The sequence below is a fragment of the Oryctolagus cuniculus genome, chromosome 1 (genome assembly GCF_051225735.1).
Source record: "Oryctolagus cuniculus isolate XC-2025 breed Fujian yellow rabbit chromosome 1, ASM5122573v1, whole genome shotgun sequence".
Taxonomy (NCBI): Eukaryota; Metazoa; Chordata; class Mammalia; order Lagomorpha; family Leporidae; genus Oryctolagus; species Oryctolagus cuniculus.
Window position 1 is genome coordinate 10,207,544 of NC_142867.1, and position 124,214 is coordinate 10,331,757.

Here is a 124,214-nt window from a genome sequence, read left to right on the forward strand (position 1 = left end):
CAGACCCTGTCCCCCCCACTCCTCCATGTTCCCCTCCCCTATCCCCCAGCTGTCAGCGGTGATGGGCCCTGGACTAATGGTCAGTGAGGTCACCACCGCTGGCCTGCACCATCCTGGGAGACAGGGCTGCAGGTGCAGGCTCAGGTGGGAGTGAGGAAGGCAGGTTCTCCATGGTCTTCCAGCCTCAGAGGGGCTAACTGGGAGGGCCAGAACTGGGCTGCAGCCAGCAGCCAAGAGGGGCACCAGGGAGGGGGAGGCAGGACCGTATTTTGGGGGCGTCTGCCCATGTGCCACAGGGGAGCAGAAGAGGGGGAGAGGAAGAGGCCACACAGGGAGACCAGGCTTCCCTCCTGGTGCCCAGGCACCCACCCCCCCACCGCAGTACCACGCCCGCTAGCTTGCAAGAAGCCATCTGCCAATCTCACTGAGCTACCAGAAAGAATAAAATTACTTCTTTTATTTCCAAAAAACCATAGGGGTGGGGAGGCAACATGGTAGAAATTATGAGCAGTTTCCAGGGGAGTCGTTCTGCCCCTGGGGGAGCAGGCAGGCCCTGGCTGGGGCCGCTGTTGTCATGACAACCTGGAGACGGACACTCGCTGGTCCCTCCTGGCTGGCCGGGGGACTAGAAGGCCTGCCCCAGGCGCCCCCACGCTCCCGTGTTCTCGCTCCGCCCCTCCCCTGAATCTAAGGGTCATGGGTTAGTGGGTTAGATCGTGGAAAGCAGCAGCTCGGACCCCTCCCTCCCTCTTACGTCCCCCTCCCCTCAGCTGCCCTGGCCTCCAGCGCCCACCTCCTCTTCCTCTTCTCAGCTCCACGTGGCCCTCATTGGGCCCCTGTTCCCCTGGCACCCCAGGGTCACCTCCTCCTCAGACTCCCTCCCTCTCTGCTTCCCCAGTCCTCCTAACAGCAGCAGCCCCCAGTCCCCATGGCCCGGTGTGTGTCCCCACCTCCGCCCACGGGGGCACCTGGGGCAAAACCGATGTCCCACCCTCCTCTCCGAGTGCAGCCTGCAGCAGAAGGTTAAAACACAGTCACAGTAAGGACAGCAAGACAGACAGCGCGGGCAGCCCCGCTGTGTGGAGGGCTGTGCCAAGACCTCGCGGTGCTGGTGGCCTCTGGGGAGCGGCTAGCACTGCCCAGCGGGTAATGGAACATTTTGGAGAAGGTCTTGTTGCTCAAGAATCTCAGGACAAAGATCCTCGCTGGGTGGGAGAGGCCACTGCCTCTGCTGTGCCCCCAGGGGCGGGGCTGGCGGTAGTAAGCCCCTCTGGTCCTGAGGCCCAGTGCCCTGGAGTGGGGACGGTGGTGGGCCGGCACCTGGACAAGCCCCAGGCAGGGAGCGCCAGCGGGCGCTGTCGAGCACACTGCCCTGGACCTCGAGGTCTGGGCTGGCTGCGCCGCAGAACCCAGGGCCCTGGGCAGCAGGCAGGAGGGCCCAGGTGCCCATCCCAGCCTTGGGAGGGAGACCTGGAGCACAAGGCACAGCTTCCTACAACAGGCACGTCACCAGCGGCCGTCAGGGAGAGCAGCGCCAGGCCCAGGGGGCCAGGGAGCTTTACCCGGCTAGCACCCTGCCCCACGGACCTGGGAGTCGCGGGACAACAGCGGGGAGTGTGACCCTGGTGGCTGGGTCAAGAGGGGAGTCCCGGGCCTGACCCCTGGGCCTCTGGTACCCTCAGATCTCCAGAGGCAGAGGCTGCAGCAAGGGGTGGAGACACCTCCTGGGGCCACCTCTCTGCTCCGTGGGAGAAGGGGCTGGGAGGCAGCAGGGGGAGGGCTGGGGCCCACCGAGGGCAGGGCTGGGGGCAGCAGGGAAGGGAGAGAAGAGAAAGGAAGAAAGACCAAGCATGGGGTGCATGGGCCAGCGTGTACCCCAGCCTCACGGACACCCCTCGGAACAGAAGCCCACCCCTCCCTGCGGCCGTCACCCAGGCGCCCCTTCCCGGTGGATGCCCCGAGGGCTACGGCCTCATTTGTGGAGGTAGGCGTCCAGCCACAGCTCCCCAGACTTCTTCAGGGACCTGCAAAAAGAGGGGTGGGGAGAAGGCTCAGGGACCAGGAAGCTCTGGGAAGGGGCAGAGTGGAGAGGCCACCAGGAGATGGTCTCCGCTCTCAACCAGGGTTTGCCACTGGCACAGGCAGCAGCTACTAGAGGGGGGCTCCGCAGGGGGGCTCCAGAGGAGAGGAGAGAGGAGGGTTCCTCCACCATCCAGAGAAGCCACGTGATGCCCAGCCACGCACGGGCCAGGGATCGCCTGCCAGCCGCTGCTGCCAACATGCGTGACCTCAGCCCCTCCCTGCACCCACCTGCCGACTCCCCGCCTAACCTGATGATGTCCAGTAGCGCCTTCAGCAGCGGCTTCTCCTGGTACTCAATGCCATGCTTGGCACACAGGGACTTCACCAGCGGGGCGATCTTGTGCAGGTTGTGCCGGGGCATGGTAGGAAAGAGGCTGGGGGAGGGGCAGGTGGAGTGTGAGGACGCCGGGGGCTGGGCTGCTCCCCACCACCCTCTACAGCCCCGGAGAGGCCCAGGCCACAGCCAGGACGGTACTCTGGGTGCACAGCTCCTCCTCCTGCGAGCCTGTGGGGCTCCCCGGCTGGCCCGGGAGGGGGGAAGCTGGGGCCATTTGTAAGCAGGGTGGGCTTGTGCTCTTAGGAGCTGCAAGGACATTGGGCGGCCAGAGACAACAATGTGGTGCTTTTCACAGAAGGAAGTAGAAGATAAGGAAGAAGAGGGAGAGGAGCAGCAGCCAAGGACAAAGCCGGGCAGGGGGAGTCCCTTGGCTCCCACGCTGCATGCGAGCTGTCAAGCCCGCCTCAGCTTGCCCGTCCATCAAGTGGGCTTGAGGACCCCTGCCCTGCAAGCTCTCTGCAACTCCGGCCACCCGTGAGGGAGGGTGGCTGTCACCGACACCATATGACACAGGGTCCAGCAGCACCACACCTGACCGCAGGGAGCCCCTCTCCTGACCGCAGTGGGCTGGCTGCAGAGCCATGACAATCAGACAGGGACCTTGGCAGGGGGACGCAGGGGTGGTCTCACGAGCCGCCCTCTGCCCGCCCCTCCCTCCCACTGTCCGTCTCCCCGCCTCACCCAAGCCCCCGGGGCCGCACTCACTGGTGCTCGATCTGAAAGTTGAGGTGCCCACTGAACCAGTCGTTGAAGAAGGACTGCTCCACGTTGCAGGTGGCCGCCAGCTGTGGAGGAGATAGGAGGAGTGGCCGGGGTAGATCAAAGGCCTGGCTTCATCCCCCCAAGGCCCAGCCTTGCCTGGGGCCTCAGGACCACTGCTGTGTGTCACAGGGTCCCGCCTGCAGGCCTGGGTCTGTCCAGATCCCCCCCTTTCCCTCCCCCACCGCCCGTTCCTGCAGGGGACTCCTGTCACTTTCTCCTTAGCTAGCCCCGAGGCCGCCAGCAGGGCATGGGGAGCCCAGCACAGCCCTGTCCACTGGTCAGCCACATCTGGGACAGGACCGTGGACACTGGTCCTGGCTCTGCAGGGCCTACTTCCCCTCACCTGGCTGCTGAACCAGTCTCGGTAGGGTTCAAGGTCAATCTCCATGACGATGTGATTCATCTGTGTGACCCACACAAACCAGTGGCTCTCCAGGAACCTGAAAGAGAGCACAGCTCAGCGCAAGGACCCCCGGGAGCTCTCCGTGGGGCCGGCCACATGGCAACAGATCCACTCTCCCACCCAGCCCAGAGCAGGTGCAGGAATGGGGACATCCGGGGCTTTCCTCCCCTAGACAATGCCAGTGCTTGGGGTCGGGGGCCCAGGGATCAACCGGCAAAGCTCAGGCACCTGATGAAGTTGAGGAAAAGGAGGGCTCCCAGGATGCCGTAGAAAGGGATGTAGGTGAAGAAGAAACGGGCATAGTAGCTGATGGCCCAGGCCAGGTCCTGCGGGGAGGAAGAGGATGAGGTGCGGCTCCGCTCCACCTGCCCTGGTGCAGCACACTGCCCTCGGCCAAATGCACACCGCAGGCCATGCAGCAAAGGTGTCCAAGAGAAGCTCCCAGAGGCCTCCAGGAAGCGGGGCAAGGAGCCACAGAGAGGCAGCACCTCCCTAACGCTGTCGTCCGCATGCCCGGGGTTTACCCGATGGCCTCGGTTTCCAAGGCGATGCTGAGTATCTCTGTAGCAGCAATGGGACTGTGTGCTCTGCTCTTGGGCACACAGGCAGGGGTGGGCCACGGGTCACCGGCCCAGGGTCAGCCGCAGGGAGGGACAGAGGGCGGCAGCCCCTGCCAGGGCCCAGGGGACTCTGAAGGCGCATTCAGAACATATCCCTCGACTCGTGCCCAGGCCACCGACTGCCCTCAGTCCCCTCCCTGCTCAGCAGCACCTGGGATCTCCTTCCCTGCCTGCGAGGGACCTTGCCCTCCCCTGTCCTCACGGGGGCAGTAACAGGGTCACCTCCTGGGCCAGCACCTCTGCTGTAGCTCTGCCCTCCACCACAGGCCCACTGGCAGGTGTTTTGCAGATATCACGCACCCAGGCCCATGTGTCTCCCTGGACCACAGCAGGGGCCTCCCATTGGTCTCCTGCTGGCCCTTGGGTAGCCATGGCAACCGGAGTGACCTTTGTTCCAAGCAGATCCCATCTGTCCCCTGCTAATGCCTCTCAGAGCTCTGCGGGAGCCACTCTCTCAGTCACCCTGACCCAGCTCATCCGCACCGCAGGGCCTTTGCACAGACTGCTCCACCAAGGATGCTTAGACGGCATCATCACAGGTTCCCGCACAGTGATCCAGGTGGGGGTGGGATGAGACTAAGGAGGCGGGCCACAGCCAGGTCACCCCCATCTCGGGGACAACCATGGGGGAACATCGTCACATTGGTGTCTTTTTTTTAAAGGGAACAGATTTCATGTATTTCATAGATACATTTTTTTTTTAAGATTTATTTTTATTTATTTGAAGGAGTTACAGAGAGACGTAGAACCAGAGAGAGAGGTCTTCCATTCTGCTGGTTCACTCCCCCAAATGACCGCAACAGCCAGAGTTGAGCCAATCCGAAGCCAGGAGCCAGAAGCTTCTCCCAGGCTTCCCATGTAGGTGCACAGGCCCAAACACTTGGGCCATCTTCCACCACTTTCCCAGGCCATAGCAGAGAGCTATATCGGAAGAGGAGCAGTAAGGACTTGAACCGGTACCTATATGGGATGCTGGCACTGCAGGCTGGGGCTTTAACCCACTGTGCCACAGCACCGGCCCCTACATTGGTGTCTTAAAGTAGATCTCGGGGCCTGCGCTGTGGTGTAGTGGCTAAGCCTCCACCTGCAACGCCGGCATCCCATGTGGGCGCCTGTTCATGTCCCGGCTGCTCCTCTTCCAGGCCTGGGAAAGCAGTGGAAGATGACCCAAGTGCTTGGGCCCCTGCACTCGCGTGGGAGACCCAGAAGAAGCTCCTGGCATCAGATTGGCCCAGCTCCAGCTGTTGCGGCCATTTGGGGAGTGAACCAGCTGATGGAAGATCTCTCTGTCTACTGTAACCCTGCCTCTTAAATAAATAAATAAACCTTTTTAAAAAAACTAAAGTAGGTCTCACCAACTGGAGGCAGGGTGATGAGGCGGTGATGTCAGCCCAGACCCAGGCCCACAGCACAGATGAAGAGGTGACAGCTCCCTTAGGAGCCACCTAAGGTGGCATCACCTGCGTTTGGTGATGGCTCGGTTGTGAGGCATGGCAAGGAGGGGCTGGAGAAGGGGTCAGCAGAACCAGCAGAGCCCGGCGGCAGCCTCTTCCCAAAGAGGAACTCCCAGAGGAGCCGCAGCCAAACCCTGGGAAGGCGGGGCTGGGAGAGCCTCCCCAGGATGTGGCTGCCAGTGCCTTTGCCGGGCAGTGAAAACCTCCCCTGGCGAGCCTCCCTTGAGGCCTTTGCACCCCCCTGGTTCGGGGAGCCCCAGCCTGGCTGTTGAGTGGACTCGCCAGACACGGCCAAGGCCCAGACTTCAGGAGACAAAGCACTGTGAAGCCTTGGGTTGCTCTGAAGACAAGAGGCCCGCTAAGTGGCTGTGTCCTGGCCGGATCCCTTCTGAGGGCTGAGACTGTGTCCCTGTCGGCAAACCCTGCCCTGCCCACGGTGACTCCCCCATACAGGTTACTCCACCGTGGGCACAAAATGACAATGCACATCTATGCAAATCTGGGGGCCTCCTCGGCCCCCTATCCAGGATCCCCCAACTTTGGAAGCAAAATCGGGCGGGTCTTCCACGGCTGTTGTTTTGGGTTGAACTGTGTCCCTCTTCCAGATTCCTACACTGACGTCTGGCCTCCCACCCCATCAGTAGGTGAATGTCTGGTATTAAGGTCACTCCTGATGGAACCAGCTAAGATGAGCTCTTCAGGCTGCACTTCTAATCCAACACAACTGGTGTCCCCGCAAGAACAGGGACATTTGGAGGCAGCCACAATTGCAGGTGGGAGGCAGAGGCAGGGAGAAGACGGCCAGCTCCAGCCACGGAGAGTGGCCTGGGGCAGCCACCCTGGCTGAGGCCTTGCAGCCCCTAGGCTGAGACCAGGGCCTTACTCTGCAGGTGCAGCCAGAGCAGCCACACTTGGAGTCCCAGGCATCACTCAGCTGCTCCCGTGCCCCAACCAGCGTGGAGGTGACATGGCTCTCGGGACTTCAGGGGCCCCCAGGGGTGCAGGGGGGGACCGTGGCTGGGTTGCATCTGCCTCCTATCACGTTACCTTTGGGAACTTTCTGGAGGGAGGGGTCTGCCCAGGCAGTCACTGCCCCAGCAGACGCCCCTGCGGGTGTGTTTGGGGAGACCTTAGCAGGGGCCTCCCTGGCTCCTGGTGGCCTCCCAGAGTCCCTTCCAGAGAGTGACAAGGCACCGAGAGGGCAGTGCAGGCCTCCAGGGGCCCCTCGCCCAGCACCCTGCCTCCCCACTCCCCACAGAGCCCGTCCAGTCCCCAACTCACCACCCAGTCTTTGCGGACGATCATGGTCATGATGATTTGATACTGGAAGTACATGGGGATGAGCAGTGGGGGCCCAACTGTGCAGAGAACAGAGGTTGGCCGGCTGCTTCCTGCCCCGCCCCGCCCCATCCCCACCCCGCCCTGCCTGGGAGATCGGGAGGGGCGGAGACACTGAGCCTAGGGACAGGATCTACACACAGGGGGAAGGCGGCCCATGGCCCTGGTGCCCAAGGAGGGGCCTGGGAGCTGCCCGTGGAGCCAGCGCTCCAAACAGCCAGGAGCTGTTGAGTGCGTGGCCCTGGATGAGGCTGTGCCCCCCCCTTGTCTTCTGATGGGTCTGGGGTCTGCAAAGGGTGCAGATGGGAGGAGGGCAGCGGCCTCCTGGGCGGGGCGTCCACACTCACTCAGGAAGAAGTACTCGTGCTGGTGGTTGTAGGGCAGGTACTTCAGCTTCTTCTTGCCGTACTGAGGAGAGAGGGCAGATCCTGAGTACGCGGCACCCCCTTCCTGCCCTCCGTGCCTCCCCAGCTGGGGACAGGCCCATCTGCGCCGGGCTTCTGAGGCTCAGGGGCAAAGTCACTCCCAGGCAACACACAAAGGGGGCCGGCGTAGAGGATGAAGCCAGTCTGCAGCACTGGCAGCCCATATGGGTGCCAGTTCGAGTCCCGGCTGCTCCTCTTCCAATCTGGCTCTCTGCTAATGGCCTGGGAAAGCAGCAGTGGAAGATGGCTCAAGTCCTTGGACCTCTGCACCCACGTGGGAGACCTGGAAGGAGCTCCTGGCTCCTGATCGGCTCAGCTCCAGCCGTTGCAGCCCTTTGGGGAGTGAACCAGTGAAAGACTTCTCTCTCTCTCCCTCTCCCTCTGTAACTCTGCCTCTCAAATAAATAAATAAATGTTGGCCGGCGCCGCGGCTCACTAGGCTAATCCTCCGCCTTGCGGCGCCGGCACACCGGGTTCTAGCCCCGGTCGGGGCGCCGGATTCTGTCCTGGTTGCCCCTCTTCCAGGCCAGCTCTCTGCTGTGGCCAGGGAGTGCAGTGGAGGATGGCCCAAGTGCTTGGACCCTGCACCTGCATGGGAGACCAGGAGAAGCACCTGGCTCCTGCCATCAGATCAGCGCGGTGCGCCGGCCGCAGCGTGCCGGCCACAGCGGCCATTGGAGGGTGAACCAACAGCAAGGGAAGACCTTTCTCTCTGTCTCTCTCTCTCTCTCACTGTCCACTCTGCCTGTCCAAAAAAAAAACTGGGAGCCAAAAAACATACCCCAAGGCAGGGCACCCCAGGAGGGGGCTGGGAGACGCCGGGGAGGGCCCAGCAATCATGGGGCTGCACCTCTCCCTCTCCTTGTAATTTTCAGTCGCTCCCCTCAAGGCGGGCCCTGACAGGTGCGGGCCTCACCTGGTTACCTGAAGCCCTGAAATACCTGGGCCCAGCCCACCCTGCCCCTGGGGACTGGGAGTGACGGATGCTGTAGGCCTAGCCCAGTGGCATCTCCTCCTCTCACCTGCAGGAAGGAGGAGGCTGTGGCTGGGACAACTTCCCGCCTGTGCCCAGGACCTGCATCCCGGCACCAGCGGCCACGGTCGTAAGAGCGTCCGGCTGAAGCATCACCAGAAAGGGTCCCTTTGTCTCCCACACCCTAGCGAGGATCTACTCGTTCCCAGAAAGTGTGGCCCTCTGCTCAGAGACTATCATTAAGGTCAGGGCTGGGGCTGGCCTGGGGAGGTCTGAGCCGGGGTCCTCAGGGGGCGCCTCTGCCCGAGCAGTTCCTAGTGCAGGGAGGGGCAGGAGGGGTGGGTTCAGGGGAGGATGCGCCACGGCGGCCAGCCTGGGGAGGCACAGTGGCCGAGGGGAGCAGGGCTCCAGGCTGCCCTGGATCCTGCTTTAACCTCCTACCAGGAGCAGGGAACAGGGCTGCAAGCCCAGCCTCTGCTGTGGCTTCCTAGCCCTGGCCACTGGCCTCCCCACCACATCTCAGCCCACAGTTCACCCCATCCCTCTCAGGGCCTGAGCCCCAGGGGTGGCCTGGGCAAGTCAGCAGAGGCACTTAGTGCTGGCCAGGTGGCAGGGTGGCAGGGAGAACGGGGGGTTGTGGGGAGAGCACCCAGCTGTGTTGGCATAGCAAGCATACTGCTTTATCCATTTATTTTTAATGCATTTACTTTAATTTATTTGAAAGGCAGAGAGAGACCTTCCATCCTTTGGTTCACTCCCCTTGGCTGGGGAAGTCAGAAGCCCAGAACATAATCTGGACCTCCCATGTGGGTGACAGGGACCCAAGACCTTGAGCCATTATCTGCTGTGTGTCAGAAGCAGAGCCAGGACCCAGAGCCAGGCACTCCCGCACAGGATGTGGGCATTGTGCTGTGTCAACCACTGTGCCCAGTGCTTGCCTAAGCCTACTGTTTTCTTGGCTTCTGCTGCTTTTGGGGAAATGGCAGAGATTAGAGGGCCACAGCTGTCCCCAGGGTGACCCACAGGAGCCAAGGGGACACTGGTCCTGGGGACAGGGACTGGGGATCTGTACACAGTTCACTCTCTGAGCTGTGGCACCCAGCAGGCCCTGGGTTCTTGTTGCACAGTGGAGGTGAGCTGCGTACTTCACAGGGTTGTCGAGGGACCAGCGGACAAAGTGGCTATGAAAGCCCCAGGGGATCGTAGACAGGTGCTGGACACAGTCCCACGCGGCTGCACATCCGTTTCCGTCTCAAGGGCCTCTCCCAGGGCCTGGCTGGCCCACAGCCCTCTCCTCCAAAGGCTGGGAAGACCCCTGGGTCTGGCTGGCTGCTGTCTCTGGGCTAGGCAGGAACTGTACAAAGTTGCCCATGCACCGTGCCCAGGTGCCCAGGGCTCAAGACCCTGCTTAGCCCCATTAGCTTTGCTTTCTGCCAGAGGGCCCCATGCACCTGCCGTCCTCCGGGGGAGTCCCTGTCACACACAGCAGGAGAGCAGGGTCCTCACAGGAGAAGGCAGGCAGGCCCTCTGGACTGCAGGCCAGGGCGTGGGTGGCTCCCTGTGGCCAGACCCAAGGAGATGGTGACACAGGGCTGGCCTTGAGCAGGGACAGCGTGTTCCCAGGCTGAGGTTGATGGCTGGGGACACAGGCCAGGGGCAGGAGTGGGAGGCCACCAGCCCTGGGACCGCCCTCTTGTTCCCAGCCTCTCCAAGGACCACAAGGCCAGAGTTGGGTGAGGGCCAGAGAGGGTGCCAGGGGCATGTGTGGGGTGCGTTTCAGCTTTGGAACAGAATGTCTGAGGAGTGACAAGGGCCTTCCTTGTGCAGGACGCCTTGGGGAGGGCAACTCTTGCCGAGCCAGGCCACTGCCTCTGGGCAGGGAGCCGTGAGTGGCAGAGCCACAGCGGGTCCCCGTCCCGGGTCCCTGACAGGGGGGCCATGGCTGTGCTGTGGCCAGCGGAGAGGGCAATGGCCCACTTGGGCCCCTTCCTGAAGGTCTGCAGGGAGCATGGAGGGTGAGCAGTGGATAGGCAGAGGGGCAGGGGTGCAGCCTGGCTGGAGGGAGGGAAGGGTGCTCTGTGGGGAGGCAGAACCCCAGTTTCTGAGTGTCCATTTGCAGCAGGGCATGAACACCAGCCTGGCAGCTCCCTTCAACCACATACAAGAAACAAATGAGCTGGCGCCGCGGCTCACTAGGCTAATCCTCTGCCTTGCGGCGCCAGCACACCGGGTTCTAGCCCCGGTCAGGGCGCCGGATTCTGTCCCGGTTGCCCCTCTTCCAGGCCAGCTCTCTGCTGTGGCCTGGGAGTGCAGTGGAGGATGGCCCAAGTCATTGGGCCCTGCACCCCATGGGAGACCAGGAGAAGCACCTGGCTCCTGCCTTCAGATCAGCGCGGTGCGCCGGCTGCAGCACGCCGGCCGTGGCGGCCATTGGAGGGTGAACCAACGGCAAAGGAAGACCTTTCTCTCTGTCTCTCTCTCTCACTGTCCACTCTGCCTGTCAGAAAAAAAAAAAAAAAGAAAAGAAAAGAAACAAATGTCTGATGAACGAAGCAAGATGGCCACGGGGCTCGCCACCGTTTAAGGCTGCTCTGAAAAGTGCGCCTCGGTGCAACCAAACCCCAAGCAGAAATAAGAGTGGGGGTCAGCGGTGGGGCACCACCTCTTGCGGAACCAGCCTTCCATATTGGAGCACTGGTTCCAGTCCCTGCTGCTCTGCTTCCAACCCAGCTCCCTGCTAATGCACCTGGGAAAGCAGTGGAGGACGGCCCGAGTGCTTGAGCTCCTCCCACTGATGCAGGAGACCCTGGCTTCAGCCTGGCCTAGACCTGGCTTTTGCGGTTATTTGGGGAGTGAACTAGGAGGTAGAAAATCTATTCTCTCTGCCTTTCAAATTGATAAAATAAGTATTTTTTTTAAAAAAGAATGGAGTGGAGGGAGAGCATTTGGCCTAGTAGTTAAGATACCGCTTGGGACACCCATCCCACAGGAGTGCCCAGGTTCAAGTCCCGGCTCCAGCCTCCTGCTCATGCTCACCCTGGCAAGCAGAAAGTGACAGACAGCTTGAGTACCTGGGTGCCTGCCACCCACTTGGGAAACCCAGATCAAGTTCCTGGTTTCTGGCTTCAGCCTGGCCCAGCCCTGCCTATTGTAGGCATTTGGGGAGTGAACCAGTGGATGGAACATCTCTCTCTTTGTGTCTCTCCTTTTCAAATAAAACAACTAAATGAAACTTTAAAAAAAAAAAAAAAAAGAAGGGAGCTATAGAAAGAAAGAGATGAATTTTTCATTGTTTCCAAAAATGTGATCGTTGTACCCAGGAAACTCAACAGAATCCACTGAAAAGTGACCTAGGTTCAGGCAGAATCCGGTACACACGAGCCAGACATAAGAGCACCAAGCAAAATCAATCACTTTCCCAAACGCGAGAGAAGCCCCAGTTGTGAGAACAAAAATATAAAGCCCCTAAGGATTAATTTAAAAAAAGGACACTCATAAAACCACGTCCCAGGGTGGGACCCTCACATCCCGCATCCGAGTGCCTGGGTTTGAGTCCTGGCTCTGCTACCGATCCAGCTTCCTGCTAATGTGCCTGGGAGGCAGCAGGTAACGGCTCAAGCACCGGGCCCTGCCACCCAGCTGAGTTCCCAGCTCCTGGTTTCAGCCTGATCCAGCTCCAGCTTTGGTGGGCAGTTAAGGAGTGAACCCACAGATGGAGGATCTCTGGCTGGCTGGCTGGTGGGCTTTCAAATAAAGAAATTTTTTTAAAAAATTTTTCTTTATGTATTTGAGAGGTAGAGTGACAGAAAGAGAGAGAGTGAGATAGTGAGAAAGGTCTTCCATCTGTTGATTCACTCCCCAAATGGCCGTGATGGCCAGAGCTGGGCCGATCTGGAGCCAGGAGCTTTTTCCAGGTCTCCCAGAGGCCCAAGGACTTGGGCCATCTGCTGCTGCTTTCCCAGGTGCATTAGCAGGGAGCTGGATCAGAAGTGGAGTAGCCGGGACTCGAACTGGCATTCATATGGGATGCCAGTTCTGCAAGCAGAGGCTTAGCCTACTACGATAGAACACTGGCCCCTCAAATAAATAAACTTAAAATACGTAAATAAATAAGGCCATGTCCAAGGAGATAAAGATTCCTGGATGGGAAAGCAATGGAGTGAGGGGCATTCAGAAGGGGGAAGCTGCCCCACTACACTCTCACAGTGAGTTAAGTGCCAGGTACAGCCGAGTGCCGTGCACAGGGCACCCAGACACTCGGGTGCAGGAGAGCCCCCGCCATCACACAGGAGGGGCGTGGGGGCCCATGGGTGCCGGGGAGACTGGCTGGCTCAGGAGGCCAGTGGAGGTGGATGAACACACATCCCCTGTGGCCAGTGTCAGACACTGGGACAACAAACTGAAAATACTCCCTACAAAGAACTTCCTTAGCATAACAGCAAGGAAAGGAATCTCAAAAAGAATCTCGGCAGGGAGAGTATTTTGCTACATAAAACAAACAAAAACATCCTCCCGGAAACCATCAGTAAGCCCCAGAGGCTGAGCACTAACTGGCGAAGGGCAGGGCAGCCTTCGACAGAGCTGCCTGCTGGGCAGACTGTGCAGCCCCTGCTGGCTGCTTTGTTTATCTGTGCCTGGGAGAAAAGCCCTGGCAGGTATCCTGGCTCCCAGCCCTGGCCAACCTGGAGCTGGGAGAGGGAGTCCACGGTGATGCATGGGACTGGCCTATGACAAAGGCCATCTGACCCACTGTCCAGGGCAGCATGGCAGGTGCTCGGGCCCCTGCCGTCCACATGGGAGACTCAGCCTGGCCACCCCTCTCCACTGCAGCCATCTGGGGAGTGAACCAGCAGATGGAAGATTCTTCTCTCTCTCTCTCTCTCTCTCTCTCTCTCTCTCTCTCTCTCGTTCTCTGTAACTCTGCCTCTCAAATAAATGAAATAAATCTTTTTTAAAAAATGTTAAGGAGCTGTCATTGGGACACAGTTGGTTAAGCCACTGTCTGTGACATCTCTATGAGCACTGGTTTGAGCCTTGGCTGCTCCATTTCTGATCCAGCTTCCTGCTAATGTGCCTTGAAAGACAGCGGAGGATGGCTTGATTGTGTGGGCCCCTGCCACCCACGTGGGATACCTGGATGAAGTTCCAGGCTCCTGGCCTGAGCCTGACCCAACCCCAGCCTTTGAGGCCATTTGGGGAGTAAACTAGCAGATGGACGACCTCTCTCTGTGTCACTCTTTCAAATAAATAAAATAAATATTTTTTAAAAGTTGAGGAAAAATAGAATGAAGGGATAATCTTATTTTGGTGTAAAAAAAAATTGAAATCCATGCTTAGGGAGCCAGTGCTGTGGCATAGCACCCATGTAGGCGCCAGTTCGAGTCTCGGCTGCTCCACTTCCGATCCAGCTCTCTGCTATGGCCTGGGAAATCAGCAAAAGATGGCCCAAGTGCTTGTGCCCCTGCATCGGCACTGAAGACCTGGAAGAAGCTCCTGGATCCAGGCTTTGGATTGGCCCAGCTCCTGCTATTGCAGCCATCTGGGGAGTGAACCAGCGGATGGAAGACCTCTCTCTCTCTCTCTCTCTCCCTCTTCCTGTAACTCTGTCTCTCAAATAAATAAAAAAGGAAATCTATGCTTAGTTATTACACATTTTCCACGAGCCTCCTTAAGAACCTTTGAATTGGCAAGTGGAGGACCAGACTCCCACAGCCCCCTACCCCAACACCTGCCCCAAAGCCGGCTGGAGAAAGGTGTGGGTGAGGAGCTGGCGTTGGAGCTCTGCCAGCCGCCCTGCTGGGAGCGCAGCTGCTGAGGCTGGTGTGGCGGAGGCACTGAGCCTCCGTCCCAGTGATCCAAGGCCCAAGGCCATCAGTCTGCTATCTGGACACCCTAATCTAAGTGAGCACACTGCTTCCTAGAGGGAAAACAAAAGCTTGGATTTGGGCAGAAAACAAACGCCAGGCTGGAGCAGCTGGGGTGCTTCCAAAGGACCGGGTTGTGGCTACTTTCCTGTAAGCAGCCCTGTCCCAGGGGGCTCACGTGCCCACGCACATACTCGTTCTCTCAGCTGGCAACACAAGGCTGAGATGGGCACCAGCTTCTGTCCTGGCCTCGTGCCAGGCCCTGGCTGCCCACGCGGCTAGGGGGAGCAGTGGCAAGGTGCCACACCTCACTCAGGGCACAGGGCTCAACTGGCAGAGGCCGGGACAGCCCTCCCTCCTGCGCCCGGCACCCTCATCCAGGGGGTGCTCTCCTACCCCGTGTTCTGCGTCCTCAACGTATTTGCAAAAAGCAAAGCTCATGTGATCTTCAAGTTCAAGTTCAACCCTGACTTTGGGGCTGCTTGTGACCTTACTAAACGATGACATCCTCCATACGCATCGAGAGTGCTTTTATTACAGGGAAAGGAAGGCTACACTAGCACCAGATTTTTCCCACCTTCTCAAACCGTGGGTTATGCTGCCTGTAGGAACGTCCCTGAACATGCACAGCCCCCAGAGAGAAAACCAGTCTCCCGGGACCCCTGGAGACGGGTTCAGGTGGGGAGAAGTGGCACACTGTTGTGTCTGATGTTTGTGGGGAAGCAGATGGACACGTGCTCACACACTCACGTGGGCACAGAATTCAGGGGTGGGGAGAATGAGACTCGCTTTTTAATTTTGTATATTTCCATGCTTATACCAAGTATGTGCTGCATCTGTGGTAAAGAAATGAACTGATACAAGAACAAAACGGTGTAGCAGAGTGAAGAAAACGCCCCGGTGGTCAGAAGATGTGGCAACTTCTCAGGGACAGGCCACTAAGTGGTGCGACCCTGGACCCACCTCACCCTCTCACTGAGCCTTGCGTCCTTTTACTCCATTATAAACTTGACCGAATTTTTCTTATTTGGAAGACAGAGAGAGAGACACACACACACACAAGGATAGACAGAGAAATGTCCTATCTGTGGGTTCACTCCCCAAATGCCCACAACAGCCGGGGCTGCGCCACACCAAAGCCAAGAGCCCAGACTCCAATCCAGGTCTCCCACATGGGTGACAGGGACGCAACCACTTGAGCCATCAGCTGATGCATCCCAGGACACACATAAGCAGGAAGCTGGAATCGGGAGCCAGAGCCGGGACTGGAACCCAGGCCCTCTGATGCGGGATGCAGGTGTCTTAAGTGACGTCTCAACCATCGCACCAAACCCCAGCCCAGCATTTCTCGCTTGGCACCAGGTCCTGTTGGGGTTCCTCCCAGTGCAGAGGAGGCTGCTGCTCCAAATAAGGTTTCCTGAGCACGGTCTGGCCTGCTGGGGATCAGACTTGGGCCCTAGAGCCAGGCCTTCCTGCTAAGCTGGAATGAGATTTCCCGGCGTCCTCTCTTGCTGAGGAGCTGTGTCCCATGCTCACCCCGGAGGCCAGGCCACATACATTCCCACTGCAATGATCAACAGGGCGCCTAGGAAGGCTTTCCACGCGGCTGAGATGGGGACGCGCCTGGCTGAGCCGGTCCCTGCCTGTCCCTAGCTCCAGCCAAGTTCACCCACACGGTTGTTACCTCAATGGGCTGCGACTCGCCCAGGACAAACACATGCAGCATCTTCACATCCGGATCCTTGTGGAAGATGTTGGGCTTGGCGTGATGCTGGAAGTGGCGATGGTTCCACCAGTTGGCGGAGGCACCCTGTGGGGGCAGAGGGCTGGAGTGAGCAATGCAGTCCCCTGGGGACCTGAGCTTGCCTGCAACAGGCCCCACCCCCCACTGCCCAACACCCAGGACCAGCTCCTGGCACTTCCAACACTCAGGGTTGACTTCACTATACTCGGGGCAATGCCTTGGGACCCCGAATCACGGAGCCCAGAGGACCGGCCAGCCCCAGCCACGGTCATGTCGCTCCATCACTCCGGGCCTCCATTTCCCCCACTGTAAGATGGTGATGGTGGATGGAACACGTGCGGGCGGGACCACAGTGAGCGCTGCAGCAGGCATGGGGAGGCCTCTGCTTCTCTGCCAGCCCCAGGCGTGGTCCGGCCCACACCCACTTCTCCACCACGCTCTTCCTGGCCGCCAGCATCGCGCCAGGGGAGGGGGCTTCAGGGACAGTGAATGCTTGGGTGAATGCCCAAGAGGAGTAGAAACACGTCCACATGCAAAGCCGCACACGAGGATTAAAAAGAGAGAGAAAAGCAAATTAACTGTTGTATCCTAATGTGCAGAGTAGCCCCCTTCAAAACAACCGCAAGGTGGAACAACACAAATGCTGTCAGCAGGTACATGGGGAAAGGCAGTGGGGGATGGGCCACGCCCCTGGGCGGGCTGTAACGTGGACCGGCCCTGGAGAGGTGATGGCAGGTCAAAGGACCCCACATTCCATTGATGAGAAATGCCAAGACGGGGAGTGGTTGCCAAGAGGAGTGGTTGCCTGGGCCAGGACAGGGAGACTGGCAGAGGCTGAAAGAGGAGTGGTTGCCCAGGCTTGGGTTGGGGGACCCGGGGAGGCAGAGGGGTCAGGACCTAGGGATGGGATGGCTAAGAAGGGAGGGGTTTCTCTGGGAGGGGATGAAGATGATTGTGGTAATGATGGCAGAAAGCTGCAGCCATATTTAAAGTCATTGACTTGCACATTTTAAATGGACGAATTGTGTACTCTGTGGATTATAGTTTAATAAAGTTTTCCTTAATTATTACTTTTTTAATTGAGAGATAGAGAATCATCTGCTGGTTCCCTCTCCAACCGCTTTCAACTGCCAGGGCCGCCCCAAGGCCGAAACTAGGAGCCAGGAACTCAATCCGAGCCTCCGGTATGGGTGTCGGGGACCCAACTACTAGAGCCACCACTCGCTACCTCCTAGGGTGCATATCCGCAGGAAGCTGGGGCTAAGAGCAGAGCCAGGGCTCCAACCCAGGCACTCTGATACGGCACGAGGTCATTCCGAGTGCTGTCTTCACTGCTGGGCCACATGCCTGCCCTAATAAAACTTTCAAAAACAGAAAGGCATTGCGTAAGTGGCCACTGTGCGGAGGGGTGGGTGCCGGGGCTCCTGTCCCACCCAGAAGGCTGGCAGTGGCTTAGATGACACTGGTTCTGGCTTCAATAAACTGATGAGCCCCGAGACAAGCAGCACAACACGGGTATTCGTTTCCAGGTCACAGATCGCCGTCTGACTCAAGCTCGTAAAACACTGTGTAGAGGCAGCTCCCGCGGCCAAGTCAGCCGGGGACACGCTGCGGACTCTCCAGTGTCAGCACTGCACTTGGGAGCTGTGACCCGATCAATGCCTTGGCTAAGGGTCTGGCCATCTGCGAAGAGGCCTGTTTGCTACAAACAAACATTGACTTGGAAGAGGCTATTGGCACGCGCATGGTCTCAGGACACCCACAGCTGTGGGTGGGGACAGCTATGAACAGCTGTGGCCCTGGAGACAGGCGGGAATCAAATCCAACAGAGAAAAGAAATGGCAGCAAGTGCAAGCCCAGGGGCTTGAGGAATCACGTGACACAGTCACAGCTGTAGCCCCAACAGAAGAAAACTCCTGGGAAGAACTGAATGGCTAAGTCCCTGGCACAGAGATTGAGGCGTGAGGCCTGTGAGGTTTAGAATATCCCAACTCAGGGGCGGGTGGGCTGCCCGGAGGTTAGCACACCAGGCAAGGACCCACGTTCCGTATCAGGGTGGCTGGCTTTGATTTCAGCTCCTGACTCCAGTTTCCTGCCAGTGTAGACCCTAGGGGACAACAGTAATGGCTCAGGTGATCGGGTGCCAGCCACCCACATGGGTGACCCTGATGGATCTCCCTGCTCCCAGCTCTAGACTTTGGGCTGGCCCAGTCCCAGATGTGTTAGGTATTTATGGATTGGAGCTCTCCCTTTCTGCCTATTTCTCCCTATCAAATAAATACGTAAATATTTGTTTATTTAATTGAAGGACAGAGCCACAGAGAGAGAGAGGGAGAGACAGATCTTCCATGCACTGGTTCACTCCCCAAATGGCCACAAGGCTAGGACTGGGCCAGGCAAAAATGAAGAATCAGGAACTCCACCCATGGCTGGCAGGGGTCTAAGCACTTGTGCCATCTGCTGCTGCTTTCCGAGGTGCATTAGCAGGGAGCTGGATCAGAGATGGAGCAGCCGGGGCTGGAACTGGGGCTGTGATACGGGATGCCAGCATCGCAAGAGGCAGCTTCACCCACTGCGCCACAATGCTGACTCCAATGATGGTTTAAAAAAGAGTATTCCAACTTAGAGATGTCTGCCGAATGAACACACAGAGGAGAAGGAAGAAGGGCCGAGAACAGGGCTGTGAGGCGGGGCACAGGACACGGGAGCAGGTGGATGAACACACGTCCTGTCCCTGCTGCTCCACCTGCCGTGACTCCCCGCCCTGCTCTTGGACAGGCACAGCCCTGCTCCTCCTTCAGGACCAACAGCAGCCCCCGGCGGCCCCAGAACACGGGACTGCTCTGCGCCGCACCGGGGGCAGAGTGTGAGGCGGGAGCCAAGGCCCTGCCCCGGGCGAACTGTGAGAGGGAGGGTCGGGGAGGAACAGGGCTGCCAGAGCCGCGAGAGCCCAGGGAGGCTGCACGGAAGCTGCCTGCAGCTGCACAGGACATGGCCAGAGCCAGCGGACTTTCCTAACAGAGGCCCCTGGTGTTTGTGTGTGGAATATTCCAGAAGCCGAAGGAAGGAACGCCCCGGGGCAGGAGTGTGACAGCCGGGTCAGAGCCGGAAGCCTGAGGAAAACTGTGCACTCCTGGCTTTAACGACGCAAACCCATCCGAAGCCCTTTAAAAATCTGGTTTTTGAAGAAAAAAAAAACACTGCTTTTTGGTTGAGGCCATTTTCAATTAAAACAAATACCAACGTTGGTGATGTCTGTCAGCCGGGAGACAAGTTTAAATGATTTTTAATTGCCATCAGCTGCAGTCAGAGTGTAACTGGAGCTTGTCTTGGTATAAATACAGCAGTTAAAAATCAAAATCACATGGCTTTTTAGACATCGACTTATCAAATTTTAAATATTTTTTAACAATGGATTTTATGCTCTGGAAGAAAAAAAATCAAACACTAACACGCTGCAAGACCAGCGTGGGGCACCCCGGGCTAAGCCACCACCGGTGACACCAGCACCCCATATTGGAGTACTAATTCAGTCCCAGCTGCTCTGCTTCCGGTCCAGCTGCCTGCTAATGCGCCTGGGAAAGCAGTGGATGATGGTCCAAGCACTTGTGCCCTGCAACCACATGGGAGACTCAGATGGAGTTTCAGGCTCCTGGTTTCGGCCTGAGCCAGCCCTGGCGGTTTTAGCCATTTGGGGGAGTAAACTAGCAGGTGGAAGATTCTCGCTCGCTCTTTCTCTCTCTGTGTGTGTGTGTGTGTGTGTGTGTGTGTCACTCTGCCTTTCCAATAAATAAAGGTTATTGTTTTAAAATGACATCAACACATAAAAAAGAGTGCATGTTTTTCTACTTGCCTCTTGGTTCAGCTCTAATCTCTGGTCAAATGTTGATATTTTACTGTATTGCAGGACTGTTTTTGCATTGATCTTTTTGTCTTAAAAAAAAATCCCACACATTAGAATGCTATGTTTGTGGCCCCCTAAATTCTGCACCATAGCCAAGGGCCTCCCCTGCCGCACCCAAATCCCAGCCCTGCTGGCCAGAGACCGGCCGCACGAAGGCCAGTGGGTATCTGCCCTTTATCCTGAGTGCAAGCTCAGGATAAGAACGGGTTTTACGCAGAGAGGTGACGCCTGCAACTGTCTTTAATTCCTGGAATTTCATGTCTCTGGGAGAGACACCTGCCGGAAGCGGCTTGGCTGCAGGAGAGGGGAAGTCGTGAAATCCCACAGCAGCGCAGGTGCAGTCAGAAGCAGGTCTCGGCCCCACGAGGACCCCAGTACCTGGTCTCTGGCCTCACCAACCTGTGCTAGAGCATCGGAGCTGGCAGGGCCCTCAAGGAGCTGCCGCGCCCAACCCCTTTTCACTCAGGGAAGGGAACACAGGCACGAGGAACCTACAAGACTTGCCTACCAGGCTTCTGCGCCCAAGCTCCAGGGCTGGATCCCAGGCAAGCTGCGAGCACCTTGCTCTGGGGCACCCCTGGGCGAGCTACACCGCTATGCCATGGGCCTGGTTCTGCAACACAGCAGCAAAGACACAGCCAGAAGAGGCTGGGGGGCCACGAGAGACCACACATCCCGAAGCCCAAGAACCTTGCTTCCCATCACCCCAGAGTCCCGATGTCATCAGTGAACATTTCGCACGGAGCCCAGCCTTCTGTCCTGGCCTCACCTCCCGTGTGGTGCAAGAGCTGTGCCCCACGGGGCTCTTCAAGGACCTGGGGCTATCAGGCAGGAAGGGCCCCCCTGGCCCCCGCCCGGAGCCTGGAACTAGAATGCAGCCCGTCTTATGGGACAACATGGGTTAGAAGAGAAAAGTAACTTTCTAACACCGAGGAGGGTTTTATCCACGGGGGTGGGGGGGAGGACAGTGCAAGATGAAACAAGGCCTCTGCTCTGTGCACCCCCTCCTTGTCCCTGAAATTCTGGAGAGAGGCCAGATTCTCCAGACCTTCAGGGCTCAGGGCAAGACAAAGTGCTTGCTGTGGAATGAGTGGCCTGCTCGGTGCTGGGTCACCCCTCGATGCACCTGTGGCCAGCAAGCCAAGGGCCCAGCGTGGCCTGGGTCACAGAGGGGAGAAGCTTAACTGGGACAGGGTCGGGGGGGGCTCTTCAGGACCCAGCTTCCCCTAGAGGCTGTTAGATGCTGTTGGGAAGGGTCAGTGGGGGAGGGGGGAGAGTTACAGAGCAAGAGGGAGAGACTGAGAGAGAGGTCTTCCATGCCCTGGTTCACTCCCCAAATGGCTGAAACAGCCAGGGCTGGGTCAGGCTGAAGCCAGGAGCCTGGAATTTCATCTGGGTCTCCCATGTGGGTGGCAGGGAGCCCAAGCACTTGGGTCATCTCCTGCTGCTTTCCCAGGTGCATGAGCAGGAAGCTGGATCTGAAGTGGAGTAGCTGGGATTAGAACCAGTGCTCACATGGGATGCCAACTTCACAGGTGGCGGCTTAACCTGCTGAGCCACAGTGCTCACCCCTCCATAACTTTCTGATTGCCCTCTCAATATGCATGGATTTCAAAAAAATGTTTGCGCCAAAGCACACTGATCTTTTCAATTCCCTGCCCATATCTAAGCCTTTGAAAGTACTCCTTGAGGCCAGCGCTGTGGCGCAGCAGGTGAAGCTACTGCCTGTGACGCCAGCATCCCATGTGAGTGCCAATTCTAATCCTGGCTGCTCCACTTCCAATCCAGCTCCTCACTAATGCACCTGGGAAGGCAGAGGAGGATGGCCCAAGTGCTTGGGCTCCCTGCCACCCACGTGGGAGACCGGAAGAGGCTCCTGGCTCCTGGCTTTAGATCTGGCCACTGTGGCCATTTAGGGAATGAACCAGTGGATGAAGATCTCTCTATGGCTCTCCCTCCTCTCTCTCTGTAACTCTGCCTTTCAAATCAACAAATAAATCTTAAAAAACAAAAGTATCCTCACGTGTGCAGACAGTACCCAATTTACCACAGTCCAACGTAGGAGTCTTTGGCTTTACAATGGTGAGTAGTGCCAAAATGACACTGAAATACAAATTTTGAATTTCAATGCGTAGTCCCAGCCAGTCCTACGAGGTGCGATACACACTGGCTAACCAGTAGTCTGCAGTGTGCTGTGTTGAAGACCCCCTGTCTGCTGGGGTCTGGAAACAACCTAAGTCACAGCCTGGAGCACTTGTAACCACCCATCAGAGCCCACATATTTCCACACAGCACTGAGATCGCTTCCTACGTAAGAACTTACGTAACAGGGGGCTTCAAAATGTCCCTGGAGAGGTTAGGCCACCACCTGTGCTGGCGACACTGGCATCCCTTGTCAACACCAGTTCAAGTCCCAGCTGCTCCACTTCTGATCCAGCTCCCTGCTAATGCTCCTGGAACCTGGTCCAAGGGCCTGGGCCCCTGTCACCCACAAGGAAAACCCGGAAGGGAGTTCCAAGCTCCTGGCTTCAGCCTGGCCCAGCCCTGGCCATTGTGGCCATTTGGAGAGTGAACCAGCAGATGGAAGATGTCTCTCTCTCTCCCTCTGTAACTCTGCCTTTTAAATAAATAAATAAATGAGCAGTGCAAGGAAAACAGAATTAAAAGATATACTTGTTTTGGTGCAAAACATTTTGAAATCCATGTATGCCTTTTCCAGCAACTTCTTGAAGACCCTGCCTCCCAGAGAATCAAACGTTAAAACAAAGAAAAAAGCGTAGACGGCGTATTAGGAAAGGGCAGGAAAAGAGCCCCAGAAACACAGACGAGGGGTAATTGTTGTCCCAAATGTTGCTGTGCACTTCCTGGCGTCGGAGGCGAACAAAAAGGAGGGACACCGTGTACTACACAGCTCAGATTCCCAGGGAGAGAGAAAGCGCGCAGTCTCTTTACTGGGCTCCAGCTACAAGGAATTTATTAGGTAAGCCCATCGCAGACCAACAACAGCAGCCGCCGAGCCAAGAGACCAAGGAGATGTGCATCTGTTTTTATAATTAGCGCACTGCTGTTTTGCGGGTCTGGTGTGACCCCGAGACACGGCTCAGGAAGGCAGGGGGTTGTCTTGCAGCACAGCCACCCCAGGAGAAGGCACTGTTCAGAGGGAGGCTCACCGAGCAGACAGGGGCGAGGTGGCACTGTGCCAGCCGCCAACCCAAAGGACAGATGCCCAGGGCCACTGGCATTTACCTTTAAGTGGCCAATGACGAACTTGTGGACAATGTGGTTCCAGGTGGACTTCTTGTAGACAGAAAGGTGGCCGTAGTCGTGTTGAAGCCATCCAGCCTGGGCCTAGGACAGAGGGCCACAGGTGCCTTTTCAGCGTCAGCCCACAGGCACCAGGCCTCCGAGTGACAGGCGAGGGTGTCACGCCTCACCTGAGAGGTAGCCAGGACGAAGGCCGTGATGACGGTGGGGATCCAGCCGTTGCCAAAGTAAAAGATGGTGAACCAGGCGACGCTCTCCATGGCGATGATGTGGGCCAGGAGGAGGAGGAAGAAGAGGTGGTTGGTCTGGAACAGGTTCATGTCCTCAGCGGTCTTCTTCAGGGCCCGGAAGTCCTCGGTGATCTGAGACTGTCGAGCAGGAGCACAGGGAGGGAGGGAGTCGGGCCCTGTACATCCCAGAGAAGCTGTGGCCAAGGGAACGGTCCACAAAGAGCCTGGCCACCACACACTGCAACAGCTGCCAACACTGGACACCTGCCATGTGCCTGGCACGGCCCTGGGGACTGCATATTTGTCCACAGGTAGTTAAGTGGCAGAGCAAGGATTCGACTCAACACCTTGCCCTTTGCACACCACTGTTCATAGCATCACCACGCACAGTCAGCAAAGGGTAGAAGCCACCAGAGCGCCCCCAAGAGGTGAAGGGATGAACCAAAGGATAAAACAGTAGACTACTACTCAGCCTTTAGAAGGAGGGGAATTCTGACACACGCCACGACACAGACAGACCATGAAGACACGGTGCTAAGGAACACACACGTTTGTGATCCCATTTGACACGAGGCTGCTGGAGTGGCCAAAGTCACAGATACAGAGGTGGGGGGAGGAGGGAGCTGGGGGCAGGAGGAACAGAAAGCTGTGGTCTCACAGGCGTGGAACTTTTGGGAGATGATGAGAGAGTTCTGAGATGGACGGTGGTGATGGGGCCGAAGCATCGCAAGTGGACTTAATGACATGGAAAAGGACGCCTACGTATGGTTAAACGGTGAATTTTATGGATGTATATCTGGCCAAGTACAGCTTGCATGTCTGCTACCTACTGCTGTGCCGACTTGTTCCAGGGACCCTCTGGGCTCCTGAGGAGGCTGAGACGGAGGAGACACAAACTAGCGCATGATGGAGTCCTTGTCACAGAGCGGGCAGGAGGGGACAAGGGCTCGGCAAGCACTGGGGACGGCAAGCCAAGGAGGCAGAGGCAGAGCCAGAGCCAAGGACAGCTCTGGGGAAAACAAAAGAGAGGGAGGCGGGCACTCGGCCCAGCAGGTGACCGCTCAAGTCCTTGGGTTCCTGCCACCCAGGAGGGAAACCTGGATTGAGTTCCTTACTCTGGGCTTCGATCCCAGTCCCACCCTGGCTGGACATGCGCAGGCCTCTGGGAAGTGAACCAGCAGATGGGAGCCCTCTCTCTCTCTCAAATAAATTTAAAATTTTAAAAAATTAAAGGGCAGCTCTAAGGAAGCAATGGCACCACTGGGCAAAAGGAAGCTGGAGGCAGGGCAGGACACGAGGGAAAGAAGCTGGACACGAGGAGGCTGGAGGCGCCCCGGACACAAGCAGGCGCACTGAAGGGTGGTCCTGGTGGCGGTGGGTGGAGGAAGCCAGACGGGCCCTGGCGAGAGGTGGTGCGGAATCCGAGGCAGAAAGGGGAGAGGCCAGGCCAGGAGGAGGAGCTGCAGCGAGGGCCGGAGACAGTGGGAGGGTGGAGCTGGAGCCAAAGTGAAGGGGGCAGCGAGGGGCAAGCTGGGGTCAGCATGGGCTGGGGAGGACGATCCCCTCGTGCGTCCTGAAGGCCAAGATGGGGGTGTCTTCCCGGGAAGGCCAGGAGTCCAGGCCAGAACCCTGCACCTTGCCTGGCTCCAGCCCCAGGCAGAGCAGCTGACACAAACCACCCAAGGCAAGAGGAAGGGCTCGCTGGGGCCGGGGCCTGGAATGAGAAGCAAGGCGCTGAAGGCGGAATTCCCATGCGGTGAGCAGGGCCCTTAGCTCAGCCCTCAGAGCGAAGCAGGACTCCTCTGGCCAGCCCTGGGGTCACGGGCAGGCCCGGTGCAGCTGTGCACACTGCCAGGGATGAGGCCAGGCCCGGCGGGCTCGGGAGGGGATAGGCCAGGTGCCTGCGGTGCTGCCACGAACGGGGATGGAGCCGGGAAAGGGCGCTGGGGCAGGGCAAGGCTGGGATTTGGGGGGGGGGGGGCAGAGGTGGGGCGTGGAGCCTCAGCTGACTGCTGCCCTGGGCTCCGCCCTTCACCTGCGGCCAGGCACACACACTACCTCACGGTGTAACAGTGTAATGCAGCAGCCCCAGGGGCCCCCGGGCTGCCATTTTTACATCCTGCTGTCCAGGCAGGTAGCACCTGGCAGGGCGTCTGATTCACAGTGGGTTAAGTTCTCACTTGGGATTCCCGGACCCACACTGAAGTGCTTGGGATCAACTCCCAGCTGCTCATTTCTGGCGCAGCTCCCTGCTAATGTGCCTGGGAGGCAGCAGATGATGGCCCAAGGGCTTGGGTTCCTGCCACCTGGATGGAGATCCTGGCTCTTCCCTTTGGCCTGCCCCAGCTATGGCTGTTGTGGGCATTTGAGGAATGCACCAGTGAATGCCAAGATTGATCAGTCAGTCAGTCTAACATTGTCTCTCCCTCTGTCAGTCTGCCTTTCAAATAACTTAAAAACACAAAAAAAGCAGCAGCAACATTAGCAGTTAGAAGAGAGGGGACCCCACCAGCTATGACCAAACTCCTGCAGTGCTCCCTGGCCCCCAGGTTACTCCTCCTGGACCGGCTGCCCCAGCCCACACTTTGGTCCAGGGCCCAGGGGCCCCTCTCAGAGACCACCCCTCGGGCCCCCCTACCCAGCTTGCAAGCCCTACTCACGTTCTTGCCGCGGTCCAGGCTAGGCTCCTCTGGGGCCAGCTCGCCGATCAGCAGGGGCTTCAGGAACTTGCCCACAAGGTCCAGGTCGGGGTGGAAGGCCCGGAAGGCATCCTGGGGAGCAGAGGAGCAGGTGGTAAGGCCAAGACCCCGACCTCTGCCCATTCCTCCGGCCCCAGGGAGGGTAGCGCACAGCAGCAAGGAGCCCTGTGTCTCCACACGGACACCAGCAGGGCCTCCGGTGATCCGGCCCCAACGAGCTCTCCAGCCTCACAGCCCAGGACAGGTTCTCCAGCACCCAAATCCACTGGCAGCAGCCAGCCTGGGCCTCTGTGCTAGCCGGCCACGCCAAGCCCACCAAGGGCTTGTGGGTAGACTGAGCAAGCCTCAAGCAGGCGAGCCTTTAGGGAGATGTTCCAGGTGGGCACAGGGCTCAGGGAGGGCTTAAGCCTGGCCTACTGCTGAACCTGCGCCTTGTGCAGTGTGCAAGCTGCACCGCCCACCACCCCACGGCAGCTCCTCGCCCAGTGCCCACAGCTGTCAATGAAAATCAAGGCAGAAGACTATTACAGCACAGAAAATGTGCTGAGAGCAGCATGTTAAACGAAAAGCAAACACAGAACTATGTGAAAAGACTTCCTGAAAGAAGCCTGGGAGGGGCTACACTATTTTTATACGCATGTTAAAAACAGCAGGATGAGGGGCTGGTGTTGTGGTGCAGCAAGTTAAGTTGCTGCCATGACACTGGCATCCCATGTGAGCGCCAGGTTCAAGACCCGGCTGCTCCACGCCTGATCCAGCTCCCTGCTAATGCGCCTGGGAAGCAGCAGCAGATGACCCAAGTGCTTGGGCCCCTGCACCCACATGGGAGACCCAGATGGAGTTTCTGGCTCCTGGCTTCTGCCTGGCCCAACCCTAGTTATTGAGGCCATTTGGAGCATGAACCAGCAGATAGACAATCTCTTTCTGTCTCTCTGTGTAGCTCTGCCTTTCAAATAAATAAACAAATCTTAGAAAAATAAAGTGGGATTATGCCTTATTTTAATTATTTCCAAACTTTCGGTAATGTTTTTACCATGTTATACACTTTCATCATTTTGTCTGATAATAAAGTAAAAATGTGCTTTGTGGTGGCAAAGTTGGAAAATGTACAGCACATCACCCCAGACGGGACACCCTGGCTAATTCTTTAGCAGGTTCCCTTCCAGCTTTTTTTTATACATATTATGGACAGTATATACATGACCTCATAAAACATACAGCACCTCTATCAGACATGAGCTGGCACCAGGTGACCCAGAGGGGCTGCCCTCGGATGTCCCAGGGGTGCAGCCACCATTGTCCCTGCAACAAGCCGTTCATTAAATCTGGACAGTGCTAGGATCGAGGCACAAGTCACAAGCACCGTCAGGAACAATCAGAATAAAACAAAAAACAAGGTAGCAGCGTGTCTTCACTGGGAAGACTCCTGTTTGGGGGAAAAGAACAAGTCACACCGGACGTCCTTGGGGCTGAACGAGAAAACCTGAATGTGGACCAGAGATGAGATCCTGTCGAGGAGACAGAGCTATTGTGATGCAGCCAGAGAACACAGGAGTTGCGGCTGGAGGCCCTGGGGAAGCCGCTGCAGGACCATGCAACCTTCCAGATGAACACGGCCTCTGTAGGGGGAGGGAGCGAAACTGTGGCCCGAAAGCACCATCAGTGAAACCTGGTGAGGATACACGCTGTTCGCTGATTTTTCCAGCGTGTCTGCACGTTTGCGGAACTTAAAGATTTTTTTTTTTTTTTTTAAGGGCTTTGTGGCTTGGCCAGGTAACTGCCACCTGTGATGCTGGCATCCTGTATCAGAGCGCCGGCTCGAGTCCCAGCTGCTCTGCTTCTGATCCAGCTCCCCACTAAAGTGCCTGGGAAGGCAGCGGAAGATGGCCCAAGAACTTGGGCCCCAACCACCCATTCGGGAGACTCTGATGGAGTTCTAGGCTCCTGCTTCCGCCTGGTCCAGTCCCAGCCCTTATGGCCATTTTGGGGAGTGTGCCTTTTCAATACATAAAAATAAATCTATTTAAAAACATAAACACACGGGGAGATGGGGACTTGCTGACCACACCGAGAGGTAATCACCATCACGCCGAGGATAGCTGCTGGCCTCCTCCCACCTGCATACTGAGTCCCTGGCACCACGTCTTCACCTGGTCTTTGTTCTATCTGGGTCTAGAACAGACTCGCAAAGCAACACCTTGTGCCCTGGAAACTGGACCCAGGATTTCCCAAAGGCCTGTGCCCCCACCCCCTCACCCCCATCCCCGCAGCTGGGTGTGAGGGACAGCTCAGCAAGAAGACGTTTTCAGAGAAGAGCCACTGCAGGGGCCCAGGGCCACCTCGGTCCCCTTGCAAAGCGAGCAAGGTCGTGGGAAAGGCCCAGCGGAGGCTGCTGAAGTCAGGGCGGGGCTTGAGGCTGAGAAAGTCCCTTCCCAGGCCCTCCACACCTCAGACCAGGGCTTCTGAAGCAAGAACAGGAAGTCCTCCGCAAGGCGGCTTCCTGCAGAGCCATGCAGGGGCCTAAGAACCACGTCTCACTGGGACGCAGAATTCAGCAGCTTGCAAGCACCCTAGCTCGAGCAGCTCGCCCCACCCACAGGGTCCAGGTGCCCCCCCCCCCCCCCCGTCTCCAACTCCCAGCCAGGAACCTGGAGCAGGTGGCAGAGCCCTCACCAGACCGGCTGCTCCCTACGCCGCGTTTCCACGGGCTGTCAGCAGCCTCACCGCCCTGCAGCCAGCCACGTGCCAGGCAGAGAGCCAGGAGCCACATCTACAGCCCCTCCCTTAAGCCTCCAAGCCCCACTCTGCAGACACGGGAGCGCAAGACGTGAAGTCCTTGCTCCAGGTGGTGGCGCGGGGCTCCAGTCCAGATCCACCTGCCCTGAGACACCTCTCCCCGACACGCTTCCTGCCCTATCAGAACACCCAGTGCTCTGTGGGACGGCCCGCGTCAGTGCCGAGCTGGCAGCTTTCATAGCAGGCCTGGGGTGGCCTGCCCTTGAACGCCCCAGGGACGTGCCTTTGGGGCTCAGCCCCCGCCTCCCCTCAGAGTCCCTGAAATAGCCCTCTCACCGCCCTGGCCATTCTCTGGGACACTATCCTGCCTTATCTTCTTGTGGCAGTCAGCAAGGTCACAACCTGAATGGCAGGCTCACTTTGCAGCCTGTCGCCCCCATTGGAACAGAGGCCACGGTGCGGGGCGGGGGGCACATATGTCACTCACGCTCGCTGCAGTAGCCCAGCGTCTGCCACACAGCCCAACAGGCGGGCACACCAGTGAGCAAGGCGGCCAGCACCCCACAGCTGCACACCCTGGACTCCCATTACACTTTCCCCCGTTTCACACCACCCGGCCTAGGCAAGAATTCTCTACCATCTCCAGCAGCCGCACGTGGGTGGACGGTAGAGACGCCACCTGCTGTGACCACGTAGGCTGGCCACAGAGCCACCGGAGCAGCCTGCGTACATAAACCATGAACCTTTATCAAACCCCGTGAACAGGTGCTATTTTAGAGTCGCGAAAAGAGGTTGGTGAAGCCACTTGCCCACGTCCACACTCCAGGAATTCTGGAGTTTGTATCAACTGCATTCCTCTGGCTTTTGTCACTACAAAGACATACCCAGGACAGGAGGTTTATTTCCGCTCACAGCTCTGGAGGGTCACAACCCAGGACTGGCTGGTCCCATTGGCCAGGCACTGGGTGCAGGCGTTCTTGCTGGCAGAATCCCAAGGTGGCACAGGGCACCATACAGCAGGCAGCAGGCAGCCCAGGTGTCTGTGTCGATGGGCTCTTATGAAATCACCCAGATGTAATCCTGGGGCTCCCCCTTAACAAGCCAACCCAACCCCTCCTCCCGCCTGGGAGTTGATGGCACTTAGGGTCAGCCCCTTCCAGGTGCCGTACACGGGCACCGTACAGACAGAAAGCTCCTAACAGCTGTCTCACGGCAGGAGTGTCTGCTGGTACAAGGTAGGTCGCGGTGCAGGGCAAGCCGGGGCCAACGCAAATGTTGATTTTGGAATGCAAACTGAAACGAGGCTCGATCCTCGGCTGACAGGGACAAGTGCCAAAATCTTTCCAGGAAGAGGACCCAGAGTATGGGAGAAGAGCAAGGGGGGCAAAAAATGGCGAGAGCAGAACTGAACCAGCCCCAGGGCAGGTGCCTTCGGAGCAGGCAGAGCGGTCAGCCATAGCGGGCAGGGTCTGGACACTCAGGCTGCCCAGGGTGTGTCACGCTTTCTGGTTTTGGCCAATTCCTGCTCTGCTGGCCCCCAGCTCTGATGCCACCAGACTCCTGTCCCCGCCCAGCTCCAGGAGGAGCTGACACTGCCATCCCTGCACTGAGTGCCTGGTGCCAGGACGTGTCGCTGACTGTGTCCACGCCCTCTGTGTGGTCTCTAACCCAGCTCGTTCACATCCGGCCATTTGGCCCAGGACTCAGTCAGTGTGGGATGAGCAAACCCAGGGCCTACGGAAGGGTCACTGGGGAACTAGTGATCAAAGAAGGAGAAACAGAGCCAGAACCCAGAATTCTCAGTGGAGGTGGGGAGAGCTCATGAGCGTGAGTCAGGGACACTGACCTCTTTCCCACGGCAGGCAGAGGCCAGCAGGGCAGGAAACCTTGTGCCACGTCCCCTCCATGGGGAGGCTGGTGGGGCGGTGCTCTGTGGCCTAAGAGCGCAGTGGCAAGAGCATTCTCACAGCACAGGGTGCAGGTGCGACCTCCCCTGGGAGCAGGGGCTGCACTGGCAGAGGCCCTTGCGAGACAAACTGCGCATGAGGGAAGGGATGCCTCGGCCATTCTCTTCCCAGAACCACTACCAGAGACTGCTGCCCGTGCGATCCTGCTGCCATCTGGGGGAATGAACCAGCGGATGGGAGATCTCTCTCTCTCTCTCTTTCATTCTGTCTTTCAAATAAATAAATAAATCATTTTCTCAAAAAAAATTTATTATTTGAAAGGTAGAACATCAGAGAGAGAGAGAGAGAGAGATCTTCCATCCTCTGGTTTACTCCCCAAATGGCCGCAATGACCAGGGCTGGGCTAGTCCAAAGCCAGGGGCCAGGAGCTTCTTCCGGGGTTCCCACATGGGTGCAAGGGAACAAGTACTTGGGCCATCTTTTGCGGCTTTCCCAGGCACATTGGTAGGGAGCTGGATGGGAAGTGGAGCAGCCAGGACTTGAACCCTGGCGCCCATATGGGATGCCGGCATTGCTGCCAGCAGCTCTACCCACTGTGCCGGCCCCACAAATAAATTTTTTTTTTTTTTTTGACAGGCAGAGTGGACAGTGAGAGAGAGAGACAGAGAAAAAGGTCTTCCTTTGCCGTTGGTTCACCCTCCAATGGCCGCCGCGGCCAGCGCGCTGCGGCCGGCGCACCGCGCTGATCCGATGGCAGAAGCCAGGAGCCAGGTGCTTTTCCTGGTCTCCCATGGGGTGCAAGGCCCAAGCACCTGGGCCATCCTCCACTGCACTCCCTGGCCACTGCAGAGGGCTGGCCTGGAAGAGGGGCAACCGGGACAGAATCCGGCGCCCTGACCGGGATTAGAACCCGGTGTGCCGGCGCTGCTAGGCGGAGGATTAGCCTAGTGAGCTGCGGCGCCGGCTACCTAAATAAATCTTAAACATAAATAAATAAACATCCCAGCCCTCCACTCTGTCTAAAGGAGGACTGCACTCCAGTCTCCTCCCGTTCCCTCGCCCCAAGAAACTCTGGCTGCTTCTAACCTTCCCTTGACTCCAAGAGGGAACAGGGAGATGAGGCAGGCTGGGAGGGGATGGCACCCAGAGGTCAAGTGGCTCGAGCGAGCCGCGGCCTGTGAGAGACGGGAGGGAAGCTCTGGATTCAGGTCACTGTCCGTGAATTATTTATCCTCATGCCCGGCTCCGGCTCCGAGCCACGGAGACACTCAATGAATGTTTGATGAAGTCCCAGAGGGGACAGCTTTGCAGCCGTGGGAACGCCCTGAAACCGAGCAGACAGGTGTGGGGTGCAGTGAGGGCTTTGTGCCCACCAGAGAAGCACGGGAGGACCAGAGGGCAGAGGGGGAACAAGGGAGGGAGGTGAGCGGAGGCCACGGGGATCCTGAGTTTAGGGCCGAGCACTGCCTCTGGAGCTGGCCCTTGAAACCTCAGAGCCCTGAGCTTCCCACGGGGCTGATCAAGGCTGAAACACAGCAGCAGGATCCAAGGTCCTCTGTGGCTCGCCAGACTGAAGTGATTCTTATTACTGACAGGAAGACCAAAGTCTAACTTCTGCAGAATGATACACATGGAAGGGGCAGGGTCCTGGCGTCTGAGGTTTTCTCTGCTTCAGAAACAGGAACTCCTGGACGGAGGTCGCTGCTGCCCCAAGAACAGCCTCTCCTGGCCGCCTCTCGTAGAACTGTACAGCCTCAGGGCTGCGGGGTGCCAGACTTTGGCCGGCCCATGTACACTCCCTCTCCCCAAGCTCTGAGGACGGCGTCCATGCCCCAAGGGATAGAGCCACTAACATAGCAGCCCTCTGGTCCCGTCCTGCAACCTGTTCCCACATCTCTGCTCATTCCAGTCCCCTGCTGCCCAAGGCCTTTTTCCAACCTGCTCCCATAGCCATAAAAAAAAAAAAACCACTCGAAGAGAACCCTGCTGCTCATCCTACCATTAGCCAATGACATCCCCAGTGAGTGCATTTCATGCCCCAAGGGTCTCATTTTTGGAAGGCAGAGGCTCCGAGAACAGGAACTATCTTTATGTCTCCCTACACGAAATAAAGCTAACCTAGATTTTTAAAGATTTTTCTCCTAAATTCCTCTTTGCATAATCTGCATTCTAGCTCTTTTGTAATCGGTAATCCGATAGCACTGTATTGCATTCACCTGGTGCTGTGTAGGGCCTGCTTTGCCGGGGGCGGGGGGGGGGGGGCCGATAGCAGCTGTATCTTGTAGGCTCGGAGCAGGGGCTCAGCCACACAGCCCCACACAGCCTTCTTTCTTGGGAAATCCCAAGGCTGTCTGTGGCTCACTCTGGCTCCCACCCAAGCTTTCTTATAATAAGGGAACTGACATTCAATGTGCCAGATTTGCAGTCCACGAACGTTAGGCAGAAAGTACCGGGGCAGCATCAGAAACAGAGACTCAAACTCATGAGACAGATGGGGGCATGAAAACGCTCCCACAAGACGGACCCGGGTGCCGATTTTGGAGGAAACTTCCTGTTCAGTTCAGGGAAGCGCTGGGAACTCCCAGGACAAGGATGAAATAAACCTGATGTCTTAAGCTGAAAAGTTCAAGGCACTCGCCATCTTGTTTATTGGGCATCACGGAATAATCAGACCAAATGCATCACCGTATTTGACTTTTCCTTCTCTCCTTTGGGTGAGAGCCTGGACAAGGCAGGAGCTTCTAGGAGCTTCATCTAGGAGATCGCGACCTGGCAAGCACAAGACCCCAACCAGGAGCCACAGGTATTCCACTTGGAAGTCACTTAAGCTCCTTACTGGGTTGTGGAAGGGGCCCAGGGACAGAGCGGGCTTGAAGGCGTGTGACAGGCGTATGTCCACCTAAGCTCTGGTCAGCACCCCAGCACCCAGGGCCGAGCAGTGCCCGCAAGCATGCAACACGGCGGACAGCTGTAGGCCACAGGGGCATCCCATCTTGGATAGGCCCCAGTCCAGCTCCCCAAAACCCCCGGTCCATTCAGCAGCCCAGATCTGGCTTCCTAGGCCTGTCTTACTGAGACGGGAATCCGGGAAGGAGTCAAGAATCGGGCCCTGGAGTTCGCACAGCCTCCCGCCTCTCCCCTACTCCCCTTTCCCAAGTGCGAGCTCACCAGAACTTTCTCTCCACTCCCTTCTCTCCCCTCTTCACCTCTGTTCCCTTCTCTCTCCCTCTTCTCAGCCCAGCTGCGGCCCTCTCCCCCTGCCCCCTGCAAGGTTTCAGACTGGGGACCGCGGAGGGGGGTGGGCTGCACTAGTGCCGGGACGGGACCTCGGGAAAGGCCCCACGGTCCACGGGGCGCAGGATGAGGGAAAGGCGCTGCTGGCCGGCTGTAAAAACAGAAGGCCATTGAGTTGAACGTCCGCAAGTAACCTCCGGTGCCGACGACCTGTTGCCAAGCCAGCCCAGCGCTGCTTAATCCACCGGTCCCGACCTGAGCTTGGCAAACTCAGGCCCGTTCTCTTCCCACCAGCTCCCGACGGTCGGGGTGGGTCCCGCTAATCCTCGGGAGCGTGGGAACCTGAGCTACCCGGCGGTCCCTCGAGGCAGCCATGGCGGACCTTCTGGGATTAGGGTCCTAGCGGGCGCGAGCCCCAGTCCGGGACCAGCTTTCCCTCTCCGCCCGTGGGGCTAGCTGGAGACCGCAGAACGCGCGCTGACTCCCACACATGGCTGCCGTCTCGCTGACTCTTCGCCCTGGGGTGGCCAGGGGTGGCCATCTTTCACGCTGGGGGCGCCCAAGCCCTGGGGTCAGAGCGCCCTCTTTGGGGAGTCTCTGGTTCCGAGCGGAAACAGCGGACGCGTGGGTCCCAGCGCGCGCGCGCGCGCGACAGATCCTGCACGGCTTCTCCACCACTGGGACTTTCCCGCCGCGCTGCCTCCCCGGAGTCCCAAATCCGACCCCGGCCCCAAGGCTGCCCAGCTGACCCAAAGCAGGGTTCCCGGCGGGGGACGGGCGCCGACGGACACTCTCCCCTTTCCCCGCGGACGCCCAACGCTCCATCCAGCGCCCAGGCACCCGGGCTCCTGACTCCGCCCGCAGCACAGAGGGCGGCTGGAGAGCCCCCAGACCCTTACCGTAGCATCTTCTCCCGCGTAGTGCCCGATGACCCGGTGGCCACCCGGGTGCCGGTGGCACCACTTGGTGACGTTGTAGACCTTGCGGTCGACGACGAGCCACTTGTCGGTGCGCAGGTTGTGCTTCTGAATCTCCTCCCAGCTGTAGGTGGGCATGGGCGTCTCGCGCTCGGGGGCCCCCTCGCCCTGGTTTCCCCCCTTCCCCATGTTGCCTGCCCACCCGACGCCCCGTGCACGGCGGCCTCCCCGCACCCGCTGCTCGCTGCCCAGACGGCTTCCTCCTGGCCGCGGTGTGCGGCCCGCGCCCTTCTCGCTTTCGGCTTTTGTCTTCTCCTACTCCTCCTCCCACCGCGCCCCCTCCCCTCGCTCTCGCTCCTCCTCGCCTCGCCTGCGCTCGGGAGTATCCCTGCTCTCCCTCGGCCTTATCCCTGGCTGCCCAGTGCCCCCCAGCGGTCCTCTTCCTCCGCCCCGCCCGCTATGGACTTTTGCCTCCAGCAAGAACTCCCGGGTAGCTCAGGGCCCCGACGCCTCCTCCGCCCGCCCCTCAAGCCCCCCCGGCCCGGGGCTCCGCATCCTCCCGCGTTCCCCGCCGCCTGGGTTTCCACAGTGATCAGCAGAGCGCCTGCACCAATCAGGGCGCGTCGCCCCGCCTGCCATTGGCCCAGGAGGATCTTTCGAAGGCCAGCGGGCTGGAGCGGCGGGTCCGCGGCTCCCCCGCCCGCCGGCGTGGAGTCGAGCCCTGCTGCGAGGCCGGCTACGTGTCCGACCTCCTCCCTCCCCCGCTCCAGCCCCGGGCGCCAGAGGAGATCCCAAAGAAGCGGGGCGGGCGAGCAGGGGCGGCGGCTGGGCTTTGCATGCTCCGGGTCGGGCACGCGCGCGCGCGCGCGCCTGGCGTCCCGGGGGGTTGCACCTGATGCCCGCACAAAGAAGGATCCGCCGGCGCCGGAGCCGGCTTGCGGGCGGGTGGCGCACTCCCGGGCGGGAGTGGTGAGGTGCCGCCCTTTCCCTGCCCTGCTGGAATGGGAACTCCAGTATCTCACATTGTCTGGCGCCCTCCTGCAGCCTTTTTGGCCACAGGCTGTTCCAGGGCTTCTAAACCTCTAATTAGACAATCTTAGAAAAGAATTGCTTGCGGAACCTCTGCTGCGCTTGTGCTGAGCGCCTGGTTAGCGGGGGAAGAGGAGGCGCCTGGGGGTGGGAGGCAGGGTTGCCAGGATGAACCCAACCGTCCTTGCTCTGGACTTGCGACGCTCACAGCAATACATTTGATCTACCGGGGAGAGTTGTTTGTATCCACTCCAGGAAATAGACCTGGGGGGGAAGACAGGCGTAGGGGGCGGGGATTAGGGCGGGGCGAGGCTTCTAGGCACGGGGGCACAGCGGGGCCCCTGCCGCGGGCTGGGTGAAGCTGTGTAAGACAGCCAGTCAGAGTCCGGGGGAAGGGGGCCTGTCTGGATCTGGAAGGCTCATAGGGAATGAGTGGGAAGCAAAGATAACCCAAGGAAGGTGGGGTGCAGAAAGCTCAGGAAGCAGGAGTTCTGGGGTCCCTCCGTGTCCATGGGAGCTACAGGTCCCTGAGTGTGGGCACTCCCTACTCATGCCACTCTCACTACCTCCCTGGGAGGGAGACAGCATCCGTGTTGTCCTGGCTCATGGAGAGCCTGGGGCAAGAGGGGGGAAGCAAACAAGCATGGTTAGCAGGTGGTCCAGCTGGGCCACTTCTGGGCTGCACACTGCCCGGCTCCTAGGGGCCACTGGCAAGGACCGATCTCATGCGGGGGTGCAGGAAGGTCACTGTGGCCAGATGGGATCCCTTGCGTGCCATTGGGACTGTCCCGACCTGCAGAACTTCTTGCATGGTTACTTACACCTGCTGGTGTCAGCCCCAAGCACCCTTACATATTCTCACAAACTTCGGGCACGGAGAGAGCAAGGTCTCTGGCTTTGAGTAGAAACAGGACAAAGGAAGGGGATGAGGAAAGCACCCGGAGAGTTCATTTAGAGTTTTTCACAAGGTGGACAAGTGCACAATGCACAGAGAACCATCATGCAAGTTTTCACAGGGCTGTGGAGCTCAGAGGAGGGAGTGGTGTCTGAAAGGGAGATGCAGGCAGAGGGGGCAGGATGGGGACCCAGCGGGGATGGGACAGGGCCTGAGGTTTCAAGCAGGTGCCAGCATGGCGCTAGCCAGGATAGTTCCCGACAAAAGACAAGACTGACGGAGACCACAGTGAGGCATACTGGGTGAGGCCAGCTGTGGGCAGGGTTCAAATCGGCCAAAGCCTCCGATGCCTCCGGGAAAGACCGGGCTGGCGCACTCTACCCTGGAGGAGAGGTGGGGCACCTTGGAAGGTCATCACGCAGCAGTGTGCTCTGGGCAGACCTGTGACGTGGGCTGCGGGTGGGATGAGACGCAGGGGAAGGTGACCCGGACGCTGCCTTGCCCCTCCTGCCCTCTTCCTGCTCCTCTGTTGACTGGGATGGAGAGATGCGGCTGTGTGCTAAGAAAGCACTCCACAGTATCCAGGCCACCCCAGAGCCACTTGGGCACAGGGGTGACTTCAGACAGGGACAAGGTTCCCATGACTTTCTTTGGCCCCGCAGAATTGCAGAATTCCTCCCCACCACCCCCGAGCAGCACCGATGCCCAAGCTTCCTGGGGAGCCTGCCAGGACACCACTGTGACCAGTGTACTTTATCAGGGACAAAAGAGGCTGGCCTGAGTGGCTTGCAGCCCAGGTTCCCAGCCAGCCAAGTGGGTGAAAGGCTGAGCCGTGTGGGGCGGTGCTCAGAGAGACGAGGCTTGCAGGGATGCGGCCCCGCTACCTGGTCCAGGAAGGCAGGAGGGAGGCTCCCCAGCCTGTCTTCCCCTCGAGGAGCCACGTGTCTGCAGGGAGACTGGTGCACGCTCACAGAGCAAAGAGGCTGCTTCCTCCCAGGGACAGTAAAAGTGAAAGGCGCCCTCCAGGCAGTCAGCAACCCAGAGGCCGCAAGAGGGGTTACACCGAGGACACAGCACCCTGAAGCCAGAGAGTCAGCAGAATCAATGCTCTTCCTGTTTCTTTCCCGTTGGTAAATTTGGCCAAGTCACCTCATCTTTAAGAAAATCTCCCAGCTTGCTTTTTTTCTCAAGATATCACTGCTCTCTTTCATAGGAGTCAGCCCTCTCTGGATCCTAGTCTTTCTTCCTTTTTTTTTTTTTTTTAAATTTTAGATTTTATATCTTTATTGAAAGGCAAAAAGACAAAAACAGACAGAGGTCTTCCACCTGCTGTTTCACTCCTCAAATACCTGCAACAACCTTGGGTGGTGGGCCTGGCCGAAGTCAGAAGCTGGGAACTCCATCTGGGTCTCCCACATGCTGGCAGGGGAAACTTCCCAGCATGCATGTTTGGAAAAAAGCTGGAATCAGAAGCAGAGCTGGGACTCGAACCCAGGCACTGGATATGGACCACAGGCCATCCTAAGTGGCATCCTCACGGCTGTGCCGGACAACTGCCCCTGGCCAGCTTTCTGTTCCATTCACTTCTCAGCTCACTATGACCCTCTCCAGTTCTGTTAGAATGACAGCAGTGATGGCCGGCGCTGCAGCTCAATAGGCTAATCCTCCACCTGTGGTGCTGGCACCCCAGGTTCTAGTTCTGGACGGGGCACCGGATTCTGTTCCGGTTGCCCCTCTTCCAGGCCAGCTCTCTGCTGTGGCCAGGGAGTGCAGTGGAGGATGGCCCGAGTGCTTGGGCCCTGCACCCCACGGGAGACCAGGAGAAACTCCTGGCTCCTGCCATCGGATCAGCGCGGTGCACCGGCCGCGGCGGCCATTGGAGGGTGAACCAACGGCAAAGGAAGACCTTTCTCTCTGTCTCTCACTGTCCACTCTGCCTGTCAAAAAAAAAAAAAAAAAGAGAGAGAGAGAGAGAGAGAGAATGACAGCAGTGCCTCCATCGGTCTGTCATGGGCCCAAGCGCCCGCCCAACGTCAGATCCAGGGTGAACATTCAGTAGATGCTGGTTCCTCTTGGGACTTCCTTCCTCGTGACAGGGCGTAAGGGAGCTACGACTGCTCCGTCTTTGCAGATGAAGACCCAGGAGTTCAGGGAGATAACGCAGCGGTCAACCTGCCAACAGCAGCCCCAGTCCTGGAACACAGCCCCAGGCCCTGAAGGCAGTCCTCTTGGCCTGAGGTCAGCAAGCCTCTTGGGACCCTCCCTGGAAGATTACCAGCAAGTCTGGCGCCTCTTCTCAAACCCCTGAGCAGTGTCTGGTAGGCACCATTGCAAAATGCCTTGTCCCTTGGTGCTCTGATAACACACACCCCAATTCTACTGGTAGAGCACCCCAGTTCTGGACCCCTCCATTTGTTCCTCTTCTTCTTCCTCTTGGCCTTGGCTCAGTCAACCTCTTCTCCTTCAGGGATCACATGTGGGATGCATCTGCACCCCAGAACCTATGTCGCCAGCACCCTCTCTTTCCCAGGGCCCCACCACCAGAGTGCAGGCTCACAACTCGGGTGCAACATAACCTCCCTAAGTTGGGGAGGGGTTCCCACCTCACGTGTTCTGTGGGCCTACCCATGGTGACCCGTCAGTTTCCCTTGCAAATCTGAATTTGTCATCGTCTTTCTGGCCCCGAACCAGCCCATCGTTCCAGCTTCCTCACTAACGGCACTCGATCTCAGAATTCCAGAATGGCCTTTGCTTCTGCTCTTTCGAACCCCAGGGCAGCAGGAGGATCGTAACTGCGTTCAGCAGATCCTGCCTCTAACAGTTTCCACTCTGCCCCCTTGTCCCATTACCTCCGCTACTGCCCTGGCTCAGGTCCCTCCGACAGCCAACCCTGGCACACACCACGTCTGGTGATCACTGTCACTTCCCCTGTCCCCCGACTTTCAGTGGCTCTTCATTGCTTATTGAATCAAGCAGGGAGGGAGGGGATGAGGAAGGGAGACATGTAAATATTAAGAGTGTCCTTGGCCGGTGGCGTGGCTCACTAGGCTAATCCTCCGCCTAGCGGCGCCGGCACACCGAGTTCTAGTCCCGGTCGGGGCACCCGATTCTGTCCCAGTTGCCCCTCTTCCAGGCCAGCTCTCTGCTGTGGCCCAGGAGTGCAGTGGAGGATGGCCCAAGTGTTTGGGCCCTGCACCCGCATGGGAGACCAGGAGAAGCACCTGGCTCCTGCCTTTGGATCAGCGTGGTGCACCGGCCGCAGTGCGCCAGCCGTGGCGGCCATTGGAGGGTGAACCAACGGCAAAGGAAGACCTTTCTCTCTTTCTCTCTCTCTCACTGTCCACTCTGCCTGTCAAAAAAAAAAAAAAAAAAAAAAAAAGAGAGAGAGAGAGAGAGACTAAAAGAAACAGGATGTCCTCCAAGGATTCTGGAGCGAGGGCTTCCCATGCAAAATTGTGGTAGGAAAACCCCAGGGGGTCTGATTGCGAAGCCAGCATGGCCGAGAAGACGGCTGTCTCACTCTAAAAGGGCGCTTCGCGTTAGTCTGAAGATGAAATGATGACTAATAAAGAAATCATAAAGGGTGAGTTGAGAAGTCAGGCTTGCTCACCAACCTAGAAGACCTAAATCAGAGCAGCCTCCTGGAGCCCTGGAGAGCAGCAGCAGCTCCCACACCCGTATCTTAAAGGCTCGTTTTGTCCATGACACAAACCTAAGCATGCATGAACAGGACCCCGGGGACTCCAGGCTGGGAGGTGTGCGGCCAACCTGTGATCCTCACGTTAGACAGAATCGTCACACACTTTTACGACATGTCCCTATCAGGGAAGGACACGGGCGTGAGAGACTGTGGCCCAGACCCCCTGGACCAGATACCGGAAGACCAAGCTCTGGCTCCTATTGGTTGTATGACTTTATTCCTCTGAGCCTCAGTCTGCCCATTTGCAAAATGGAGGTGATACCTACCTCACCAGGTTGTGAATTCAGACAATTACACTAACAGCTAAAAGCACCTGACTTATCTACCTACCCAACAGAAGGGCTGACTGTCTTTGCTGCCGTCACTGTTATTGTACCTGTAGAGACACGGCTTTGGCACTGCTGCTGCTGTTTGCTTTTTGGTTATCATGATATCTTTGGGCAGAAATAGAGAGAGACAGAAAGACCTTCCATTGGCTATTTCACTCCCCAAATGCCTTCAACAGCTGGGCATGGGCCAGGCCAAAGTCAGGAGCCTAGAACTCCATTCAGGTTTCTCGTGGGGTGGCAGGGACCTAAATACTTGAGTTGTCATTTGCTGCCTCCCAGGATGCGCACTAGAAGGAAGCTGGATAGGGAGCAGGGTAGCCAGGACTCGAGCCGATCACTCCCATGCAAAGCAGTGACTGAATCGTTGCACCCAACATCTGCCCCGGCCCTCGCTCTTAGTATTGAACATTGCTTGAACATTTCCTGTGCACTATGCACAGTGTCAAATGCTTTCAGCCCATTGTCTATTGTCCTGCTAACAATCCTGCGAGACAGGATTCCTAATTCTCATTTCACCAGTGACGACACTAAGGCTCAGAGAAGTTAAATAGCTTGCCCAAGGTCCCAAACACAGAATTGGTCTGACCTGTAGCCCACACCCTTTCCACCAAACTGCACTGCCTTGTTGACTGCAGCGGCTACGTGGTAAATGGCTAAACCTAAAACCACTCATTCATTCGTGTAACAGCTATTTATTGAGTACCAACTAATACCAAACACACAATAAACAAGAGTCAGCCAGGCAGCCCTCTACCAAGGTGAGGAGCTGCACTGGAGGCCTTGGGTTCCATGTTCAAGTTTACTAAATTCAAATGCATTTGCACGTTTCATAATGTGGTGCTTTTTAGAACCAGAAGGGTCTCATTTTCCCCACAAGATGGCTAAGGCCCAGAGAGGATGAGGAACTTGGCCAAGGCCACATAGCAGATGAGCGGCAGAGCAAGACTATGCACTCTGACTCAACGTTTCTGGATCAAAGGTCACTATTTTATCAACACGGCCCAGACAAACACAGATGGCAAGACCAGATCCACCACCACAAACAAACACACGTGTTTGAGGGGGCGCTGAGGGTGCAGGGTCCTGGTGGTTCTCTGGCCCTCACCCCTGGCCCACGGCAACCCCCTCTCTCTCCTCTGACTGTCTGCAGAGAGACCTAGGGGTTGGAGGCTCTGATTAGCTCTCAGGGTGGGGACTTCCAGCACCCCCGCAGCGAGACTCCAGCCTCCTCCACGGCTCAGCCTTTGGTTCCCTACACAGCTGACTCTCACTGCTGGCACCTGAATGTGGTAGGGGCTCATGGAGGGGACATCCCATCTCATCCCAGTCCACAGCTGGGGAAATCAAAGCTCGGGGACATGAGGTGATTGCCATAATTGGGATTTGACTTTCACATTGGATTCGCAAGTGCAGCCTCTTTCCAAAACCACATGACTTCAGGCAGCTCAGAATGAGAGCCCTTTTCATACTAGTTTCCCATTTGTGAAAAAGAGATTCGACGGGCTCGGTGCCATGGTGTAGCGGGTAAAACTGCTACCTGCAGTGCCGGCATCCCATATGGGCACCCATTTGAGTCCCGGCTGCTCCACTTCCGATCCAGCTCTCTGCTGTGGCCTGGGAAAGCAGTGGAAGATGGCCCAAGTGCTTGGCCCCTGCACCCACATGGGAGCCAAGTCAGGAGCCATGGAAGAAGCTCCTGGCTCCTGACTTCAGGTTGGTGCAGCTCCAGCCGTTGCAGCCATCTGGGGAGTAATCCAGTGGATGGAAGACCTCTCTCTCTCTCTTTTTATTTTTTTATTATTTTTATTTTTTATTTTTTTGACAGGTAGAGTGGACAGTGAGAGAGAGAGAGACAGAGAGAAAGGTCTTCCTTTGCCATTGGTTCACCCTCCAATGGCTGCCGCGGCCAGTGCGCTGCGGCCGGCGCACTGTGCTGATCTGATGGCAGGAGCCAGGTACTTACCCTCGTCTCCCATGGGGCCCAAGCACTTGGGCCATCCTCCACTGCACTCCCAGGCCACAGCAGTGAGCTGGCCTGGAAGAGGGGCAACCGGGACAGAATCCAGCGCCCCGACTGGGACTAGAACCTGGTGTGCTGGCGCCGCAAGGCGGAGGATTAGCCTAGTGAGCCGCGGCGCCGGCCTCTCTCTCTTTCTGTTTCTCTCTCTCTTTGCCTCTACTTCTCTCTCTGTGTAACTCTGACTTTCAAATAAATAAATAAATCTTGAAAAAATAAGAAAGAGATACTTACCTGTGTCATTTGCCTCAAAGGGCTGTAGTGCCAATCATTCAATATCAGGGGGAGAAAAAGGCTTTGCAAACTCTTCCAGACGCCGGTTACATTACACGTACACACGTAGACACAGATGGGACCTCTGCACAGGGTTAGCGTGTTGGGGCTGGAGTCAGAGTCGCCTCTGATCTAATCTTCCGATTTGACCAGACGTGAAACTGGTCCCAGAGGCAGGCCTTGGGGTTGGGTTTTCTGGTTCCTATTCCTCGGCTCTTTTCCCAAGGGGCCTTGCAGAGTCAGCAGGGCTGGGCAGAAATATTGCTGCTACACTGCTGTGGCTCCCCTGCCACCCACACTGTAGGGTGGGACAGCTGTCCTCTGAGTCCAGGCGGTGTGGGGCCAACTTCAGAGGCTCAGGATGGGCAGAGGAAGCAGCACCCAGGAAAGGGAGCCTCGGGCAGCCCCAGGAGCAGAGCTGAAGCCGAAAGGAGTGTGACCATAGCCATGGCCGGGGAGGGAGGGGACAGAAGCCCACAGGGTACCTGGCCCGAGGTACAGGCCTCGACAGGACCGCCAAGGCCGTGGGAGCATTACAAATTGGGGTGGGAGGCAGCCTGGTGATTATCTGATCTTACCCTTCAGGCAGGTAAACTTGAGGCCCAGGAGTTATGAAATCTGAGAGCTCTCCTGTTTCTAAGAATACCCCGGTTTAGGCAGCTGGATCGACCCTTTTACTGCAAAGACACAAGCCTGCTGGACACAAAACCTAAAGTTTCAGTAAAATGTAGCAATCTCCAATTTCCTCAGCCATGCAAAGACTTGTCAAGACCTCGGATGACCTACTCCTGTGCAGACAGAGCCGCATCTCTCGCCTTCCAGTCTGGTTTGCTCACAGGTGGGACATCGTCCTGTCTGGGCACCACCTTTGGATGCCCTAGGCCATGTGCAGCTGGGGGCCAAGTGGAGCAAAGGACAATGGACAACACGGGTGCAATATTTTTTTTTTTAAGCTTTTTTTTTTTTTTTTTTTTTTGACAGGCAGAGTGGACAGTGAGAGAGAGAGACAGAGAGAAAGGTCTTCCTTTTGCCGTTGGTTCACCCTCCAATGGCCGCCGCGGCCGGCGCGCTGCGGCCGGCGCACCCTGCCGATCCGATGGCAGGAGCCAGGAGCCAGGTGCTTTTCCTGGTCTCCCATGGGGTGCAGGGCCCAAGCACCTGGGCCATCCTCCACTGCACTCCCTGGCCACAGCAGAGAGCTGGCCTGGAAGAGGGGCAACCGGGACAGAATCCGGTGCCGCGACCGGGACTAGAACCCGGTGTGCCGGCGCCGCAAGGCGGAGGATTAGCCTAGTGAGCCGCGGCGCCGGCCCACGGGTGCAATATTAAGAATGACATCAAGTGGGTAGAATAGGCCCAAGTTCAATACCTTCACTTTGCCTTTCTTGGCTTTAACCTTTCTTTGGCTTTGAGTAGATCGAAGTTCCCTTCTCACCTGTGATTCTGCTTGGGCCAAGGGTGATAGCGAGCTTCAAGGTCAAGGTGCCACTTCCCTGCGAGAAGCGGTCAGAGTGCACGGAGCCGGCCCATCCCTTGCGCTATGCTGGGAGGAATTGCCTGGCGGGCATGAGTCATCCGGATGTCCTGTCTGGACTGGTACTGGTAGACTGGCGAATGCGACGGCCTCCCTGCCTGTAGCAGAGTCTTCCTCCGAGTGAAAGTGGCTTCTGGCCCTGCCTCTCGGTCCCAGGCCCTGACACTTGGCGTGGGTGCAGGGAGAGACTTCCTCACCCAACGTTGTCCTTGTTCTCAGCTCCCAATTCAAACCTGCACCCTTCCTTCCCCTCCTCCAAGAGAGCCCACAGCTCTACCGAGTGGATTTCCTCTCCCCATGCCCGAATGCTACCCCAGGCCGGCCATCTCACCTTCCTGGTTTGGTGCCCACTTCACTTCCTGGCTCTTTTCACTCCTTCATGTCCTACCCTCCAGCCATGTGGACCTGCACAGGTGCTGCAACCACGGCCATGGCCTTGACCTCCCAGTGTCTTAGTTTCCGGAGGCATTCTCCTGGCCAGAGTGCCTTCCCGCAGCTTGTGTGCCAGCGACTCCTACTCAACCTTGAGAATTAGCTGGTGAGCCGCCGCCACTAAGGCAAAATCAGGAGTCCCTTCCTCATCCACGGCCAGACTGCTCTGAGTGTCCCCAGTCTCGTCGGCTCTTGGGAGCTGAGCAGGGCCAGGCCTGGTTAGTACGCAGACAGACGTCCTCTCCCCTGGCTCCCAAAGCACTCCTACAAACAGCATCAAAGCGGTTTCTCCAGTGGCCTCCACCACCCAAACTGTGCGTTCCCTTTGGGAAGAGGTCAGGTCTGACTCAGCATTCAGTCCTCGGTGTGGGGCACACGCTCACCAAACACTTGTGGAGTTCAGCTCCACCGAGAGCTCTGGGAGGGAAGTGGTCTCCCAGCAGGGCAGGGGGATGTCCTGCCTGGGGACCCTGCCTCAATTGCTTGCTGCATGGCCACATGTGCTGCTTCACACAGGCCACTGCATTCATTCATTCATGCAGTATGTAGGGGACACCAGGGTAGCCTTGTGGTCAGCTTAGCTAACCCAAGCTACATTCTCCAGATTGCCAATGGCAGGGCTGGTGCCGTGGCTCACGTGGTTGATCCTCCGCCTGTGGCGCTGGCATCCCATATGGGCACCGGGTTCTAGTCCCGGTTGCTCCTCTTTCAGTCCAGCTCTCTGCTGTGCCCCGAGAAAGCAGTGTAGGATGGTCCAAGTGCTTGGGCCCCTGCACCCGCATGGGAGATCAGCAAGAAGCACCTGGCTGCTGGCTTCGGATCGGCGTAGCTCCAGCCGTTGTGGCCATCTGGGGGGTGAATCATCGGATGGAAGACCTTTCTCTCTTTCTCTCTCTTTCTCACTGTCTGGAACTCTACCTGTCAAATAAATAAATAAATAATCTTAAAAAAAAAACACCAGAATGCCAATGTCCCATAGGGTCCTGGGTTAGAGCTGGCCACCAGAGAAATAAGTGCAAGGTTTGGAAGGCAGGAGTGAGCCAAGGCCACTGTCATGCTTTCGGGTTGCATAGGGCAGTGGGAGGTCACCTCACACACTTGCCACTGCGTGACTGACTCACCTGATTGGCTGGGGGCAGTCACCGGATCCGCAGCTTCTCCCGCTCCTGAACGAGGAGTGTGGGATTCTGAAAGGAGGGGTCCACTTTGTCCCTGGAGTCACCCCCATTGGCTGAGATCACAGGCAGCAAGAGACAGGTGCGCGATTCCAGGTCCTCCTGTCTTCCCCACCCCCTGTCCGTCTTCCCTCCCTGCACCCGCCCTCCTGACCTAAGGCCTCACAGAGAAACAAACACCCACTTCCAGACAACTCCACAGCCCCAGCGGGGCGGGAGCTCTGAGCCCTGGGTTAAGCCCCTTTCTCTCTCTCCAGGGTCTCAGAGGTTCTGCCTCCACGGTGGCGCCCTGCTGGGTCCTGTGACTGGCCAGCTCATGGGCACTGCAGATGGGGAAGTGAGTAAGACACGGCCCACCAGGGTCGCAGAGCCCAGTCTGCCTGACATGGGGAAGGGCCAGTAGACGAAGGCGCAGACTTGCAGCTGCTCTGTCAAAGGCACGATCAGGCCAATCCTCCAGGGAAGGGCACACAGAACCACTCTCCGCACAGCCCCGGACCAGGGCACCAACCCTCCCAGGACAGGGCTTGGGGGGCCCGTGGGCCCGGCCTCCATGACCTCACAGCTGTGTCTGCCTTGGCTGAAAGAGAGACCTTTGGGCTCTGACCACCAGTTAGTTTAGCCAAACAACCGCATGTTATTTTTCTTCCTGTTAATCCTCAGGTCAAAGACCTTCCCTGGTCTGCGCAGGACGTGGAAGGTATGCAATCTCTCCCTCCCTCTCTCTCTCCTCTGTCTCTTTAAGATTAATTTATTTATTTGAGATGCAGAGTTACAGACAGAGAGCGGGAGAGACAGAGAGAAAGGTCTTCCATCAGCTGGTTCACTCCCCAAATGGCCACAGCGGCTGGAACTGGGCCCATCCAAAGCCAGGAGCCAGGAGCTTCTTTTGGGTCACCCACCTGGGTACAGAAGCCCAAGCACTTAGGCCATTTTCCACTGCTTTCCCAGGCCATTAGCTGGAAGCTGGATTGGAAGTGAAGCAGCCAAGACTCAAACCAGTGCACATACGGGATACCAGTGCCGCAGGCAGAGGCTTGACCTACCACGGCCCCATGCAGCCTCTCTAAACCATGCTTTGTAAGTTGTCAACGTTGACGGAATGAAGGATTTTTTTTTTTCTTTCAAAACTTCCCATCTGTCACAGACTGACACTTTCATAAAATACTATAAAAGTGAATCATTAGAAAGAAAAGTGAAATGTAAAAAAGACACTCTCCTAGCTGAGATGTTTTTATTAGACTTAATGGGTTTAAAATTGCGCCATCAAATTGTTAGAAACATTCCTAAGTGCTTATTCTCAGTTCCTGCACCTACCTCATCGCAGACTGCTAACCAGCAGTTCGTAGGCAGGTGCCGGTGTGTGGGCCACACGCTGAGTAGGCCTGCTCATGCCACACACACTCGGGGAGCAGCCCCGCCCCCGCCCCACATGGAGGCACAGCCGGGCAGCGTCCTCACTCTTCTGGTGTGAGACAAAGAAGAACGGCCGTGGATCCCCTCGCCTGTGACCTTGCTCTGAGATCAAACCTCCTCAGGTCTCGGGCTTCTCACCTGTAAAGTGGAGCACGGGCAGAAACGTGGGGTGGGGTAAGCAAGAGCACACCGTCCACTCTCCACGGCGTGGTGAAGACCGGCTGAGGCGGCGGCGCTGGGGGTGGCTGTGGCTGCTGAATCGGGGCTGCTCACAGAGCTCTGTAAGGAGCGCCTTTGGGGGGTCCTGGGAGCAGAGACGGCTGAGACACAGGGTGGCATCTTGCCCAGCCCAGCCTCAGCGGGAGGATCATGTTCGTGAGAGCTCTGTGAGACTGAAGAAGGACACGCATGCTGCCTCTGGGCGCAGACACGGGAGGACACGGAGGGGAGGAGGGTGCTGGGGCGCAGGAGCTGCAGGGACCCGGTGTCTGCAGTTCTGCTAGGCTTCTGCCCCTTCCGGGGCTGCAGAAAGCTCATCTCGTGGGGAACGAAGTCCTCTGCAGCCAAGATGTCCTTTAAGGAACCCAAACGGGGTGCTGTTTGGCTCAGGGCATAGAATGTTCCTTGGAGGCCCACATCTCACGTTGGAGTTCCTGGGTTTGAGCCGGCTCCACTTTTTTTTTTTTTTTTTTTTTTTCAGGCAGAATTAGACAGTGAGAGAGAGAGAGAGAGACAGAGAGAAAGGTCTTCCTTTACTGTTGGTTCACTCCCTAAGTGGCCACTATGGCTGGCGCTGCGCTGATCCGAAGCCAGGAGCCAGGTGCTTCTTCCTGGTCTCCCATGTGGGTGCAGGGCCCAAGCACTTGGGCCATCCTCCACTGCCTTCCCGGGCCACAGCAGAGAGCTGGACTGGAAGAGGAGCAACCGGGAGTAGAACCCCAGGTACTGGCACCACAGGCGGAGGATTAGCCAAGTGAGCTGCAGCGCCAGCCCCGGCTCCACTTCTGATTCCTGCTTCCTGTTAATGTGCACCTGGGACGAAGTAGGGGTGAGTCCTTGGGCCCCTGCCACCCATATGGGAGACCTGAGTTGAGTTCTGGGCTCCTGCCTTTAGCTCTGGTCCTGCCCTGGCTGTTGCAAGCATTTGGGGAGTGAAGATTTGGGAAGATTTCTCTGTCTCTCTCTGGCTTTGCCTTTCAAATAAATAAAAATAAATTTTAAAAAAAGATATATTTTATTTATTTGAAAGACAGAGAGAGAGATTTCCACCTGCTAGTTCACTCCCCAGATTGCTGCAATGACCTGGGTTGGGCACTCCAAAGCCAGGATCCAGGAGCTTCTGCTGGGTCTCCCACATGAGTTGTAGGGACCCAAGCACTTGGGCCATCTTCTGCTGCTTTCCCAGGCCACAGCAGGGAGCTGGATCAGAAGTGGAGCAGCCAGGACTTGAACTGGTTTTCATATGGGATGCTGGCACTGCAAGCGACAGCTTAACCCACTGTATCGCAAAGCTGGCCCCCATCCCTCTGACCTGAGGCCTCACTTTCTGTGTTTTCAGTTAGTTGAAGTCTACACTGACCAGAAAATTCCAGAAATAGATAATTCATAAGTTTTAAAACAACCTTTATTACAGTATATAGTACCTATTACCGTTATAATTGTTCCATTTTATCACTAGTTATTCTTGTTAATCTCTTACTGTACTTAACTTTGTTAACACGCTAAGTATGTTTTGAAGGGCACTTTAAAAAGTTTGTGGAAAGTGGAATTAAAAAAATAAGTTTATTTCGGTGCAAAATTTTTTTGAAATTCATGCATAGTTTTTTTCATACTATGAAAAAACACATTTTTCATGAGCTTTTGGAAGACCCATTGTAAACATGGATTTCAAAACAGTTTACAGGGGCCAGCGTTGTGGCACAGGTGGTTAAGCCACCACCGATGATGCCGGCATCCCATATGAGCACTGGTTCAAGTCACAGCTGCTCCACTTCCTAGGCAGCTCCCTGCTAATGCACCTAAGAAAGCAGCAGAAGATGGCCCAAGTGCTTGGGTCTGTACCCCTCTCGTGGGAGACCTGAATGGAGTTCTGGGCTCCTGGCTGCAGCCTGGCCCAGCCCTGGCCATTGCAGCCATTTGAGGAGTGAACCAACAGAGATCTCTGTCTTCCTCTGTCACTCTTCCTACAAATAAATAAATCTTTTGAAAAGCAACAACAGACAGGGTTTGGAACTATATGCGGTTTCAGGCATCCGTGGGCCAGCTTGTGACACATCCCCTGTGACTGCATACAGTGGACCTGTGGCACTAACCCGGGGAGTGTGTTACCATTAGGAAGGGGAATGTCTAAAAGGGTTCCTTAGGAACACGACAGTGAAAGTGTTCAGATGCCCCAGCTGAGAGGGCTGATGTCCTGCCGCAGCAGATGCTGTAGCTGGTGAGGTTTGATCACAGGCGCCACCGTGAGCTCCTCCACCCCAAGCTGGTAAGACCCGGGGGCATCCACATCGCACTGTTAGTGACAATGAACCCCAAACTGCTGAGCACCCAAAAGCAGGGACATCCCCGGGCGTCTGCAGCGCTTCCCGGGGGGCTCCTCCAGGGCTGTGATCTGCCCCCAGGTGGTGACCTCCGAGCTATCTTGGGATGCTCCAGCTTCCCCTAGGGGCTGCATGAGAGAGCCCAGGAGGTCTGGTGCAGATTGTGATGAGGCCTTAGGAGCAAGCCCCTGCCCTTCTGCCAACTTCCAGAACAGTGCCGCCGCCCACGACTATGTCAGCCATGTTAGCCGGACAGGAAATCTACCCCCACCCCACCCCACCCCCGCCATGGGTGCCTGGAAGCAGCAGCACCTGCACACTTCCTCCCGGGAGGCCACCTGGCGAGACTCAGCCTTACCCTCTTCTGTTCAGGTTGAGGATTTGCAAATGTGGGTTGGATCGTGTCACTCCCCCGCGTTCCCATGGTGCTCACCGCGGTCCACACTCCTGGCGCTAAGCCCGGGTGCTAGTCTTGGAAAGTCAAGTCCAGTCCTGTTGCACAGCCTCTGCCCAAACACTACCTCTGCCTGTCACGTTCCTCCTCTCCTCTCCCTCTGCCCGTGTCTGGCTCCAGAGTCTCCCCTAACTGCCCCCCGACCTCCGCTTTTTCCTACCACCCTGTGGTTTGCTTCGCAGCACATAGTTGCCACCCTCGGTAATGGTTTCTCTGCTGTTGACTGTCTGTCTTCCCACTGGATTGCTAATCTCCTGAGGGCACGGACCAGGGCCATCTTGCCACCCACGACTGTGTACACAGTAGACCTCAGTAATTATTTCTTTCTTTCTTTTTTTTTTTTACAGGCAGAGTGGACAGTGAGAGAGACAGAGAGAAAGGTCTTCCTTTACCGTTGGTTCACCCTCCAATGGCCACTGTGGCCAGCGCACTGCGGCCGGCGCACCGCGCTGATCTGAAGGCAGGAGCCAGGTGCTTCTCCTGGTCTCCCATGGGGTGCAGGGCCCAAGCACTTGGGCCATCCTCCACTGCACTCCCGGGCCACAGAGCAGAGAGCTGGCCTGGAAGAGGGGCAACCGGGACAGAATCCGGCGCCCCAACCGGGACTAGAACCCGGTGTACCGGCGCCGCAGGCGGAGGATTAGCTTATTGAGCCACGGCGCCGGCCAGTAATTATTTCCTGAACGAGGGACTGCGTGCCTGAGAGGAGACTGTGCTATGAGAAGTAACAGGCAATTGTGATGCCGGCGTCCCACATGGGAGCACTGGTTTGAGTCCCGGCTCCACTTTTGATCCAGCTCCCTGCTAATATGCCTGGAAAGGCAGTGGAAGATGGCTCAAGTACTTGGCCCCTGCCACCTGCTTGGGAGACCCAGATGGAATTCTTGGCTCCTGGCTTCAGCCTGGCTCAGCCCTGGGGCGTGACCCAGCAGATGGAAGATCTGTCCGTCTGTTTCTCCCTGTCTTTCAAATAAATAAATCTTAAAAAGAAAAAGAAAAGTAACAGATGGGTATGAATATACATGTCAAGGTCAAGGAACCAGGAGACTGTCTCCCCCCACCTCCCTGGGCCTCCTGCCCTAGCACTGCTATTTAGGATCACACAAACAGGTGACAGGAAAGGGCTGAGATCAGAGAGGGTGCCGCCCCATATTCTGCAGGGGATCGGCTCCGAGTGCCGCTGGGGGACTTCCCTGCGTTCCTGATAATTCACAGTCTGCTGGCAATTCACCAGGGGGTGAGAGCATGTAACTTCAGCCTCCTTGCACGGGAGCTGCTCCGGGAGCTGGTCAAGAGGGTGCCCGGAGGCAGGACGGGAGGGTGGAGGACGCCCAGGCACCACTCCGGCAGTGGCAGCGAAGTCAGCGGCAGCACCGAGGCGCTTCCAGAGCTAATGACTTGGAAGGTACCGGCTTGGCTTCTACACGGTTTCCAGGAAAAATACCCACCCCGACACGATCCCGCCTCACTAACTCAGGGTCTGTCGGTAACACCAGTGGGCCTTTATTTTCAAGGAATTTCCACCTCTTCGATCTCCCTGACCCAGCCACCCTAATCACCAATGCTATGCTCTACACTCAGGGCAAGAACATAGAAAGAGAGTCAGCCAGCTATCTGACATTCCCTCCCGCTGTGCAGGGTGCTCTGTGTACATCATCCCTGGGTGACTCAAGACCTGTGAAGTAGGCATAAGTGGCCGCATCGACGCGGGATGATAATTTACCCAAAACCACAGAGGTATTCGCTGAAAACCCATTAGGAGTTCTTCAGCACCACAGCTTGTGTTTTCAGGCCATAAGGATCCGTGACAAAAGATCTGTAGCTGGATTACATCCATTACGTAATCCGTGATTAAGAGAGATTTCATCAGACAGGATTTAATGTGAATGAACTCAGCCGGCAAGTGGATGTGGAGATCGCAGCCAAGGGTGAAATGAGATTAGAAGCCTTTCGGAGGCATGGAAGTTTCTCCATTGATAAAGAGGTTGAACTACATAATATGTCCCATGAGCAGGGCATGTGCTATATCTGACTCCTTACACACAAGCACCTTTCCCGAATTTTTGTTTTTAAAGATGTATTTATTTATTTGAAAGGCAGAGTTACAGAGAGAGACAGAGAGGTCTTGCATCAGCTGGTTCACTCCCCAAATGGCTGCAATGGCTGGAGCTGGGCCGATCTGAAGCCAGGAGCCAGGAGCTTCCTCCAGGTTTCCCATGCGGGTGCAGGGGGCTCAGGGACTTGGGCCATCCTCTGCTGCTTTCCCAGGTGCAATAGTAGGGAGCTGGACAGGAAGAGGAGCAGCCAGGACTCAAACCGGCACCCATATGGCAACTTTACTCGCTGTACCACAGCGCTGGTCCCTGCTTCCCGAATTCTTGGCTGACCAGCATTATCGTGCTTCCCACTGCCCTCTCCATCACTCCCTTCCTCGCCCAGTATTCTTGCCCACTGCTCAGTCTTCACTGGTCCCCATCCATCGCCCACCTCCCTTTTCTTGCTGCCATCAGCCTGGCTCAGGGGGCAGTGTTTTCCCACCATCTCTTGTTCAGCCTCAGCGCTGGCTCAGTTGAGGATGCTGCTATACTGGTCTAATTAAGATAGCATGGAGGGGCCGCGCTGTGGCTCAGAGGGTTAATGCCCTGGCGTGAAGCGCCAGCATCCTGTGTGGGCCCGGTTTGAGTCCCTATGGCTCCACTTCTGACCCAGCTCTCTGCTATGGCCTGGGAAAGCAGTGGAAGATGGCCCAAGTCCTTGGGCCCCTGTACTCATGTGGGAGACCCAGGAGAAGCTCCTGGCTCCTGGCTCTGTATCAGCTCAGTTCTGGCTGTTGCAGTCATTTGGGGAATGAACCAGCAGATGGAAGACCTCTTTCTCTCTGGCTCTACCTCTCTGTAACTCTGCCTTTCAAATAAATAAATCTTTAAAAAGAGAGAGAGAGACCATGGAATTGTTCTTTTGTTCTAAACCCTCAGTGACTCCTGTAATGCTGTGGCCCTGACCTCTATGCCCTCCCAATCCTGGTCCCAACCCAGCCTCTTTGCCTTTTAACTAATAACCCTGACACATGATTTCTGGTAGTCTCTGTCCTTGCTTTATAAAAAAAAAAAAAAAAAAAAAAAAAAAAAAAAAAAAAAACAATGGAGAGTGGCTAATTTCCTGTCCAAAGTCCCTCTTGATGGAAAAATACCCTAACTCCACCACAGCCAGCCTGAATTTTCAGCTGTCTTTTCCCCGGCCACAGGGCTGTCTCTACTCTATTAAGCCCGTAAGTCTTGTGAGTCCCTGAGCGTCTGACTGTTGGAGACAGTGGGAGGGTCTTGATCCTTGACCTGTGCCCTGTGCTGGCTGTAAGCTCTAGGAGGTAGTGGTTACCTCCCCAGCCTATGTCAGCACCTAATAGGTCGTCCTTGTCCTGCCTCCCCTACAGACTTGTTGAGAAGACCAAGTGAAGGAGTGACTGTGAAAGCAACCCTTCCTTCCTCTCCTCCTCTCCCCCTCTCTGCCTCCCTAACACACCCACCCTATGCACCAGGCACTGCGTTAGGCATTGGGTGTATTGCTGTCAACCAGGCAGATTGGGTCCTGCCCCTAGAAGGGGTACACAGGGTAGACCAACACTAGCCAGTAGCGCATTCTGAGAGACAGAAAGAGGACAGCCGCCAGTCACACCTGGTACCGAGCACTAGAACTGGAGCTAGTGAGGGTCTGGATCACTGATTTTATTCGATTGCAATTAGCTCGGATTTAAACAAGCACTTGGGGCTGGTGACTACTATACTTGATGGTCCAGGCCTAGGCATCTAGTGGGTAGGGGAGGCATTAAGATACAACTATGCACCATGGACCAAGGGCTGCTCAATGACAGGCCTCGCAGACAAAGGCGGTCACAAGGGTTGTCACGGCTCTGGAAAGCTCCCATCGCCTGGTGTTTTTACAGAACCAGTGCTCTATTGTTATATAACACACATCTCACTGTGTTACACCTGCCCACAGGATGCAGAACAGAGACATCTGTACAGGTCTGTAGCTGAGAGCAATAGGCTATGCAGAGCAGCCTGTGTGTGGTAGGCTGTCCCATCTGGGTTTATGTAAGTACACTCCACGTCTACACACAGTACAACTGGCTAATCACACCTTTCTCAGAATGTATCTCAACTGTGAATAAGATCAAACACAGGGGTTGGTGCTGTGGCACAGTAGGTTAAGCCGTAGCTTGTGGTGCCGGTTTCCCATGTTGGACAAGAGTGCCAGTTCAAGTCCTGGCTGCTCCACTTCCACCTCCAGCTGCCTGATGATGCTCCCAGGAAAGCAGCAGAAGATGGGCTTGGGCCCAGCCACCCACGTGGGACACCTGGATGGAGTTCCTGGCTCCTGGCTTCAGTCTGGCCCAGCCCACGCTGTTGCAGCCACTTGGAGAGTGAGCCAGTGGATGGAAGATCTCTCTGTCTCTGTCACTCCCTTCCACCCCTGCCATCATTCTGCCTGTCAAATAGATAAATAAATCTCTTTTTTTCAAGATTCATTTATTTATTTGGGAGTCAGAGTTACAGAAAGAGAAAAAGAGAGGGGGAAAGAAAAAGAGAGAGGGAGAGGAAGAGAGAGAGAGAGAGAGAGAGAGAGAGAGGTATCTTCCATCCACTGGTTCACTTCCCAAATGGCCCCATTTTCTGCTGCTTTCCCATGCACATGAGCAGGGAGCTGGATCAGAAGTGGAACAGCCAGGACTCACACTGACAGCCATATGGGATGCCAGTGTCTGAGGCGGTGGCTTTACCTGCTATGCCACAGCGCTGGCTCCTAAATCATTTTTTAAAAGCAAAACACAGAATTACCCTGTGATTCAGCAATTCACTTCTGGGTACAGCTCCCAAAACCGAAAGTAAATATTCAGGCAAATAACTCGCACACAAATGCTCACAGCAGCGAAAGGCTGAAACAACCCAAGTGCCAGTGAATGGGCTAGGGAATGTGACACAGCCACACAATGGTGCCACATGGGCAGCTTGGCTTTCCTCACTATTCTCAGTTCTGTGCAGAGGGCCAACAGGCAGAGGGGCTGGGGTGGCCAGATGGGCAGCAGGCCGGAGTGACGGCCAAGTGTCCCCTGCCACCTGAATGGTGCTTCACGCTTGATAAAAAGCTTCCACTGATTTCTCGTTAGATTTGCACAACCACCTGTGGATCAGCCAGGCCAGTGGGCCCCCTCCTCACCTCACAAGATGAGTCCCAGAGACACAGGGTCATCCATCGAGAGCTAGGACCCCCCCCCCGCACCTGCACCCCAAACTCAGAGCTATTGCTCGTCTTGATGCCTCCTGGAGCACACCCCCACACCAAGAATCCCTCTGCTCTCAGAGAGCACTTTTCCTGAATGCCAGAGAGGGGGTGGCAGGGTCACGGGGGTTTCCCATGTGAACAAGCTGTCCTTGGCCTTGGAAAGACAAGACGATAAAGTCTGCTGGACGGAACCAGCATGGGGAATCCCAGGTTGGCCAGGCCTACCCCTGGTCCCCAGTGGCCCTGCTCCCACTTCCCTGGGTGCCTGCCAAGGGTCTCAGCGGCGCCACTGGTGCTGAACTCTGGGAGAGGTCCCGGGCTGGCTGCAGAGAGCTGAGCCAATCCCCATGGCTGCCAAGCTGCCCAGGGACACACAGCGGGTCCTCTCAAAGTTGCTGGGGTCTGGAAGGTCAAGGCAGAGAGCAGCAGAGGGAGGCCAGATACTGCCCTTGACCTGAGCTAGCCCTGGCTTGCCCCAGATCCCCTGAGGTGGACCCTACAACTGGACCTTTGCCCTTGGCTCTCACCTGGCACAGAAAGTGCCAACCTGGAAGCAGCACTGTTTGCCTATCTGGACATCCTCTAAATTTGCCTCATGCAGCTGCAGGGGTCAGAGGTGAGAGGTCGTGGGTCAGATCCCCTAGACACAGGGCCCACAGGTCCTCTGCTGCAGGGCCCGTGGTCTCCAGGCAGAGTAGCTGCCCTGCCCCCAGCTGACCTTGTGCTCCACCTGCAGCAGCCTTAGGAGCAGGGAGGGGAGGGTGTGGGGAGAGGAGTCATTCGTGACCTGCAAGGTGTCCCCTCCCCCCTCAGCCTCTGCGCCTTCCCCTGAGCAGTGAGGTCCCTGGGCCCCTCCTGTCCCTGGAATTCTCCACCTGGGCATCCACACTCCCCGCTTCCTTCTTGTGATAGGGAGAGAGCCACCCTCCTGGGGTCGGAGGTGGGGGGGCACCAGGCAGGCTTTGCTGCATCACCTGTCAGTGTGCCCACCTCTGGCCCTAAGCCCAGGCCACCGCTCAGTGCCACCACCCACGAATCACACACACCTGCCTGGTCCTGAGGCTTAATGATTAGCACGGCTGGAGGGGTCAACAGCCCCTGGGCCTGCAGGCCAGAGTACTCTTTTTTTTTTTTTAATAGTTTTTTAAATTGATTTATTTGAAAGACAGAGTGATTGATAGAGAGCATTCTTCTATCCACAGGTTCACTCCCCAAATGGCTGCAACAGCCAGGGCAAGTCCAAGCTGAAGTCAGGAGCCTGGAGCTCCATCCAGGTCTCCCACAAGGGTGGCAGGAGCCCAGGTACTTGGGCCATCCTCCACTGCCTTCCCAGGCCCCTTAGCAGGAAGCTGGATTGGAAGCGGAGCAGCAGGGACTGGAATTGGCGTTCCAGTATGGGATGCTGGTGTTGCATAGCTTAGCTCACTGTCCCACAATGCCTGTCCCTAAGAGCCGGGGGCTTATATACAAAGCACTTGCACATGCATTTCTTACATCCAAGTTTGGCGAGAGGCCTCATCTCTGTCTTGGTTGGATAAAGAAACAGAGTAGGAAACAGGCAGCCCAGGAGAGCTCCTCCAGTGCTCAGATCCCCAAGTCCACATGCACGCTCCTTGTCTACACCCCTGGCTGCCAACACCTGTCCTTGGGTCTGTGCTGGGTACACTGGCAATCAAGGACCTTGCTTTCCAAGATGCTGACTCATGAGCACGGCTGGAGGGGGCGGGCCCAGACAAAAGGCTTCTCTCTTCTGCTGCCCTCGAACCTGCTCCAGAACCTGGATCCCAAGATTGCCCTCGTCTCCCAACTTCGGCCATGGTCGGTGGAGTCTCTATGTTCATGCTGGGCCCCGATGCAGAGTCCTAGTCTTTCCTCGTCAGGTGTCACCAAACACCTTAGGTCTCTGTGCTGCTACCTCGAGACCTGCCAAGGTCAGGGTCCTCCTCCCTCAACGTGCTTTCCAGTCACTGCCCCTTGCCTCTTCCCACAGGTGCACACACCTGGGCCTGGGGTACCCTGATGAACCTGCTCCCCTGCCCTATCAGGGCATCACCCTCTGTCTCCACTGTACCTATTGCTCCACAGGAAGGGTGGCTTGTGTGAGCCGCCAACAACCAAAGGCACTGAAGACACCGCACAGATCCTGGAACAGAGGTCTCCAGGTGATCAGGACGCCCACATGGACTTGGGAAATGCTGCCACCTGCCACACTCCACTTCCCTCCCACAGCACTGACCTAGTTTACACAGCTGCCTTCGGTGCCTTGGGCCCTCTCTGCTCCACCTGTCCCCAACATGTGGCACCCAACTGGTTGTCCGTGTTTGGATAGACCTAGCCGTGAAGCATGGGCATTCACACTGCACTCCAGGTCCCCAGAGGGGAAGTGGAGGCTATGCTGGGGCAGAGAGACCCTTTGGTGAGGGGATCCAGCTCCACATTGGCTCCAGCTCACTCTGCAGAGCTGTGTGGCCAGGCCATCACTCCCTTACCTCCCAAAGCTGGTTACTGTCCTTGCAAGGGCCCAAAGCCAGCAGGAGCAGCTGCCACACTGCCCCGGAAGCCCCCAGGGACTGTGGCTGAGAAGGGACTCCTGGAGGCTATGGCTTCAACCAGGGGAGCAAGGTGCCCCCTCCCAGCTGTGGCCAAGGGGACAGAAGACACAGGAAGGGAGGAGTTAATGTCATACTTGACCCAAGTGTCCCTTGGGCACAAGGCTCCCTTGGCAAGAGCCCTGGAGCCTCCTGATGACAAGGCAATGACTGTGCCCCTGCGGAGCTCTTACCAGCAGGGACGATAGAAGCCGTGGCTCCTTGCCCAGCTTGGTGAGTGCCACGTTGCTGCTGGAGCTCAGGGGCAGGCGCATCTCAGAGGCAACACTCAGCTTGGCTCCTTGGGGATGAGGGGGAGTTTGTCAGCTGGACAGCTGGAGAGGAAGAGGGTTGGCTTGGCTCAGCCTGGTTTCTGTGGCTCCAACACCTGTTGTGAAGAATAGGAGTCGATTATGAAGAACAGGCATGCATTTGGCTCATGGCTCTGCAGGCTGGGAAGTCCCAGAGCCTGGCCGACATCTACTTACCATCTGGTGGTGGCCTTGGTGCTGCGTCATCCTATGCGAAGACAGAGCAGCCGGGCGTCTGCCCAGGTCTCACTTCCTCTTCTTGTAGTCACCAGTCCCACGGCGGTGCCCTCATCTAACCCGAAACAGCTCGCAAAGGCCCAGCTCCAGATACCTTCAATAGATGGATTTGGGATTAAGCTTCCAACAATGAGATTTGGGGCACACAGTCAAACCCCAGCAGCGTCAGGCACAGGGGATGCTGCAAGTGAGGCGCAGAAAGACCGTGGGGCCCCGGATCTGCCCTTGCACAGTCGCCTGATGGGGAGAAAACACAGGCAATAATTTTCACTCATCGGGAGTCACATCCTGCGTGCTGCCGGCATGGAGAGCGGCACACTGGGCAGCAGGAGCGGGGGCAGGCGGGGAGCCAAGAATAAATCAATCTCTGGCCGAGAGACATCCAGTCTGGCTGGGAAACGAGGAGAAAACAAGTAGCTGAAGGTCATGGAATTTTATCCAGAGATGGAAAGTTCCAGAAGACCTGGCCCAAGTCTTTCTTTCTAAACATGGAGACCCAGGAGGTGGCGTGAGGGGATGGCATGGTAGAGCAGTACCACATCAAAGTGCAGGTTCAAATCTCACACCAAGTCCGGCTCCCTGCTAATGGCCTGGGGAGGCAGCCAGGGATGGCCCAAGTACTTGGGCCCCTGCCACTCCTGTGGGAGACCTGAATGGAGTTCCTGGCACCTGGCTACAGCCTGCCCCAGCCCTGGTGGTTGTGCCCATTTGGGAGTGAACCAGCAGATTACAGATCTCCATCTGTCTCTATCTCTCTGTGTCACCCTAAGAGGTAGACGTCTAAGACAGAAGGCCGGCTGGGAGGAGAGCCAGATCAGACTCAGGTCTTCAGAGTTCTGTCCCAAGTTCCTTCCCCTGTGCCAGGTGTGGGTGTCACCATGACAAGGAGGCAAAGGGGAAGACTTGCAGCTGGGTGGCATGGGGGTGAGGCACCTGGAGGCTGGTCCTGGAAGGCCACCAGTGGGTGTGGGACCCGGATATGGGTGAGCCCAGAGGACCTAGACAGAGAGGGCCCAGCTGGAGCCAGGGCTTGGACACTAGCATGAGCCAGTCCCCACACTAACCTTCTAAGAGGCTGATACTTTATTTCTAAGCAATGACAAAATGAGGAGACCTTGAAAGGCCCTGTGGGATCAGAGCCATGGTTGCTTGGTTGCTTGCTTGCTTCCTTCCTCTTTCTCTCTTTCTTGGCAGAGTGACAGAGAGGGAGAGACTGAGAGAATTTCCATCTGCTGCTTCACTTCCCAAATATCTGCAACCACTGGGGCTGGGCCAAGCTGAAGCCAGGAGCCAGGAACTCCATCCCGGTTTCCTATGTGGGTGGCAGGAACCCAAGGACTTGGGCCATCGTCTGCTGCTTTCCCAGACACATTAGCCAGGGGCAGCCAAGAACTTGAACTGGCACTCTGATATGGGATGCTAGTGTCACAGGTTGCGGTTTAACCCACAATGCTGGCCCCAGAGCCATGTTTTTGAGACAACTCTGGGACACACAGTGTGTGGGGTGATGGAGACACAGAGCACAGGGAGGGAGCCCACTGAAACCACAAGATTTGGGTAAAATGAGATGCACGGGATACTGGTGGCTTTGAGGTCATACAAACAAGATGGAAGGACTGGGCAGTGGGAAGAGACTGCTGGGGACCAGCTAAGCACTGCAAGGAGGAGCAAACAGCTCCAACTGAGGACTCCAATTGCCACCCACCCCGTCGCTGGCCCTTCCAAATACGCACCCCCACTCAGGCGCCAGGCCACCCTTCCAGGCAAATGCAGAGTTGATGATTCTGGCTTTGAGAGCTGCCCAGTGCTTTTCCGGCTTGGCTCAAGCCATCCTACCCCTAGAGTATCATCTGTTCATGAACTCCTCTTCCTGCCTGTAAACCCACTCCCCAAGAGTCAGCCCTCATACCCCCCAGTGACGTGACTGCACCAGCCGCTGCCCGTGGCCCTGTGGTGCTCCCAGTCCTGACCAGCTCCATGCTCTTTCCCTACTCTTCTGGGCACATGTAGACTTTTTCCCGCCCCCTGCCTGGTGGGAGCTCTGGGAAATCTGCAGCCTTTGGAGAGAAGAAAGTATGCTGAATAAGAGGCAGAGATGGTTGTCCACACCTGCAGGGTCTGACCGTACTGCCAGCCTGGGTTCACAAATGACTGCAAGGCAGAGTGTTGGGAAGAGATGGGATAGGTAGCAGGTGCAAAACCTATCAGGGCCGGCGCCGCAGCTCAACAGGCTAATCCTCCGCCTTGCGGCGCTGGCACACCAGGTTCTAGTCCCGGTTGGGGCGCCCGATTCTGTCCCGGTTGCCCCTCTCCCAGGTCAGCTCTCTGCTGTGGCCAGGGAGTGCAGTGGAGGATGGCCCAGGTGCTTGGGCCCTGCACCCCATGGGAGACCAGGAGAAGTACCTGGCTCCTGCCTTCAGATCAGCGCGGTGTGCCGGCCGCAGCGCGCTGGTCACGGTGGCCATTGGAGGGTGAACCAACGGCAAGGGAAGACCTTTCTCTCTGTCTCTCTCTCACTGTCCACTCTGCCTGTCAAAAAAAAAAAAAAAAAAACACTATCAAATGAGGAGATTGCTCCTAGCTGAAAGGAGGGGAGGGAGGGGGAGAGAGAGAGGATAGGATGGGTGGGAAGGAGGGAGGGAGGGAGAAGGAAAAAGAAAAACACCCATGAGAGATCAGGTTCAGAACGCTTCCTCTGTAAAGTTGGAGTATATTCAACTTTGCAGGCCAGGCAGCCTCTGTCGCAAACACACAACTACACAACTCAGCCAACGCAACTTGAAAGCACCCGTAGATGATCAATACACAAATATGCCTGGCTGGACTCCCATACGCTTTATTGACAGAAAAAAATGGAGGCCAGATTTGCTGTGTGGGCTGCAGTTTGCCGACTGCTGGTCTAGGGCTGTGTGTTCGTGTCTGCCTTTCTGGTGACTACTGATGGAGGCTCCCGTGTCTGTGAAAGTCCCCGTTAGCCTGCAGATGTCAGAGAAGAGATCATTCCAAAAGATGCTCTGGGGATGTCAGGTTCTAGCCAACCTCTGATCGTATTCTAACACTTACTTACATAGCTCCCCTGAGCTCAAGCAGTTCAGCCTTCAAAGTCTTAGGTTGTTGTTTTAAGATTTATGCACTGGGGGACCGGCGCTGTGGCAAAGCTGGTTAAAGCCCTGGCCTGCAGTGCCGGCATCTCATATGGGCGCTGGATGGAATCCCAGCTGCTCCACTTCTCATCCAACTCTCTGCTGTGGCCTGGGAAAGCGGAAGATGGCCCAAGTCCTTGGGCCCCTGCACCAGTGTGGGAGACCCGGAGGAAGCTCCTGGCTCCTGGCTTCAGATTGGGGCAGCTCCAGCTATTGTGGCCATCTGGGGAGTGAACCAGCAGATGGAAGACCTCTCTCTCTCTCTCTCTCTCTCTCTCTCTCTCTGCCTCTCCTTCTCTCGCTGTATAACTCTGACTTTCAAATAAATAATAATTTAAAAAATTGTATGTATTGGGCCAGCACTGTGTTGTAGCAGGTAAAGTCCTTGGGCCCTTGCACTCTTGTGGGAGACCCAGAAGAAGCCCTTGGCTCCTGGCTTTGGATCAGCCCAGTCCTGGCCATTGTGGCCATTTGGGGAGTGAACCAGTGAGCGGAAGGTCTCCTTCTCTTTCTCTCTTTCTCTGTAACTCTACCTTTTGGATACATCGATCTTTTTTAAAAAAAGAAAGAGGGATAAGACATCAACATGAGTTCTGCTAAAAATAAAGATGTATGTATTTATTTGAAGGAGAAAGTGACAGGGGAAGAGAGAGAGAGAGAGAGAGAGAGAGAAAGAAAGAGAGGAGAGATACCGTCCATCCACTGGTTCACTTCCCAAATGTCTTCAGCAGCCAGGGCTGGACCAGGTTGAAGCCAGGAGCCAGGAACTCCATCCAGGTCTCCCACACGGGTGGCAAGGACCCAAGTACCTGAGCCATCCCCTGCTGTCTCCCAGGGTGCACATCATCAGGAAGCTGGAAGTGGGAACACAGCCAGGACTTGAACCCAGGCACTCTGATATGGGGCGTGAGCATTGCAAGCAGAGGCTTATCCTGCCATGTCTCAGGGTCTACCACCACTACCCCCCCGCCCTGCCGTGGCTTTATAAGGACAGGAAAAGGAGCAGACACACACATAGACACAGGCGCTCCCGGTCTCCTGCCACGTCTTGTCCTGTGCAGGCTCAGTCTCCTGCCAACGAGGTTGCTGCCAGGTGAGACCCCTGGACCTTGCACATCCACAACCATGAACCAAAATAAACCTTTTTTCTGGATAAATTTAGCGTGCCTCAGCTATTTCCTTATACTAACAGGAAACTGACACACCCTGTTATCGTAACTCTGTTCTCCAAATTCCCCCCGGGGCCAGCTTCACTATCCTGCTGATTCCCTCATTACAGAGATAAGTAAGCCTCCAACCATGTCTGTCTTTAAAAACAAAAACTCTCAGTAAGAGACTGAAATGGGAGATGATCAGGGAAGGCTTCTTGGAGACAGCAGCATTTGAGAAGGGCTGGAAGGCTGCGAAGGTGGGCTGGCCTGGAGGACAGGCGCAGGTGCTCCAGGGCGGCTTGGGGCTGGAACAGGACATGAGTACGTCCAGCGGAGACCCTCCTCCAGGGGACAGCGGCTCAGGGACCACAGTCCATTCCCACAGCCCCGCGTGGTCTCCTGCCTGGGGTCTGCCTTACTCAGGGCTGACGGGGAGGCAGCCGAGGGAGGTGGCACTCGGAGGGCAGGGAAGAGGGGTGGGCTCACAGCTGCAGCACCACTGCCCTCTGTGTGGTCCTCAGTACACCGCTGGGCCTCTGGACAGCTTGTCCTCTTCTGCAGATGAAGTGAATGATAACTGTGGAACTCACAGACTCAAGGCCCCTGGGTGGGGGGCTCACTTTCCCAGGTCAATCCCCCAGCTTTGTGCCCCCGCCCTAAGCCACCCTGGCTTAGGCTGTGCTTCAGCCACCTGCTCCCCACTGGAGACAGGTGGCTCCGAGGCACCCAGAAGGAACCTGGCCACTTTGATGATCGTTCCCTGGTTCTGGCCACAAACAACGGCTGAGGCCTGATGCAATATTTTCCCAGGTAACTGCACAGAGTGCAGGGAAGGCAGGACAGCCCCATTGCGCGGGCGGTCACGCTGCAGTTCAGAGGGCACGGAGACACAGTCACCCACCACGTCATCAGTCAGGACGGGGCCTGAGCGCCGCGCCCTGGGCTGTTATGAGCACAGCCTCCCCCTCCTCCTAGCAGCTTCTGAGTCCAGGGGGCTGTGCAGAGGCCCCGGGGGCAGTACTAGGTGCGTGTCATCACACGGATGACGGCTGTAAGTCAAACAGCCTCCTCGGCCACTTCGAGTCTGTGCCAATACAATTCTGACGAGTCTGGGGTGGGGGTGGGGGTGGGGATGAAGCCCTTACACCTGACACCTCCACAACCACGAATCCAAATCGACTTCTCCGAGAGGCAGCTGCGTCTCCAGCTGTGCGGACGGAGCCCAGACAGCAGCGCTGCGTCCACCCGATAGCCCTGGACGTCCCCTCTGCCCACTCACATTCTGATTCGCTGGCCCTGGTGGTACCACAAGCTGAGCTCCGAAGGGAACGCTGGTCCCGCCTGTGACGGGGACTTGTTGATTTGTTCCTTGGGCTTCCTGCCAATCAAGGCTAACTCCCAGACACCCAAAGCCCCCCTCTAGGCAGGCTCGGCCCCTGGCCGTCTGCCACTCCAAGGACGTGAACTTAGGTCCCTGAGCCATTTATCGGGCTGCGGGGCCGCGTCACAAAGGACACACGAGCAGCCAGGGAGGTCACCGCAACGCTGGGCTTGCAACGGGCTGCCCAGCCTTGCTCCAAGCCTGGGGGATTAGGCAAGAGTCCCGCGGCTCTTCCCGGCGGCTTCTGACGGCTGCCCCTTCCGAGAGGGCGAGTATGGCAGCAACGTGGGCTTCTCGCCATCCCACAAACATTCCACAGCCCCTTTTACGGCCCTGGCATTCATGGAAAATCCCTGCAAATCCTTCTGAAGGTTTCCTTAAGAAACAACTCATGACAGGGCAGGCATTTGGCCTAGCAGTTAAGACACCCACGTCCCACATCCAAGGGCCTGGATCTGGTTTCTGGCTCGGGCTCCTAACTCCAGCTTCCTGCTGATGCACACCCTGGGAGGCAGCATGCGATGGCTCAACTAATTGGGTCCCAGCCACCCACGTGGGAGATCTGGATGGAGTTGCCAGCTTTGAACTTTAGCTGCTGTGGGCATTTGGAAAGTGAACCAGTGGATGGAAACTATCTTGCTGTCTCTGTCAAATAAATAAATAAACACACTTGATCTTGGCCAAAAGGCTGAGAAGCAATGGCAAATAAGTTATTTATTTATTTATTTATTTATTTAAAGATCTATTTTATGTAATTGAAAGACAGAGTTACAGAGAGAGGTAGAGACAGAGAGAGGTCTTCCTTCCATTAGTTCACTCCCCAGATGGCCTCAACAGCCGGAGCTGAACCTATCCGAAGCCAGGAACCAGGAGCTTCTTCCAGGTCTCCCACGTGGGTGCAGGGGCCCAAGGACTTGGTTCATCTTCTACTGCTTTCCCAGGCCATAACAGAGAGCTTAATCAGAAGAAGAGCAGCCGGGACTAGAACTGATACCCATATGGGATGCTGGCGCTTCAGGCCAGGGCTTTAACCCACTGCGCCACCGCACCAGCCCCAGTAAATAAATAATTTAAACAAGCAAAACAAATCATGAGATGGCAACTCCACTCATATTTATATATATTTTATATATATATAAACACACACACACATACACACATGAAAGAAACGAATATGTATGCCCACGAAACATATGTAGAACAGTCAGGGTGGGGCAAGTATTGTGGGACAGCCCATTAGGCTGAGGCTTGGGACACCCACTTCCCATATTAGACTGTCTGGTTCAAGTTCTGGTTATTCTATACTTCTGATCCAGCTTCCTGCTAATGTGCATGGCAAGCAGCAGATGTTGGCCAAGTAGTTGGGTTCCTGCCACCTACATGGAAGACCAGGATGGAGTTTCTGGCTCTGGCTTCAGCTTGGTCCAGCTCTGGCTATTTGGGCATTTGGGGGAGTGAACCAGTGGATGGAAGATCTTTCCCCCACCCCCATCATTTGGTCTTTAAAATAAATAAATAATTTTTTTTAAAAAAAGTTCAGGACAACTTAATGCATAATTGCCCCAAACTGAAAACATGTCGGGGCTGGTGCTGTTGCATAGCGGGTAAAGCCACTGCCTGCAGGGCTGGCATCCCATATGAGTGCTGGTTCAAGTCCTGGCTGCTCCATTTCTGATCCAGCTCTCTGCTATGGCCTGGGAAAGGAGTGGACGATGGCTCAAGGGCTTGGGCCCCTGCACCCACGTGGGAGACCTGGAAGAAGTTCCTGTCCCCTGGCTTTGGATCAGCTCAGCTCCAGCCATTGCAGCCATTTGGGGAGTGAACCAGTGGATGGAAGACTTTTTTCTCTGTCTCTCCCTCTCTCTATCTATAACTCTGTCTCTCAAATAAATACATAAAAATTTTTAAAAAGCAGTATAGGGAAATTTCAGGGTGTTAGAAATGCTCTTTGTCTGGGTGGTGATTGCGTAAGGGTAAGTGTGTAAGAGCGAGCGAGCGACAGAGAAAGAGAGAATGTGTACTTGCACAGCTGTATAAAAATCCTTCAAGTTGTACATGTAAGATTTTTGCACTGTATGTATCTTACGCTAAATTAAAAAGACCACATTCAAAATGTGTCTTTTTGTAAAAATGACTTATTTCTTTCTGTATTTCTTTCTGTATTTATTTCTCTGCAGTGGCAGAGAAAGAGAGGGATCTTGCAGCCTCAGGTTCACTCCCTACACGCCCTTAACAGTCATCTGGGTCTCCCACATGCGTGGCAGGGGCTCAGGGACTTCCCAGGTGCATCAGCAGGAAGCTGGATTGGAAGTGGAGCTGCTAAGACTTGAAGCAGTGCTCCAACAGGCAATGCAGGTGTCCTGAGCGACAGCTTAACCCACCGTGCCACAAAGCCCACCCCTCAAAATCCGCCCTTTAAGATACACATCTCAACTTCTCTTTTCCGACCAGTTGAAGCATCCTTGCAATCTCTCGCCTTCTCCTTTGGCCGGATGCTGGCTTGGCCAGCTCCATAACTGGCTCTTCAGAGATTTCCCAGTCTGAAGCATGTACAGCTCTGAACTGCTGCCCCCCTGACCTGCCCACGGAAGCAGCTTCTTCTCTTTGCCTTCGGTCCCCTTAACCTCAACCCCAGATAAAATGCCAGGGCCAAAAATAGAAGGGGAAGGTGCATCCTGAGCAGGGACCTGGTGTGAGAACTTGAGAAGAGCTGTGGCAGAAAACGTCTGGGAGCCTGCAGGCTACACGGGTAACTGTGGTTACCGCTGTAGAGAAGATGGTAAGGGGGCATTCAGGGCTGCAGAACAGCTCGAGTTTTAAAACAAATATCGGGGCCGGCACTGTGACATAGTGGGTAACGCTGCCACCTGCAGTGCCGGCATCCCATATGGGCGCCGGTTTGAGTCCCGGTTGCTCCTCTTCCAGTCCAGCTCTCTGCTGTGGCCTGGGAAGGCAGTAGAAGATGGCCCAAGTCCTTAGCACTAAAAAGGAAGACCTAGAAGAAGCTCCTGGCTCGTGGCTTCATATCTGCACAGCTCCAGCCATTGCAGCTATCTTGGGAGTGAACCAGTGGATGGAAGACCTCTCTCTCTCTGACTCTGCCTCTCTATAACTCTGCCTTTCAAATGAATAAATAAATCTTTTTTTTTTTAAATAAAATGAACATAAAGTCACTGAACTATTTCTGTCTTCAGAAGTTACAGGCCATATTCCCAAGCCCATACAGGGCAACCTTCTCGGCTGGTGATGATGGAGTGAGGGCAAGGAGGGAGGAAGTGCCGTAACAGACACCACACACGGCTACAAATGCTGGCCAGCCCCTCTGCTTACCAGAGCTGGCTCTAATCACAGCTACCCAATGCTGGCCAGCCCCTCTGCTTACCAGAGCTGGCTCTGTACAGAATGCAGCCTGCAATCACAGTTGAGTGCTCATCACTGATAATTTCATATTGTTTTCCTACTGGAGGAGCACCAGTGGATCTTCCAAGATACCTAATGTATTAGCTCAGGCTGCCATAACAAAATACCTGGACTGGTGGCTTAACAGAAATTTCTTTTCTTTTTTAGATTTATTTATTTATTTGAAAGGCAGAGTTACAGAGCGAGAGGGAGAGAAAGAGAGAATGAGATCCTCCATCTGTTGGTTGACTCCCCAAATGGCTACAGCAGCCAGGGCTGAGCCAGATGGCAGCCAGGAGCTTCTTCCAGGTCTCCCACAAGCGTGCAGGGGCCCAAGCACTTGGGCCATCCTCTGCCGACATCCTAGGCGCATCAGCAGGGATCTGGCTTAGAATTGGAGCAGCCGAGACTCGAACTGGTGCATATGTGGCATGCCATGCCACGATGCCGGCCCTTATTTTTTCTTAAGATTTATTTTATTTAATTGAGAGAGAGAGAGAGAGAGAGAGAGAGAGAGAGAGAGAGAGATGTCTTCCATCTGGGAGTTCGCTCCCCCAAATGGCCCCAACAGCCAGGAACTTGAAAATGCATCCAGGTCTCCCATGGGAGGGGCAGGGGCCCAAGTATTTGGGCCGCCTTCTGCTGCTTTCCCAGGCGCATTAGCAGGAAGCTCTATCAGAAGTAGATCAGCAGAGATTGTAACCAGCACTCCAATATGGAATGCATGTGTTACAGATGGTGTAACCCTCTGTACCATGACGCCAGCCCCAGAATTTGTTTTCTCACAGTTCTGGAACCTGCAAGTCCAAGTTCAGGGTGCTGGCAAGGCCAGATGGAGGCTCACTTACTGGCTTCCATACAGGGACCACCTGCTTGCTGTGCGTTCCAATGGGAGCGGCGTGTCTTCTTGAGAGGGCACTGACCCTATTGGACCAAGGCCCCACTCCTGTGACCTAGATGGGTTCCAAAGACGCCATCCCCAAATGCCATCACACTGGGGTTAGTTCTTCAACTTGAAAATTCGCATGGTGGGGCCACAAACCCTCAATCTGTAACATGTAATGCTTCCTAGACACGCAACAGCATTGCAAACCCTTTTCCATTTTGGGCTGCTTCTTCTGAATGTTACTTTATTCCATCAACAGATCCTTGTGGAGCATTTCTTATGTTCTAGGATCTCAGGATACAGCAGCGGAGGACAAAAATCCCCGTCCAAAGGGATTCTCCTTCAAGGCTGGAGGCCCCAACCTCAGGCCTTGGTTTACCTGTCTTGTTTTAATGTCTTTTCCCGCCTCTGGTGGTTGCACTCCGTCCTATGGCTGCAGGTGACAGTGTTATTGCGAAGACTCTCACCCTTCAATTTCCAGGCCCCGATCTCTCTCTGCTAGGGTTTGAAGGTGTCCCTGAGAAATTCCGGTGTTGAAACTTGATGGCAAATGTGACAGAATTAAGGGGTGGGGCTTGTAAGCGCTGACCAGGCCACGAGGGCTCCTCCCTGGGGAACAGGATAGAAACATCACGCAGCAGTTGGCTCGCTGGCCCTCCTGCCTTCCCCCATGAGGAGGCAGCCTCCCTTTCATCTGGGCAGCGGAAAGCAGCCGTCCCCAGACAGCGGATCCTGCGGGTGCCTCCGTCTTGGACTTCCCATCCTTGAGAAGAGTAAGAACTAAGTTCCTGTTCTTCATAGATTGTCCAGTCTCGGGTACTTTGTGGTCAGCCCGCCTCCATCACGAGTCTCTCTGTGGCTCTCACTCAGGGGTTGTGTGTGAACAAGGCAGCCACGGTGGCCACGAGTGGGGCCGCACACGAGTTCTCCCCCTCTACTGCCACTGCTGAATGTCTCCTGTTAGCAGACAGGCATGCACAAGCCAGCTGCCGCTGGCTTGAGAGAGCGAATTACTCAATTTTCAGGAATTTGGGGAGACAGCTGAGGTCATGATGGGAGCCTGAGATTGGCCAAGGTGGAGGTGTTTACCCCTCGGAAATCAGCAAATGCTACATGAGGGCTCCTACCCCACCCTGCCACCCACCCCCCCCAGAGGAAGCTGTTAAAATTATTAACTTCCACTGAGTAGAGACTGATGCTGGAGGACACGTGGGGACAAGTTGATTATATTGGAATCGAAATGCTTAGCAATTCATCCAATTCATCTTGACTGTAATGAACAGTTTTTCCTACCCACAGTCTCTGCCAGCACCGTTATCTGAGGATTCGCAGTGTTGGATTGGTTGACATGACACCTGCATTATCTAGCATGGGACTAAGGCATGTTCGTTTGAAAAAAACATAAGTGTAGCAATAGGCACATGACCATGGGATCCACTGGCCCCATCCCACAGGGCGCCACATAGACACTGCCAGCCAGCCAGAGTCACGGCACAGCCTTTTGAAGGTACAGTTGAGGCACCAGCTTGTGGGCAACACATACCCTAAGTCAGTGACCTGTGTAAGGGGCTATCCTCCCACTAGGTGGAAGAGAGGGGCCTGGGAATGAAGGGGTGGAAGGCTGAGGCCCTGCTTCCCACCTCTCAGTGGCAGGGCTGGTTGCCCCCCTCTTCACAAAGAGGCAGGAGTCCTGTGCCACAGGAAGGCTGGGGAGGACTATGTTGGGCACCTGAGTGGTTCACGGAAGGTATTGTCTGATACGCCCTTGCCCAAGTTTCTGTTGGTTTTATTGAGGCAAAATTGGTATACAATAAAATTCACTATTTTGAAATATGTGAGAGACAGAGAAGGCGAGAGAAAGAGAGAGAGAGAGAGCGCTCCTAGCCCCTGGTTTGCTCCCACAAATAGCCACAGCAGCTGGGTTTAGGCAGAGCTGGGCTGGGGTCCAAGCCGGGAGCCAGGAACACTATCTAGGACTTCCATGTGGGTGGCAGGAACACAACTTCCTTGAGCCATCACTGCTGCCTCCCATGTCTGCTTTAGCAGGAAGACGGAACCAGGAGTGGAGCTGGGACTTGAACCTGGACAGCCATGCATGTCACTGTGATCCCACTGTGCTTGGCATTTGCTAAGGACTAATTATAATAGTGATATACATATGTGTGTGCATGTGTGTTTCATAGATATATGATAGATGTGTGTGGTACATGCATGCGTGCACATGTGCTTCATGTGTATATGATGATGACAATATACATGTGTATGATTCATAAAGATCACAGAATTTGCAGACTTTTCATTCCAGTTTTCCACCAATACTCTCAAGTCTCCTGTGTGTGTACACATCAAAAACTTAATGAAAAATGCATATAATGAAAAAACCATGCATAGATTTCACACTCACATAAACTTTCTTCAAAGTCCATTTTTTCACAAACGTTTTAAAGCACCCTGTGTATGTACACAGGGTATGTATATATTTGTATACATGCATATATATAAAATCTTTGGTAAGCTTCTTATTTGCCACCCATATATATCCTGAGAAAGTGTCTACTGAAACATTTCCAACTTTTTATTGGGTTTTGCCTTCCTACAAGTGCGATATAGTTCTTTTTTTAAAAAAAGATTTATTTATTTGAAAGAGTTACACAGAGAGAAGAGAGGCAGAGAGAGGGAGAGGTCTTCCATCCGCTGGATCACGCCCCAGTTGGCTGCAATGGCCGGAGCTACGACAATCCGAAGCCAGGAGCCAGGAACTACATCCAGGTCTCCCACATGGGTGGCAGGAGCCCAAGTACTTGGGCCATCTCTTGCTGTTTTCCCAAGTGCATTATCAGAGAACTGGATCAGAAGTGGAGCAGCAGAGACTCGAACTGGCTCTCATATGGGATGCTGGTGTCGCAGGAGGCGGCTTAACCCACTGAACCACAACACTGGCTCATATTTACTGAATCTCAAGTGCCTCATGTGGTTGCGTTGGCAAGGTCTGTCCCAAGGGCTGGACAGAACTCACCCCTGGAAGCCCTTGGGTGGATATATGTTTCACAAACCCCTTCCCTCAATCTGTGGCGTGGCTTACTTTGTTAACAGTGTCATTTGAAGAGAAAATGTTTTTTAATCTTTTTTTTTTTTTTTTTTGACAGGCAGAGTGGACAGTGAGAGAGAGAGACAGAGAGAAAGGTCTTCCTTTTGCCGTTGGTTCACCCTCCAATGGCCGCCGCGGCCGGCGCGCTGCGGCCGGCACACCGCGCTGATCCGATGGCAGGAGCCAGGAGTCAGGTGCTTTTCCTGGTCTCCCATGGGGTACAGGGCCCAAGCACCTGGGCCATCCTCCACTGCACTCCCTGGCCACAGCAGAGAGCTGGCCTGGAAGAGGGGCAACCGGGACAGAATCCGGCGCCCCAACCGGGACTAGAACCCGGTGTGCCGGCGCCGCTAGATGGAGGATTAGCCTAGTGAGCCTTGGCGCCGGCTAGAAAATGTTTTTTAATCTTAATGAAACTCATTTGATTAATTCCCCCCTTTAGAGCTTACACTAGTATGTGTATTTGAAGACTCGTTCCCAACTCAAGATCGTATTGTGTTCCTCGCGTGTCTTGCTGTGGTCTTCATAGCTGCAGCTCTCACATGTTTTCTGACACTCAAGTTGCTGCAGTTTGGATGTGGTTTGTCCCCCAAGGGCTCCTGTGTTGGGAGCTTGAGCCTCAGCATGGCGGTGTTGGGTGGTAATGTGGAACCTTGAAGGGGCAGGGCCTCAGGAGCGATGAGGTCATTGTTTAAGGGAGACCCACCTCACACAAAATGCCCCAAGGGAGTCAGAAGTTAAGGTGATGGCAAATGCAGACACACAATTAAAAGAGACAAAACTTACTGTCAGAGTAGACATCCCTATTCAATGTCAAAGACACTGGGCTTTAGAAAGTAGCTGACACACACCTCGCCAGGCCCACCAAGGCCAGAACTTTTTGGGGGAAGGGAATGATCTCAGGAAAGCTTGCTGGGAAAGGGGCCCAGGGACCCAGGTCACCGGAGAGGCTGGCACAGGCTGAGCATTAAAAAATTTTATTTTATTTTATTTATTTGAGTTACAGAGAGAGGGAGAGACAGAGAGAGAGGTGTTCCATCTGCCAGTTCACTCTTCAAATGGCTGCATGGCCAGAGCTGTGCTGATCCGAAGCCAGGAGCCTGGAGCTTCTTCAGGGTCTCCCACACGGAAGCAGGGGCCCAAGGACTTGGGCCATCTTCCACTGCTTTCCCAGGTGCATTAGCAGGGAGCTAGATTGGAATTGGAGCAGCCGGGGAGCCGGCGCCGCGGCTCACTAGGCTAATCCTCCGCCTTGCGGTGCCGGCACACCGGGTTCTAGTCCCGGTCGGGGCGCCGGATTCTGTCCCAGTTGCCCCTCTTCCAGGCCAGCCCTCTGCTGTGGCCAGGGAGTGCAGTGGAGGATGGCCCAGGTGCTTGGGTCCTGCACCCCATGGGAGACCAGGAAAAGCACCTGGCTCCTGGCTCCTGCCATCGGATCAGCGCGGTGCGCCGGCCGCAGCGCGCCGGCCGCGGCAGCCATTGGAGGGTGAACCAACGGCAAAGGAAGACCTTTCTCTCTGTCTCTCTCTCACTGTCCACTCTGCCTGTCAAAAAAAAAAAAAAAAAAAAAGGAATTGGAGCAGCCGGGACTCGAACCGGTGCCCATATGGGATGCCTGCACTACAGGCCGGGGCTTTAACCAGCTGCGCCACAGTGCTGGCCCCAGGGGACATCGAGCCCAGTTTGGGGGAAGCAGGCCCTGAAGAGATTCCTCCTGGTGAGTTCAGACCCGTGTCCTGACCCTGAGAGGACCAGAGTTCAGGTGAGGAGAGAGACCAGCAGCCAGACGCCTTATCGGCCCCAGTTCTCTGCGTGACTTGGGCAAAGGCACTTCCCCTCTTGGGATTTCAGCTTCCTTAGTTGCAAAAGGATTTGGGCTTTGCTGATCTCCAAGTCCACCTTTTCGCACTGAGATGTGAAAGTTCTTCCTGCTCTTTTGTTCCCCACCCCCTCCCTTTTAAAAATGTCTATTCAACCCGTTACTGGTCCTGCGCCAAATCCTCCAGGCGTGGGAGGCAGTTAGCCAGGGCTCTAAGCCTAAGCCCCTGCTGGAGGGACGCAGCCAGCCCCCATGGCCTGCTGGGTTAGCCGAGGGCACGGCGGGAGGGGCTCCAGGGGCCTGCCCCTTCCTCCCTTCCTCTCCAAGGCCAAGGGTGCGCTGATGCGGGGTTGCCTTCCCATCCCCCCGCCGCCCCTACTTTGCAGGCTTCCTACCTCACAGGAGACCCCTTCTAGCTGGAGCCCTTGCCCTTGACTCCCCGCAACCTTGAACAAGGGCCTTAACCACTTTGGCTCTCGTGGGCTCTGAAACTCACGCTTACTTTTCCATACCTTAATTGTACGGACAAACAGAATGCCAGACTGCTGCGGTTTGGAGGGTGCTCGGGACTAGAAGCAGGCCAGACTGACGCCCTCCCACAGCTCCTGGCCGGCACGCCCAAACTGCAGCGCCTTCCAGCACGTACACGCTCGGCAGAACAGGGTGGAAGCTCGTTCTAACAAATACTTATCACCGATGACAAGAGCTAGGTTTCCATGACAAGATCCAGGCTTAGATAAAAACAAGCCAGCGAGGGCTCCGGGAAGCCTGCCCGATCTTCACGGTAACTAACGTGTCATCACCACCTTTGTACCTTGGAGATAACGTGTGGACACACAAAAACCTTGAGGCTGGCAGACCTCAGCAGCTTGGTCTCTCTCTACCAGCCCCTCCCATCCTACTGTTTGGAGCTTCTCTTTTCCTCACTTAAATAAAGCTTCGCTTCTTCTACTCTCACCGTCATGTCCGGTCTTGTAAATCGTCGACACCAGCAGACGAATGCAGACGCCTCTCCGTACGTTGGGAATGTGATGCCCCCCCCCCCCTGCAGTGGTGTTAAGGAGGTGGGGCCCTGCCCCTGACCAGGGGAGGGATCTGCCCTTGGGAATGGATTCCTGTCCTCAAGAGCGGTTTGTTCCAAAAGCCAGTTCAGACCCCTCCTAATCTGTCTCACATGCTGTCCCCATGTGTTGTCACCGTGAGACGCCGGCCAGGTGGTGACGCAGCAAGAAGGCCCTCGCCGGCTGTGGCCACTCCACGCGGACTTCCGGCCTCCGCAACCCTATGGATCTCTGTCGGTCACACGTTGTTCCGTCTCAGGGACCCTGCGACAGCAGCAGAGAACGGGCTCGGACCCAGCCCAGAGGACTTTGAGAGCTTATGACGTAAAACTGATTCTAAAAAACATATTTCAGGAGGCGCTGCACGGCTGGCACGTCAGATTAAGCCATCCCGGGGGAGCTCATTAGGTCATGGGCGGCCCCGCTCAGAAGATGTGAATGTATGAATAGTTTTTCAGGGATGCAAGTTAGCTCTCCTGAGAGCAGGTTGCTCTTTATTAATTTTTGAATGGCCAGGGAGAGAGAGAGAGATGGAGGAGAGTTCTTGTATCTGCAGGATTATTCCCCAAAGGCCTGCCACAGCTAGGCCTGGGCCAAGCCAATGGCAGGATCCTGGAACTCCATCTGGGTCTCCCACAAGGGTGGCAGGGACTCAAGTACTTAAGTTACCACCTGCTGCCTCCCAGGTGTGCACTGGCAAGAACCTGGCCTAGAAGCAGAGCTGGGACTGAAACCAGACACCCTGATAGGGAATGCACGTGTTCCAGGCCGTGTGTGTGTGTTTTTTTAAAACCCAAATTACAGGCCGGCGCCGCGGCTCACTAGGCTAATCCTCCGCCTAGCGGCGCCGGCACACTGGGTTCTAGTCCCGGTCGGGGCGCCGGATTCTGTCCCGGTTGCCCCTCTTCCAGGCCAGCTCTCTGCTGTGGCCAGGGAGTGCAGTGGAGGATGGCCCAGGTGCTTGGGCCCTGCACCCCATGGGAGACCAGGAAAAGCACCTGGCTCCTGGCTCCTGCCATCGGATCAGCGCGGTGCGCCGGCCGCGGCGGCCATTGGAGGGTGAACCAACGGCAAAGGAAGACCTTTCTCTCTGTCTCTCTCTCTCACTGTCCACTCTGCCTGTCAAAAAAAAAAAAAAAAAACCCAAATTACAGTTCCACTCAACTGCTCCTTTTTGAAAAGATGAAGAACTATTGCTTTCTTTTTTTGTAAAAGATTTATTTTTATTTATTTGAGAGGCAGAGTTATAGACAGAAAGAGGGGTCTTCCATCCGTTCACTCCCCAAATGGCCACAACGGCTGGAGCTGACCGATCTGAAGCCAGGAGCCAGGAGCTTCTTCTGGCTCCTACGTGGGTGCAGGGGTCCAAGTAGTTGCACCATCTTCTGCTGCTTTCCCAGGCCGTTAGCAGGGAGCTGGATCAGAAGAGGAGCAGCCGGGTCTCAAACGGGCCCCCATATGGGATGCGGCCCGGCAGGCAGAGGCTTAACCTAGTACGCCACAGCACTGGGCCCCTCAACACAGCTTCTCCCTTACCCCTCTTTCTTTTTTAAATCCCATTCATTTGTCCTCTGGACAGCCCAATACGGCCTCTGGTCTAACATCGTTATCTCCGGACACATAAGAGGTTTTCACGTGTGGGTCACAGGAATGGTTTCTCTGTCACTATCGGATCACATGCAGAACTGAACTCCGAACCGATTGTTAGACCCAAGCAGTGTCTTAACCACTGCACCCAACACCCGCCCCTGAGAGCAGGTTGTTACAGAAACAGCGAGCCGGCTTCCTGTCCCCCCGCGGGACCTCTTCTGCGGGCGCTCCCACCATTGTGATGCTTCCGCCGTGAACCCTCCCCAGAGGCCAAACCGGCGAGGGCTGCCTGATCTTGTACTTGCAGCCTCCGGACCGGGAGCTGGGAGCTGCGTAAGCTTCTTGTCTTCACCGAGTACCCACTTCAGGTGTTCTGTTATGGCAACAGAGACAATACTTGTATTGCTCGGGGCGCCTTCGAAGACGCGAGGCTGTCAAGGCAACCGAGGTGGGAGCCAAGGCAAGCGTACCAGGCAGGGTGCAGGGGTGGCTGGCCCGTCCCGGGGCGGCTGAGCAGCCTGAGAACTTACGGGGACTTTTCTGCGCGGAGCCCTCGCCTGCTGACTGCCTGTCCGGGCTCCTGCCAGGCTGCAGACGCCGTCCGGTTCTAGTCCAAGGACAGTGCCCTCAGAGGCTGCCTGCTCGCTCCAGGTGTGGTTCAGACACAGATGGAGAGAGGCCAAGAGGCTCAGCGGCTTTGTTCTTTCCTCTGCAGAGACGATGGGCCCGAACGAGGCTTAGAAAAGGACAGAAATGTGGGTTAAGAGGAGAGAAAATGGAGGAAATAGGAGGCTACCTCGAAAAGCTCGCAGAAAATGAACTAAAGACAGGTTTATATAATCATATTTATATAATAAATATACATATTTATTATTTGAAATCCCTATTGAGGGAGTCTTCAAAATGTTCATGGAAAATGCATATTATGAGAGTCTCAGGCATGGCTTTCAGAATTTGCATCAAAATATACATTTTAAAAGAAATTTCCTTTTTTTAAAAAAAAAAGATTTATTAATTTCATTTGAAAGGCAGAGTGACACACACGAGAGAGAGAGAGAGAGAGAGAGGGCTTTTTTTTTTTTTAAAGATTTTTATTTATTTATCTGAGAAGTAGAGTTACAGACAGTGAGAGGCAGAGACAGAGATAAAGGTCTTCCATCCACGTCACTCCCCAAATGGCCACAACGGCCAGAGCTGGGCAGATCTGAAGCCAGGAGCCAGGATCTTCTTCCGGGTCTCCCACGTGGGTGCAGGAGCCCAGGCGCTTGGGCCATGTTTCACTGCTTTCCCAGACCATGGCAGAGAGCTGGATCAAAAGAGGAGCAGCCGGGACCAGAACCAGCACCCACATGGGATGCTGGCGCCGCAGGTGGAGGATTAACCTACTGCACCATGGCGCCAGTCCCAAGAGGTCTTTCATGCACTGGTACACTGGTTCACTCCCCAAAAGCCAGTAGCCAGGACTCCATCTGGGTGTCCCACAGAAGTGGCAGGTGCCCAATGGAGCATTTCTACTGCCTTCCCAGGTGCATTAGCAGGGAGCTGGATCAGAAGCAGAGCAGCTGGGGGCCAGCATTGTGCACAGGGATTACGCCACTGCCTGCAATGCCCTGCATCCCATAGGAGCACCAGTTCCAGTCCCAGCTGCTCCACTTCCAATCCAGCTTCCTACTAACGCACCATGGAAAGCAGCAGAAGATGGGCCCCTGCTATTCACGTGGGTGACTTGGATGGATGGTGAAGCTGCTGGCCATTTTGGCCACCTGGAAGTGAACATATGGATGGAAAATTTCTCTCTCTGTCTTTCATTCCACCTTCCAAATAAATAAAATAAATCTTAAAAAAAAAAAAGCGTAACAGGTGGGATTCAAGCTAGCACTCCAATATGGGATAACAGCACTGCAAGCAGTGGCTTAACCTGCTGTGTCACAATTCCAGTCCCCAGATAAACGTACCTTTAAATTCCATTTTCCTAGGAATATTTGGAAGTGCTCTAGTGTGGGACACTGTGGACAGTCAGAGGTGAATTTGTCATATGCTGCCCCCTGAGCAAAATACTAAGTTCTAAACCACAGGAGAAGGCACACAGAGCTGCTACATGAGTATCTTCAACCTCAACACGGAAAACACTGGAAGTGAAGTTCAGTGACAATAAAAACAAGGCTAAAAAATGCTGTAATTGGCCGGCGCCGCGGATCAATAGGCTAATCCTCCACCTGCAGCACTGACACACCGGGTTCTAATCCCGGTCGGGGCGCCGGATTCTGTCCCGGTTGCCCCTCTTCCAGGCCATCTCTCTGCTGTGGCCAGGGAGTGCAGTGGAGGATGGCCCAAGTACTTGGGCCCTGCACCCCATGGGAGACCAGGAGAAGCCCCTGGCTCCTGCCATCGATCAGCGCCGTGCGCCGGCCGCAGCGCGCCAGCCATAGTGGCCATTGGAGGGTGAACCAACAGCAAAGGAAGACCTTTCTCTCTGTCTCTCTCTCTCTCTCACTTTCTACTCTGCCTGTCAAAAAAAAATGCTGTAATTAATATTATAAGTAGAGTTCTTACTTAGAACAAAAACAGAAAGGGCCATCACCCCATAGAAAAAACTTTCAATGGATATGAGCTGGTAACTCAAGAAACAAAAATAGTACATGTGAAAAAGTGCCCAGCCTCATTAGTAACAAGGAAGTGCAATACAGTCACCTCCCCCCACTCTCATCTTCAGTTTTGCTTTCCATGGTTTCGGTTACTCACAGTCAGCCATGGTCTGAAAAATAATAAATGGAAAGTTCCAGAAATAAACAATTCGTCAGTTTTAAATTGCATGGCCTTCTGTGTAGTGTGATGAAATTTTGTGACGTCCTGCCTGGGCTGTGAGTCATGCCTTTGTCCGGGGTATGCCCGCTGCAAATGCCGTCTGCCCATTAGTCACGTAGAAGCTGTCTCGTTTACCAGATCCAAGCGGTCCAGTTCCAACGTCACATCGCAGTGCCTGCGTCACTCACCTCACGGCATCTCAGGGTGCAGCCTTTCTTTCTTTTTCTTTTTTTTTTCTTTTTGACAGGCAGAGTGGACAGAGAGAGAGAGAGAGAGAGAGAGAGAGAAAGAAAGGTCTTCCTTTTTTTCTATTGGTTCACCCCCCCAAACGGCCGCTGCGGCCAGCGCGATGTGCCGATCAGAAGCCAGGAGTCAGGTGCCAGGTGCTTTTCCTGGTCTCCCATGGGGTGCAGGGCCCAAGCACTTGGGCCATCCTCCGCTGCACTCCCAGGCCACAGCAGAGAGCTGGCCTGGAAGAGGAGCAACCGGGACAGAATCCAGCGCCCCAACCGGGACTAGAACCCTGGGTGCCAGCGCCGCAGGCAGAGGATTAGCCAAGTGAGCCGCGGCGCCGGCTGGTGCAGCCTTTCTACAAGGGCATTTGGAAAATTGGTGGACGTATGGAAAGGAGGGGTAAGTTTATTTTGGTGCAAAAAAACTTGAAATTCATGCACAGCTGCATAGTTCTTTCATAATACGCACTTCCTGTGAACTTTCTGATGAGCCCTCGTATCATCTTGCATCATCACACAAGAAGGGTGAGTACAGTAAAGATATCAGATATTTCCAGAGACAGAGTCCGCATTTGCGTAACTTTTACAACAATACATTGTTGTAATTATTCTATTTTAGCATGTCATTGTTGTCCGTCTCCTCCTCTGCCTGATTTAAATATTGACTTTTATCATAGCTGTGCATGTATAGGCAAAAACACAATATGAGTATATACAGTTCAGAGCTCTTCGGGTTTTCTGGCAGCCACTGGGGTCTTGGGACAAACCCCCTGTCAATATGGGGAAACTAGTGCGTAAAACACAGTGCGAGGGCAGGCATTGTGGTGCTGTGGGCTAAGCCACGAGCTGGGACACTGGCATCCCATGTCAGAGTGCAGGTCTGGTCTCAGCTCCCTGCTTCTGATTCAGCTTGCTGGGACAGAGTGGAGGGTGGCCCAAGTGTTAGACCTCTGCCACCCCTATGGGAGACCCAGATGGAGTTCCTGGCTCCTGGCTTCAGCCTGGCCCAGCCATGTTTTTTGCTGTTGTTGTTGCTTTTTATTTGTTTGTTTTGGCTTTTTAAAGATTTATTTATTTGTTCGAAAGGCAGAATTACAGACAGAAGCAGAGGCACAGAGAAAGAGACAGAGAGAGAGAGAGATTTTCCATCTGCTGGTTCATTCCCCAAATGGCTGCAATGCCTGGAGCTGGGGCAATCTGAAGCCAGGAGCCAGGAGCTTCTGGGTCTCCCACGTGGGTGCAGAGGCCCAAGGACTTGGGCCATTTTCTACTGCTTTCCCAGGCCATAGCAGAGAGCTGGGTCAGAAGTGCAGCAGCCGAGACACAAACTGGCACCCATATGGGATGCCAGCGTCGCAGGTGCTGGCTTTACCCCTATGCCACAACGCCAGCCTCTGGAAACACACTCTTGTCCTGGTTGCCATGACCCTGACCTCCCCTGGTCTCCTCCTTCCGTGCCACCTGTTCTTCTCGGTCGCCTTTGCTGGGGCCTTCTTCTGTCTAGCATCTCCCTGTGCATGTTCCTCAGGGCTTTGTCCCAGGTCTACCGGTACCAGCCCCCAGTCTCCCTGGGGTGGTTTAATGGCTTCACAGGTTCATTAGCACCCAAGGCCCACGATCCCCAGACCTACATCTCTCCCCAGAGCTCTCTCCAGCTGCCAACTAGATGGCTTTGCCTAGTACCAAAAAGGAGTCTAGGACTCAGAACATTCAAGTGTAAACTCATGCTACTCCTTCCACCTGCTCCCATACCACCCTCTCCCTTCTCTTGGCCAAGGGCATGGCTATTTGCCCAAAACAAAAAGTCACTATTGGATTTTCTCTGCCATGTCATGTTCAACCAACATAAGGCCCAGCCCTGCATTTGGTTCCATGCCCATCAGCCCACCCATTCCCACACTGCAGCCAGAGGGGTCCTTTGTGTCAAGTGCACTCCTGCCCCTTTGCCACTTCAATCTGGCCCAGATTTCTCACTTCCCTTCGGATAAACTCCACATTTCTGACCACGGCTTACATGATCCGCACACCTCCAGCAGGTGTAGCTCCTTTCTTACCACTGCCTGACTCAGCTCCAGCTCTCCCTGCAGCATCCCCTGCCAGTCACCAGTCCCCCTTTCTAGCTCTCAGGCGTCCACACAAGGGCCCCTCTCGCCACCTCCCTGCTTTCCAGAACAGGGATCTCATTCCGTACAATCACCTCCAGGGGAAGGAACAAACGGCAAGGCCCTCCCATCCCTGGGGGCACCGAGGGAGAAAAAAGTTGCAGTGGGCAAACCGAGCCCACCAGTCATCAGGGCTCCTGGCCCTCCTTCCTTTCTGGGGGTGATGCCTGATAGCAGCCCCGGGCTTGGGAGGAGCTTCCAGAGTCGCTAATGACCCGCACCTCCAGACCTAGTCATTCTGTAATGCAGAGCCGCTGCTGCCCAGGGAGACGAGTAACAGCTGCCTTACTCAGCTTCCGGCTGCAGAGCCATCAGTGGGCCCCGGCCTACCTGTCAGCAAACAGTGGGGAGCTTATTATCGAATCTTGACATGATTTTGAGGAACCCTGATGGAAGGGGAGGTCCAAAACTCATTCTGAGGTTGCCGCAACCCTGGATGGAGCCCCAGCGCCGCCTCCCCACTGTCCCCTGAGGACCCCTTCCCTGTTCTCCCTGAGTGTAAGGAGGCCAGGAAACCCTGGCTGCTGAATAAGCCACAGCTTGTTCTGAGCTCTGAGATGTCTCCAGGCTCTAGGACTACATTCTTGGGACTTTACTAGCACTATGGAAACAGGCTCCAGCTCATCCCAGTCCCACACTGGGACTTGCTTAAGCGGATCGGGTTATGTCTCACTGACCGCTGGGACAGGAAACAATTTCCGTTTGGATGCAGGAGGCCAGAGCCGATCCCTCTCAGCCCGCGGCCCCTTCCCTGGGTTCACTGCACCCCAGACGAGTCTGGGAGGACAGCCAGTCCTGCACTCACCCTGAGACCCCTGAGTTTGCTAAGACCTTCTGTAAAGTGGCTCACTTGCCAGAAACCCCAAAGCCCTTGTCAGTTTAATCCTGCAGCTGGGGGGTGGGGGAGGAGATGGAGGCTGGGGGTGGGGGCTGGAATCAGATTGTCCTTGACCTTCAGAATCCACTTGAGAAATTCACAGGAATTCCAGAGAAGCTTGGAACCCATCCTGACTGGTGACAAGGAATGATACTATGTCCTGAGAACATGGAGGGAGGGTTCCTGCACATGAGGCACGGGTGGGGAGCCCGTGACGATCTCCCTGCTGTGCCTCTTGGACTAGGAGGCCAGTGCCTCTGGGAGTACACAAGGTCACAGGATGAACTTGGCCCCTGCGCCAGGGTTCTCATCCACTGTCTCCTGCTGTCCTGGTACTTCAGGGGAAGCGTCTAAGACACAGAGTCCCCGCAGAGAACACCCAAGAAGTAATGTTGTTTGTTAGCCCTAAAATCTCTTCCCAACGGTTCCCTTGGAAGGAAAGCTATGAATTCTGAGTAATACTCAGACTCAATTCCCAGTGCATCTCCAGAGCTGCCCAAGAAAACGGCCTCTTTTATTCATCTATTCTTGGGTGTCTACGAGCCCTGCACAGTGTAGAATATTGGAAATAGAGGCTGGTGCCCTGACACATGCTTGACAGTAACTTCCCAAGGGTCCCTGGCTGCTGAAGTTTAGTGGGAGAACAAAGGATCAAGTGTGAGTTTCCCAGAGCGAGGCACAGAGACCCTGAAGAAAGGAGCTCTGCCTTTGGACTACAGCGGCCACTGTACTGAACTGCAGTGCTGGAGAAAGACCCTTCCCCTTACTAAAGGATACTGTCCCAGCTTGAGGCTTGGAGAAATAAAGCAACCAGCCCAGGGCCACACAGAGAAGTGAAAAATGTGGCTTTGGTTCTTAGCCCTGATGCTAAAACTCATGCATGCTCTGTCCTCTGTGCCTCAAGTCCTTGAGAGAAGGTATTCTTAGTGCCAACCCTGGCACTTAGAAATGTTGTGGGTGGGGGGTGGGGGGATTCTTCTCCAGGGGCTGGGGAAGGCCGGGGAGTGACTGCTGCAGGGTAAGAGGTTTCCTTCTGGGGCCAGACAGAGGTGACGATTGTAGAGCGCTGTGCATGTACGAAACACGTGAGCTGTGCACTTTAACACGGCTAATTATACGTTACATGAATTTCAATTTAAAGAAGAAATAAATAAAACGAAAGGGCTTCTCTTTACTAGGTCGGGCGTCGTGGCTCCTCCCCGCTGTCTCTGCCGAATCGCCGAGGCCGTGCATGGGCAGCAAGGGATTCAGCTTCTGGTGCAGAGGGTCTCCCTCCTAGAGAACCCATCAGTCTGTCTCCAGAAGCTTCTGAAAGATCAAGTCTGAGGTCTGGGTGCCCCAAAGTATCCACTGTGGCCCAGTTTACATTGCCGACCCCACCACGCTACAGGAAAGCAATTTTTAAAAAAAATGAGACCCCTATGGAGAGGTTTATTTTAAAATGTGACGCTCACATCACCAAATTCCACGGATGTTATTCAGGGAAAGTCAGAAAAGCAGATTCCATTGCTATGACAGAGACAAATGGCCCCTGGTCAAAGTTCAGGTATAGGTTTGGGTTCCAGGGATAATTCTAGAACAAAACTGCAGAGGGGACCTCTCAGACAGGAATTACTGAAGATGCTACTTTCTGTCATTTCACCAAAGTGATATTAATCCAGTTTTAAACACTTTCATGAGCCCCAGAGTCTCACGTCTAGAAACACACTTTCTTGGCTGGAATAACAAAGACAGTAAGAGGACCAGGGTGACAAGAGCCACTTGCCAAGGCCTCTGAACCAGGGTGGGTGGCCAACACCACCATTTTCACCCTGATCTCATCTGAAAGGTCTTTTTTTTTTTTAAGTAATTGATTTGTTATTTGAAAGGAAGAATGACAGAGAAGAAGGGAGGAAGGGAAAAAGAAAGAGGGGGGGAGAGAGACAGACAGACAGACAGACAAAAAGGAAGGAAGGAAGGAAGGAAGGAAGGAAGGAAGGAAGGAAGGAAGGAAGAGAGAAAGAGGATGAACCTCCCCAAATGGCCACCCAGCCATGGCTGGGCCAAGCTGAAGCCAGGAGCCAGGAACTCCATCCAGATCTCCCATGTGGGTGGCTGGGTGACGGGGCCCAAGTGCTTGGGTCATCATCTGCTGCCTTCCCAGGTGCATTAACAGGAAGCTGGATCTGGACCGGAAGCAGAGCAGCTGGGGCTCCAACCTGCTGCACCACATCTGGAAGGCCTCAATTTGTTTAGGAAGCTATAACAAGATGCCGTAGATGGGGCAGTTCGTAAACAACACACATTTATTTCTCGCAGTTCTGGAGGCTGGGAGGTCAAGGTCACAGTGCTGGCAGACCTGGTGTCTGGTGAGGACCCAGTCCCTGGTTCTTAGCTAGACGGTGTCTTTTCACTGTAACCTTACACGGTGGAAGGGCCAGGCTCTCTCTCCCTCTGGCTTAGAGAACTAGTCCCATTTGTGAGGGCTACGCTTTTGGAACTCCCACCCACTAACAACTTCACCACAGGGGGTTGAGATTTCAACACATAAATGTTAGGGAAACACAAATATTTAGAGCCTAACATTGGCCAAGCCACAAGAGAGACCCAAGTGCTCCACAAGAACTTCAGGGCTTTCTCAAGTCCTTGGCTGAGTGCTGATGGGAATATGTGGGAGTCGGGGAAGAACCACCAGAAAGTTGCATGCCAGATGGCTCCTGGGGCACACCCAGGACTAGAAGTGGTCCCAGCAGCCAGAGTGCAGAGCCCTTATAACACAAAGGGCCATGCCTTGGAAATGGGAATGAGTCAGACCCGCATCCACAGCTGTGATGGACCCACCCTGAAAAAGTTTAAAAGCAAGTCTCAAGGGCATCAAACTGATTCCAAGTTCCTAATTGCTCACCACAACGAAGGCAAACGCTATTTGAATAAATACAACCACTCCATCCTGTGTCAGTGTAAAATCGACAATGTCTGGCAGCTGATCAGATATTACTGTGTATGCAAACAAGCAACACAAATGGCCCCTTACCCTGGAGACGAATCCGTCAATAGCAACAGATCCAGGATTGACAGAGATGATGGAATTAGCAGACATGAGTGCTAAAGGACCTATTGTAAACATGCTCCCGATGTTCAAGTAGTTAGAGTATAACAGGAACAATACAAGGAAGGAAATGAAAGATACAAAGAGACCCAAATGGAACTTCTGAAGATGAAAACTATAATCTGATACGAACAGTACACTGGATGGGATAAACAGCACAGAAGATAGGGCAGGAAAAAGGATCAGTGGGCCTGAGGCATATAAATAGAAACTACCCCAAGGGAAGAATGGAGAAAGACAAACCAAAAATAATTAACAAAAAATTAAGGATGTGGGGCTGGCATCGTGGCGCAGCAGGTTAAGCCACAACCTGCAACGCCAGCTTCCTCACTGGAGCACCAGCTCAAGTCCCAGCTGCTCCACTTTCAATTCATCCCCCTGTTAATGCACCCAGGAAAGCAGGGCAAGATGGCCCAAGTGCTTGGGCCCTGCCACCCATGTGGGAGACCTGGACGGAGCTCTAGGCTCCTGACTTCAGTCTGGACCAGCCCCAGTCATTGCGGCCATTTAAATCAGCCAGTGAAAGCACGCTCTCTCTCTCTCTAACTCTGCCTTTCAAATAAATAAATTTTTTTTTTTTTAAATTAAGAGCTCATCAGTGACTTGCAGACACTACCAACCACTCTGACACATTACCTGAATGATGACAGTGGCCACATGCCTCATCTTGAGCTGCAGGACTCTACCCACCTCCCTTGGACCTCTCCAATCTCGGCTCCTTCACTCTCTCATTCATCCACTTCAAGCTAGCCATGCTGGGCTTCTCTTGGTCCACACATGCTGCTCCCCGTACCTGGAGGTTCTCCCCACTCCCAGCTGACTTTTTTTTTTTTTGGACAGGCAGAGTGGACAGTGAGAGAGAGAGAGACAGAGAGAAAGGTCTTCCTTTGCCATTGGTTCACCCTCCAATGGCCGCTGCGGCCAGCACACTGCGCTGATCCGATGGCAGGAGCCAGGTACTTCTCCTGGTCTCCCATGGGGTGCAGGGCCCAAGCACCTGGGCCATCCTCCACTGCACTCCCTGGCCACAGCAGAGAGCTGGCCTGGAAGAGGGGCAACTGGGACAGAATCCGGCGCCCCGACAGGGACTAGAACCCGGTGTGCCAGCACCGCAAGGCGGAGGATTAGCCTAGTGAGCCGCGGCACCGGCCCCAGCTGACTCTTACACCTCTTCTGGATCTCAGCTAAATGTCACGTCCTCAGAGAAGTCCTCCCTGACGTCCCAGCCAAGCTCAGTGCTCTCCGCGCTCTTACCACCCACTCTTCTCCATGGCAGCATTTCGCACATTTGAGATGAATTAATCACAGATTTAATGTTTTCTTCCTTACAGTCTTAGAGTTCAGTGCCATGTGCCTAATGCCTGGGCCCCTTGGCTGGAACCATCTCTGTTGTGGCAAGAATTCCCTGGCTTGATATCCGCCTCCTCAGCTTGGAACCACAGTCTCGACTCAGCTCACGGCAGCCCTCCTGGCTACTGGCAAACACCATGCCTGCCACAAGCAAAGGGTCCAGGGGAGCCGGGGGCCCAGAAACCCACCTGCATTATTACTGTGAGTTCTCCAGACAAACAGAACTCAGAGAGAGTGGTGGGGAGGATGGTTTGCATGTTCTGGGGTCCAACGAGTTCATGATCTGCAGGGTGGGCTGGCTGGAGACCCAGGGCAGAGCCATGTTGGGGTCCAAGTCTGAAGCTCTGTCTGCTGGCAAAGTTACCTCCTGCTCCGGAAGGTCGGTCTTTACTTTAGGAAGACCTTTGGATGAGGCCCACGCCCATCATGGGGGGCAATGTGCTTTGCTCAAAGTCCACTACTTTAACTGTTAATCCCATCCGAAAACACCATCACTAAAGCATCCAGAATAATGTCAGACCAAGTATCTGGGCCATGAGGGCGAGCCAAGTTGACACATAAAATGTGAACCCCTCATACATCCCCTCCCTCTGAAGCCGCCCCAACCCCAAGAATGTTCTTCAAACTCTCAGGCCTCGGCTGTGGCTTTCTCACCTCTGCCTGGACCTATCACCCCGCTCTCAGCCGAGTGAGTGGCTGTCTAATGCATGTCTGTGCCCCCAGAGACGGTCTTGGTGCCTGACTCATAGCACATGCAAACTGAATGCAATGGGCTAAAATGTCAGGCCTCCCTCACGCTGAGGACGCATGCTCCAAAGAGCTCTTCGGTGCCTGGGCTCACATGCATTTACCTGGGGATGAAGCAAAGTGGAGTTCAGGGGAGTCAGGAGAGGCAGGGACGCTGGGCCCAGGCCCCAGCAGCTGAGAGAGACGCCCTTTAACCTCTGCTTTGCTGATTCCATAATTAGGAGCACAGGACTTTCCCACAGGGAGCCACAGGGGAGAAAGAAAACATATGGGCTTTGTAGTCCACATAACAGGAGCCAGATGCCAGCTGTTGTCTTAAAATTCAGAGACAAACAGATGAATGGTACAACAGAAAAATAGCTAAGGATATAAGCCCAAGTCAAAGAAACAAAAAAGGAGAGAGCGAGAGAGCTTAATTTCATTAAGTCACACACACACACACACACACACACACAATATAGGACATAAGTTTTCCTCTAAGAGATGAACAGAGATATAAAAGAACAATAATATCCAAGGTTGGCCAGGCTGCAACGGAACTGGAAACCCCACACAGGACAGCATAAATCACAAGAGCTCTGGGAAAACCGATGTGGAGGTCTTTAAAGTTCAAATGTGCAGACACACTGGGGCTGGCATTGTGGTGCAGTGGGTTAAGCCGCAGATTTCGATGTTGGCATCTCATATCAGAGTATTGTTTCAAGTCCTAGACATCCTGCTTCTGATCCAGCTTCCTGCTAACGTACCTGGAAAAGCAATGGAAGATGGCCCAAGTGCTTGGGTTCCTGCCACCTACGTGAGAGCCCCAGATGGAGTTCCAGGTTCCTGGCTTCAACCTGGACCAGAACCAGCCATTGTGGCCAGTGGGGCAGTAAACCAGTGGTGAAAGAGATCTCTCTCTCTCTCTCCCTCCCTCCCTCCCTCCCTCTCTTTCTGTAACTCTGCCTTTCACGTAAATAAGTCTTTAAAAGAATGTGCAGACTCTTTGAGGGAGCAAGTCCACATCTAGGAACTTATCCTACAGAAATTAGCAAAGATAAATGTATAAGGATGTTCAAAGAAGTACTAGTGTTAATGGCCAAAAAGAAAAAAAGCAATTTTAAGTACATGACAATAGTTCATAACATGTGATCATATGCAGCTATTTACAATATAGTATGAGGTACATGCTCTAACATGGGAAGGTTTCAGTGAAAATAATAAAGAATATAAACAAACCAGGTATGTATCTACTAGCTGTGCCTAGAAAAAGTCTCTGCAGAAATGCACACAAAAGCCTTTCTGGGGATATTCGCATTTTCTGTTTCTTTTATGTTTGTTATAATAAGCACTTATCACGCACACTGCTTTGGAATAAATAAAAGGAATACAGAATGCTTCTTGCTTCCCTTACTAGTTGCTAGCAAGTGACTGCCTCTACTGACTCAAAGATTCTTATTTGTAGAGTGGTCAATAAGAGCATCAGCCTAGGAGAGGTCAACGAGGAAACGCCTACAAGAGCTCAGAGACCGAAGACTGGGCTTAGCAGACGCGTGGGCCCCCTGTGTTTCGCTGTGTTTCCCAGAACTCCTCGCACCTGCTGGCAGCCTTCTGGGAGGGCCTCCTCAGGGTCCCAACGCTCACGTTAATGACTAAAGTCACCCTCCTGCAGTTCCTTCCCTCTCTTTAGCGAAGAACATGCCTGGTGTTTTGGCTGAGGCCAAACAGCTGGCCGGCTGCCAGCCCTGGGGCGAGGGTGAGGGTGAGGGAGAGGGGACAGAAGGCGGGCAGCTGACAGCAAACAGCTCAGCCCTGGCCGTGGCCTCCCGTTCCTACCTCCCTCTGCGCAGAGCCGGCCTCCTCTCTGGGACTCTTCCCAGGAGCTGGCCGTATCCTCCCTGTGCTTGTTCTTGGCTGTGCTTCCCTCTACTCCATTCCACCCGTCGTATCTGCTTTACAACTTCCGGAAACTCATTTCAAGCCCTTGCTGGCTGATGGCCCACCCTGTGTTCCTCAGGATTAAGGGTTTCATTTTGTTTCTTTTTCTAATTTTATTTCACTTTTTTTTTAAAGATTTATTTATTTGAAAGTCAGAGATATAGAGAGGGAGAGACACAAAGAGATCTTCCATCTGCTTGTTCACTCCCCAGATGACCACAATAACCAGGACTAAGCCAAGCCAGGGGCCAGGAGCTTCTTCCAGGTTTCCCAGTGAGGCAGAGGCCCAAACACTGGACCATTTTCTGCTGTTTTCCCAGGCCATTAGCAGGGAGCTGGATCAGAAGTGGGGCAGTCAGGACATGAACCAGCGCCCACATGGGATGCTGGCACACCAGGCAGTGGCTTCACTCACTATGCCACAATGCTGATCCCTATTTTCCTTTCTTATATTATTGAATTATTTATTTAATGTATTTGAAAAGCAGAGAGATGGAGACACACACACACACACACACACACACACACACGAACAGAGAGAGACAGAGAGAGCGTCCATCTACTGTTTACTCCCTAAATGCCCGCAATGGCAGGGCTGAGCCTAGAACCCAATCTATTAGTCTCCTGGGAGGCAGGACTCAATGACTTGAGTCTCCCACTGAGTGCACATTTAGCAGGAAGCTGGATTGTGGAACCAGCTAGGGACTCTAACCCGGACACTCTGATTTGGTATGTGGGAGGCCAAATGTCAAGTGTCCCAAGTGTCACCTTCATAGCTACACCAAATGCCCCCCATCTTTTCCTCATTTGAACGAACGATCAGGGATGGTGGACGACAAAACACGGGTGCAGTGTGCTCCTTAGCAAGGGAGTGTAAAGGCTGTCTGCTTCTACATCAAATTCAAATGTCCCAAGAGGTCTGACTTCCCATTGTGAACATTTATGTGCCCCCGCAGATGGAGACTGTGAGTGCCCCTTTAAGCAGAGGCAGAGGTCTGTGTGTGCCCCTTTATAAGAGGTACTGGACATGCACCACTCTATTACTTGTCATGGAAACCCAGGGAAGAGGGAAGTAGAATCCCCATCTTAAACATGAGGTCAGTGGGGCTTAGAAAGGACACTGACTTGTGTGGAGATGTTCATTATACTCATTCAACAAACGCCTTCGATGTGCCTGTCACTGTTCTAGTGCCAGCGCCAGAGGAGTAAACAAGGGAGCCCCTGACTTCTTAGAGCACACTCTCTAGTTGGCAGAGACGGACAGTGTATAAACAAATGACTAAATGCACACCCAGAACCTGCAGGTTCTGCACCTGCAGACTCAACTAACCAGGGATCAAAAATATCTGGAGGCCGGCGCCACGGCTCACTAGGCTAATCCTCCACCTAGCGGCGCCGGCACCCTGGTTCTAGTCCAGGTCGGGGCGCCGGATTCTGTCCCAGTTGCCCCTCTTCCAGGCCAGCTCTCTGCTGTGGCCAGGGAGTGCAGTGGAGGATGGCCCAAGTGCTTGGGCCCTGCACCCCATGGGAGACCAGGAGAAGCACCTGGCTCCTGCCATCGGATCAGCGCGTTGCGCCGGCCACAGTGCGCCAGCCGCGGCGGCCATTGGAGGGTAACCAACGGCAAAAGGAAGACCTTTCTCTCTGTCTCTCTCACTGTCCACTCTGCCTGTCAAAAAAAAAAAAAATAAATAAATAAATAAAATAAAATAAATAAAAAAAGGAAAACAAATACACATATACACATGCACTCATGCACAAATTTATGTGGTGGAAGACTGCACAAATTCCAGAGCCTTGTCACCCCTATATCTATGCCCTTTTGCAAAGTGACTTCACAGCTCTTTTTGTCAAAATATGGAGTCTGACTACTCTACTCCTTGAATCTGGCAGTGCCCATAGGATTTGCTCTGGTCAGTTTCATGAACAGATACGGTGAAAACAAAGGGTTGAAACTACACGTGGGACTGGCGTTGTGGCATAGCAGGTTAACCTGCCGCCTACAGGGCTGGCATCCCATATGGGCGCTGGTTCGAGACCCGGTTGCTCCACTTCTGATCCAGCTCTCTGCTATGGCCTGGGAAAGCAGTAGAAGATGGCCCAAGTCCTTGGGCCCCTGCACCTGCGTGGGAGATCCAGAAGAAGCTCCTGGTTCCTGGCTTCAGATTGGCACAGCTCCGGCCGTTGCAGCCAAATGGGGTCTGAACCAGCAGTTGAAAGACCTCTCTCTGGCTCTGCCTCTCCTTCTCTCTGTATATAACTCTTTCAAATAAATAAATAAATCTTTAAAAAAAAAAAAGGAAAAAGAAACTACTCATACATGGGGTATAACTCTTTCTACTGCTTCAAACTCTTCCATTGTCAGGTGGGCCTGGGCTAGTGTGCTGGGTATCAGTCACCTGCAGCTGATATCAATGACGTGAGGACCCCTGCCTGCCATCCTGTCCAAAAAGCCTGCCAACTTCAGACACATGACTCAGGCTCTCCTAGACTGTCTAGACCCAGCTGAGCAGGCCAAGTCTGGAACTGCCTAGCTGGCCTACAGAAACTCCAGCAAATAAAAATGTTTATTGCTTTAAATCACTGAGTTTTGAAGAGGCTTGTCATGCAATAAAAGCCAGTGTTGGCCTGCATAGGACAGAATCTCTGAACTGGCTGCATAGGCTGCCCGGGAGGTGGTGAGGAGTGGGTCACAGGCTGGGGTGGGAGGAAGGATGGTCACAGTACTGCTTTTTCTATATTTTTGAATGTTGAGCCATATGAATGAATCCACTCTAAAAAATAAATACAGTTGTAAAATGTTAAAGTCATAAAACATGACTGGTGGAGAAGGTAGTTCTAGTTCTTCTTTGTTATGACTTAGAAAATAACTGGAAAAAGTGAAAATATAAGTTTTTTTTTAAATTATTTATTTGAAAGTCAGGGTTACAGAGAGAGAGGAAGAGAGAAAGAGATATTTTCTATCTGCTGGTTCATTCCCCAAATGGCCGCAACAGCTGGGGCTGGGCCGGACTGAAGCCAGGAGCCAGGAGCTTCTTCTGGGTCTCCCACATGTGCAGGGGCCCAATCACTTGGGCCATCCTCTGCTGCCTTCCACGGTGCATCAGCAGGGAGTTAGATTGGAAGTAGAGTAGCCAGCACTCCAACAGGCGCCCATACGGGATGCTGGCACTGCAGGCGATGACTCTACCCACTATGCCATAGTGACGGCCCCCAACCAATACAGGGATTTTTGTTTTGTTTTCCTTTCTCAGATAGATATAAGGCCTCTGTATCCCAACACAATCAAGGCCTTGGTGTACTACTGGTGTTTGAGACAAGAGCCTAGTCTCCCATCCCTTATTCAGTGGCTTAATACAAGTCCTTCTGACATTTTTAAAATATTTATTTATTGGCCGGCGCCGTGGCTCAATAGGCTAATCCTCCACCTTGCGGCGCCGGCACACCGGGTTCTAGTCCCGGTCAGGGCGCCGGATTCTGTCCCGGTTGCCCTTCTTCCAGGCCAGCTCTCTGCTATGGCCAGGGAGTGCAGTGGAGGATGGCCCAGGTGCTTGGGCCCTGCACCCCATGGGAGACCAGGAAAAGCACCTGGCTCCTGGCTCCTGCCATCGGATCAGCGCGGTGCGCCGGCCGCAGCGCGCTGGTCACGGCGGCCATTGGAGGGTGAACCAACGGCAAAGGAAGACCTTTCTCTCTCTGTCTCTCTCTCTCACTGTCCACTCTGCCTGTCCAAAAAAAAAAAAAAAATATTTATTTATTGGCCGGCGCCGCGGCTCAATAGGCTAATCCTCCGCCTTGCGGCGCTGGCACACCGGGTTCTAGTCCAGGTTGGGGTGCCGGATTCTGTCCCGGTTGCCCCTCTTCCAGGCCAGCTCTCTGCTGTGGCCAGGGAGTGCAGTGGAGAATGGCTCAAGTCCTTGGGCCCTGCACCCCATGGGAGACCAGGAGAAGTACCTGGCTCCTGCCATCAGATCGGCGCGGTGCGCAGGCCGCAGCGCGCCGGCCATGGCGGCCATTGAAGGGTGAACCAACAGCAAAGGAAGACCTTTCTCTCTGTCTCTCTCTCTCTCACTGTCCACTCTGCCTGTCAAAAAAAATTTATTTATTTATCTATTTACTTATTTGAAAGGCAGAGTGACAAAAGAGAGATCTTCCATCTGCTGGTTCACTCCCCGAATGGTCACAATGGCTGGGACAGGGCAAGACCAAAGTCAGGAGCCTAGAACTCCATCCAGGTCTCCCACATGGGTGGCAGAGGCCCAAGCACTTGGGCCACCATCTGCTATTTTCCCAGGCGCGTTAGTTAGCAGGGAGTTGGATCAGAAGCAGAGCAGCTGCTCCCAGGCCTGGGGGTGGCGGCAGTGAGTGCGGGGTTGGGGAGGGAGAGCACTTGAGATCAATCTGCCAGTTGGAGCTAGGGGAGGGACCATTTTCAGAAGAGGCAAATGTTGCTTCCAAAAGAATGGAGAGTGCTGGGCAGAAAACCAGAATCTGAGGACAGAGAGAAAAGTAGGAACTGTGGAGTCAGACAGGCCTGGGTCTGTGTCCTGGTGTTGCCACCACTGCGGCGTGACTCTGGGCAGGTAACTCCATCCTTCCGAACTTCTTCTTCCCTCTAGTATCACCCAGCCCTAGGGGCGTCTGAAGCTCTAACAACCGTAAGCCTGGCAGTGGCGGCAGGGGCTTCCGTCTGACCTCGTTGCAGTCTGGGAGTTTCTGTTCACGCTCAGCCCGGAGCGGGAGCTGCACAGAGCACAGCTTTCTTTGCTTGTGACAAGTAAAGGAGACAATGGGGGAAAGGTAGACTTCTCTAAACTGAACTGCCTCTCCCAGAAGCAGCTGGCCAGGGCTTTCCTACCAAGAGGTGTCCTGTCTGCTCAAGCCAAGCACAGCTGCATGCGTTGTCTGTCCCAGAGTCTTGCAGCTTGCCCTGGCTGGTGCCCTTGGAGCCTAATGTTGCAAGACAAGCTTCCCTGGAACATCCTTGGGGGGAAAAAAAAAAAGCTCAAGCCGGAACTGTTTGAGGTTCTTTGCCCTCCGTGTCCCCCAGGCTCTTAGACTCCGGGGTACACTTTGCTTGGCTCCGGCACAGACCGGATCTCCCTTAGATTTCCTGCAACACCAAAACTACTTGTCCATAAAGACTGCGGATATTGCGGCTGGAAGAGATCTTAGATACCCATCAGCCACAGTGCTTGTCCACTGACCGGTTCCAGGTCTCAAGAGAGTTGTCAGGAGTTAATGGAAAGATTAGGAAAACGTAGTTTTCAGTGAAAATTAAGGGTATTCACTTTTAAATATCTGTTTTTTATTTTAAAATTATGTTCTAAATGTTTGGGCTAAAGTGGTTTTTAAAAATATTTATTTTCATCTACTTGAACGGCAGAGTGACAGAGAGGGAGAGAAATCTTCCACTGTTTACTCCACTAACGCTGTAATAGCCAGGGCTAGACTCGGCCAGGAGCCAGGAACTCCATCTGTATCTCCCACGTGGTGGCAGGTACTCAAGCACTTGACCCATCATCCACTGCCTCCCAGGATGCAATGCAGGAAATGGGCTTGAAAGCTGAGTAGTTGGGACACAGAGCAGCACGCCAATACTGGATGCGGGTGTTCCAAGTGGCAGCTTAGCCCACTGCATCACAATGCCCACCCCCTAAATGGTTTTAACAATGAAACAATGGCAGTGGATGGTAGAGGTTTTAAAATGTGAAACAACATGAAAAGTTGACAACACTGCAATGATTTCTGTTTTTATCTCTCCATGAGAAACCCAAAAGTACAGGAACCACTGATCTGGCCCAACTCGTCATTTATGAGTAGAAAAATAACCAAATCCTAGAGTACCTACAGGACTCCTTCAAAGACCTAGAGGTAGAAAGCAGATCGAACAGAGACCATCTCCACTCTGGGGGATGACATCTGATCCATCAGATGGTTTTGTTTTTAAGATCTCTTTCATTTAAAAAAAAAAACAAAAAACAAAACAAAAAAAACAACGTTTTAGGTTCACAGCAAAATACATCAGAGAGTACAGACAGTTCCGTATACCCCACACATACAAAATGTCCTCTAGGGGGCTGGCGCTGTGGCGCAACGGGTTAACGCCCTGGCCTGAAGTGCCGACATCCCATATGGGTGCCTGTTCTAGTCCCGGCTGCTCCTCTTCCAATCCAGCTCTCTGCTGTGGCCTGGGAAAGCAGTAGAAGATGGCCCAACTCCTCGGGCCCTGCACCCACATGGGAGACCAGGAAGAAGCTCCTGGCTCCTGGCTTCGGATCGGCACAGCTCCAGCCGTTGCGACTATCTGGGGAGTGAACCAGCAGATGGAAGACCCCTCTCTCTGTAATTCTTTCAAGTAAATGAAATAAATCTTTAAAAAAATGTTCTCTAACAGCAGCATCAGGCACCAAAATAGCACATTTGTTTCAATGGATGACCCTATATTGACACATCATAGTCATCAAAAGTCCATCTGGACATTATGGTTTGCTCTCCTGCATTCATTCTTTCTTCTTCTCCTTCTCCTTGTTCTTCTTCTTTTTTAGAATTTTTTTATTTATTTGAAAGGCAGAGTTACAGTGAAGAGAGGGAGAAAGGAAAGATAGAGATGTTCCATCTGCTGGCTTGCTCCTCAAATGGCTACAACAGCCAGAGTTGGGCCAGACCGAAGCCAGGAGCCAGAAGCTTCATCTGGGTCTCCCACAAGGGTACAGAGGCCCAGGCACTTGGGTCATCTTCTGCTGCTTTCTCTGGGCACATTAACAGGGAGCTGAATTGGAAGTGGAGATGCCAGGACTCAGACTGGTGCCCATATGGGATGGGGTGGCACAGGTGGCAGCTGTACTTGCTACAGCACAATGCTGGCCCCTCTCCTGCATTCTAATGTGCATAGTGATGGCGTGTATATCAGTAGGGTATCTTACAGAATAGCTTCACTGTGCCCTAAAGTCCTCAGAGTTCTGCCGATTAATCTCTCCCACCTTCTGTAACCACTAATTTTTTTTATATTTAAAGTTTTTTGTTGTTGTTGATTTGAAAGGCAGAGTAACAGAGAAAAAGAGGGAGAGACAGAGAGAGAGGTCTTCCAAAGATCTCATCTAGTTCACTCCACAGATGGCTGCAATGACCAGGGCTGGGCAAACTGAAGCCAGGAGCCAGGAGCTTCTTCTGAGTCTCCCATGTGGGTGCAGGAGCCCAAGTACTTGGGCCATCTTCAGCTGCTTTCCACAGGCGAATTAGCAGGGAGCTGGACAGGAAGTGGAGCAGCCGGGACTCAAACCGGCGTCCATATGGGATGCCAGTGCTGCAGACAGCAGCAGCTCAACCCGCTGTGCCACAGTGTCAGCCCCCACTCATTTTTATGAAGGTCTCCAGAGTCTGGCCTTTTCCAGAAAGTCATACGGGTAGAATTACACAGTGCGTAGCCTCTTTAGACTGGCTTCCTTCACTTAGCGATATGCATTTAAGGTTCCTCTGTATCTTGTGTGGCTCGATAGCGCTTTTCTTTTCAGCACTGAATAGTGAGGATTCACAAGACTTTGCCCATGCACCTCCTGAAGACATCTTGATTACTTCCAGGTTCGGGTAATCATGAATAAAGGTGCTATAAACGTTTGTTATAGGCTATTGTGTGCACCGTTTTCAGTTGAGTATGTACCTGGGAGCCCAACTGCTGGGTCACGTGGTCAGACAATGTTTAGCTTTGTAAGAAATTGCCAAACTACTTTCAAAGCAGCTGCACCAGTCTGCATTCCCACCAGCACTGAGTAAGAGCTCCAGAAGCTCCAAGTTCTCACCAGCATTTTTTGTTCCATTGATCTACTTATCTATTCTAAAGCTAATATGCTCTGTCTTGGATCCTGTTGTTTTATAGTAATCCTTAAAGTGAGGTTGTCAAGAGAAACCAAAAAAACGAGAGTTTCATTTTGAAAATCTGAAAATACAAAAAAACAAAAAAAAACAAAAAAAAACAAAAAAAAACAAACCAGCTCATGACAAGAGCCTCGGGTGGTTACTGACATTATAATAAGAGTGTCAATCATTGAATCAACAACGGGAGTCACTGTGCACTTGCTCCCCATGTAGGATCTCTGTCCTTAATGTGTTGTACTATGAGAATTAACGGTAAAACTACTAGCCGAACAGTACTCTATATCTTGTGTGCTGTGCGGGTGCAGTCTGTTGAAATCTTTATTTAGTATATACTAAGTTGATCATCTGTATATAAAGATAATTGAAAGTGAATCTAGATGAAGAATTGGATGGGAGAGGGAGTGGGAGATGGGATGGTTGCAGGTGGAAGGGAGGTTATGGGGGAAAAAGCCAAAACAATGCAAAAGTTGTCCTTTGTAAATTTATATTTATTAAATAAAAAAAATCAGAAAATACAGATGAGCTAAGAAAATATGCTCTCCCTGCCCACTGAGAAGCAAGCCGCTTCCACTACTGCTACATGTGTCCCTCAGAGCTGGGTGTGTGAGCACGTGCAATCAAATGGGAGAGCCCCTGGGCTCATGCAGCAACCTGTTGAAGAGGGAGCAGCCACCACGTAACACTCACAAGTTAGGGAGTTAAGTTCTAAGAAGGAGTAAGTGTTAAGACCAGGTTCTAGGGGCTGGTGTTGTGGTGCAGACGAAGCCGCTGCCAGCAAAAGCAATCTCCCGCATCAGAGTGCCAGTTCCAGTCCCAGCTGCTCGGGGTCTTGTCCTAGCTGCTCTACTTCTCATTCAGCTTCCCACTAATGCACCTGGGAAGATAGTGGACGATGGTCCAAATGCTTGGGCCCCCGCCACCCATGTGGGACACCAGGATGGAATTCCTGGCTCCTGGCTTTAGCCTGTACCAGACCAGGCTGTTGCAACCACTTGGGGAGTGAATGAGCAGATAAAAGATATTCATATTCTCTCTCGCTCTCTGCCTTTCAAGTAAACAAGCAAATCTTTGGGGGGAGGGAGAGATACAGGTTCCAGAGTAATATAAAAGGCAAGAAGGTCGTATGGAAAGGAAGGAGAAGAATAAAACTGTTCTTGTGAGAAGAGGTTATAGAGGGCACAGAAGTCAGGAAGACCTTGCAGTTTTGAGGGTCCGAAAGAAGTTCAGTAGACGGAGGACACAAAAAAAGCCAAATGGAGGAGAGAACTCAGGGCAAGAGGAATTAGCTTTTATGTTCCGGTCGGTGAGAAGCCAGGAGATGGATCAGCTGCAGGTGGAGAGGGAATTAGAGAAGGACAAGTCTGGAGTAGGAGGCAAAACACTCATTCACTCAACAAACATTTCTGTGAATATCTACCACGCGCCAAGCACTGCTCTCAGCATTGGAAATGCTTAGAAAGAAGCAACTCATACTCCAGGGTGCTTACATGCTAGTGGTGGTGACAGATGACAAAGAAATAACTTCAGAGAAGAAACATCTGTGAAGAAACAAAAAACAGGGTAATTGAGAGAAACTGAAAGAGGGCAGAGAGATGAGGGGCCACGGGGAGCCAGGTTACGCAGCCTATGCAAGACCTGGAAGCAGAGGTGTAGTTCCCCTCCCCTGGGTGGAGATGTGGTCTTGCTAGTGCTGTGTATGCTTCAGAAGGAGCAGAGCTCAACACTTACAAAGCTGCCCTTAAATGGAAGCACAAGGTTTGTTCATCTTCCCACTGGGTGATGCAAGCCTGAGTTTTAAAAAAGCAGTGATGTGGCAATAATCTGGCTTCCTTCGCAATTCTTGGAGGACCCTCCATGTGCAAAAGGTTCAGTCAGGGGCAGGGCAAAAGCTGAGACACGTGCAGCGATGCACTGTGGCCATATCACTCCCTATAGGCACTGGATCTTTGGTTACATAAATTAGGAACTTGGAGTCGGAATGCATGTCTTGTGTGTGTGTGTGTGTGTGTGCAAGTGTGTGTTCTCTTTTCCCGATCTCTGATCTAATCTGTAACATTGCTGGAAGGAAAGGAAGACCTCTCTGAGACAAAGACATCTACTTAAACTAAGAACTAAATAAGAAGGTACCAGACTTAGAAAGATCCAGAAGAAAAGCATTCCAAGAAGACAGAACAAGAGGAGGATCGTGAATCTGGGGTGTTCCTAGCATAGAAATTGTTGGGGCCATCGCTGTAGCAGAGTAGGCTAAGCCTCTGCCTGTGTGCCAGCATCCCATATAGGCACCGGTTCGTCTCCTGGCTGCTCCTCTTCCGATCCAGCTCTTGCTGATGGCCTGGGAAAGCAATGGAAGATGGCCCAAGTGATTGGGCCCCTGCATCAGTGTGGGAGACCTGGAAGAAGTTCCTGGCTCCTTGTGGGGAAATTAGGCACACGAGGCAATTCAAAGATGGCACTCAAAGGAAGTAAGATGGGCGGAACACAAAGTACCACTAAAGCTAATTGGCCATGCAGCATCAGGGGAAGTGACGACAACTGATAATGAGTGTATAGACATATGGCTAGTCCTATAAAAATCACCCCGTAAGATGACCTTTTAAGTGATTGGTTGGTCCTTATGCCCTGCCCCAATGACTCTGCAGTTTTGTGCTTTAAAAGACTTTGCTACGTGCACAATAAACAAGTTTTTGCTTGACTTGGCTCCTTGCTGCGTCTGATTGTCTCCGGGATCGCGAGGCTGGGAAACAGGCGAGCGGCGTGCTTACCTTTCCTCGGGCCCAGTACATCCTTGTACAGGTGGACTAAGACCCTGCAGCTCCTGGCTTCAGATCAGCCCAGCTCTGGCCTTTGCAGCCATTTGGGGAGTGAATCAGCAGATGTAAGACCGCTCTGTCTCTCCCTCTGTCTGTAACTCTACCTCTCATATGAAGAAATAAAGCTTAAAAAAAAAAAAAAAGACAGTGTTGCTGACATAAATGGGACCGAGGTCCGAGGTGGGATCTATGGATGTGAGGTTCGGGAGGGATGCAGGGGTCAGACTACTCAGGATCTCGAGGGTCTTGCTAAGGTGTTAGCAAGTACATTGAGAGACCACTGGGAGAAAAATGATCAGACATTTTTAAAAACAGTAGGTTGGTTTATTTGTAAAGGATGGAAACAGGGAACCCAGTTAGGAGACTATTCTAATAGTCCAGGCAAAGGAGAGAAATTGCTTCGATGAGTTTGGGGGTGCACCTGAAGACAGTGCTAAAGGACCTGTGGCATCTGTGGGATTGTCTGCTGTGTTTACTGGTCAAGATTAGGGACCAGTTTGAATACGATGGTTGGTGATCATTGTGATGCCTGCAGCTGAAGGGTAACCAAGACGGTGTGTGACTGCACCAGCTCTTTCATTGAAGGAATCATCATGATGTTACATCCAGGGGATAGCTGGGTCCCAAAGTGGCAGGGTTCAGTCACTTTAAGACCAGGATATGTGCAGTGTCAATCACTGATGGCCTGCTCCAGAGAATCCTGCAGGAACTGGGAAGTGGAGGAGTCTACAGATCTAGAGACACAGCTATAAACACCTAGTAAGATACAGGGCAGCCAGCACCTTTGCTCTCTAGCTCCTGTCTCTACTTATTTTCTGTTGTGGATGTAAATGGGTAGAACTTGAAATATTCCTCACTCTACAACTCTGAGACCCAGCAGACTCTTTTTTAAATTTTCATTTTATTTATTTTAAAGGCAGAGAGAGAGAGAGAGAGAGAGAGCTCTTCCAACAGGTTCACTCCTCCAAATGGCTCCAAGGGACTGGGCCAGGCCAAAGCCAGGAGCTAGAAGCTTCATCCAGACCTCCCATTTGGGTGCAGGGGCCCAAGCAGTTGGGCCACCCTCTGCTGCTTTCCCAGGTGCATTAGCAGGGAGCTGGATTGGAAGTGGAACAGCTGGGACTCAAACCGGTGCCCATATGGGATGCTGGTACTGCAGGAGGTGGCTTAACCTGCTACACCATAGTGCTGGCCCCTCAGCCGACTAAGAGAGCAGCACATCAAGTCCTGGGTCACTTTACCAGCTTTGGATTGGTGGATCAACAGAGCCTGAATGGAGGGGAAAGTAGGACGCTGGCTTTCCTCCCAAGGTCCAGGGCTGCATCCTTACCCATTGGTCAAATGCCAATAAACACAAACCTCCTAGAAAATGATTAAAGCAAAGAAAGGAAAGGAAGGGAAGGAAGGGCATGAGGGAGAGAGGGAAGAAGGAAGGGAGAGGGGGAAGGATGGAGGTGTGAAGTGATAGACATAGAGGGAAGTGGGTAAATTCACATCTTTAGGCAGGAGATCCACTCATGAGTGAGACTGACAAGGGGCAGGCCTGGTGGTGGTGTGAAGGAATGAAAGCAAACAAGGACTCCTAGCCTTTGTCCTGAGTGCCTGGGTAGATAATGGCACCATTTCCCAAGACAGGCAAGTGGAGTCGATGCAGGGATGAAAAATCAAAAATTCCACGTGTAACATTAGGTTTGAAACACCTATCAGACACATGGAGCTGTCAAATTGTTTTCGTGTAGACTTTGTGTATTTTTCATTAAAATAGATCCTTAATTTTATATATTTGGTGCCGCTGTGAAAGGTGGGTTTTACACTCCCTTTTCTATTTGCCCATTGCTAGCATACAATTGTAGAAATACAATCCATTTTTTTATATATTGACCTTGTATTCTATGACTTTCTAAGTTCACTTAGCTATAGTTGTGTTTCTGTTTGGTGGATTCCACAGTATTTTCTTCATACACATCATGTTGCCAGCGAATAGTTTCATTTCTTCCTTCCCAATTGGTGTACGTTTTATGTCTTTTTCTTGCTTTTTGTAACTGGCCAGGCCATCCAGCAAAGTGTGAATTGAAGTAGTAAGAACAGACAGTCTTGCCTTCTTCTCCATATTAGAGGGAAAGCATTTAGTCTTTCACTGTTAAGTATGACATTAGCTGGAGGATTTTCATAGACGCCTTTATCAGAGTAAGGAAGTTCTCCAGCTAGGAGCAAGCAAGCACAGCCCCTAAAGGGCCCTGACAGCTACACTGGGGAATTAAGATTTTATGTTCAGGTTGGTAAGAAGCCAGGAGATGGATCCGCTGCAGGTGGAGAGGGAATTAGAGAAGGGCAAGTCTGGAGTAGGAGGCAAACCACTCATTCACTCAACGTTTTATGAATATCTACTATATGCCAAACACTGCTCTCCATATTAGGAATACTTTAAAAAAAGCAACTCATGCTCCCAGAGTGATAATACTTTAGTGGAGTTGACAAACAAAAAAATAATCACAGAAAAGAAATTCCTGTAAGGAAAGAAAAATAGGGAAATTGAGTATAAAAAATGAAAGAGGGCAGGAAGAGGTAAGAGACTATGGGGAGACAGGTCTTGGAGAATATGAAAGACCTGGAAGCAAAGATGTGGTTTTCTTCCAGATCCTTTTAGGTCGGGCACCTTCTTAGTTCATAGTATAAATAGACATCTTTGTCTAGGGAGATCTTCCTTTCCTTCTAACAATGTTGTAGATTAGAATAGAGACTGAGCAAAAAGAAGGCACACAGACATGTTTACAGATGCATTATCTTTTGGATGTAGTCCTAGATGGCTGGGAATTTTATCATGAAAGCTGTTGAATTTTTTTCAAGTGCTTTTCCTGCATCTACTGTGAAACAACTGTATGATCTTTTCTCCTTTATTATTCTAATGTGGTGAATAACATGGATTTTCAAATTTTGAACCAGCCTTGCATTCTTGATATAAACTCCATTTGTTCCTATCTTTTTTGATATACTGTTGATTTCATTTCCTAATATTTTAATAGAGAATTGTCTGCCTATGTTCATAAGGATTATTGGTCTGTAATTTCACTTTCTCACAGTTTTTTTTTTTTAAAGATTTATTTATCTACTTGAAAGGCAGAGTTACAGAGAGACAGATGGAGAGGTCTTTCATCTGCTGGTTCACTCCCCAAATGGCCACAATGGCCTGAGCTAGGCTGGTCTGAAGCCAGGAGCCAGGAGCTTCCCCCGGGGTCTCTCATGTGGGTGCACTTGGATCATCTGTTACTGCTTTCCTAGGTGCATTAGCAGGGAGCTGGATCAGAAGCAGAGCAGCCAGGACTCGAACAGGCGCCCATATGGATGCCAGCATTGCAGATGGCGACTTTACCTGCTATGCCACGGCACCGGCCCTCTTTCTCAGGTTTTGTTCAGCGCCATGATAGTTTTGTGAAATGATTTAGAAAATTTTCCCTTCTCTAATTTCTGAGAGGTCGTGTAGGATTGCCATTATTTCTTCCTTAATATGTAATGGAAGTGAAGACATTTGGGCTTGTGGGGAGATTATGAATAGGATTTCTTTACTAAATATGGGATATTTTGTTTTTAAATTTCTTCCATTGTCTTAGGAAGTTATGTCTTTGAAGGAATTTATTTATTTCATCTAAGTTGTTTAATCTTCTAAAATTTTTTTTTCACTGTATCTCCTTAATATCTTTTTAAGTCTGTAGGACCTCTTTTTCATTTCTAATTTTGTTTTTCTTTTCTTTATCATTCTTGCTGGAGATTTATCAGTTTTGCTTCATTCTTTAAAATAACTAATTTTGATGGTACTTATTTTTGCGACTTACATTTTACATCTCCTTTTCTAAAATAAGTATTTAAAGCTATAAATTTCTCTTTAAGCACTATTTTAGTTTTATCTCACAAATTTTTTAAAAAGACTTATTTATTTGAAAGGCAGGCATACGGGGGAGGGGGGGAGATATAGAGAGACCTTCCATCCACTGGTTCATTCCCCAAATGACCACATCAGTTGGGGCTGAGCCAGGCCTGAAGCTAGGAGCCAGATTCATTCGGGTCCCCCACATGGGTGCAGGGGCCCAAGGACTTGGGTCATCTTCTGCTGCTTTTGCTGGTGCATTAAGAGAGCTAGATTGAAGTGGAAGATCTGAGATACAAACCAGCGGCCATATGGGATGTCAGCCTTGCAGGTGGCAGCTTAACCTGTTAAGCCACAATGCTGGCCTCTATCCCACAATTTTTGTATGTTGTATTTTCATCATCATGCAGTTAAAAATATTTTCTTTGTAATTTTTTGACCCATGGATTATCTGATAATATGCTAATTTCAATATTTAGAAATTTTCTGAGCATTTTATTGTACTTGATTTCTAATTTAACAATGGTATGGTCAGAGAACATACTGTTTAATTAATTAATTAATTAATTTTAAGAATTATTTATTTATTTGAAAGTCAGAGTTTACAGAGAGAGAGAGACAGAGAGATCTTCCATCCCCTGGTTCATTCCTCAGATGGCTACAATCACAAGGGCTGTACCAAACCAAAACCAGGAGCCAGGAGTTTCTTCCAGGTCTCCCACATGGGCAGCAGGGACTCAAACACTTGGGCTATCTTCTGCTGCTTTCCCAGGCCATTAGCAGGGAGCTGGATCAGAAGTGGAGCAGCTGGGACACAAATAGGTACCCATATGAGATACCAGCATTGCAAGCAGCGGCTTTTTAACCTGCTATGCTACAACACTGCTCACCCCACCCCCATACACTCTGATTAATTTAAAGCTTTTTAATATTTAGTGAAATATATTTCTCTTATGGGCCACCATAGTAATCTTGACAAATGTTCAACGTACTCTTGTAAAGAATGTGTAGAATGTGCATCAGTAGTTGCTGGAAGTAGTATTTGGTAAATGTCAATTAAGCTGGCTGATGTATTGTTCAAATATTCTGCATCTTTAATGATTTTTTGGCCTGTTCTATGCATTACAAAAAGAAGGGCTTTTTTTTTTTTAAAGATTTGTTTATTTATTTAAAAGGCACAGTTAGAGAGTGGCAGAAGCAGAGAGAGAGGTCTTCCATCCACTGATTCACTCCTCAAATGGCTGCAACGGCCAGAACTGGGCAGATCAGAAGCCAGGAGTCAGGAGCTTCCTCTGGGTCTCCAATGTTGGTGCAGGGGCCCAAGGACTTGGGCCATCTTTGGCTGCTCTCCCAGGCACATTAGCAGGGAGCTGGATAGGAAGTGGAGAAGCCAGGACTTAAACCAGCACCCATATGGAATGGGGGCACTGTAGGCAGTGGCTTTACCCAGTGTACCACAACACCAGCCCCAAAAACGTAGGTTTTAAAACTTCCGATTATGGCGTCAGTGTTGTGGCTCAAGCAGGGTAAGCTCCTGCTTGCAATGCTGACATCACAGATAGGAGCACCAGTTTCAGTCCTGGCTGTTCTGCTTCCTACACAGCTTCCTGCTAATGTGCCTGGGAGGGCAGAGAAGATGGCCCAAATGCTTTGGTCCTTGCCATTCAGTGGGAGACCCAAATGGAGTTTTGGGCTCCTGGTTTCAGTCTGGCCCAACCCGTTTTTGTGGCCATTTGGGAAGTGAACCAGTGAGTGGAAGATCTCTCTCTCTCACTTTGTTTTTCAAATAAATAAGTAAATCTTTTAAAAGCATGCAATTATGATATGAATTTGTCTTGTTTCTATAAACTTTTGCTTCATGTGCTTTAAAGTTCTGTTATTATGTGCGTACAAATTGTGGATTTTTATCACTTCTTGATGAATTAAACCTATTGTCATTATGAAAATCCCTCTGGGGCCAGCACTGTGGCATAGCAGATAAAGCCACTGCCTACAGTGCCGGAATACCATATAGGCACCGGTTCGAGTTCCAGCTGCTCCACTTCCAATCCAGCTCTCTGCTATGGCCTGCGAAAGCAGTAAAAGAAGGTCTGAGTCCTTGGCTCCTGAACCCATATGGGAGACCTGGAAGAAGCTCCTGGCTCTTGGCTTCAGATTGGCACAGCTCCAGCCACTGTGACCATTTGGGGAGTGAACCAGCAGATGGAAGACCTCTTTCTCTCTGCCTCTGCCTCTCTGTAACTCTGCCTTTCAAATAAATAAATAAATAAATCTTTAGGGGGAAGAAAGAAGAAAATCCCTCTGATGAATTTTATCTTATATTAATATAGCCACTCCAGTTTCCCATGCATTTGAATGGTACTTATATCTTTTTCCATTATTCACTTATCTGTCAGTACATTTAAAATGTAACTCTTGTAATGATTGACTCTTGTTGTTTTATCCAGTCTGACAATCTGGAATGGGTCCATTTGCATTTAGTGTAATTATTGATATGGCTGGTTTTAGTATATCACTTTACAATTTGTTTTCTCTGCCTCATCTGTATTTTTGTTCCTTAATTCCTTTCTTGTTTATTTTTTATCAGTAACTTGAGGGTTTTTCTTTTTTTAAGTTTCATTATATCTCATCCACTGGACTTTTGGCTACAGCTTTTTAGTGGCTACTCTAGAGAATACAATATGCATCCATATCTCAGTGCAATCTACCATGAGTTAATATTTTACTACTACTTCATGTATAATATAGGAATCTCACATTACATATTATTTTTTCTTTGAGCAGTTATCTTTTAGAATCTAACAAATGAGAAGAAAGCATATTTTATTTACTCAAATAGATGTAGCATTTCTCGTGCCTTTCATGCTTTGTATAAATTCTAGTTTCCTTCTTCCATTATTGTCCTTTGACCTGAAAAGGTTGTGTTAACGTTTCATTTCTTCCAGTGCAGGCTTCCTGGAGATGAATTCTCTCAGCCTCTTTGTCTGAAAATATCTTTGTTTTGCCTTCTATTTAAAAATAGACTTTATTACTTAGAACAGTTTTAGGTTCACAGCAAGACTGAGTGGAAAGTACAGAGAGTTCTCATATACTCCTTGACTCCTCCCACAAAAACAGGCCTTCATTTTTCAGGAATATTTTCGTGGCTATAGATGCCCAAGTTGATGGCATCCCGCTTTCAACACTTTGAAGATGTTTCTCTATGCATTGTCCTCTGGCTACCTTATTTCTGTAAAAAACCAGCGATCATTATTACTCTTGTTTCCCTACCTACATCTCTTTTGACCTCCAGACGCTCTCAGATTTTCTCTTTTATTTCTTCAACAATTTGACTCTGGTATACCTAGAACTCATTTTATTTTTCTTGCTTGCAGGTTCACTTAACTTCTAGGCTTTGTGAACTGATACTTTTCATCAAGTTAGGAAAAGTGTTTGCATTGTTTCTTTCCGATTTTTTCCACCCTTGTCTTTCTCTCCTCATTCTCAGCCTGCAATCATACGCATCTTCGAACACTTGATATTGTCCACAGTCCCTGTTCTCTTTTTAAGCCTTTGTTTCCCTCTGTGAACATCACTCTGGAAAATTTTTATGTCCTTAACTTCAAGTTCATTGATCATTTCTTCTGTGGTTCTCAATCTGCTTTTAATTCCATTCAGTGAATTTAATTTCAGATGCTATGTTTTTCAGTCCTAGAATTTCCACTTGACTTTTTGTTTCTTCGTAAGGTTAAGCAGTTATCTTTTAGAATCTAACAAATGAGAAGAAAGCATATTTTATTTACTCAAATAGATGTAGCATCTATCTTATCTTGTTCTTTAAGTCTTGCTGTTTATTTATTTATTTAAAAGGCAGAGTGACAGACAGACAAATGCACACGCAGGCAGCGGTAGGGGTGGGAGGGTTTCTTCCATTTGCTCGTTCACTCTCCACAGGCTCTCAACAGCTGGGACTACGCCAAGCCAAAGCTAGGAGTCTGGAAGCAGAGGGAGAGGCAAGACTTAACCATCGCAGGCCCTCTGATACTGGATGTGGCCACCCCAAGGGGCAGCTTAACCTGCTGCCCCCCAATGCCATCCCCATTTCATTTTCTTTGGTGAGCTCCCCCCTGTGTTCACCTGATACTTTTTTCTCTTTTAAATCCTTACATGGAGGTGGGTGTTCTGACACAGCAGGATAAACTGCCGCTTGGAACACTTGCCCATGTCGAAGGGCCTGGAATCAAGTCCCACCTGTTTCCATCCAGCTTCCTGTTAATATGCGTCCTAGGGGGCAGTGGGTGATGGCTCAAGTACCTGGGCCACGCTAAAGCTCGAGCCTGGAACTCCATCCAGGTCTCCTATGTGTGTGAGAGGGATCCAACTATTTGAACCATTACCTGCTGTCTCCCAAAGTGTGCGTTAGCAGGAGAATGTAATTAGAAGTGGAGCCAGGACTTGAACCTAGAAATTCCAATATGAGATTTGGACAACCCAAGTGGCATCTTAACTGCTAAGCCAAATGCCCACCCATAAGACTAATTTTTAAGCTTTACTGGGAAGGTCTATAGTGGCCCATTGTTTATAGCTAGAGCAGCCCTACTCATAATGAATGGCTTTTCTGGGGTCTCAATGGAATGCTCAGAGTGTTTAATGAGGTCTCTTGATTCTGGCTAATAGGAACGCCTTTGTTTCCCAGCACTGTGAGAACCAGTAGCTGTTCTCTGCCAGGCCTGTAGAGACTCACCCTGCACATATTTAAGTCTTTAGCATTTGGTTAAAGATTTAAGGAGATTGCGGTGCAGATTTTTGGTGCTCCTTCCATGCACTCCCTTCTCTCTAGTACACTGACCCACAAATCCCACAAAGCCCAGCAGGTCCACATGTTGTTTCTCCTGCAGTTTGGATTCCACCTCACTACCACAGCAAAACGGGCCTTCATGGACAGCCAGGAAGCAGTGGGGCTCACTCTGGATGCTTCCTTTGCCTTGGGGTTCAGTCTTACTCTGCCTTTTGGTACAAAGTCCGCAAACAGGGGCCTGTGTGTGGTGCAGTGGGTTAAGCTGCCACCTGCAACACTGGCATCCCATATGAGTACCATTTCGAGTCCCAGCTGCTCCACCTTCAGTATAGCTCCCTACTAATGCGCTTATGAAAGCAGTGGAAGATGGCCCTAGTGCTTACCCCTGCCACGAATTCCCTAATGGAATTCGTGTCTCCTGTTTTCTGCCTGGCCCAGCCCTGGCCATCTGGGAGTAAGCCAGTGGATGGAAGATCTCTCTCTCCCTCCCTCTCTCTGTAACTCTTTCAAATAAATAATCTTTTTTTTAACTTTTATTTAATAAATATAAATTTCCAAAGTACAGCTTTTGGATTACAGTGGCTTCCCCCCTCCCCATAACTTCCCTCCCACCCGCAACCCTCCCATCTCCCGCTCCCTCTCCCAAATAATCTTTATTAAAAAGTCCACAAACAATTGCTTCATATATTTTTTCCAGTTTTATAGTTTATGGCAAGAAGGTCAAAACAGTGTACAATTTTAAATATCATACTCTAATTTGATGGGCATTTAGGTTGTTCTTTTTTCCTCAGAAACCTTTTATTTAAGGAATATAAACTTCATGCTTTTCATAAATACAACCTTAAAAATACAGTGATTCTTCCCACTGTACCTACCCTCCCACCAAAACTCTCATTCCTCTTCCTCCACCCTCTATTCCCATTCTTATTTTTTTACTAAGATCTAGTTTCAATTAACTTTATACACATACGATTAACTCTATGCTAAGTAAAGAGTTCAACAAATTGTATTTAAAAAAAAAAAAAAACTGGCTGGCGCCGTGGCTCACTAGGCTAATCCTCCACCATGCGGCGTCGGCACACCGGGTTCTAGTCCCGGTCGGGGCGCCGGATTCTGTCCCAGTTGCCCCTCTTCCAGGCCAGCTCTCTGCTGTGGCCAGGGAGTGCAGTGGAGGATGGCCCAAGTGCTTGGGCCCTGCACCCCATGGGAGACCAGGATAAGTACCTGGTACCAGCTGCAGCGGCCATTGGAGGGTGAACCAACGGCAAAGGAAGACCTTTCTCTCTGTCTCTCTCTCACTGTCCACTCTGCCTGTCAGGAAAAAAAAAAAAAAAAAACTGTTCCTAAACAGTCAAGAAAAGGGCTGTTCAAAGGGCTGTTCAAAGTCATTGCATCTTGAAGTGTTAATTTCACTTCTTTAGATTACCTTTTAGGTGTTCTATTAGTTATCAAAATCAGAAAGAACACATGGTATTTGTCCTTTTGGGACTGGCTTATTTCACTAAGTATGATGTTTTCCAGCTTCATCCATTTTGATGTAAATGATGGAATTTCTTTTTTTTACCACTGTGTAATATTCCATGATATATATATCCCATATATATATATATATCTTTATTCAGTCTTCAGTTGACAGACATTTGGGTTGATTCCATATCTTAGCTATTGTGAATTGAGCTGCAATAAACATGGGGGTGCAGATAACTCTTTCATATGCTGATTATATTTCCCTTGGGTATATTCCTAGGTGTGGGATGGCTGGGTCATATGGTAGGCTATGTTCAGATTTCTGAGGTATCTCCACACTGTTTTCCACAGTAGCTGTACCAGTTTACATTCCCACCAACAGTGGATTAGAGTAGCTTTTTCTCTACATCCTCACCAGCCTTTGTTGTTCGTTGATTTCTGTATAAAGGCCATTTTAATGGAGGTGAGTTGAAACATCACTGTGGTTTTGATTTGCATTTCTCTGATGGCTAGTGAGCCTGAGCATTTTTTCATTTGTCTGTTGGCCATTTGGACTTCCTCTTTTGAAAAATGTCTGTTTAAGTCCTTTGCCCATTTCTTAACTGGATTGTTTCATTGTTGAGTTTCTTGATCTCTTTATATATTCTGGTTATTAATCCTTTATCAGTTGCATAATTTGCAAATAATTTTTCCCATTCTGTCAGTTGCTTCTTCACTTTGATGAGTACAGAAGCTTCTCATTTTGATGTAATCCCATTTGTCAATTTTGGCTTTGATTGCCTGTGTCTCTGGGGTCTCTTCCAAGAACTCTTTGCCTATGCCAATGTCTTGCAGGGTTTCCCCAATATTCTCTAATAGTTTTATGGTATTGGGTCATAGATTTAGGTCTTTGATCCACCTTGAGTTGAGTTTTGTGTAAGGTCTAAGTTCGAGGTCTTGTTTCATACTCTGCATGCGGAGATCCAGTTCTCCCAGCACCATTTGTTGAAGAGACTGTCCTTGCTTCAGGGATTGATTTTAGCTCCTTTGTCAAAGATAAGTGAGTTGTAGATGCATGAGTTGATTTCTGGTACTCCTATTCTGTTCCATTTGTCTATCCATCTGTTTTTGTTTAGGCTGTTCTAAATGATGGTATAATTCGCAACTCTGGGTTCAAGTCTAAGCTCTCATTTGCTGCTTGCTGTGGATCCTTGAAGAAGTTACCAGCTATTTTCCCAACTTATAAAATGAATATATAATTATAACAATCATTCCTAGAGTTGTTCTGTGAAGTACATGAGCATTCTTAGAACAGTTCCTGGAACGTGGTGAGTACTAAAAAATGCTAGCTATTATTAATCCACATTCTTACTATCACAAACAATGCGACAATGAATACTCTGGAATGTATTTCTTTTCATTCTTGTGTAATTATCTCTGGAATTCCTGGATCACTGGATATATGCTTTTTATAATTTGATAGATATTGCCAAAAACTCTCTGCTTTTCAGTGCCAATATGGGGGGGGGGGTGGGTAGAGAGAGAAATATGTGTGTGAAAGATCTGTGTTCATCTACTTGTACACTCCCCAAATGGCTGCAATGGCTGGGGTTAGGCCAGGCCAGAGTTAGAAGCCAAGAACTCCATCTGGGTCTCCCACATGGGTGGCAGGGCACAAGTAGTTGGACCATCTTTTGCTGCTTTCTCAGGGACATTAGCAGATAGGTGGATGAAAAGTGAAGTAGCTGGGACTTGAACTGGTATTGCGATATGGGATGCTGGTGTCTCAGGTGGTAGCTTAATCTGCTGTGCCAAAATGCTGACTCAGCCAGGTGCTTTTTAAAACACTGCACTAAAAATATCCTGTATGAAGGACCTCGGTGGGTGAGACCCCAGTGGAAAGAAGTGGTCATCAAAGAAGGAGGTACTTTTTTCTGAAGGGAGAATAGAACTTCTATTCTGCTTAAAAGGCTTCCATAGCTTAGGCAGCTCATGCCAAGAGCCTCGGGTGATCACTGACGTCATCTATAAGAGTGTTAATGTTTAAATTAACAGGAGTCATTGTGCACTAACTGCTCATGCAGGATCTCTGTCCTCAAAGAGTTGTATTATAATTATGTCTAAGTGCTCACAAGTATCATTCTTGGGTGCTTCTTTAAAGTTAATTAAGTTTCTAAAAAAAAAAAGTGAAATTAACTTCAAGATGCAATGACTTTGAACAGCCCTTGTCTCAACTGTTGAGGAACAGTTATGTGTATGTGTGTGTGTGTGTGTGTGCATGCGCGCGCAAATTGTTGAGCTCTTTACATAGTATAGAGTTGGTCTTCTGTGTATAAAGTTAATCGAAAATGGATCTTAGTGGAAAATGGGACTGGGAATGGGAGAGGGAGGAGGAGGAGGGGTGGGACTGTGGGTGGGAGGGCAGGTATGGTGGGAAGAATCACTATATTCCTAAAGTTGTACCATTGCCAAATCTAAAAGATATGGCCAGAGCCAGCATTGTGGCATATCAGATAAAGCCACCACCAGTGACACCGGCATCCCACATAGGTGCCAGTTGGTGTCTTGGATGCTCCACTTACAATCCAGTTCCCTGCTGATAGCCTGGGAAAAGCAGCAGAAGGTGGTCCAATAGTTTCGGCCCCTGCCAACCACAGGGAGACCCAGAAGAAGCCCCTGGCTCCTGGCTTCCGCCTGGCCCAGCCTCAGCCATTGCAGCCATTTAGAGAGTAAATCAGTGGATGGATGATATCTCTCTCTCTTTCTCTCTTTTCTTCTCTCTATTTCTGCCTTTCAAGTAAGCAAAAAAAAAAAAAAAAAAAACACACACACACACCAAATCTTAAAAAAAAAAAAAAAAAGATATCTTTCTGTGTCTCCCTTTCTAAGTCCTTCAAGTAAATCTTTTTTAAAAAAAAATATGGGGGCCGGGGCTGTGGCGTAGTGGATAAAGTCACAGCCTGCAGTGCTGGCATCCCACATGGGCGCTGGTTCAAGTCCCAGCTGCTCCTCTTCCGATCCAGCTCTCTGCTATGGCCTGGGAAAGCAGTAGAAGATGGCCCAAGTCCTTGGGCTCCTGTGGCCACGTGAGAGACCCAGAAGAAGCTCTGGCTTCGGATCGGCCCAGCTCCAGCCACTGCAGCCATTTGGGGAGTGAATCAGTGGACAGAAGGCCTCTTTCTCTGCTTCTCCTTCTCTCTCTGTTTAACTCTTTCAAATAAATAACTAAATCTTAAAAAAAAAAAAAGATATGGCCAAATCTCTAAATTTTGCTGGTCTGATTTGTGACAATACAATCACTTTTTATACACATTATGGACAGGGGCCAGCGCTGTAGCATAGTGGGTAAAGCCACTGCCTTCAGTGCTGGCATCTCATATGGGCGCCGGTTCAAGTCCCGGCTGCTCCTCTTCCGATCCAGCTCTCTGCTATGGCCTGGGAAAGCAGTAAAGATGGCCTAAGTCTTTGAGCCCCTGCACCCGCGTGAGAGAGCTGGAAGAAGCTCCAGGTTCCTGGCTTCGGACTGGCACAGCTCTAGCTGTTGTGGCCAACTGGGGAGTGAACCAACGGATGGAAGACCTCTCTCTCTCTGTCTCTGCCTCTCCTCTCTCTGTGTAACTCTGACTTTAAAATAAATAAATAAATCTTTTTTAAAAAATAATATAAACATTATGGACGGAAGTTGAACATCCTTCTTTGTTTATTGGCTTTTTCTACAATCTCCTGTTGATGTTATTCCTTTGTTTATTTTATGCTAATGATTTCATTCAATTAATTGTACTGAGTACAGATTAAGGATGAAACAATTAACAAGACAAAGACCCTTCCTCATGTAGCTCTTAGTCGACTTAGGGAAGCTAGGGAGACAGAATAAATGTGCTGGTAATAGGGCAGAACAGTGTTGTGGCACAGCAGGTTATATGGGATGCCTGTGACACCAGCATCCCATATTGGATCACTGGTTCAAGTCCCAGCTGCTCTGCTTCTGATCCAGCTTCCTGCTAATGCTACTGGGAAGGCAGCTGATGACAGTCAAAATACTTGGGTCCCTGCCACCCACGTGACAGACTTGTGGAATTCCTGGTTCCTGGCTCTGGTCTGGCACAGCCCTGACTGTTGCAGGAATGTGGGGAGTCAATCAGCAGATGGAAGATCTCTTCTCTGTGTGTGTGTGTCTTTTTCCCTCTGTCTCTGTCACTCTGCCTTTTGAATAAATAAATCTTTTTACGAATGCAGACAATAGGGGCTGGTGTTGTGGCACAGTAGATTAAGTTGCCACTTGTGTTGGCATCCCAAATGAACACAGGTCAAGTCCCAGCTGCTCCACTTCCCACCCAACTCCCTGCTGATGCACCTAGGAGAGCAGTGGAGGATGGCCCACTTGGGACCCTGGTCCAACGTGGTAGACCCAGATGGAGTTCCAGGCTCCTGGCTTCAGTGTGGCAGTCCTGGCTGTTAAGGCCACTTGGGAAGTGAACCAGCAGATAGAAGATTTCATTCATATATTCTCTTTCTCTCTCTCCACTTCTCTCTCTAACTCTGCCTTTCAAACAAATAAAATAAATCTTTGAAAAAGAAAGTGCTGGCAATGGAACCAGCTGTTTGGCCCAGTGGTTAAGAAACTGCTTGCGGAGCCAGCGTCTTGGCTCACTTGGTTAATCTTTTGCCTGTGGCTCAGGCATTCCATATGGGTGCCAGGTTCTAGTCCTGGTTGCTTCTCTTCCAGTCCAGCTCTCTGCTGGAAAGGCAGTGGAGGATGGCCCGAGCCCAAGTGTTTGGGCCCGTGCACCCACATGGGAGACCAGGAGGAAGCACCTGGCTCCTGGCTTCAGATCAGCATAGCTCCGGCCGTGGCGGCCTTTTGGGGGATGAACCAACAGAAGGAAGACCTTTCTCTCTGTCTCTCTCTTTCACTGTCTAACTCTACCTGTCAAATAAAAAATAAATAAACTGCTTGGGACACCTACATCCTATCAGAGAGCCTAGTTAAGTCCTGGCTCACTCAGTTTCACGCTAATGTGCACCCTGGGAAAGCAACAGTGATGTCTGAGGTACTTGGGTCCCTGACATCCACATAGAAAAACAGGAAAGAGTTCCTAATCCTAACTTCAGCCTGGTCCAGCCCTGGCAGTTGTGTGCATTTGGGAAGTGAACCAGTGGATGAAAGATCTCTGAGCTCTTTGTGTCTGTCTTTATGTGTGTGCGCGTGTGTGCGTTATGTCTGCCTTTCAAAAAAGAAGGGATGGAGAGGAGCCAATGCTGTGACAAAATAGGCTAAGCCTCTTCCTGCGGCGCCAGTGCTGGTTCATGTCCCAGATGCTCCTCTTCAGATTCAGCTCTCTGCTATGGCCTGGGAAAGCAGCAGAAGATGGCCCAAGATCTCGGGCCCCTGCACTCATGCCAGAGACCCAGAATAAGCTCCTGGCTCCTGGATTCGGATCAACCCAGCTCCAGCCACTGTGGCCATTTGGGGAGTGAACCAGCAGAGGGAAGACCTTTCTGTCTCTCCCTCTCTGTCTGTAACTCTCTCAAATAAATAAATGTCTTTTTTTTTTTTTTTTAAAAGATAATTTTTAAAAGATTAATTTTATTTATTATTTGAAAAGCAGAGTTAGAGAGAAGAGGCAGAGCCAGAGAGAAAGAGAGGTCTTCCATCTGCTGGTTCACTCCCCAGATGGCCGCAACGACCAGAGCTGCACCCATCTGAAGCCAGGAGCCAGGAGCTTCTTCCGGGTCTCCCACGTAGGTGTGCGGACTCAAGGAATTGGGCCATCTTCCACTGCTCTCCCAGACCATAGCAGAGAGCTGGATTGGAAGTGGAGCAACTGGGAGTTCAACCGGTGCCGATTTGAGATGCTGGCACTGCAGGTGGTGGGTTTACCCCCTACACCACAGCACTGGCCCCGGAAAGTAATTTTTTTTACAATGCTGAAAATAAAAGCAAAGTAAGAGTAAAGCAATCGTAAATCCTGTAAGAAGAAAACAGAGGATGTTGAAATCAAGAGTGAACAGCAAGGGCCATTGTGGTATAGCAGGTTAAACCACTGCCTGAGATGCCATCTTTCCACATGGATGCTGGTTCCAGTCCTGGCTGCTCCACTTCCAATCCAGCTCCCTGCTATGTGCCTGGGAAGGCAGCAGAGGATGACTCAAGTCCTTGGGCCCCTGCGCCAATGTGGGAGACCTGGATGGGGCTCCTGTTTTCTTTCTTCGGCCTGGCTCAGCCCTGGTCATTGTGGCCATTTGGGGAGCGAACCAGGAAATGGACGCTTTCTTTCTCTCTCTCTCTCTCTCTCTCTCTCTCTCTCTCTGTCTCTCCCTTTCTGTTTCTGCCTTTCAAATAAGTAAATAAATTTTTTAAAAAAGTAAATATCAGAGGGGGACCATTTTCCTTATAAAGAGTACTGGTTGGCTGGCGCTGCAGCTCAATAGGCTAATCCTCCGCCTGCGGCGCCGGCACACCAGGTTCTGTCCCGGTTGTTCCTCTTCCAGGCCAGCTCTCTGCTGTGGCACAGGAGTGCAGTGGAGGATGGCCCAAGTCCTTGGGCCCTGCACCCGCATGGGAGACGAGGAAAAGCACCTGGCTCCTGCCATCGGATCAGTGCGGTGCGCCAGCCGCAGCGGCCATTGGGGGGTGAACCAACAGGAAAGGGAAGACCTTTCTCTCTGTCTCTCTCTCACTGTCCACTCTGCCTGTCAAAAAAAAAAAAAAAAAAAAAGAAGAAAGAAAGAAAGAGTACTGGTCATGGAAAGAGCTTTTAAGGAAATGCAATTTAAGCTGGGAAGAAATCAATGAGAAAGATACAATCATAGGAAAAGCAGATCATGCTTTAGGTGGAAGAAACAACCAAATGCAAAAGCTCTAATTAAAGAACGAGGTTAAACATGTTTCAGGAGCAGACAGGCCCTGGCGGCTGCACGTACTTGGGGAGGGGACAGGAAGAATGCCAACCCAAGGGCAAGGGCCACAGGGGAACACACTTTATCTCAGGTGCAGTGGGAAACCCAGGGCGCGTTTTAAGCAGGAACTGGCATGATCTCCAATTTTAAAAGCTCACTCTAGCTGCTCTGTGGAGATCAGACAGGAGGAAGTCAAGCGTAGATAAAGGAAGAAGTCTGGTTAAACCAGTGCAGGAATCAAGGCAAGTGACAGTAAGCCAGGGTGGGAGTGCAGGCACTAGAGATTTCAGGAAGTGAAGAAGCTAATGTTTCTAGATACAGAGCTGGCTTGGTCAGGAATCAGTGAGTGGTGTTTTAAAAATGGCTCTGAGGGCTTTCGCTTGTCCTGTGGAGTGAACAGTGTGTTTGCTAACAATGAGGAAGATGATACAAGGGGAGCACGTTTGGAGGTGACGAGGGAGATGGTAACCTGAGGCTTGGACATGTTGACTTGGATGTGGTGGTAATGTTACAGGAATACGTTCTTGCCCCAATGTGATGTAAGAATTCAAAGCAGATGCGTAAGTAGGGTGCATAAATGAGAATAGGATTTATTAAAAGAGTGAATATACACTCACACAACCCCACGAGGAGTGATACCCACCGTGAGAGGCTCAGAGAGCTGCCTATGAGGAGAGAGATCATGGAGAAGGGGAGGGACGGGACAACCAAAGAGCAAGAAGCCAAAATGGCTGCTCCAGTACACATCAGTCCCCTTTCCGGGGTACACAGTGGTTCCCAAATGGAATGTACATACGGGGTGGAGTTTGGGAGGGATATACTATGTGTGGGATTTCTGGGAGCTTTGTGGTGCCTCCACATGGAGTTTAACTTCCACGTGTTCATAACGGCATCTCCTCTTTCCCAGTCCCAGATGAGACGCAGATGCATCATGGGAAAGTAAGCGTACTAGACTGACATACAAAAGGTGGAATTACAGCACAAGGCTGAGAGACACAAGTTGTGTGGCAATTTCCCAGCTCATTTTTTATCTAACTTCCTGCCTAGTTCCTCCCTATCAATAAGACACCCCCACCTAGGTGACAAGAAAGCACTTCATATATGAATCAGAAGCTCAAGAGGGGTCCGAACTAACCAAATAAATTTAACGAAAATGCTCCTAGTGTTTTCAACATGAGGCTTGAGAGAAATTAAACCTGGCGATATGAACATTCAAGAGTTTTACAAACTAAAATGATTTAGCAAGGAAAAGGTCATGTACTTATATTGGCCCTTTCTCTCAAAAACTGAAGACTAGGAAGTCTAAGACCATGGTGACAGTATCTGTTTGGCTTCTGGTGAGGGTCACGTGCTTCAGCTCATGCTGCAAAGCTACCATCAATCAGTACTCTTCCCCCATGCTTGTTGCCTTTGAAAGGGACTTAATTCAATGTCCAAATCTTTTATTTATGATCTTTTGTCAAAACAGATCAAAATCTGAACTCACATTTCAGGTTATTACAATGGCCTTTATTACCAAATATGACTTGATTAGAATCAGTATGAAGGTCTTAATCCGATTTTATTCTGCTCCTTCCCTGAGTAGTAAATTTAGGCAGAACAATTAATTTTCAGAAGTGTCAATGTGAACGCAAACATGTGATTCATATCCTGGATAAGACAAATAAACTTAGGATTAGCAGAGCCCATGAGGCAAAGGATTTAGCTGGCTGGCCACCACTTGGGCCAGAAAATGTTTTCTTTACAATGTACATGACGGAGGATAGTGACGTGGGAAGGCAATGCATTGTTTGTACTGGGGACACTATGCTGATTTACATGTACTTTTCATGTTGAAACCATGAGTCAGTCCCTAAATGTATGTGATGGTGTGTACTAGGGTACTGTGACTGTGTATCAGGTAGAATGCCACAGAATCTACAGTCATTAGGATTATAACCCAGTTAAGAAAGCAACCAAAATAAATGACACTGTCACAAGAACACATGAAAAGCAAAGAAACAAGAATGCCAGGGCAGACGTTTGGCACAGCAGACAGGATGCTACTTGGGACCCCACATCCCACATCAGAATGCCTCATTTATACCCCAGCTCCTCTGCTTCTTATCTAGCTTTCTGATAATGCAGATCATAGGGGGAGGCAGCAGGTGATGGCAAAGTACTTGGGTCCCTGCCACCCACATGGGAGACCCAGATGAAGTTTCAGTCTCTTGGCTTCCTTGGTTGTTGCAGGCATCTGGGGAGTGAACCACCAGACAGAAAATCTCTCTCTGTCTCAGTCTCTCTTTCAAATAAAAATAAATAAATAAAACTTTTCAAAAACAAATGCAAAATCATGTTACACAAACTACTTAAATGCTGAGAACTCAGAAAGTGGAAGCAATTTTCTTCTCTCCTACTGACCTCTGATCAATGATTTGTTTGCTGTTTTCCCCAGTGACCTGATTAGGCATGGACCGTATGGGATTGGACTTTCTATTCCCAGCACCTATCCAAATAATTGACAAAGAGGAGACACTCCACAAATGTTGAATAAAACACAATAACTGGTTTTATAGAGGTAGGGCTGATCAAGGAATCATGCTACAAACAGTATGTTTAAAAAAAAAAAGGAAACCTTTCTTTTCCTTATTGTAAAAGTAATAAATACTCATTATAGAAAATTCAGAAAGTATTCAAGAAAACACAGCTGTCTTGGTCTATCCATCAAGAAACAATCATTATTTTTTTCTAGTCTTTTTGCATTGAGCTGTTATCTTCAAAATAAAAATTATCACATTTTAAAAATATTTTACATTAATTAATTATTAAAATGTTTAGAAGGCAGAGAGACGGCATGATGGGGAGCACGGATTCATTCTCTAAATGTCCTTTACAGCTGGGGCTGAGCTAGGTAGACACCAGCAAGCCAGGAACTCTATCCAGGTCTTCCATATGGGTGTCAAGGACACACCTACTTGAACCATCACCTACTGTCTCCCAGGGTATGCAACTGCAGGAAGCTGGAATTAGAAGTGGAGCCAGGACTCAAACCTAGTCACTCTCACATGGGATGCAGGGCAGACATCCTAAGTGACATCATAACACTGTACCAAATCCTTACAGCCATCACATTATTTAAAATAATTTTTTTAAATTTATTTGAGAAGTAGAATTAGAGACAGAGAGAGAGAAGAAGAAACAGAAAGAAAGGTCTTCCATCTACTGGTTCACTCCCCAAATGGCTGCAGTGGCTGCAGCTGGGCCTATCTGAAGCCAGGAGCCAGAAGCTTCTTCCGAGTCTCCCACATGGAGCAGGGGCCCAAGCACTTGAGCCATCTTCTACTGCTTTCCCAGGCCATAGCAGAGAGCTGGATTGGAAGTGGAGCAGCTGGGACTTGAACCGGCGCCCATATGGGATGCCGGCACTGCAGGTGATGGCTTTACCTGCTATGCCACAGCGCCAGTCCCTACTGGGAACATTTTAAAATTATTTATTTGCCTATTTGATAGGCAAAGGGATAGGGAGGGAGTATCAGAGCCAGAAGTCAGGTGCCAGGGACTTCTAATCTAGGTCTCTCATGTGGGTATCAGGGACCCAACTACTTGTGCCATCACTTGTTGTTTCCCATAGCAGGAAGCTGGAATTGGAAGCACAGCTGGGAACCAGATCCTGTAGGCCAAACACCTGCTTCAGGATACTTCTTTAAATCACATCATTTCACAGCAAACTGTGGTCCTTAATCGCCAGCATGTCCCGAAAAAAAAAAAAATACTATGACCAATTGGCTCTAAGCCTGTTAAACTATTTTTCTTGCCTAAATTTTCATTTGATTTTGCTCAATACAGTTCAGAGAGACTTCTGTTAAGGATCAAACATCAGTTTCTTGGTATTATTTTTCTGATATAATAAACTCCCTGATGCGCTGGACCCTAAGTTTTAATTACTCCTTTGCAGATATTCTTTGTACATCAAATGGTCTCATTTGGAGCCAGCATTGTGGCACAGTGAGTTAAGCAGCCACCTGCAACACTGACATCCCATATAATTTTCCAATTCAAGTCCTGGATTCTCCAGTTCTACTCCAGCTCCCTGCTAATGAGCCTGGGACAGTAGAGGAAGATGGCCCAAGTTCTTGGACCCTGGCACACACGTGGGAAACCGGGATGGAGTTCCAGACCCTTTGTTGCAGCCATTTGGGATAGAAGATCTCTCTCTCCTTCTTTTGTTGCAATTCTGCCTTTCCAATAAATAAATACATAAATCTTTTTTAAAAAATATGGTTTCATTTGTGAGGTGTCATGATGTATAAAAATATGAAGAGAGCAAAAGGAATCATCCAATTCATCTGACATTGCAAATTATGAATTCCACACTGAGATCACAGAAGTCCAGTGCCCAAGGCTTTGGCCAATCTTTCAAAAATAATAGTCTATTCAGTAACTCGTGCTAAAAAAAAAAAAAGTGCATAACTACATGAAGAACAATGAGATTAAACCCTTATCTGTCATCATATACAAAATCCAATGCAGAATGGATTAAAGACTTAAATGTAACACTCCAAACTATGAATCTACTAAAAGAAAACATAGAGGGAACACTCCATGCCTTCAATCTAGGCAATGAATTTCTGATGTGACCTCAAAAACAGAGTTGACAAAAGCAAAAATAAACCAGTGGGGTTACATCAGACTAAAAAGCATCAGCACAGCAAAGGAAACAACAAAGTGAAGAGACTACCTATAGAGTAGGAGAAAACATTTGCAAGCTAGGTTCCTGATATATTCCAAAAGATAAAAGGAACTCAAACATAACTCACTAGCAAGAAAACAAATCGATTTATTTTATAATGGGCAAAGATTTGATTAGATATTTCTTTTTTTGTTATTTGACAGGTAGAGTTACAGACAGTGAGAGGGAGAGACAGAGAGAAAGGTCTTCCTTTTGTTGGTTCACCCCCCAAATGGCCGCTATGGCCAGTGCTGCGCCGATCCAAAGCCAGGAACCAGGTGCTTCTCCTGGTCTCCCATGCGGGTGCAGGGCCCAAGCACTTGGGCCATCCTCCACTGCCCTCCCGGGCCACAGCAGAGAGCTGGACTGGAAGAGGAGCAACTGGGACTAGAACCTGGCACCCATATGGGATGCCAGTGCCACAGGCGGAGGATAAACCAAGTGAGCCACGGCGCTGGCCCTGATTAGATATTTCTCAAAAGAAGACATATTAATGGCTAACAGGTATATGATAAAAATGCTCAACCAGCAGGAGAATGCAAATCAAAGTCACAATGAGGTGTCAAACATAACAAAGGTTGGCCAAAAAGAAACCCCTACACTGTTGATAGGTATGTAAATTATGGAAAACAGTAAGGAGATTCCTCCAAAAATTAAAAATAGAACTGTCATATAATCCAGCAAGCCCACCAGAGGTTATGTATTCAAAGGAAATGAAATTAGTATATTGAACATACATCTGAGAGCCGGCGCCGTGGCTCAATAGGCTAATCCTCCACCTTGCGGCGCCGGCACACCGGGTTCTAGTCCCGGTCGGGGTGCCGGATTCTGTCCCGGTTGCCCCTCTTCCAGGCCAGCTCTCTGCTATGGCCAGGGAGTGCAGTGGAGGATGGCCCAGGTGCTTGGGCCCTGCACCTCATGGGAGACCAGGAAAAGCACCTGGATCCTGGCTCCTGCCATCGGATCAGCGCGGTGCGCCGGCTGCAGCGGCGGCCATTAGAGAGTGAACCAACGGCAAAGGAAGACCTTTCTCTCTCTGTCTCTCTCTCTCACTGTCCACTCTGCCTGTCAAAAAAAAAAAAAAAAAAAGAACATACATCTGTACTCCCTTGTTTTTTCCCAGCATGATTCAAAATAGCCAAGATGTGACCTCAATCTAAGTGTCCACAAGCAAATGGATGAAGGGATAAAGCAAATGTGGTGTACATATACACAATGGACTAGTATTCAGCCATAAAAAAGAATGAAATCTTGTCATTTGCAACAACATGGATAAAACCAGAGGACGTTATGTTAAAGAAGTTTGCTATAGACAGAGAGACAAACACCACATGATCTCACTGATCCATGGACTGAAAAAGACTGATCTCAAAGGGTCTGACTCGGGCTAAGCAGCAGCTTTGGATGCCAGCATCCCACACTGGCCTGCCAGTTCCATTCCTGGCTGCTCTGCTTCTGAGCCAGCTTCCTGCTAATGCTCCTGAGGCGGCAGAGGAAGATGGCCCAAGTACTCGGGCTCCTGCCAACCCATGTGGGAGACCAGGATGGAATTCCTGGCTTCAGGCTGGCCCAGATCTGGCTGTTGCAGATTCTGGGAGTGAATCATCAGATGGAAAATTTCTGACTCTTTGTTACTCTGCCTTTCAAATCAATACAAAATCTTCAAATGAAAAAAACCTCTAATCTCATAGAAGTAGAAAGTAGATGGTGGTTACCAAAAACTGGACTGGTTAGAGAGTGGTCAGAGGACATATAATCGCTTACAGGAGGAGAAAGTTCAAGAGATGGACTGGCCAGCAAGGGAGCTATAGTTAGTGACCACATATCGTGGTCGTCGAAACGGCAAAAAGAAACTGCACTTTGAGTAAGCTCGCCACGAACATCCTAATTATGTGAGGTCATGCATAATTAGCTATATTTAACCATTCCACAACATATACACAAGTATACTTCGCTACATGTTGTACATGATGCATTCGATTTTATCTCTCAACTTAAGAAAAAAAAAAAGCGCTGGGAACTGTTAAATTCAA

At 52.5% G+C, this 124,214-nt stretch overlaps 1 protein-coding gene, 1 long non-coding RNA gene and 1 pseudogene across 5 annotated transcripts; 1 reads left to right on the forward strand and 2 right to left on the reverse strand.

The window, feature by feature from the left end:
• Window positions 1–442: 442 nt before the first annotated feature.
• FADS2 (fatty acid desaturase 2) lies at window positions 443–43,121 on the reverse strand. Of its 2 annotated transcripts, none has more exons than XM_089337148.1 (12): window positions 43,098–43,121; window positions 26,061–26,171; window positions 23,341–23,538; window positions 23,153–23,254; window positions 15,943–16,068; window positions 7,344–7,404; window positions 6,940–7,016; window positions 3,813–3,910; window positions 3,525–3,621; window positions 3,125–3,204; window positions 2,331–2,456; window positions 443–2,024 (listed from the first exon to the last, which is right to left on the reverse strand). In XM_089337148.1, the coding sequence occupies exons 1-12, from the start codon at window positions 43,104–43,106 to the stop codon at window positions 1,973–1,975; spliced, it is 1,137 nt and encodes a 378-aa protein (XP_089193274.1). In that variant the 5' UTR covers window positions 43,107–43,121; the 3' UTR covers window positions 443–1,972.
• A 4,376-nt stretch (window positions 43,122–47,497) lies between these two features.
• On the reverse strand, window positions 47,498–77,357 carry LOC103352296 (uncharacterized). 3 transcript variants are annotated; one of them, XR_016216513.1, is made up of 4 exons: window positions 77,152–77,357; window positions 59,044–59,197; window positions 58,750–58,943; window positions 47,498–47,831 (listed from the first exon to the last, which is right to left on the reverse strand). It is a non-coding gene; the product is annotated as an uncharacterized LOC103352296 (long non-coding RNA). The 3 variants fall into 3 exon arrangements; XR_011386921.2 differs by lacking the exon at window positions 77,152–77,357 and adding an exon at window positions 59,341–59,514; XR_016216514.1 differs by lacking the exons at window positions 47,498–47,831; window positions 77,152–77,357 and adding exons at window positions 52,761–52,971; window positions 59,341–59,467.
• A 23,531-nt stretch (window positions 77,358–100,888) lies between these two features.
• On the forward strand, window positions 100,889–102,546 carry LOC149128279 (transcription elongation factor SPT4 pseudogene; annotated as a pseudogene).
• Window positions 102,547–124,214: the final 21,668 nt, after the last annotated feature.

Excerpts from the sequence above, each read along its gene's own strand:
- FADS2 (XM_089337148.1), bottom strand. Across the intron at positions 23,539-26,060 it reads GCCTGGACCGCGGCAAGAAC|TCTCAGATCACCGAGGACTT; the intron begins GTGAGTAGGGCT and ends CCTGCTCGACAG. Across the intron at positions 16,069-23,152 it reads TCGTCATTGGCCACTTAAAG|GGTGCCTCCGCCAACTGGTG; the intron begins GTAAATGCCAGT and ends CTGCCCCCACAG.